At 43.6% G+C, this 144,179-nt stretch overlaps 1 long non-coding RNA gene across 1 annotated transcript; it reads left to right on the forward strand.

The window, feature by feature from the left end:
• Positions 1 to 10,831: 10,831 nt before the first annotated feature.
• LOC121154427 lies at positions 10,832 to 106,313 on the forward strand. Its single transcript, XR_005883515.1, has 4 exons — positions 10,832 to 10,905; positions 32,895 to 32,939; positions 75,408 to 75,497; positions 106,236 to 106,313. It is a non-coding gene; the product is annotated as an uncharacterized LOC121154427 (long non-coding RNA).
• Positions 106,314 to 144,179: the final 37,866 nt, after the last annotated feature.

The raw sequence follows: 144,179 nt of genomic DNA on the forward strand, positions 1-144,179 counted from the left end.
GTTCTTCAGAGTTCGGGTCACCGCGCTCCAGGCAGTGGGGGAGCTAACACCGCTCTGCTTCCTCGCAAACAGCCGGATTCTCCTCAACGAAGGGTGAAGCAGAGCGGGCTGCAGCAGCGTGGGCTTCTCATCACGCAGCTGTTCCCACAGACACGAGCTCCGCCCAGCCGGAGCCCTGCGCCCACCCCGGGAGCCCACGGGCAGCTGCGGTGCCCCATAAGGCTCGGCACTGCCCACGGGCAGCTTGGCACTGCCCTCTGATGAGGAACATTTCACAAAAAAAACAATATACAAACTGTGTGCGTTATATCCCTGCTGACTAAATGTTTCACGAAATAGATAAAAGCACTATAAACAAACATAAAATAGTGTGGCTATTACATCATGGGGTTATTCTGTAGCTATTTTTTCAACCAGTCAGGAAAAAATAAAAGCAAGACAAAAACGTGGAAAGGGCAGAAAGCCAGCACAAGTGTGGGGCAAGCAGAAGGGAACAGACTTCCCTGCCCTGTGCTATCCTGGCGATGCACTTCGCGCTCCGTGTCACCAGGACGTGTCTGTGCCGCATCGCAGCATCGCAGCATCGCAAAGCTGCTTCCCCAAGCTGCAGCTGACTCCCCACTAAGCGATGCATGCTAATTTGAAGAAAGCTCATCAACTCTAACAGGTTCCAAGTAGGAACTATCATAGAAAGTTATGTACCACTCTTTTATATCTAGATCTTTCAAATACTTACTAAGAGAGCAATTAATTGCCACTCCCCCCAAAGTTTACTTAAAAGCAAGTGAGAGCTGACAATGAAATCAGAATACAGACTCAAAAATACTGAGTAAAACACTTACAAGCCAATTGCGACAACATGCAGGAACATGGCCACATGAATTCAGGGATGCACTATAAAATGAAATAAAACCACTTGGAAGACATGCCCAGAATATTCTATGGGGACAATTGGCAGCCACTATCAATACCTGTCAAGTGTGTTTAACCAGACAATGAAATACACGGGGGTGGAAAGTTTAATTACAACACTTGGAGACCTATCTTTGTGTTAGAAGATAAGTGGATAAAGATGACTGCTAGAGATTCTTAGCTCTGTTTCCACGTTGTCCACTTTAACACCCATGGACCTACTAATCAGCCCTCGGGGCGGGGGGGCATTACAGGGTCCCCCAAGAAGCCAAACTGGGACTACAGGGTCTACGGCAACTTGGGCCATTTTCAATACATAGGATTTGTGCGGGCCCCATGAAAAAGCTCTTTGGAATATGATGTCATTTTCCAGAATTTTATTAGCCTTTTGGTATAAGCAAGACATCAATGGTTTTACTGCGCTTAAACTTCAGCTGCTGCCATTACACATAAAGGAGTTACTGCACCAAACAGAAGAACCAACACCAAGCAGGTGAAACGTGAAAGGGAAAGGTTAGGAGTCCGCCGACAGAAAACACGGGGAGACACAGGGAGAGGCAGAAGAGACCAAATGGAAGACAGTGGAGGCTGACTCCTGTTTCAGATAAGCTTGGATATAAACAAGCTTAAAAAACACAACACTGCATTACCCTGAGGGCTGGGAATGAGACACAGCAGCTATAAAGCCATCCAGAAAACATTTAAAAACAAAGTCAGGAATTAATTTCCCTGATTGAGTCAAGCATAATCATTGAAGGTGAATTAGCTGGCATGTCACCTGATTTACATTAATAGTAATGTTTTCTTTTTACGTTAACTTGGGGTGTTACAAGGGACTGAAAGAAAGCTAGACCCCACTTTAGATTTGGAAGTTAAAAAGGAAAGCAAGAAAGTTACAGCATGCAATTAAGACATGCTAAAATATGACTTCTTTGCTGTTTTCCATTGAACTTATTTAACTCAACATTCATTAGATTATAAAAGTAAAAATTAAATTTTATGAAATTTATGCGTGTCAAAGTGCATCTCTCCCCACCTTTTTATTCATGACCCTGAACCACCTAGAAAAACTTTTGAAGTAAATTTGCTTTATAAATCCCACTGAGCATTTTTATAAAACTCCTTTCTCCTGCAAGAACTTTCACAATTTAATGGTTGCTCCTGACACTGAGGCAGCGAAAAACTGCTGTGAATGTCGAAGCAGGTCACTGTGCAGACACCTTTCACTTCATTTCCAGGGTCTGGAGGATCTCCGAGGGCTCACGGCGTCACATTTTCCACTGAAGTCTGTCCCTGTGTCAAGGAGAGTGTGGGGAGGTGTCCCTCGGTTGGCAGCCTCATAGCTCATATGAATTAACCAAGAAGTAAGAACTAATAAGCGAAGCATCGCCTTCTAATCTGCGAGAGATCTGGGAGGTGCATAGTGCACCTGTCCATCACTCCAGCATCCCATGTGTTGAGGACGTGTAGTTAAGCCATGGTCAAAACAGGCATGTGGCTGCATGATGATTCCATGGGCACGCACAGACGAAGAAGCCCAGATTTATCCAGAATTTTTTTTTATAAAAATCCTCATGCAGAAAAGAAATACTTAATTCAGTATATATTTTTTTTTACAACTTTGTTTCTGAAACAGTGATGCGAAATAAAGCTTCTAAAATGACTCAGAGAAAAAACAAAATTCAAACTTCAGAAGAACATTTGGCCCCGAGAAAAAGAATGAGAGTGCAGGACAACCTGAGCCCTGGCTGGCGGTTCTCTGTCGCACCTGCTGTAAGCACTTCCTGCAACTGTTCACTGAGTACACCTTAACTGACTTTTAAAGCTAAGCTAGACACAGAAAGACAAACACTGCGTGTTCTTCCTTCTATGTGGGAACTGTAATTTTTTAAAAAACAGAAAAAAATTTGTAAATATTCCATTTTAAGAGACCACAACTAGCACTTAAAGAAAGCAAGTAAAATTTAAACTATAAAAATAATTTTTAAAATCTTAAATTCAATTATTTTAAAAATGTTCTTTTAAAAATTTCAGTGAAAAGTACAAAAACGCATTGGTCTACCCAACAGCCTGGTCCTTGTTCAATGCCATCACCAGCCCTGAGCAGGAGAAGCGGTGTGCCGCTCGGCCTCGCTTGCCAGGCCTTTGAGAAGGAAGCCGCTTCTGAGAGGCTCGGGGTTGAGCCGGGTCACATGCAGAGGAAGCAGAGGCTCCGGGAGACAACGTCTCTGTACTCGCTGCCCAGCGGCCGGCTCTGACACTGCATGTATTGGAAAAAACACGGAAGTGAGTTGAAGCAAATGTATTGAAACACTCAGGCTTGAACATTTTACAAATAGGGTGATAATAAAATTTACACCCTGAAACACTCCTGAGAGGAAAACAGCATGTTGCAATTATGCCAGGAAAATTCAAATTAATCTTTCGAAATCAACATTGAAGCATTTCCCTGACTTATCAAAGACAAATTCTATGCAATGCATTAAAATTCTGTGTAACGAGGCATCATATTTATGTGGTATTTATACCAATTTCATGATAATGCAACAGGTTTTCTTGTGACTGATGTGCAGCACTTTGCCCTCCTGACATTTTGCAGGGAAAAGAGAGACAGCTGTGACCAAGAATGGATCCTTAATTCACCCTAGCATGAAATGTGCAGGCTTAGGCTCAAGAGTTTCACATGACTTCCACAAAGGGACCTTCTATCTAAAGACTGGAAGGGCTTCCACAGTCCCTTGATCTCCACTCGGAGCTTGATGAGTGTACGCGAGTGTATAATCTTTGCAGCACCAAAGGGGTTATTCCTTTGGTGTCTTTTATCCAATGCATAAATGCACACACAGAGATGACATTTGCCACTAGGAGTCCCTGCGTCTTAGTAATTCTAGATCATTCATTTTTCATGCATTCCTATTTGCAATCAAAGAAACTCTCTTTCATATTTTCTGATTTCCCATATTCCTCCTCAAAGGTAAAATCTACCATGATTCAGCTGTATAGTGTTAGCTCAGTCTACTTTTTTTAAACTTGGGAAAAGAAACCAAGGCATGTCACTTGCGGGTGATTTTCCTAAAATAATCACTCATGACTGTATTAAAAAATAGCACTGCTTACCAATATTATAAAGCATATTGTGTTTTGCAATGTAAATAATATTGTTCTAAGAATTTAGGATTGATCAATGAATAGGCTATAAATAACGAACCCTTCTCAGAACTTCTGTCTTGGAAGTAGGGGACAATAAAAATCATAAAAGTTAACAAATCAGATGGTACGTTAGGGAGAAGTGCTGGGGGGGGGGGAAAGGAGTGCATACTAGTGGCTAGGCACGCTTCATGTCAAACAGACCTCATGCAGGAACCGCATCTGAGCAGAGATCTGAAGGAGCAGAGGGGGTGTCCAACTAGCGAAGAAGCTCACAGGTGGAGGAATTAGCAACACAAATAGTTCACATTTCAGTGGAAGGTGTAGGGCACCAGAGTGCCAGAAGGCGAGTGGGAGAACGGAAACTAACAGGGGAAATGGGACAAAACCAAAATGGCAATTCCAAGTTTTATCTGTCACTTTGAAATAATGGTTTCTGTGGGGCAGAGGTTTCACAAGGAGATTTAATATCGTGCAAGCAAGCACCACAATTTAGGATTCTGATACAAGTGTGGGAGAGAGCTAAGAATCTGGGGCAAACTGAAAATTTAATGAGGCATCAGAGGAGGAGCAGAAGTGAAAGGAGCCAAAGTCCTAATTGACACCATTTGTGAGAGGAATGAGTCTCACGCATTCTGGAAGCCAGGTACATGCCCTTAGAGGAAAGCAAGATACACGTGAGGAAACGGCAAGAGCTGAAGCTGAAACTGCAGGCTCGTTCTGCAGGGGAAAGGCCAGGAAGCGGAAAGAAGAAAAAACTGTGAAAGTGAAGGTGGACACCAGCTGCTCTTGGCATGTCCATGGGGACAGCAGCTGCTCTTGGCATGTCCATGGGGACAGCAGCTGCTCTTGGCATGTCCATGGGGACAGCACAGCGCTCCTGAGGACACAGACTGCGCACCTGAGCACGAGAGGCACAGAATGTTAGCGCAGCAGCGCTCTTGATCGGGAGGGACAGGGCGATGCCATGTCATCAGCATCGCAACTTTAATCAAATGTTACATCCAAATGAGCCTACTTCCAGGTCAGCACCATGACAGATGCCCCTGCTGGAATTTCAGGATGGCAGGAATCAAAGAAGCATAGCAAGCCCTTGCTAACCAACTGCTGCACTTCCAAGCCAGCTCTCTGCTTATGGCCTGAGAAAGCAGAAGAGGCTGGTTCAAGTTCATGGGGCCCTCAACGCTGCTGGGAGACCAAGAAGCTCCTAGCTCCCAGCCTCAGATCAGCTTACGCCATTGTGGCCATCTGGGGAGTAAACAGCACATGGAAGACTTCTCTTTCCATAAAAATGTGCCTTTTTAAAAATAAAAATAAATTTTAAAAAATGTACTTCTTTCAATGGATAGGTAATAATTATAAATATTTATAAGGTACAACATGTCACTTTACATATATGTATATATGCATATATTATTACAAACGTATACATATATGCACACACATATATTATATATTTTACATATCATATATATAATGTTATAAAGATCACATCATGTTAACCGACATGTCTATCGCATCAGTTACAATTTGCTTGAGAATAGCTCTGGCATCTATTTTTAAATATTCAACTAACATCAACCACGGTTTTGCCACTTTGCTTTAGAACACCAGAAATGGTTGCTCCCGTCCAACAGCACACCCCGTCCCACCTCCGCCCTTCCCCGTGACTGCCTTTCTGGTACACTTGATGGCAGAGGAGGAGTTCCGGCTTTCCCACATCCTAACACTTACCGTCTAACTATGATTATAGCCATTCTGTTACGTATATCTTCATGCATTCTTTTCAGTACACTTTCATGTACTTTCATACATTTTTAGAGACCCTGTAACCATTAGTTTTTAATTAAAAAGAATAATAAAGCTAAGACAACAGGACAATAAACGTTGCTCCTACAATCCATCAGATGAGCCATGACGTGTGATTCCCCACTCCGAGGCTCTGAGTCCTGTTACAATCTAGACACTTGCTCTACCACGTCTTCTTGAGGAAACATTTTACCAGAAATGACATATGTACATTCCAAACTATACACAGGGGCAGAGAGAAAAACTGTGGGATAACGGAAGAACCCAAGGAAAGCTTCCAGAATAAGAACATCGCGAGATGGAAATGATATGTTCAGGAAACAGGGGTGCTTACAGATTTGGTGAAAGAGAGGAACCCCAGAGAAAGGCAGTGCCAACATGTCCAACTCTGTGACTGTTGAGCTGGCGTTTCCCAAGTGAGAACCGTCTAGGTAAAAGGAGCCATAAGTTATGCCAACCACCCCCTCAAGACACAATAAACCCTTTTTTCTGACTTTGTCGGAAATAACGTCACGCACAGGTAGACAATGTGTCTCTGTGTGTGTGTGTGTATCCATGTTCAAGTACACGTATGTGTCTTTTTGCTGTGACTCAACTCCATGATGCTCAACTGCAAAACATTCATACAATAAGACCTTCTTACCCTTCACTGAAAATGCTACATATGCAATTTGTGAAAGTTTATAATTTTTACTTTAATAATTAAATCAATTAACAGAAATAAGGAACATAAAGAATTGATAGTTATTTCTAATAAAATTTATCTCAAGTGTAGTTGGAAGCCCCAAAACAATGCGTTATATGAAAGAATGTGACTACACAGGACCCCAGGCTATATTTTTGGTTTTGAGGCAGACAGCTGATGTCATGCCACTCAGAAACTGGAAGAATGGGGGAGGGCAGGAGAATCCATTAATTGCATCAATAATTATTATGATGGGCAGCTGGAACAAATGTGTCGGAACCAAATGGCTTTAGTTCGTGTCTGGATCTCCCACCCACCACACTCGTGAGTATAAATTTAAGCAACTTATTTTTCTATGCCTCGGGGCTTCATTTATCACTTGGAAACAACAGCACCATCCTTAATCAGTTCACACACTTAATGCATTTAAATGCAGTGCTTGGAAAATAAAAAATGCTCTATTCATATTAGAGTTTCCTAGTAACACATCATTGATTTCTAACAACTGAATATTAATTTGAAAGTAATGAACAAGATAGTAGTTTATAAACAATAGCCATGAGATTAGTTGAATAATCAAGAATTTTGTGGTGATATTTCTTCATTATGTTTATTAAAGAAAAATCAACTATGTTACTGAGTTAACTTTGCTTCCATACACCAAGTTTGTTGAAAACAAAAATGTATTGCCCGCTGGTTCTGGACGCTGGGAGCCCAAGATTAATCTGTGAGCAGGGCTGGGTACACATGAGGCTGTGGACCAGAACCTGTTGCTATGGAGGAGAACCTGTTGCTATGGAGGAGAACTGCAAGCAATCTCTTGTGCTCCCTGTCTTTCTGGAACCATCTTCCTAAACTCTCCCTCCACGATTACAGGGCATTCTCCATGCGCCAGACTCTATCTCCAAATCTATTTTTTTTTTTTTAATGGAAGTAAATCCTAAGTAGGATTACATTCTGGGACTGGATTTAAGATTTCAATATTTGAATTTCTCAAAATTTCTTTTTATTGGAAAGGTGGATTTACAAAGAGAAAAATATGTGAATTTTTAAGGGATACACTGCAACCTGTAACCACGATGAGCTGGGCACTTACATCCTTTGCTGTGATAATCAGGCTACCCTATTTTCCCAATATATGTATCCAATACGTCAAATTTACTCATGTGCCACTCATAGGCTCTTTACTCACTGATTTTATCAAGTCGGAGATGGTATTTGCTTTCTTTGCACTGCTTTTCAAAATTATTATTTTAATACCTTTTGTTAGCGCTACAATAAAGACAGGAAAATCAATTCACCACTTTAGTCAATTGATCTTTTGCTATATACTTTGAAAACTGCTAGTAAAAATTGAATTCAGCGATCATGTTTAAACTCAATTATTCCTGCCAATATTGTTCCCAGCACTATAAATAATTCAGTCTTGATTATAAATTATCAAATATTAATTTAAGATGATGAATTTTTTAAAAAATTAAACAGCCATTCCTTTGTGCACAGACATGCTTTTAAGCATGATGTACTCAGCAATGTTTAATTTTTCCTTGTATTAATATTCACCAGAGAAACAATCCAAGAGGAGATTAAATAGTAAAGATAGAGGTTCTTTTGGGGTCTGACCAGCATGAAACCTGCAGAGAAGGACAGCAAGGTTGGGATCCGAGGGGACAGAGGCTAGGTCCCAATGTGAAGGCGTCTTCAGGCAGGGCTCTCCCCCTGCGGTACAACAGTCGCTTTCCTTTCTGCTGTCAAAGGTGGGGCGAGGCCACATCACGACAGATTCTCGCACATTCACACAGTTCTGATAATCCTGGGAAGCGCCTGATTAGGACACTATGCAAGTGACATTAATTTGGGCACAATATACAGACTATCAAATCAAGGATGCCAATTATTGCATTTTTAATAACTGCCTTTTGCTTCTTTTTTTTTTTTTTTTTTGCAGCCTAAGATAGTCCATTAAATGGACTAATGTCATTTTTGTTAAATTATTTTGTTCACCTTGTATTTCCAGGGCCTCATAATTCTTCAAGACAGGGGCTGTGAATATCTGTGAATCCATTTAAGCTATTGTGGGAACCCCACAACACGGAGAGCTTGGGAGGCAGTCAGCAGCAAGCCAGTATTTGGCATTCAAAAGAGGATTCAAACTGAGACTGGAAAGCACCGGGGATGCTGTCCCCCCAGAATTCCTTCTGGCAACTTCCCAGCCTGCTTCACTTCCACCTCAGAAATCTGGTACTGAGTTCCAACTGCAGACCAAGTAGTTCCTCTAATGAGATGAATTTTCAAATGTCTGATAATACTGATTCATCCACAATTTCATTGTTTTGCTCACTGTATCCAAATTAGTTACTAGGGAAAACAGCCCAGGCCCCAGACAAGCTCATCTTCCTTTTCTGCGCAGAAGTGCCACTCGGCAGGTGTGCTCACGATGGTCTTGAGGATGTAGGGGCAGGTGTGGGCGGTGTGACACAGGCGTGGCACAGAGCAGCCTGTGGAGGCGAAAGGCTCCTACACCAACAGTCAATCCAGTCCAGCTCACTTTCCCCGCACAACACTGACACTTTACAACAGGTGTAACAAGCAAATACTACAAAATAATTTCACGTGTCACTACAAAAAACGATCGCTGATGAAGGAAATGTGTGTGGCCAGCCAAGGAGTAAGGCCTCCTGGCCAAGTTCTACACAGGCACGTGGCTGCCCTGTCCCAGAGCTGGAGCAGTGCCCGGGGTGGCTGCCCTGTCCCAGAGCCTGGAGCAGTGCCCGGGGTGGCTGCCCTGTCCCAGAGCTGGAGCAGTGCCCGGGGTGGCTGCCCTGTCCCAGAGCTGGAGCAGTGCCGGGTGGCTGCCCTGTCCCAGAGCTGGAGCAGTGCCCGGGGTGGCTGCCCTGTCCCAGAGCCTGGAGCAGTGCCCGGGGTGGCTGCCCTGTCCCAGAGCTGGAGCAGTGCCCGGGGTGGCTGCCCTGTCCCAGAGCTGGAGCAGTGCCCGGGGTGGCTGCCCTGTCCCAGAGCTGGAGCAGTGCCCGGGGTGGCTGCCCTGTCCCAGAGCTGGAGCAGTGCCCGGGGTGGCTGCCCTGTCCCAGAGCCTGGAGCAGTGCCCGGGGTGGCTGCCCTGTCCCAGAGCTGGAGCAGTGCCCGGGGTGGCTGCCCTGTCCCAGAGCCTGGAGCAGTGCCCGGGGCGGCTGCCCTGTCCCAGAGCCTGGAGCAGTGCCCGGGGTGGCTGCCCTGTCCCAGAGCCTGGAGCAGTGCCCGGGGTGCCTTGTAACCACACTAGCTGACAGTGCCGGGGGTGCCTTGTGTCTTAGCTCACCTAATCTCTATTGTATTGGCTCTATCTTCTATGGGCACACAGGCACTCTAGCTCTGGCTGCGTATTTCTCTAGAATCTGCACACTCACGTATATGTTAAACAGATTGTGTGGGTTAAGACCAAACTTGCACTTAAAAGGGGGGAGGGGCGATAAGCCTGCCCTAGCGTAAGCGGGCCAGTTTTGGATACGCCGACGTAGCAGTGGCCTTCTGTGGGTCAAGAGTCGTGAGTGGGCAGAGGCAGCGGACGCAGGCCTAGGGGCACGACTGGGAGGTAGGGATGAGTCCTGAGGGGTCCCGGTGGCCGCGTCCTTCCTCAGAAGAAACTGCAGCCTCACGGGTGAGCGCAGGGCCGCAGAGCTGCACCCCGGGTCTTCCAGCAGCGTGGAACACTGTGAACACCCACCTGCCCCCCAGCTGACTCCCACAGGTGCCTTACCCGGAACGCAGGCAGGAGGTGGGGGGACCGAGCAGGACCATGCAGGCCGAGCACCAGGACCATGCAGGACCAAGCAGGCCGAGCACCAGCACCATGCAGGACCATGCAGGCCGAGCAGCAGGACCATGCAGGGCGAGCAGCAGGACGAGCAGCAGGACCATGCAGGGCGAGCACCAGCACCATGCAGGATTCCAAGCAGGGCGAGCGGCAGGGCTGAGCACCAGGACCATGCGCGAGGCCCGGGGCGCCACGGCCGCCGTGCGCTGCGATTGGCCCGGAGCTCCTGCCCTTGGCCTTCCGATTGGCCTTCGGGGCGAGCCTGTGCCGTCCGGGGCGTCTCCTCCCCGGGGGCGGTTCCGGGGTCCCGGGGTCACGGCCTGAGTGTCAGCCTTTGGCACTAGGAAGCGCCCAGCCGGGCTGGCAGTTCCGGGAGGATTCCTCGCTGCCCGGGGGTCCCGGGTGGTCTCCCGGCATCGGGGTGGCTGGCTGCTGCCCTGGCCTCGCTGGACCTGGCCCGGCAGGTGCCAGGAGCCTGCACACGGGGACTCCCTGAGGCGCAAAGTACCGAGGCCCCTGGACACGCTGGGCTCCGGAGAAGGTACATCAACTGTGGGCCCTATTTGAGGGCGTTACATAGTAACTGTTGCTCTCTAACTTTTGAGTGTTACGCAACATACTGAATTCGATCAATTTGCCAGCTGCAAGTTACGGAGAGATTTGAAGAAGTATCACCAGTGTTTTTATTATTATTAAATTTTTTTTTTTTACTGTAAAACCCACCATGATTATTTTTCCATTTTTCTTGAAGGCTTTGATTTGCCTTTAAAACGGTAGGAGAAACAGAAATGTTATTTTAGCTACCGGTTGGTTGCAATCCAAAAGTCTCGTTTATGGCTTGAGTTTACTCAACGTAGAAATTGCCTTGCTTCTTCTAAAAAGTTAGAGCAACCTGCATATTGTCTAACCAGGTAGTATGTGTACAAATGAGATTAGTGTGTAAAATGCTTGTGGAATCCCTTATTTCAAACAGCTGTATGTGTGAGAAATGTTCATTTTATGAACTCTTTATAAAACATTTCCCTTTGATTTTATTTGAAGTGGTGGTCCAAGCCATTTGCATTATCTGTAACATTAATTTTATGCAGGAAATAAGGGGATGCTCTTATATGGAAAAGCAGTGAGTGGGGAGTGTGCAGAAGCAGGTTCCTGTCCGTCTTTGAAGTAGGACTTTATCCAGAAGGTGATGAGTCCTGAAGCATGTGATACAGGCAAGGAGTGTACTAACACTTCTTGCTTGTGTGTGAGAGATGTAACAGGTTTAACTAAGGTGTTTTTTCAGGGACCAGGCAGAGGCTGGAGGAAGTTTCTGATGTTTGGTTACCACTATCACAATCAGTAAGCTGAAGTTCATTAGAAACATGGCAGGTGAATGCAATCTGTGTTGCAGTCATTAATGACAAAGCGAGTAATTCCTGCAAATGCCTGCAAAGCTGCCCCCTTCCCTTTGTCTGCTCAGATCCGCTCCTGCCGGAGAGGTCCCTCCCGAGTCCTTTGTGAGCGGCACACAGCACACCCCCCTCAGCTCTCTGGCCATAGATGGGGCTGGGAGAACAGTCATGGACAAGCAGTTCTGAACATTTAGGGGACATTCATGACCCTATGGTTGTCATGCAGCTGCAGCATCCACAAAGGAAATATTGGATCACCCTGTGTTCCAAACGGTGAGTCCCTGAATGGCTGCAAAGAGGCCACTGCTGACCTATGGTGGACATGGAGTTGGCAGGAAGCCCTTGCCATGTTGAGCGACTGAGATGGAGTGGTTATTGTATTGCTGCTGCGTAGGCCTGCCTGACCTAACACCTGGCTGCCTCCGCTGAGCACCCTCCCCCGTCCACGCGGGCTGTCCCTTGCCCTGCAGTACTGTGCAGCATTCCGCCTGACAGGTATGTTTCATTTCCCCCTCATCACACTCTCTGCCCAAACACATCTGTGCTTAGATTTAAGCTCCAAGCTAGGCCAAGATACATATTTTTTTTAATAAAGTCTGCCACTTCTAGGTGCAAAGTTTCATGCAGAAAAAAGGCAATACTGCCTCAAGTTTATCTGTGCTTTGGCGATTACAAATTGGGGGGATTTTCACACTTTCTGAAAAATTGCTTTGGATTTTTAAGGTGATGAATAGAAAGTATGTAGCAGAGACGTTTCATTAAAGCCATTGGGCTTGTGGAATGGATCTAGCAGCTTGCATGAGCACGAGCTTGGAATGACATCAGTCCAGCAAGATGTAATCTTCATTATGTATCGAATTCTTTAGCACTCCGCAGCGGAGTGAGGTGGAGATGTGAAAAATGGGATGTCTCTTTCAGCTGAAGAATTATTCCGAGCTTTTTAACTTAAGCCATGTGCAGCTTTCTCCTCCTTAACCCTGGAAGTGATTCTACTCCCTTCGCTAGGATGCTCAATGTCACAAGTATAGGTGTGTGTGTGTCCAAGTGTCTGAAGGGAAAGGCAGTGGTTTTAAGTTGAAGATATCCAAGAAACCAAGACAAAAACTGGGCATTTTACTTCTGGCTGGCCCACAGCTGTTCCAGCAGCGTGGCTTTTGTTTCGTGAGCACATCGTTTTAAGATGATGAGTACACTGGCAGCTTAGTCCTGTGGAGAGAGAAAAACTGGAATTGCTTGGATTCTTTGAAGATAAAAATGGTTTCATTTAAGATAAGATGGTTTTATTTAATTGCAAATTTTTATTCTGAAAATTCAGTTCAAAAATGAAATGTTCTGAATTTTCATAAGCCTGGAACCTTAGTCTCCTTTCTGTATTATTGTTGCAAACACCAATGAATTAGTAAGCACATAATGACAATCACCAGCTAGCTACCGCGTGGTGATTACAAGTTGTTGCATTTTGTGCTTTTGTGTGCTGAGTGGTGTCCAAATGCATGCTGCAGGGGTGTGTTGAGAGTCTGGGAGTGGGGAGAGGGGGCGTCAAATGAGACCGAGACAAACACCGGTGGGGAAGCTTGAGCATGCCGATTTGGCAGAGAACAGGGAGATGTCCCTGGAGGACGTAGGAGGCGCTGGGCCCTTCGTGCTGATGGACATGTCAAGAGGATACAGTGGGACTCAGACGCTGCTCTGATGAGTAACAGGAATCGTTGGAGCAGAGAATCTGAGAGGGTGGCAGGGGCCTGGGAGGCCGCAGGTGTCATCAGGCAACAGAGTCAGATGGTGAACTTGAGCTCTAGACATTTCAAACGTAGATTGTTTACAGTAAAGTTTCTCTTTGAAAGTAGGGAACTTGAAAAAGAGTAATGAAATAAAGAAAATACAAAGGGACTTCAAATACATGGAAAATGACAAAAAAGATAAGTTTATATTGGAACAAATATTTCTTGAAATCCATGCAACCTTGTTTTTACTCTATACATTTTCAATGAATGTTTAGAAGGCACAGATTTCAAAAATTGAGGGCCAAAATGAATATAAATTTTAACTATTTTCTTAAAGTCTCCTCTTAAGAGGAATGAAATAATAAGGAAAAAATTGAAAGTGACAATAGAAAAAACTTTAAGAGTTAATCAACAAGTTCAAATCAAAACAATGAAGAGAAGTAACAGAGGCAGGATGATGAAGTACAGGGATGAAACAGGGGGACTCTGCAGACAGAAGTTCTTTTTAAAATCTAACAGAAGTCATAATACCAGATGGGTAGACCTCCCTTCGCATCCACACTGGCTCTTCAGGATGGAAAGGCAAGTTCAGGATCCAGAGCAGGGCTCAGGCCCTGCCAGGGCAACCACAGCAATGTTGTAGTAGGCCTGTGAATGATGCCATGGGTATGCAAGTGGCCACCCCTGGCAGGGAGCAGGGACCCCGTCCTTGATTCTGGAGTCAGAAGAGAGGGATGGCAGCTCCACGGACAGACAGCGGAGCATCACTCAGCTGAGGGATGGCTGCTGGTGTTTGCTGCCTGAGCCTCACCTGTGTTAACTGCCACTTGGCAAGCATCCCCTTTCTCATCTAGGAAGTCTTCACACTATCCTAGCATCTAATGACAACATATTATTGCGTCATTTTTTAAGTTTTTAATTCTATTTATTTTCCCCCTTTAAAATAAAACCAAGGTAAAATTAGAATTGCTTTGTTTCTGGTACCTTTCTAAAACATTCATCATGCCTTTTTTTTTTTTAAGCTTTATTTTTATTTTTATTGGAAAGGCGGATATACAGAGAGGGAGATCTTCCGTCTGATGATTCACTCCCCAGGCGGCCACAATGGCTGGAGCTGAGCCAATCCGAAGCCAGGAGCCTCTTCCGGGTCTCCCACGCGGGTGCAGGGTCCCAAAGCTTTGGGCCGTCCTCGACTGCTTTCCCGGGCCACAGGCAGGGAGCTGGAAGGGAAGCGGGGCTGCTGGGATTAGAACCGGCGCCCATATGCGATCCTGGGCGTGCAAGGTGAGAACCTTAACCACTTGCGCCACCACACCGGGCCCATTCCTTTCTTTTTTAAAAGAAACAAGTTTGTTTTTATTTGTAAGGCAGAATTATGAGAACTTCAGTTCACTGCCTCACTCCACAGATGCCTTCAACAGCCGGAGCTGCACTGGTCCAAAGCCAGGAGTCAGGAGTTTCTTCCAGGTCTCCCACAGATGTGCAGGGGCCTGCGCACACGGGCCATCCTCTGTTGCTTTCCCAGGCTGTAAGCAAGCAGCTGGGTCAGGACTGGAGCAGCTGAGACTCCAACAGATCCCAACGAGACGCTGGCTCCACAGGTCGCTTAGCGGAGATAGTAACAGAGAGAGGGAAGGATGGGGGAGAGAAGTACAAAGACCTCCCCTCCACCGTGTCTGGAACTTTGTTCATACCTCTCACATGAGTGGCAAGGTCTCAACACTTGTTCTAATTGTGCAGATTTGTTTAGAAGTCTATAAGTTGCTGCAATTTTGCTCAGTGCACAGTTTTATCAAACTGGCTTATTAAAATCCTAACAGCATATTTTAATTGTGTTTAGAATATTTCAACTAATATGATAAACTTTCCCCACCTGGATAGAAACATTAACTGAAATGCTTGTAAAAGTTCCGTTTACATGTGCTACTGTTAAGTTATTTCTCCCATATGTTCATATAAACTTATTTAATACCAACATTTTTCATTGTAAACATAATTAACTGACACCTAAAGGAAATAAAATCCACTTAGCCCTGTTGCCGCAGAGCGGCGTGGAGGCAAGGAGTGTGTTCACGCTTTGGCTTTCCTGGTAAGCCACCGTCACGGCCGAGGCTGGCACCTCTAGAGGCCTCGTGGACGGAAACACTGCTGCACAAGAGGTGCTGAAGGGCACCCTCGCCCACCACGCCTCATCTCGGGCAAGCACCAGAGCCTCTGTGTGCCCACGTCCGGCTGCGATGGGCCAGCATGTCAGGCTGGTGTGTCAGGCTAGTCGAGGCGCTGCGTGCCGAACACCAGGTCGACCTGATTATGGTCATGACAACAAGAAACTTGGGGAAGGGGTAGAGCTGTGTGATCCCAGAACCCGTGACGTGCGTGGCTGCAGCGGTGCCATCGTTATGGCCTGTGGCAGAGTGTCTCAAGCCACAGTGTCATCGAGGAGTACTTCAGAATGAACAAGTAAAGAACTGGCTCACAAAGAAAAACTGCTTAGATTTTCACGGCTTGTGTTGATGAAGGGCTTTCTAAGTTAGCCAATATTTTACCATGAAAAGAGCTTTTACATTTTCCAGAGAAAGTTCTTGAAGATGAGCATGGTTACCTTTGACCAGTCTGTCTCCAGCATGTGTTGTTTTGTGTGTGTGTGTGTGTGTGTGTGTGTGTGTGTGTGTGTGTGTGTGTGTGTTTAATCTATTCATGTCAGCAGCACAGCCTATGGGGAAAGAACAGAGCTGTGATGGGTGTTGTTCCTGTTGTTCAGGTCTTCCTAATTTAGCAATGTTCTTTATCAGGGTAGTTAAAAGTACTGGCTCAAAGCCAAATATTTTGGTTAGACAAAACGACCTTAAGCGGATCTGACTCTCCAGAGTAGGTGCCAGTGTTATCCTGAGCCACTCGGATATGGTCCTGGCCCTACTGTGTGGCTTTCAGACGGAGCGGTCTTGCAGCCAGCTCAGGCCACCCTGCTGATACAGTAAGATGGAAGCAAGGTGATTCTTTAATGCAAAGCACAGGCATTCCTGTCACTCAGCTAGTGCCGCTCCTTTACCAATTATAACGTAGGCACGTGCTGCTCTGTCTCCTTACAGACAAAGTACCGAGAGAGCCGAGTCTGGACCCGCTGCAGTCTAAAGCAGGGCACTGCTTCCTAGGCTGCTTTGCCAAGTGACCCAACCAGTGCCCAAAGGCTCTAATAGTTTATGACTTTGTGTGCCCTCCCCCGGCTGCTTGCTGCGCCTTCTCTACAGGAAAGCACCTTCTCATGGCGGCCTGCACTGCAGCCATCGGAATCATAAAGTTCACACTTTGAGGCAAACATCTGCCCGATCCTTGATCCCTGGCTGACCTTCACCAGCTGTGACAACGATGTCCGTGATGAAAGTGATCGGTTAGGAATCACACTGCCATTGTTTGACGTGTGTCTTCACTTCCCAGGTGGCACTTGGATGGAGTGTAAGGTGCTGCAGAATCTTCCTCATCTGAGCACAGTGCTTCCTGACACCTTACTCCTTGTGTTATGACCAATACTGGCATGTTCTCTCCGAGATATTCCAGACTTTGCCTTGTGCTAGTGCCCCCGCCTGCCCAGGTAGTAGGTGTTCCTCCAAGGAGTCTGGCTCCCTGTTGGCAGAGAATGGCATTATGACTGCTCGAGTCTGCTGGCAGCTCCGGGGTGTCACTGCTCCCAGGCCACCTTGGGAGGCGAGGAAAGCGCCTTTGGACGCACCCGGGTCTCTGGGACACCAGGGCCATCTGTGCCCAAATTCCCTGTAGGTGCTGGCATCCCAGCAGGCTTCTCACTTGCACACTCCTGTGGTTTCATGTGATGTTGGACACTCTGCATTAGGCTGACGTCTACACTGGTGGCTATTTTTCCCACTCACCAGGACTTTGACACGCCCAGCCTGGCTCATGGCCCTACCTGGCTCATGGCCCTGCCCACGGCCATCTTCCATCTTGTGCCACTGAGTAGCAGTGACCTCACTTTTACCGCTTCAAGTATTCCAAGGAATAAGGACACCCAGATTTACATATTTGTTCTTAGAGCTGCCATTGTGTGTGCAGGTTAAGCTGCAGCTTGCAAAACTGACATCCCACACCAGAGTGCTGGTTTAAGTCCCGGTTGCAGGTCCTTGGGCCCTTGCCACGCTTATGAGAGACCTGGATGGAGGGGTTCCAGGCTGGGTTCATCCTGGCCCAGACCTGGGTGACAGGCATTTGGGAAGTGAACAAGCCCATGGCAGAGTCTCCTTTTTCTTGCTTCCCTCTCTCTTTCTCTTTGACAGTCTTCCTTTGAAATAAATGAAATAATAAATCAATGAATAGAGGATTCCTATACAGGGTATTTCCAGTACCCCCTTCCTCTTATGCTGCTTCCTGTGTGCATCTCTCTATGTGCGTACATATACATATGGAGATAATAATATAATTTTTAGGAATAATGTGTTTCTAAAAGTATTCTACAGATATGCTGCTTGCTTTTTTCAAAAAAAAGGACTTCATCAACACTCAAACCAACCAGTTCTTTAAAAGAGTTCTTATAGTTAGGGGTGTCTTGGTGTAACGGGCTAATCTTTGTGATGCCAGCATCCCATAAGGGCACTGGCTCACGTCCCAGCTGCTTCACTTCCCATCCAGTACACTTTTTACAGCTTTCTCAAGTTGTTGGGTCCCTATAATCCACATGGGAGATCTGGAAGAGGCTCCTGGCTCCTTGCTTCGGATTGACTCAGCTCTGGGGAGTAAAACAGCAAGTGTAAGATCTCTGTATCCTTCTCTCTGCAAATCTGCCTTTCAAACAAACAAATAAATAAATCTTTAAAATTTTTTTCCAATGCTTCACCTAATCGTCAGTGTCTTAACATCGTCAGACTTTCAGCTTTCCCAAACCAATGATACAATTAGTATGCACTGTGGGCTTTGTTAGCGTGACCTTGGTTACAACCATTTTTAAGCATTCTCTCTGTATGTATTATGATATGGAAACGTTATGTTTCAGAAAAAATTCACTATTTTTGTTTCTTTGTTTTTAATATAAAATTTAAAACTAGCTCATGTTTCTCAAACAGTGTTGGGGTTTTGACTATTGTATTGAATCAGAGTCAGTTTCTAGAGAGGTGAAATCTTTATTTTTTTAAAGATTTATTTATTCATTTTTATTACAAAGTCAGATATACAGAGAGGAGGCGAGACAGAGAGGAAGATCTTCCGTCTGATGATTCACTCCCCAAGTGACCACAACGGCCGGTACTGTGCCGATCCAAAGCCAGGATCCAGGAACCTCTTCTGGGTATCCCACATGGGTACAGGGTCCCAAAGTTTTGGGCTGTCCTCAACTGCTTTCCCAGGCCACAAGCAGGGAGCTGGGTGGGAAGTGGAGCTGGCGGGATAGAACTGGTGCCCATATGGGATCCTGGCGTGTTCAAGGAGAGGACGTTAGCCACTAGGCCACGGCGCCGGGCCCTACGTCTTTATTATTTTACAACTTTCAATAGTTGAGAGGTGATAGCTCTGCATTTAAATAGATGCTGTTGAATATCTTTCAGTAAAATTTTATATTTTAAAATACAGGCTTTGCACATCTTTTGTTAATGTTATTCCTCAACATAAAATGTCTCCCTATTGTGTTTAAATTGTGTGTGTGTGTTTTTTTAGAAACTACATGTTCTGAATCAAAACTGCTGGAAATATAAATATAGCTGGCTTTTATATTTTAGTGTTTTATATCTGGCTCTCTCTCTCTCTCCCTCTCTCTCTCTCTCGCCAATCCTCCTTCTCCTCCTCATCCTCACTCCTATCCCTATAACTTGATTTTTCAAATAAAATAAAATAAATCTAAAAAAAGAAGCTTATGTTGAATGTTAGACCTCCCTGCTACATTTTAATTTTCACTTTGCCCTTACCTTCATTATCTTCCATTTTCATTGGTTTTAGTTCTTGAGATTTATACTAAATTCCTTAATTATCAGCCTTCTAGTTTCTAATATAAATATTTTAAATTACCTTCTTAGAGCTTTTTTTAATATCTTGCACCAATTTTGATGTTTTCATTGCTGTGATGTTTCCATTTACTGCTGAGTTCTAACTCTATTAATGGTTTTATTATAATTTCTTAATGGACCCATTAAATATTAAGATGTGTGTTTTAGTTTCTACACATATGGGATATTTTAGTTTTATGTCATTTAACTGTAATTTATTGCTTTAATTTTGATAGAATTATTAAAAATTAATTGTAAATTTATATAGGCCTATTTCTTACTCAGGTGAGTGATTTAAAATACACTTTTAAATCAAACATTAGTTATGTTTTTGAAACATCTTGTATAGATTTTGAACCTGTCGATTATCAAACTATGTATTCTACATATATTATTATTAGGGTGAGAGGCTTTTTTGTCTCTGCATTTAGTCCTTTGATTACAACTGATGATCAGCTCACTTCGGCATATGTACCTGTGACTGGCTGAGACTTAGCAACATTTCACAAGTGTGGATGTGCTGGGTAACGCCCAGGTTAGGTTGCAGATCACTATACGCAGAGAAAGGTTTGGGCCAAGCATAAAACGTACAGAGGTGGCTTAGACCTAACTGACGCAGGGTCAAGAGATCGGTCTTTGGGGAGAGGAACAGCAAGGTTGGAGATAGGACTTGTAAGCAGGCTTAAACCTGGACTCAGAATTGTATCTGGCTTATCAAAAACTAACTGCTGACTTCACTGCTTTACATTAAACACAGTGTTTAACATAACAGATAAATAGCATGTGCCTGTAGAATCTGTCCTTGAGACAAGCAGCTGAAATGACCAACAGGATGGCCCTGGTTCCCACGAAGGGAGGACAGCAGACAGGATGAAAGCAACCATTGGAACCAGGACGCACCCCTTCCGGCCTAGGCTGAGCCAGCACCTGCGAGCCGGCCCTGTCCTTTCCCACATACCCTCCCCTTCTGCTCCCTTTGAAAGCTCTCCCCTGGCTTAGAACTTGAGGCCATTCTGGTCACACCCACCACCTCAGGCACTGGCTAGCATCTAGAATTAACCTGATTCCTTTGCATCAACTCTTATCTTACAAGTGTTGAATTTTAAATGGCAAGAAAATTGACCTTCATTTTGATAACATGCATACTTTCCAACAAATAAGCAAAACAAGTATTTAGAAGTCACTTGTAGGGAAAGTGACCTGAGGAGGGGAAGAAAAATAGTTTGGTCTGTTCTGAGGCTAGGATGACTTGACTTTATAGGAGTGGGGGAAAACCCCCAGCTTCTGGTTTATTTTGCCAGTCTATTAGTAGGAAGAAATTCTAGTTAAGCAGTAAAATATCCAAAAGTAAAGCACAAACAAAACAAATCAAAACACCAATAATATTTATTGAGTGAAAAAAAAAACAATAATATTTACTGAGCTGCCTGCCAGCACTGGCCACTGGTGTTTGCTTAGCGTGGCCTGGTGGATGTGGTCTGCGTCCGTGGGCAGTGAACTTAGAGCCAGCGACTTGAAATCCTGACGCTCTTTGTGCTCCCCTGGGAAGCTGTTCCTCAAGCCTTGGTCTCCGCTAACCCCTCACGGACAGAGAAGTCACCGTGCTGCTCTTTGCAGTATTCATACATTCATTTTCTTTACTTTCTACAAGGATTTAATGCCAAAAAAAAAAAAAATTCTAAAAAGTGAGAAGTTATATCCAATTTTTGAGAAGAATCCAATTAAACATTTCTTTTTCATTGCTTTGAAGAGCCATTTTGTACACTTTGTGTATTTAACAAACATGAATCTTTTTGCCCATGTGTGTTACAGAAAAATTGTGTTTGAACACCGGCTCAGTGGAGTTAGCAGACTATAGTTTTGCTACAGATTGTAGAAATAACATCTCTACAGGTCATTGCTTGCTCTGGCACATGGGCATGGGAACGTTTTGTTGCCTGAAGGCTAATTAATATGCACTGATTCTTCACAAACTAGAATATTAAAAAAATCATTTAAAAATGTAGCTTAATTCTCTGAAGCAACACCCTTCCCCACATAATCTTCAACATATGTTTATGTAAATGTAAAAGGTAAAAAAGGTACAGTATACAAATTATATTCCATGGTAATTTTAAATTACTGATCTTAGATTTGTACACAACGATAGCAGTTTGAAAGAAAGGTCCTTATGTTAGGCACGTTCCACCCTGTGCTTTGTGCCCCGTGCCTAGCCGGCTAACCTCCAGAACTCCGCTGATTCTGCATGCCCCAGCCTCTCCAGCAGAAGAGGATTGATGCTTTGCTCAGATGAGACAAAACCAAGTAGATCGTTAGGTTGATTTTGAAGAAGACATAATTATTTTAGGTAAAAATTTTTTTTTTTTAAAGATTTATTTTTATTATTTTTTCATTGGAAAGGCGGATATACAGAGAGAGGAGAGACAGAGAGGAAGATCTTCCGTCCGATGATTCACTCCCCAAGTGAGCGCAACGGGCCGATACTATGCGGATCCGAAGCCAGGAGCCTCTTCTGGGTCTCCCATGCTGGTGCAGGTTCCCAAAGCCTTTGGGCCGTCCTCGACTGCCTTCCCAGGCCACAGGCAGGGAGCTGGAAGGGAAGCGGGGCTGCCGGGATTAGAACCGGCACCCATACGGGATCCCGGGCGTGCTAGGCGAGGACCTTTAACCATTTGCGCCACCGCACCGGGCCCAGTAAAAATTTTTATAGTGATTCAAAGTGGATTTTTTAGGAGAAAAATGTCTTAGGGACTGCTCATTCCTTTTCTCTCTTTATTCCTTAGCTAATGCCACTTTTCATCTGGAGACTCCCTTGCTAATGAGACAAAACTATATTTTGAGAAATAGATTCTGCTGTGAAATGTTTCCATTTTAATTTCCTTTTGTCTTAAAAAAAATATTTATTTTTACTGGAAAGCTGGGTCATATTTATGGAGAGAAAGAGAGACGGAAAGATGTTCCATCCCCAGTCTCACTCCCAGATGGCCACAGCAGTGGGGGCCGAGCTGATCTGAAGCCTGGAGCCAGGAGCTTCTTCTGAGTCTCCTACTTGGAGCCAGAGTCCCAGGGCTTTGGGCCGTCCTCGACTGTTTTCCCAGGCCACAAGCAGGGAGCTGGATGGGAAGGGGAACAACAGGACACAGACCAGCACCCATATGGGCGCAAGGTTAGGATTTAGCCAGTTGAACCATTGCACCCAGAGCTCCATTTTCTTTTAAAAACTTGAAGCTGATTTTATGCAAGTACAATTAAGAAATGATTGCTTCAAATTAAGCCAAAAAAGTTCCCATAAGGGGCTCATTGTTGAGAAAGTCTCATTTTAATAGGAAAAAATCCCTCATCCTGGATTACCTAGATGTTATATGATTTCTAATAACAATACAGGAGTTTTCCTTGCTTTATTTTCAGTCATCCTTTTATTTTTCTGAATCTGTGTAATTTGCATTTCATAATGATAACTGGAGAAGGACATTTTGGCTTTCTGAATAATTGATCACAACTTGATGCATTTCAAAGGCCAGAAGGGAATCAGTATTCAGAGTAAAACCTGAAGAGAACGGATTTGACTTTCTCAACTTTCAGAGTTACTCAGAAACATTCATCAATTGCCTTAACTTGAAAGTTTACCATGGAATTTGAGCTTGAATTATAGATGTCTTCTGTATGCGCTCAACAGAGGAATGGCTGCAGAGTGTTTTCAAGTGCTTTTTACAGTGTAGTCATTTATTGCCCAAATATTAATGTTGGCTGAATTCCAAGATAGCCCCAACAACACTGGCATGACCCTGTCAGTTTCCACTCTACGCTGTGCTTTCCATCTCAAGCAGTGTCAGACTCTAATTACCATATAAACGGCTGTTGCTTGTTTTCAAAATCCCTCCCAGAGAAAGCATCTGATCTTAAAAAATGATGGGTAAATAAACAGTTTAATTCCCATTTAACTTTTCCTGACTTTTAAAATTCTTTGGTAGACTTTAGTTCAATTCAGTACTTTAAATTGCATTTTTGTTGCCCCTATCACTCTCACTGTAAGATCGAACACAAATGTTAGAGGCTGATTCTCTTAAAAATTATGAAAGATATATACCCTTCTTCTGCTTCTTGGAATATTTACTTCAGAGTGTTTGTAATTTCCTTGTTCCTTGCAACATGTGTACGTTTTTTCCTAAGCTTAACTCCCCAGCTTTGCCACTTTGCAGTCTCCTTCTGAGGACCCAGCAGCCATCCCTGTGAAATAATCACCCATGATTGCTGTGCCATTGTGCGTCACGTGGACAGTGGCCCATGGTTCTCCAGAGGTTCGTCCGACAGAAAAAGCGGCGCTTGGTGAGCTCAAATACACCTCCAGGAGAAAGGGCTGACTTTCTCACAAAAAGGTCAACTGGGGATTAGTCTTGAGATTCCTGGCAGCTGCTGGTGAGATTCACTCCTTTCCATTTGCAGGACGTTAACAGGGAACCCCAAGAACAAGTTCAATATGTGTGATGTGACAGGTCTCGGGCTTAAACTCACTGTACCCTCTCCAAAATATGCAACTGCATTTTCTTCATAATAGCAATTTTGGAAAGTGTGTCTCCTTTGACATACATTTCTTGTGAAATCACTACAAAGTATGGCAGATGCACCATCAGGGGAAGAGTGACACTGAAACGGGCAGGCTTTCCTGGCCAGTGCCCTGAGTGTTGGGAACGGAGCGGAAAGAGCTGGAAGCTGTCAGTGCAGGAAGTGCTGGAAGGCGAGGGCAGTCAGTTAGCGTAGTTAGCAGTTATAATGCACACAACAGGCTTGTTTTCTTCCTGTTTATTTTCACAAAAGTCAATACCCTTGAAAGTTGTCTCAGCTTCAGAGCTGCGATGCCTGCCCCCAACTGCACGGAGGCAGGCTTGATTATTGAAGCAGATACCGACTAGCCTAGCAGGTTGTGAGATGGAGGCTACTAAAGAAAACCTACACATCCCATGGTGAACTCAGTGCTACTGGAGATGGAACTTTCTGGAACAATGTCAAATTGGCTGTGAGTTGGCACTGTTAAAATAATAAAAAGCTGTACAGTTTTTCTCAGGCATCTCTGGTTATCATCACTCACATGTAAGGAGCATGCTTTTTTTCAAGATTTACTTTTTATTCTTTGTTTATTTTTTATGGTTAAGTCAGATATACAGAGAGGAGGGAAAAGAGAGGAAGATCTTTCGACCATTGTTTCACTCCCCACGTGGCAGCAACAGTTGGAGCTGCACCCATCTGAAGCCAGGAGCCTAGAGCTTCATCCAGGTCTCCCACACAGGTGCAGGGTCCCCAGATTTTGGGCTGTCCTCGACTACTTTCCCAGGCCACAAGCAGGGAGCTGGTGGGAAGTGGGGCCACCGGGATTAGAACCAGTGCCCATATGGGATTCCGGTGCAGGCAAGGTGAGGACTTTAGCTACTAGGCTATCGCACAGGGCCCTATAAGGGGCATTCTAAGACATGTACTTAGCTAGGAGCATTACTATGAAATACTTTATCCAACAAGCTGGGTGACCCCATTCACTCGCTCACCCAAAGACTCCAGCAGAAAACTCGCCTTGCCAAAGATGCTGAGATAGCTGACTTTACAATCTAAAAAAATAAAATAAATCTCTTAAAAAAATAAAGCTGTGCCAAAAACTATCCCAGTCAGCTGTCCCTCGTCCACAGTGGTCACTGGCAAGGCTGGAGACTGTAGCAGGCGGTACAATTCCAGAGTATTATATGGCCACATTATTGAGAAATAGATTTCAAATGATCCACCTCGTTGATCAGCGCGTGTTTGTTTATGGCAGCCCATTACAAGATGCCCAATTCTAATTTAACCAATTAAGGATGATATTTCTGGCCTTCATGAGTGGTGCAATTGTGGCTTCCACAGCTGGTAGCACTGGCAGTCTCCCAGCTGAAGCACCTCCTAGCAAAAACATCCAGTTTGACTTAATGAAGACTGAGGATTCTTTTCCCCAGGATGACGAAAGCATCCCTCACTTACCGTCACTGTCGTTTGCTGTCAGACAAGGACACTTTGGAGGCTGGTGAGGGTTACGGTCAGTTCCGTCTCACAGATGAGGATGTGGCAGACCTGGCTGATCCACCGTTGCAGGGGGGACTCTCGTCACAAGCTACTCACAATGATAAACTGCCAAAGCCTGTTATTCATTTCCATGCTACCTTTTCATTTTGTGAATACTTTTTATTCATGATACCAAAAAGGTTTAAATAACCTGAAGTTCTTAAATTGTGAAATTAATTTAAAAAATATAGTCCAGAGTTGCTTAACAGAGTTTTTGGAAATGTTAATCAAAGGTAAGCTCAGTTTTGGTGCAAAAAGTTTGACTCATGCATATGAGGGCTCTTCAAAAGCTTCATAGAAAATGTTTATTATGAAAAATGTATGCATGGATATAATTTTTTGTACCAAAGTAAATTTACCTTTTATTTGCATTCTTCTGTTAGCTTTCCAAAGTGCTTTGAATAATCTACATGGTGAAAAACTACTGAAGACTAAAAAGAAACAAAATTCTGAAACTTGAGACAATATGGATGCAAATTAAAAACACAATTAATGCCCATGGAAATGAATCAGAGGCAAAAAAAAAAAAAATCAAACCACAAATCAACCCAGATTGTTTAGAATTATTCAATATAAGTGTAATATTTAGAAAAGGCAAATCAACAGAGTCAGAAGGTAGATTAGTGCTTGTCTGGGACTAAGGGTGAAGTGTGGATTAACTGGTCAGGGCTCCAGGTGTCTGCCGGGTGGTGGGCATAACAGCCACTGGTGAGGATGACTGCCCCACCCTGTGCACTTGGGAAGAACCACTGATACTGTTGATGATGGAGTCTTAAAAACATGTAAATTAGAACTCAGCTGGGTTTTTAAGAAATGAATGATTTGAGGTGATCTGTCTTTGCCAACTTGAAATGATATTTTCATTGCAGCATGAATGACTTCCAGAGCGCTGAGACAGAAGCTCCTTTGTTATCATTTTAAAAGCAGATATACCAGTGAGCTGGTATTGTGGTATACCAGTAAACCTGCTGCCTGCGACAACGTCATCCTCTATGGATGTCCGTGTCTGAGCCACTCCACTTCCGATCCAGCTCATTGCTAATGGCCCAGGGAGAGCAGCAGTGTCCACTGCGCCCAGTGGGAGGCTTGGGAAAGCTCTTGGCTCTTGTGTTCAGCCTGGCTCAGCTCTGGGGAGGAAAGCAGCCAATACGAAGTCTCTGTCTCTCTGCCTCCTCCCCTTTTATAAAACTTTCTTAAAACAAAGAATTCTTTTCTTAAACAAACAAACAAACAAACAAACAAAAAGAATATTTGGCAAAGCTGATACTGAAATTTTGCCTCTGTGTTTCTGCAAGGACAATGCTAAAATTTATAACTATTGCTTTGGAAATAGAAATTTTAGAGAGTCTCATGAATGGAGTATAGCCAAATAAATTCAAAACTTTTCTAGCAAATTAATTATATTTTTTATAAAAGAAAGTAATTATATTTAAGGCTACAATTAAAAGGTTGGAAATAGAAGCAACATTCCAGTACACAAAAGTTGTAAAGTTGTTTCATTGAAATCTTTCATGTGTCTAGTCATTTAGATATGCTACTGTCAATATATTATTAACCCCCCCCTTGCCTACATGTAGTAAGAAGCTTTGGGATACACTTAGTAATACTCTCCCACAAAAAAAGAATGATGTAAGCAAATAGCAAGAGATCGTAAAGACAATATGAGGTAAAGATAAGGGAGTTAACTCTAAAAATATTTGATAGTCAAATTGTGGGCATCAAATGAATGTTCCACTGAATACACTGCAGATAATAGCAATAACTAGGCAACAAATGCCAAGTGTAGAAAGGTTCCAGTACATTTACTTCATGTTTGCAATAACCTCTATTTTTTTTTTTAACTCGCAAACTCAGCGTTATTGGAACTTGTCCTGTAACACATGTCTTGGAGGTTTGCTTCTGCTTTAGAGTTTTCATCAAATTCCACGCTAAGCTTAAAGAAAGGAAAGACACTTGGCAAATGTTTCACATGACACCTGCTCACTGTTGTTTATGCTCACTGAGTACATGAGCTAATATATTAATTGGTGCTGTGGTCCCTGGGTAATAATAACCTCACATGTATGCGTTTCTACTGGAGTCTGTATAAAATTTCAAAATATTAGCTTTCAAAGCAATATTAAGTATTGTAGGGATTGACTTGCCTTCTTATATTTTTGATTTTTTAAAATAGCTTTTATTTTCTCAAAGCTAATAAGTGAATTACAGAAAACTGAAAAATGTAGGAAGTACAAAGCAAGGTCATCACAAGCACAAACAGTTGAGTTTCACATATCTTTCTGGATCCCATGCCTAAATGTAACATCCACTTCCACACAATTGCTAAAATCGAATGGAATCTATGGACCATGCTTTTTCAACACTTTATGAATATTTACCATCTAAAAATTCCGAAGCTGCATGAATATTTTGATAACCAAGAATATACTACGCCAGTTTAATCTATTAGGAAAAAAAAGGTAATTCTAACTTTCCTGGGGACAAAGCTTTTGTAAGAGATAAAAATAACAATAGGCCTCTAGATGCAAGTTTTGGTTGAGCCACATTTAAGACGGTGAATTCCCTTACTGCTTGACTTAAAGGGACACACAGCAAGCGTGCATACTGAGTGTATCATTCCTAGGGGAAGTCATGACGATAGTATTACTGAAATAATAGCAAACAGGCATGTCTGCATTCACGTAATCTGCTCCTTTAGCACAGCCCCCAGTGCACATCAGCAGCCAGCGATGCATCTGCAGCCAGCTTTCCTTCCGTACCTGCCCTCCCGGGGGCAGCCCGTGAGAAAGCTCAGACATGGCTCACCATTCCAGGTCCACAGTGCAAGCTTCTCTCCACGACAAGGAAAGATGCATGCAGACCAGCTAACTCACCTTTTCATCACATCTTGTCACTCCAGGACTTCTATAAAGCATACATGTTGTAAAGAAATTAAGTCTGTCCACAACAAACAGCTATTTACCAAAGGACACATACAGAGATGATTTTTCTAGCTATATAGTGAGCATGCTTTGGGCTTTAGGACTTAGTACATAGCAACCTTAACTAAAGTCTAAAGGAATTATCAGGAAGGTAGCCCTTCTATGCACACTTCTTTACCCCACTCCCACTCAGTAACATTTGTATTTTTTCGAAATTTAATGTCATTCCCAGAATGCAACCATTCCTAAGAAACAACACATTTACTTAGCTGGGAATTATTCTTAAACTTCTAGAGGCCAGGTTGTTCCAATGAGGACTGCAGTTTTCCACTCTCCACACGATAGTATTTAAAACACACAGTAAGAAAAGCTTGCATGAGAAAGTCTTCCAAACAAGAACAAGCCTTTCCCGCCCATTTCTAACAACTGCCTAGACAGCAATGACCTCCTGCAGCACTTAGAAGGAATTTCAAGAACAGTCTTTCCAACGAATTTTAGCACAAAGCATATTCAACGCATGCATGCACTAACTCTACCTTTGTCATCCATCAGCAATCTCTTTAACATTAGATGGTGTGGAGCAGGACTTGTCAGGCCTTTACGTACGTTGTATATGAAGCAAGGGCAAACAAAATGCACTTCTAAGAGACAGTTCTTCGCATGAATTTAACAAAAGGATATCTACAAGAGCTATTACTTAGCTCTACTTATAACATCTAGAAAGACTAGATGTTTCAAACAGGGACTGTAATTTGTCCACTGTGCACACAGTAGTGTTGAACGGACTGTACACATGTAACTTGTGCTAGCTGAAAGTGTCTTCTGAATAGGAACATCATGAGGCGGAGGGAATACTTCACAGCTCCCCAGCTCTCTCAGCGCTAGCTGCTGGATGCCGGCAGGTGTGTTCCCGAGGTCCTTTTCAGCAGACAGTCGTTCTGTGAATCATAACAAAAGATACAAAATGTGCTAGTTTACCAGCCCTGTTTGTTATACATCGGCAACTTCTTGAATATCCAGGGATTCGATTTTGTAAACTTAGGACTGCGTTATAGCAAAGTTGAAGCGAATGCATGTCACGTTTAGAAGCCTTTTCTGTTTGTTTTTCTTTCTTGTAAGTCGTGTCTCTTTCTAGCATGTGTCGGTGACCTCCTGACTTCTAGAACACTGAGATGTGGTAGATGCCGTTTTTGTAAAGGTCGAGGGGAAAGCTGGGAGCTACTTATTCCTATTATATACAATCTCAAGAGCGGTGGCCTCTGCCGTCAGGAGCTTCTCTCTTCCCGCAACGTGGTCAGGAAGGACCCAGACCATGGGCAGAGGCTGCCAGCCCTTCCACCTGTGCAGGTCACTGAGGGGCGTCCGCGCAGGCCTCTGTGGGACACGGCAGGTTGCCCAGGCCCCGGACCCGCGTGGGCCCCGGACCTGAGGAGACAGCGAGCTTGCGCAGACCCGCCCTCGCAGGGCAGGCCTCTGTGGGCCCGGGACCTGCGTGGGCCCCCGGGCCTGCGTGGGCCCCGGGCTTGAGGAGACAGTGAGCTCGCGCAGACACGCCCTCTCAGGGCAGGCCTCTGTGGGCCCCGGGCCTGCGTGGGCCCCGGACCTGCGTAGGCCCCAGGCCTGAGGAGACAGCGAGCTTGCGCACACGCGCCCTCGCAGGGCAGGCCTCTGTGGGCCCCGGACCTGCGTGGGCCCCCGGGACCTGCGTGGGCCCCCGGGCCTGCGTGGGCCCCCGGGCTTGAGGAGACAGCGAGCTCGCGCAGACACGCCCTCTCAGGGCAGGCCTCTGTGGGCCCCGGACCTGCGCGGGCCCCGGACCTGAGGAGACAGCGAGCTCGTGCAGACGCGCCCTCTCAGGGCAGGCCTCTGTGCGCCCCCCGGGCCTGCGTGGGCCCCGGACCTGCGTGGGCCCCCGGGCCTGCGTGGGCCCCCGGGCTTGAGGAGACAGCGAGCTCGCGCAGACACGCCCTCTCAGGGCAGGCCTCTGTGGGCCCCCGGACCTGCGTGGGCCCCAGGCCTGAGGAGACAGCGAGCTTGCGCACACGCGCCCTCGCAGGGCAGGCCTCTGTGGGCCCCGGACCTGCGTGGGCCCCGGACCTGCGCGGGCCCCGGACCTGCGTGGGCCCCGGGCCTGAGGAGACAGCGAGCTTGCGCACACGCGCCCTCGCAGGGCAGGCCTCTGTGGGCCCCGGGCCTGCGTGGGCCCCGGGCCTGAGGAGACAGCGAGCTTGCGCAGACGCGCCCTCGCAGGCCGCACCAGCTCGCGGAGTCCGCCGTGCTGCTCGCCGGTCCCACCCGTGCCAAGCGCAGCGGTCGGAGCTCTGGGGGAGCAGGTGGCCGCTCTTCAAGGCCGGGGCCGGGGCCGGGGCCAGCGAGCAGCAGCGGCGGCGGAGGCCACTCCCCGCGGGGACCGCTTCCCTGGAGCAGCCCTGTGGTGCTTCGCGCTGAGCCCTGGAACTCCATTGATCTTTCAGAAGGAAGGTGAGCACATTCCGTTATACTTTCAGTTCTAAAATTCAGCATGGATTACCTAGCCTAGACTTTATTATAGTTCCAAAAGTTTCCACCCAATGGGACTTAGGTGTATTATAGAGTTTATACTGTGATTGTGGTTACAAAAGAGCCTGGGGAGAAAAAAATGGCATAAAATTTAATTTAAAAAAGAATAAACTCGGTTGTGCTCAAAATATGGAGCTAGAGAAGTCTAGAAGGGACAATAGAGGTAGAAAGCCATATATATTTTTAATTCATTTGTTTATTTGAAAGAGAAGAGACAGAGACACAGCTCACTCTTCTGTCTGCTGGTTTACTGCCTGAAATATTGGGCCAGGCTGCCCGGGCATCTCCACCTGGGCCAGGCTGCCTGAGCATCTCCACCTGGGCCAGGCTGCCCGAGCATCTCCACCTGGGCCAGGCTGCTCTGATGTCTCCACCTGGGCCAGGCTGCTCGAGCATCTCCACCTGGGCCGACCAGATCCCGGGGTCCGAGCCAGCCCTGCTGCTTCTCGGGTGTCCATCAGCAGGAAGCTGGAACCTGGCACTGTGGCACTCTGATATGGATATGGGAATTCTAAGTACTGTTGAGAGAGGAGTTAGACTGGGTAGTAGGCAGTTAGGGCATTCTGGGTCCCCCAGCCATTTATTTCTCAAATATAAAAGGGTATTTTTCCCCACCACGTCTTTTCCAAGGGACAAGGGTGACATTAGCATATCAGTTCCCCACCTGAAGTATCAGCCATTGTCTCCATTGTGTGGGAGGGCCTCGGGCTGCTCTCCTTGTCACAGAAAAGGGGACTGGAAGTAGTACTTGTATTCCCAAGGCCAGGAATGTCCAATGCCTGGCACCTGTCTGAAGTAAAGCTTTAGAAGATCCCAACACGTCCCATGCACGGGTTCTTTCCATCTGAAAGCCCCCTCCCGTCACTAGAATGGGAGCCTCCTTTCCCAGCTTTTCTAATAAATCTTGCTTTAAAACTAAACTGTCCGCACGAAAATTGTTCTTTCCTGCGAGACAAGAATTGAGGTTGCTGCCGCACTCAGGGTCAAAAGCCCTACAACACTCAGGCCTGGGACCCACGCCGCCGGTCCGGGGCCTGGGGGACCTGCCGTGGGCAGTCAGGAGTGGACTTTTGGCCTGGAAGTTAATGCTGGTCACGACGTGCCTCCCTCTGGGGAGCCTGGGTTGGGCACTCGCCTCTGGCTTCTGACGCAAGCTTCCCGCTGAGGCAGACCCGCAGGGCAGGGCTGATGGGAGATGTAGCTGAATTTCCGCCTCTGGGGATCTGCCTTAAGTTCCTGGTGTCCAGCCTCCGGCCCCAACACAGCTCCAGCTGCTCCCCCTCCCTTCCTGCTCTTTCTCTCTCTCTCGTAAATAAATGAATAAAAGTCAAAAAGACACGAAAGACACCCCACTTTGTGTTAGGCCAGTGAAGGATGAGGATAGGGCATGCAAACAGACACAGCATGAACAAGAAACGGGCAGAGGGCGAAACAAAACAGGACAAAGAAACCTGCAGTGTGAAAGTTAAAAAATCCCCAAACTAAAAAGTTCACAGAGCTTCAAGATTCTGGTTATTCATCTATGTCCTTCAGAATAAACTGCTAAAAGTTAAAAAAAAAAAAAAAAAAGGAAGAGGATTCCAGGGTGAATGGGTGGATTCTCCTTAAAGCCAATTAGGAAAGCAGATGGAATTTCTAAGTTTAATACCCTTTTACTTATTGATATGCCAAAAGCACCAAGGCCTCCTTGGTAGAATATCAGCTTGATAACATTTATTTCATGCTTTTGCCATTAGGTTTTTTTTTTTTTTTTCATGAAATTTAAGTGTAAAAACGAATTCAGGGATTCAGGGAGGTATTTAATGTGTGCTTTTAAATATTTAAATGAATAAATGAAATTTGTATTTGAAAATGCATTTTCTCTTTCCCTCAGGAAGGAATGAAACATCAGTGAAAACCAGAGCTTTGTTCAGAAATTGTGAGTACTTACCCTGCACAGAGGGAGAGGCTGCTGCCACCGAACTTCTTGTCCTTTGCTTCTCAGTGGCTGCACACTTGCCACATAACCTTGGGCCTCGAATCACTTAGTTTCCGCAACATGAATCTTGAATCAATTACCTTGAGTATATCAGAATCAAATGAGGTAATATGAACTGTGTTTTGAAAGGTAGCAAAAAATGCATAATAGCTGACCATGTTTGTACATCAGCAGAAGATGGAAAGCTCCTTGTCTTACCCTTTATTTGTGCATCTGTGTGGTGTGTCACTGCTCAGCTGGCTGGAGGCCGTGGGGTGGGTGGGACACTCCCTCCCGAGTCCACAGGAAGGGCAGTCTCCAATGCAGGCTGCTTGCAGCATGAGACAGACTGTAGCATATCCTGTATCCCAAGAGCCTTGGGTAAAGCTTAGCTTTACTTCAATATAAATGAATTTATCTTATTCCCGCACGTTTATTGCAGTGCCTACCTAAACTCGCCTCTCCCCGCGCCCCAGGCCGCTCCCATGATGAGCTGCTGGAGGAGTCGCTCAGGGGTCAGGCTTATGAAAGGTCTCCATTTGCTTAATGTGGAGCTCATTGCTCCCAAGGTTGTTTCCCACTCAATAGTTCTAAACCTGTAAGTTTTTCATTCTTTATGGTTCTCCAACTTTTCTCCTTCTCAGCAGTAAATTGACTTGCAAAAAAGCCACAGATTGGGGCATTTTGCAATATGGCTTTTTGTTGTTGTTAGATTTGTTTTTCAGGAATGTAGCGATTTTCCTTTCTTTCACAAGACTGAAGCAATTGAGCTGTAATGGAATGGTGGTAACTCTAAGTAGATAAAATTCATACAACTGAAAGGCCTTGGCACAATTTTCCTTTGCCTGAGAATTACTCGAGGAAAGGAACAGTTGGAAAAATGAAAAGGTTTAATACCCAATGAAAGATGCAACATTTGGCTTTCATTTGAACACTCTGTTGATGGTGCCAAATTAAATATATTGACATCTTTGGGGAAGAACTTCTGACCTCTTTCTCCCTCTTTCCCATCATTTTTAAAGAGGACTTGTGCATGTAGTATCAAAATACTCAAAAAATTCCTTTTTATTTGTATTCTTTTCCATGATATGGTTTTATATGTATAGGGAGTCCACCTTTCACCTCACCTTCCTCCCTTCCCATTCTCCACTCCCTTTACTCCCCCCCCCCCATTATTACAGTCATATGAATAGTACAGTCCTTCAGCAACAATCACAAGTACAGCATTCTGCTATATAGGTACATCATGCTGTTGTAAGTATAGCCAATTGTAGAAGGCCTAGTATCCTATTGTCAAGATATATTTACAGTTTCTTGGGAGTCTTCCTTCTGTTCAGAGTGGAGATAGCTGCTACGTTATCTCACTTCCCTCCATGCTTCTCAGGATCACCGTGGTCTTGAGCCTTCTCACACAGGGTCACTGTCTGGCCCACTCAGGCCCACATTTCAGAGGTTTCCTCATTGGGCCTTGACCCGGATGCTCTTGTAAAGTCACCTCTCTCCAGGCACTTGACATACATGTAGCATCCAGGACCGTTGGGGTGTAGATGCCAATGTGCTTTTGGTTTGAATGAGTCTGAGTCAGTGAATTTGCTAGTGCATTCTACTCGCATTACAACTTGGCTAAGTCCAGATTTTTTGCTTCGAGAGCACAACCGCAGGCTGATATTATGCAGATGATTTTAGCATGGTTGTGGGTAAACAAAATTCATTATGTGTATCAAAGCTATTTCTCTAAGTACCATCTGCTGGCTCACCACGTGGAATGCATCACTTGGAAGATGTGACAGGAAGAGTTGCCAGGGTAAGCATGATCAGCTAAGCCACTGTTTGCAGTGTGGCATCGTGTGTGAGAGGGCCAGCCCTGCGAGCGATCAAGCTCTCTGCTAACGCGTGTGCATTGTTAGATGGTAACCCAAGACTTGTGTCTCCACCCCCGATGGGCTCCCGCTCCCCAACCTGGCCCACGTCTGCTGGTTACGACCACTGAGAAGTGAACCAGTAGATGGAAGGTTTGCTGTCTTTCTGAGTGTGTGTTCCCATTTGTCTCTCTCTAACTCTGTCTTTCAGATAAATAAATCTTTAAAAATAGTAGTCTTGCAGTAACTGAGAGGGAAAGGCCATAGCAACCGTTGCATGTAATGAGGGCTGAATTTAATAAAAGGCGTGTGTGTGCAGCAGCTTTCCCAGTTATGCACTTAGAACTGCAAAAAGTATTGTCAAGCAGTTTCCCATGGAATAGCATTAATTTATGCATTTGTAGTATTTCCTGAACTCCCTCTTCCTCCTTTAAAATGACTGACAGTCTAATTTGCAGAAAAATGTCATGACTAGTGCATATGGGGAATTATCATACGTGCTTTCCCCAGTTCAGAAGTTGTTTCACAGCATTTTCATGCTCTCTCTTGTACATTTATATGTGTACGTATATGCATTTTATACATTATATGACATGTACATTTTATTATTTTGAAGCAATTTGAGAGCAATTTGAGAATATAATGTCTATTTATCCCTAAATATTTCAATGTGTATTTCCTAATGTGACTTCAGGACAGCGATTAAAGCCAGAAACTTTAGCTTTAATAAAATAATATTATCCAATAATGGAATTTACACCTTTTTTTTTGTTGCCAAATCTGAGATGTTGCCAGTCTAGTTAATGTAAAATAGCTCCTGGGCTTACTTTGACTTTCTACTCGTAAGGTATTAGTGTTATTCTTACACATTTGTGTATTCTTTGGAGACTTACAATCCACCAAGCGTAACCGTATCCAGTTACATCCGTTTCGTTGTGAAGGACAGGATTCCATTCCTTTGCAGGTGTCTGCCGGTGGACGTCTGGATTGAGTTCATATCTGAGCTGTTGCAGACACGGGGGTAGAGAGTACTCATTCGTGTGCGGATTTCCTTTCCTTTGGAGAAAGGCTGGCTCATATGATAGATCTATTTTCAGACTTCTGAGGAATCTTCAGACTGTCTTTTAGAATGTTTGCACCCATTGATGCCCCCACCAGGAGTTGATTAGAGGACCTGTCCCTCACACCTGGCATTTAGCAGTGTTTGATTTGGGGGTGACAGTCACTCTGAATGAAGTGAACTGAAACCATTGTGGTTTTTATTTGCATTTCCCAGAGGACTGATGGTCTTGAGCATCTTTTCATGTGTCTGCTGTCCGTTTGCATTCATCCTTTGAAAAATGTTGATATCTGTCGCCCATTTGGTAACTGCATTGTTTGTTTTGCTGTTGATGAGTTTCTCAAGCTCTTTATTTGCTGGGTATTAATCCTTTATCAGATACATAGTTTGCATAGTCATTTGTGGATTTTCAGAGAAACACATCAGTTTTGACGAAGGGAGGAGTTGCTTTTCCCAGAAGCAGCATGCTGCTTGGTCTCCCAGTGCATGCTCCCAGTGCGGAAGCCTGTGCTGGTTAGCAAAGGATTCGTATTGCGACTCTACTGTATTATTTTCTTAATTTTTGTGTGTCATAAATAGTCTTTGGTTTACTAAGTGGACACAGAAATCTTAGGAATAAAGAATAGGAAATTTTAATTGTTGTTTCTAATTTTAAGTGCTTCCATTCATTTTATTTTCTTGCAGAAACCTATAATTATGTATTCAACAGATAATGTGTCCACAAATAATTGTAACAATAATAATATTTCTTCTTGAATTAAAGTCAGTAAAGCTTTATTATCTTATACAATAATTTATTGAAAAATATAGTAGTGTGCATTGGTAGCCCTGAGAAAGATATGAATGCTTATGTGGTTTAGCAAATGCTCCTTTAGGTGCTAAGAATCGTTATTTTTCAGTTCCCATGTTTAATTGGGGTTAATTGCTGGTTTGCATGCAGTTGCAATAAACAGCACAGGGATATTCCGTGAATTCTTCACTCAGTATTCCAACAATCAATTATTACAACTTAATATAAAATTATAACCAGGGTACTAATATTAATACAGTTCACTAACCTTATCCAGCTCTCCCATGCACATTTCTTTAGATTTTTATGCTTATAAACTCAAACCATGATGAAGAATCCAAACAGTTACATCATTAGACCTCCCCTGTTGCTTTTCGTAACTTCTCCCCCAGCACCCTTAAACCCATGACAGTCATTGATTTATTCCTCATATCTAAGCCTTCACCATTTCAGAAACATTTTAGATACTCAGAAGTGGAATCGTGAAGTGAGTGAAATGTAGGAATTGGCCCTTTTTTGCTTCACTGTGTTTCCTGAGTATTCACACACGTTGTTGATCTTTCCTGGCCACTCACTCCAGCGATCCTGTCATCTCCATCACCTGAAGACTTCGTATCCTGTTTAACGCTTGGTCCATTCCATGTCCAGACACATCCCGCCAACTCCTGCTGACTCTGCCTGCACCCTGAATGCAGGCTGTTCCTTACAGTGTTGACATCAAGTTCTTTCTTATGACCTAGGGAAACCTCCTCTTCTGAAACCGCACACTGAACCCTGAGAAACATCTGTGGGTTCTGGGGACCCAACCATGGCCATACCAGTGAGGCAGTCCAGGACGCCTTCATCTTTAACCTAACCTCTGCTTGACCAAAGTATGACTCCAACTTCTTAACACTGAGCTCTTGATTTAATATGGAAATAACTTGTGATGAATCTTTTAATAACTTTGAACTGACCAATTGATTATTCCAGAATGAGTATGTGCATAAACCTGACTAATTTTGGACACTTGGGTCTTCTAATTCCCATATTACTTGTTCTGTGCCAAGGCTTGGCTTGCAAAAATCTCCAAATCGTTATTAATGAATTTTACTGAAAATGTTTTATAGCTTTAATTTAGCATTAATTCCTTTATTTTAGAAAGCAACTCATATTTGTTGTTGAAAGTTTGTGAAAAATTGGACATTCCTAAAAAGCAGATGTTTGCATATTTTTATCCTCCTGGGGCACTTTTTATGATCTCTGTGAAAGATGATGCTTTTCTTTGTATATTTTTGTACCCTCTGAGTTACAGGAGAGAGCTGCAAAAAGTCCAGGAAAATGCGAATTATGAAACAACGATGTGGAATTTTTTTGCATCAAAATGAACTTATCTTTTAATTGTGTTGTTCATGAGCTTCTTGACATTCCCTTGTGATTATTTCTAAGTATTCCAGTTTTATTGTATTGACATTTTCATTTTTATTTGTAAATGGCAATAGGAAAGCTATTTATCTAAATCATTTTTGTTTTATACAAATGCTTGTAAGGGTATTTGCTTGACTTTAATTTTTCAAATAGTTTTCCTATTTTAAACATTTGCATTTATCACAATTTTTCAGCATTTATGGCAAATACTTTATAGTTGGGTTGTGTTGAATGTGATGGAATTCTTAAAAAACAAAACCATGATAGCTCTGCCTCTCCAGGCCAAGTATCCTGGGCACCAGAAAATCCTAGGAACCCAGCTAGAGTCGGCCCCTGCCAGTCCCAAGGCTGACGGAGATCTGGCTCGGTGAGATCTGGCTGGGCAAGAACTTGAGCTCTCGCTAACCTTGCCTAACCCTGGTTTAGATGAAATCAGTCTCCCTCTCTGTGAATTTGGATCATATGTAAAGTCAAACAAAAGGAGCTATTCTATTTCTAAACACTTGGTGAAAATATGAAGATATATGTACATATGAAATTATGTTTATGTGTAACGAATTCTCATGGATTGTGGTAATACTGAAACTAAGGGTCCGCTGTCCCATTCCTTTTAAGAAATCAGCGTGACCAGAAGGGACCCTTGGCCTGGAGAGGCAGAGAAATTCTGGTTTTGTTTCAGTGAAGGTGTGAAGCAGGAGTGTGACCCATGACACTTCAGGGAGTTGTAAGCGACACTGTTAAACTGTAGCACTGAAAAGCAAAGCAGGAATCTGAGGGGATGAAGACACCATGAGCTGATGGCTGCGCGGAGGAGCAAGAAAGCAGTAAGAGTACAGTCATAAACAGAGCGGGAGAGATGGACACGAGAGAGCCATCTTTATGAAGAGAGTGGATCCCTCTCTAGCCATCTGTGCAAGTGGAATCATCATCCTCCTGGGGTCTTTTCTTCCGGGTCTCCCACGCAGGTGCATGGTTGCAAAGCTTTGGGCCATCTCCGACTGCATTCCCAGGCCACAGGCGGGGAGCTGGATGGGGAGCGGGGCTGCTGGGATTAGAACCAGCACCCACATGGGATCCTGGTGCATTCAAGGCAAGGACTTAAACCAATACGCTATCGCGCCAGGCCCCATTTTTCATTTTTAAGCCCCTTCGAGAATTATGTAAGATGGGAAGTGCCATACCTCTGGGTGTGATGCATTTTAATTCACACTTCCAGGGGCTTTCTGCTTCTTTAATTTTCCTGGAGCTGGAAAGAAGGTCAGACACTGGTTCCTAATCAGGGGAATGTTGGCATCCTGAGATGTTTCACAGGGCACAAAGCACGTGAATGTGACAGGTTGGAGGGGGTTGCCATGGATGTCGTCCTAGCATTCACAGTAAGAGCTTTCCAGGACTTCTCAGGCGATCATGACCTTCGCTGAGAAACAGGATGTAGGGAAGATCATTTTAATCTGACACAGAGTAAAGTAACCGGAATTCAAAGAGGGTGATAGCCCTCCAGTTAACAGGCTTGACATTGGAATGCAGCTTGTGCATTCAAATGTGTGTGTGTGAAATTACACAGGGTGACTTTACACACACACACACACACACACACACACACACACACACACACACACACACACACATATGTCCCATTCAGACAGCTGGGTCTGGGCCAGGCTGCACCAACACCCTGCAGCTCGAATCTTGTGTGCCAAGCAGAGGTGGCAGGTGCCCCAAGCAGTCAGCTCTTCACCTGCTGCCTCCGAGGGTGTGTGTTGGCAGGGAGCTGGAGCCGGAAGGGGCGTGGGGTTAAACCCACACACTGACAGGAGCTCTGGGTGTCTCTGCTGCTTTCTGTAGACACTGTACCACATGCCTTTATTATTTACGACTTCACATTTCCCCTTAGGTTCCTGTCTATTAGGAATTTGATGTTTTGGGAAGTTTCTCTCTCTCTCTTTGCCAATAATGTTCAAATATAATTTTATTTTACTAAAAAATTGAAAATTGTGTGTTTTCACTCAGTGAGGGCAATTAAATTTAATGGATTACTAACAGTGTATTTCATAAACCATTAAATTGTCCTTCTAACAGATACAATTCAGTGGACTTTACTGCATTCTCAAAGTTGTGCATCTACCCCCTAAGTCCAGACCTTGGCAGTGCAGTGGCTGCCCTGACTTTCTGTGTCAAGGGCTGCTTTTGCTTAGCGTTCTCACCAACAGGGAGAATTCCGGTTCATCCTGACAGAGCCATGGTACTCCCGAGAAGGAGGGATTGAAAGGCACAACAGCGTTGATTCAGTAACGCTTCAATTACACGTTGTTTTTGAACCTTCATGGCAGTGAGCACAAACGTCTAGTCCAGTTCCAAAAACCGTTGCATGATTTTTCTCTCCCTTTGCAGCGTAGATTCTCAGAGATTTAGAGAGTTGGAGAAATGCCAATCTCCCACACTTTGACAGCAGAATACAAATTGAAAAGACCCCCACTTCCTTTACCTAGTGCTGGCACTCAGAGTTCCTAAGGAAGAATGAAGAGGTTGTGAGCTGGGAAGGCTGAATAGATACAATGAAAAACATCCCATGTGCAGACCCACGGCCTGCTTTGCCCGGTGGAGGGAGTGCAGTGGGGTTAGAAGAGCCTTGAAATAGCAGACAGGGTAATTACCGCTGCTGTGAGACAGGATCACCAGGAAAGGAACGTGTCTTGGGAAGGGAGGTGGCATGGCACCAAGTCAGGTCTCTAGGATGACGAAGGGGAACCTGGGGTCTTTTCTCTCTTTCCCGCGTGTGCTTCATGCTTTGGGAAGCAGCGCTGTGGTTCTGCAGTTCCCATGAGATCCATCTGCCCTGCATGGGGCAGCTTTCAGTCCAACCCAACTGATGTGGGCTTCCTGTCTGAATGCAGATGGAGGGAGCCACTTGGAAGCAGGCCTGTAGCCATGGACATTCTGAGTGGTCCTCCCACAGACCACTCTGTAGGGTGCTGTGGAGTGCATCCACTGGGAGAGCACAGCACCCATCGGTCCCAGAGCAAGAGGGTTTTGATGTCAACATGAAGACTGTGGGGTGACCGACACCTGACATGCTGCACTGACTGGCCACTGAGGATGAGTGAGAGCAGTTACCTGAGATGACTGCTGGGTGCTCTGCACCCCAAGGGTTGTATGGGCTTCAGGGGAGAGTGGGGCGTTCAGCACCTAGACGCTTCCTCTGAGATCAGGTAGAGACCTGGCGGCTGTTCTGTGTGGGCCACCTGAACCCTCTGCATCTCATCGGTGCTTCTCTTGTACCGTTGACAAGACACCAGGCTGCCGCGAGCCCTGGGGCCTGGGTCTGCCCCTCTGGAAAGCCAGCGAATTTCCAAGGTGTCTGGAAAATGACAGCGTAGCTGCCATTGCCTGGCTGCCATCGGGCAGTGTTCTTCGCTGGTTTTCACTTCATTGAAGAGTGAAAATAATGTGCACCAGAGCCTGAGCATTGCCGTTCTGTTATGCAGAGACGTCCAGGTTGCCACAGATTGCCCACGCAAGAACGTTTCATCTGGCAAATTTAAGAATTTAAGCCCAGACTTAAATTGATAAAACAATGTCAAAATTATAAAGGTGTCTTTATAATGCATTTCTTTGTAAGTGAGCACTATGAACTTTGTAGAATAAAAGATAGCTGCTGAAAGTCAAGGACATTAAAAAGTTTTTTTTTTTTTTTCATCTGAAAGGCAGAGTGGCAGAGAGAGGAGAGACATTGGCGTTAGTGGGAACTGGATTGGAGGTGGAGGCAAGGCTTGATTCTGGGCCGTGCAGGTGTCGCACATGGAAGGGAATCTCCCTGCACAAGAACTGCTGCGTCTGGTGCAGGAAAGCATCGCCTGTGATCTGACTCGCATTGTCTGCCATGTTGGTGGAACCTGTGCGGCTGTTAGGGGAGTGAAGCAGCACGTGGGAGATTCTGCCTTTCCCTCCTCAGCCTTGGTCATTATGCGTTTCAAATAAACAAGTCATTAAAAGATAAAGGTATGGATTCAATAAATATGATTTTGCATGTATTTTTGTGCACGTGCAGGATTTGTACTGAGTGGAAAATGGCCAGGCCAGGGAGTAGGTCCACCTTCTGTTTAGTTGACATTGCTTGTCCATTGTAGTGATACTGTTCCAGACATTTCTGTGTGTGTCTCTTCACACCTCCATCGGTGCTTGGAGTCATCCGACCTTTACCATTTTGCCTAAGTGATGTCTGTGTGAGAAGCTGGCCCTTGGTTGGATTTGCATGTCTCTAAAAAGTACTGCTGTTCCGATGTTTTAATTAGACGTGAAAGTTCACTCTTCTACGCATTGCCTTTTTACCTCCATTTGCCAGTGGGTGTTAAACTCAATTGGATTACTGAGCTTGATAAAACATGCACCTCAGAATTTTAAAATGCGATACAAGCACATGACTCAGGCATGACGGAACTTCACAACTAAAAGGAAGTATCTGAGTTTGAGGCTCACATTTATATAAAATTTATTTATAATTTCTATGTCACTCCATTATTTCAAATAAAAAGACTTTCCCTTATTTTAAATTAAAATAGCCAATGAGCCACAAATGCTGATTTACTTCTTACAGATTAATCTTGGTAACCATCTCTTCATCATTTATGGACCATTGCTAATGTGTCTCATTAGTACTCTGATTCATGTGCAACATTACTAACAAATATAGAGCAAAAATTCATTGAAGTTTTTCTATATTTAGGCTAAAAGGAAAAACTGTAATTCCCGAAGTGTGAATAATCCTATGTTACGGAGAGCCTCGCCTTCTTTTTGAGGATGTAGAAAGATGCGTCTTAAATAGGAGTTTTATAGGCAGTTCCACATTGCCACTGAATATTATATGATGTCTGTTTCTCTCATTCTGTGGTGTAAAACACTTTACAACAGCATTTTACTGTGTTTTTAAAATTGCATATGTATATACATTCATATTTTAAAATTTATATTATTTTCCGTGATACAGTTTTATAGGTATCTGCCCTCCCCATTCTCCACTCCCAAATGTTTTATCCCATATTATTAAAATAGTATAGTCTTTCAGCCACAGTCACAAGTCCAGCGTTCTGCTGTTTAAATGTATCATGGCATTGTAGGCACAGGCAGTGGTGGAAAGTCTGGTATCCTATTATCAAGATGTATTTCACAGTTTCGTTGGGAGTCCATTTGGTTTGGAAGTGGAGATGCCTACCACACTGTATCTTCACATCTCTCGGACTATTCCTCTGGATGACTGTGAGTGCGTGTTTGCCTCTGCATCTGCTGATCTTGTGTTTGGCATGAAGGTTGCCTTGTGTCAGAGAGAATTTAGTATTTGTCCTTTTGTGATCAGCTTCTTTCACCGAGCAAAATGGTCTCTAGTTGCAACCACTTTGTTGCAAATGGCCGGATTTCCATTTTGTTTCTAACAGCTGAGTAGTGTTCCATGGAACAGATATACCATGGTTTCTTTCTTCCTTTTTCAATGGGCAGCTGGGTTCTTCCCATGTTTTCCCTCTTGTAGATTGTGCTTCTATAAATATAGGGATTCTTTCTCATATGCGTCCTTTGAATATATTCCCAGGAATGGATTGCTGGGTCATAATGGCAAATTCATTTTCAGTATCTTAGCACTCTGCATACTGATTTGCATGGTGACTCGTGAGCCTACGTTCCCACGGTGGAGCACCTCTCCTGCACATCCTTGCCAGCAGGTGCACAGCAATATTTCATTTTCCCAGAAAAAAAATCTCTCCTCTTTGGATGACCGCTTTGAGAAGTGTAAAATAAAGAAGTCCATGCCCTAATTCATTACTGAGCAGTTTAGCAAGGTAATATTTAAAACCCCTGGTTAATGTTTTCTATAGAATATGCTTTTCCTATCTAATCCCAGCCATTGTGGGCATTGGGGAGCAGAGCAGTCCATGAAGGAGCCTTCAGTCTTTCTCCCTCTTTGTCTTTGAAATAGACAAGTAAACATTGACCAGAACAAAAGAGGAACTGATGTTCCAGTAGATGGAATCAGGTTTGGTGTCACTGAAAATTAGATGACAGTAGCTGTTCCTGTGATCAGGCAGGGAAGTGTTGACCTGCCTTAGGTTCTTTGCATAGTTATTCTGTTAAACATGAAGATTTACTTATTGATATTGACAGTGATGTTCACTTGTGCAGAGTAGTTCTTGGCTAAGTAAAGGTGTTCAAACTTGTTACCACATTATAGGAATTTCAGGTTAACATCTTTAATTTAACATGATTTAAATGGCACAATTCATAGAGGAAGGAAGTTGTTTCTGTCCTAAAGAATTGTCAAAATGATCTGAGAAGAACCTAAGGACCCTGTTTCATTGAATGTAAAAATATATTCTTTCTTCACAATTTAGCATTTCCAAAGAAGATGATCTTACAGTCAGTCAGTTTTGCTATATAGTGATGCACATAGCTCTAGCTCCTTTCGTTCAAACTGTGTTTCTTCCCGTGAGCACCTGTTCCCCTGTTACAAGCCGGGTAGAGAAGAGGGAACCAGATGAAACTAGGTGGCAGCTCGCGTTGGCGGCCAGTCCACATGTCCGTTTCAGTGTTTGCTCTTGTAGCAAGTTCCAACAATACACTACAGCATTAGCAACTACATTCTCCATGCCGATTGCTAGAACACCAGAACCTCTCCGCCCCATAGAAGTCAAAATTTACCTGTTAGACTGGCTATGATCAAAATGACAAATATTGGGGAGGAAGCAGAGAAAAGCAAAGCCATGCCGACCGTAGGTGGGAATGTAAACTGGTACAGCTTATGTTGAGAGCAGTGTCATGATTCCAGAAGGAGTACTGTATGACCCAGTTGTCTGCTGGATATACACCTTAGAGAAATAAAAATAGTAACCCGCTTGTTGGTTGTGGCGTTATTCACAGCATCTGACCTAAGTGTTTATCAGTAGGTGAATGGATAAAGAAATGTTAGCATGTTAGCAGTGGAATGTGTCTCAGCCTTAACACAGACCGAAGTCCTGGCATTAGGGAGAACACAGGTGAACGTGGACCACAAGGAAGACAGGCTGTAAGTGCAGCAATCCAGACACAATGAGAAAACTAGCACGATCCTGTTGATGGAGCGGAGAGCAGCTGAGTGGGTACCAGGGATAGGAGAGGAGAGGGATGGGAGGGAGGGGAGTACTGATCAAAGGGAACATGTGCGGCCCCGTATCGTGTGTGATTGGTTCTGCCTTCGGGGGTACGAAGGCCACAGACTCTATTTATTTGTTTTCTCATGTGTTTCCCTTTCTTTCTGGAGGTGTTTCTGCAGCTCAGCCACACTGACATCACCAGATGCGTGCTCACTAATGTTCTCTTTCAGATTAATTGCTCTGAATTAATTGCATAGGCTACTCGGATAAACAGGTTTAATCATTTGTAAACTTCCCCCACACTTGTGATTTGCAAGTTCTAATTGAATCTGTCACCAATTTATGCATTTCTTTGGGTTTCTAATATCTCTCCTAGTCAGTAGAGGAATGTTGAAGCCATCGACCTGAGATAAGTGCCACCCAAGCTAAATAAAAGCCTGCAGTAGGGTGGGTCTGGCATTTGCACCTCCAGGATTGGTTTGCCTCTGATGTTCATATATCCAGATACTTACCAGAGTTTCCTTAAGTAGCAAAAGGGTCCCAGCTACCTCCTGCTCTGCAGGACATGACAATCATGTGCCTATAAGGGTCACACTCACACTGAGTCTCCAAGTTGCTTAGAATCCAGCCCTGTTGGGCCTGGCGTGATAGCCTAGTGGCTAAATTCTCACCTTCCGTGTACCAGGATGCCATGTAGGCACTGATTCATGTCCCAGCAGCTCCACTTCCCATCCAGCTCCCTGCTTGTGGCCTGGGAAAGCAGTAGAGGATGGCTCAAGGCCTTGAGATGCTGCACCCACATAGGAGGCCCTGGGGAAGCTCTTGGCTCCTGTCTTTGGATCAGCTCAGCTTTGGCCATTTCGACCACTTGGGGAGTGAACCAGCAGATGGAAGATCTTTCTCTCTGTCTCTCCTTCTCTCTGTAAATATGATTTTCCAATAAAAATGAATAAGTCTTAAAACGAGAATCCAGCCCTATTGTCCCTTAATATTTTATAAAGATTATCTGCAGGCCAGGTCATAGTATGGCTGATGCAGATCAGGCATGGGGAAAGTATATGGTGAAGAATACAGTTCAAAAATACTTATTCGTTAGTATTTACGCACCAGATTTACTGTCATGAACATCAGGAAGATAATGTATGCAGAGCAGCTAGAACCACCACTGCACCCAGGGCTGTGTGGGGGAAGCAGAGGCTATGTGGAGCTTAGCTTTTTCTAATTGCCTTAATCAGTTCTGCCTTGGATAGCTTCTGAAGTCATTTTTCTGAAGAAAACTACTTTCAAAATAATGTTAGCGATTTTCAAATTTATTGTTCTCCTGTTGTGCCATCAACCTCTCCCCTTGCTCAAAGTTATGGAAGCGTTCTAATGATTTCCAGAGCTGTCAACTGTTGCCAGCGCCAAAATGGTTTGCTTTGGGTGATGATGTTCGGATTCAAGGAATTTACTGTTATTCATCCTCAGGAGTTGTTGAGAAAAAATATATATCCCCCACACCCAGTTAAGATCTGAAACAGAACAGTGGCATTTCGTAAGTTTTAAGGAACTAAATAAAACAGAATCCTTCCTTTCTTTCCAGATTGGAGATAGCAGCAAATGCCCTCAGGTAAAAGTGGGTGAAAGCTTTGCAGCTCAGCCTCTTTCAGCTTGCACCTTGAGGATGACATCTGGTTAGCAGTCCTAGCACGGAAAGCAGCGGCTCTAAGGCAAATGGAAGCAGTCAGGGCTCTCCCTGAAGGGAATGGGCGGTCCTGTTGAATACAGTTAAACTCAGGATTTAGAGCTTGCAATTTCTGAACTTGTAGCCACAAAATGCAGCTTGACACCAGGAGGGTCAAAGTTGACAGGAGTCCAGTCTTTTTTTTTTTTTTTTTCTTTGCAAAATCTGCAGAGATCTTTAATGGATGCATCAGAATGCTGTGTTTCTTTAGAAAATAGTTTGCCACCTGAATATTCTGGTACTGTTCCAATGAAAATCACAGTTCCTCTCCTCCGATGCTATCCGTGCGGTGACCCTACTGAATTATTTATTCAACACATGCTTATTAAACACCCACGGCATGAAAGGCTGAAGCAACATAAAACTGAATAAAACAACTCCTGTCTTTGAAATCCTGTAGTGTAGTGACCTGCGGCCTCTGGTGCAAATTAGCATTTAAAACCTTAGTTGTTTTCTCAAATATTGCTCGTGGAATGGATTACTATTTCAAGCTCATTGTGATGTAGGTGGAATGAATCACTGTGACAGCCGACGTTTACATGTGCACTAAACCAAGCTGTGAGAGTGGAGACAGCAGGTAACATATCCGGATGAGCTGCTCTATGGCAAGAGCTTTTCGCGTCCTTTCATTGGTGGAGGACAAAATTAAGCCTGTGATTATAAAATACACTTAAATATGTTATTGCTAAAGTTAAAATTACAAAAAAAAAAAATAATAGAAGGAGGAGGGAAGAAAGGAATGAAAAAGATTGAGGGTATTATCATGTGCTTAAATTTTGCATATGCTATAAATGAAATCTGTTCTATTTATGTCAATAAAGAGGTAACAACAAATGATCAAAGGGGATGCTAGCTAAGAAACTTCACCAGGGAGCAGGGATTTAACATTTTTACATCAACTGCTCACATTGCTTAGGTCGCCCTCTTGCAGTTCATCCATGCAGTTGCATGCACTTGCCAGTAGCTAGATTCTGTGGCAGTGTGCATTTCGTCCTGGGATTCCCTGGGCTCCCATGTGATTTTTTTAAATTAATAAATATTACACTTTGTTTTAGCAGATTAGTCCCAAGAGTTTGGACACCCACACAGTGTTGAATACCTACTCTAAACTAAGGTAAGACTACATTGAACATGCCCTGTACTTCAGCTAATCTCAGAATCAACCATCGCAGACTCCTGGCAAGCACAGGTGTTTGCCATCTCCACAGTTTGCCCTTTCCAGAATATCATGGAAACGTGATAATGGAGCAACTAGCTTTTTCAGATCGACAGTTTTTAAATTTCTTTTGCAAATGTACTTGACATAGATTCACACTAGTGTAGGGGTTGACAGCTCATTCTCTTTATCACTGAATAATAATCTATCTTATCATTTTTTGTTTTATGAGAAATAAGACATAAAATACGCAGGATTGAAATGATGGGGGTCTGGTCTGCCTTTATTCCTCCCTGAAGCAAATATTTGCTTTAGAAAGACTGTTTCTGTGGATCTGCGCCCACATCCTACAAGCTGAGGATTCGGAATGGCCTTTTCCTGCTGCCTGTGCTGAGCACATGCATTTTATTTCCTGCGTGTTTCCCACTTTGTTCACTCTTTTCCAACACCGTCAGCACCCCCTTTGTCCAAACCACATTCAGCTTTTTTCCTGAATTAAGTTTTGTCTCAGTTGTTTTTTCTGTCACAACGATGGTGCCTCACCAAGTTAAATGCTGTACACACCCACAACAGGATTGAAAGGGAAATAAATGCCTACAAAATAATCAACCCCTTTCAATTATTTCCGATAAATGACTTCCTGTAGTTGCTCTGTGAGTGGCTTCTGTGTCCTGCCTTATTTTGACCTCCCAGCTGTTTACTCAGTACCGCCGCGGTGTACCCAGCTGTTCTTCCTGAGAAGTACCTCTCTTCCCGCAGGACCTGCCAGTCTGCCCCACACCTGCATGCTTTGCTTCCACACTTCCCCGACGTAGCTCCCATTCGCCCTTCCTGCCTCACCTGCTTTCTCCTTCACTTTCCTGCACTTGAATTCCCTCAGGCCATTTCAAATTCTGTTTGCTATTTCACCTTTGAAAAATTCCCTATAATTTGATGTATCATTGTCATTATATTTAGTTGCATTGTATCATTTTATCACATGCTTCTTTTTAAAAATAATTTTTCATGATACATTTTTATAGGTACAGGGATTCTCCCTTCCCTCCCAATTTCTTCCATATTATTACAGTGGCATAATCTTTTTTTTTAAGATTTATTTTATTTTCATTACAAAGTCAGATATAGAGAGAGGAAGAGAGACAGAGAGGAAGATCTTCCATCTGATGGTTCACTCCCTATGTGACCGCAACAGCTGGTGCTGTGCCGATCTGAAGCCAGGATCCAGGAACCTCTTCTAGGTCTCCCACACGGGTGAAGGGTCCCAAGGCTTTGGGCCGTCCTCAACTGCTTTCCCAGGGCACAAGCAGGATGCTGGATGGGAAGTGGAGCCGGCACGTTCAAGGCGAGGACTTTAGCCTCTAGGCTACGGCGCCGGGCCCAAGCATAATCTTCTGTAACAGTTACAAGTATTACATTCTGCTATTTAAGGACATCATGACATTGTAGGCATAGACATAGAATGTCTAGTATCCTATTGTCAAGGTGTATTTAACTGTTTAACTGAAGGTTTCCTTTTTATTCAAGAGTAGAGACACCTACTGCAGGGTTTCTTCACGTCCCAGTATTCTGCTCTTCATTATATAGCTCATCTATGAAAACACACCTTTATGTGTGTGTGTTCACTTGTTCATCTACACAGCTGCTTGCTCTGTGTTTTCTTTTATAGCTTCCCTGCAGACTATAATAAACTCTGTGGCTACATGAGAAAGGGCGGCTGAGGGGATAGCGTGCCAGCCTGGCCTGAGCTTGACTGCATTGTCAAGACTGTTCTTTCAGGAAGAAAACTCAGTGTTTGGAGTGATGAAGGACACCTATGGCTTGTGCCCATGGGAGCGCCTTCCTTGCCTGGTGGTTTTATCACTTCCTGTAAGGTGACAGTCAGTGATGGCCCGTGCCCATGGGAGCGCCTTCCTTGCCCGGGTAGTTTTGTCACTTCCTGTAAGGTGGCAGTGATGGTCCGTGTCCATGGGAGTGCCTTCCTTGCCTGGTGATTTCGTCACTTCCTGTAAGGTGGCAGTCAGTGATGGTCCGTGCCCATGGGAGCGCCTTCCTGCCCTGGTAGTTTTGTCACTTCCTGTAAGGTGGCAGTGATGGCCCGTGCCCATGGGAGCACCTTCCTGCCCTGGTGGTTACATCACTTCCTGTGAGGTGGCAGTGATGGCCCATGCCCATGGGAGCGCCTTCCTGCCCTGGTGGTTTTATCACTTCCTGTAAGGTGGCGGTGATGGCCCGTGCCCATGGGAGTGCCTTCCTTGCCTGGTGATTTCGTCACTTCCTGTAAGGTGGCAGTGATGGTCCGTGCCCATGGGAGCGCCTTCCTGCCCTGGTAGTTTTGTCACTTCCTGTAAGGTGGCAGTGATGGTCCGTGCCCATGGGAGCGCCTTCCTGCCTTGGTGGTTTCATCGCTTCTTGTAAGATGGATGCCCTTGCCAACCTCTGCAGTCTGGCAGGGCTGATAGTCATGAAGTCGGGTGAGCTGGAGAGCTGTCGCCATGCAGACAGAACACGCATGCTGCTGAACAAGCCGAGGCTTGTGTTCCCTGGTTTGTAGTTAATTTTCTCTCTTGTCTGAACAAAGTTCAGAGCTTTTCCAAGTACAACTTATCCTTTCAGTGAAATGCTTGGCTCCTTAGGGGAATGAAAATGTAATCCATTCCAGACTTTAAAAAAAAATGGTATTTCCATGCTAAACAATTACTTTCTTATGATGTAATATTGATCAAAATCCAGGATCTCATTGACCCAGCAACATATTAATTATTGATAGACATGGTCTGGGTGAGATTCAGATTCAATGAGACATTACTATAGTGTCCTTGTGGTAACTTCTCTCTGCTGGGTCGTTCCAGCATCCTCCGCAGGGTGCTCTGTGAGTTGAACATCTTAGTTCAAACCAAGAAGGGATAAAGGACTGCCTTGTGTCAGGAGCGAAACCAACGTGCTCAGATGCTTCTCTCCTTCCCCCTAGAGTTTCTGTAGATAGTACCACATTTAAACTGCTACAGTGGATTCTACCAAAAGTACCAAGAGAGAAAGTTTACTCAGCCTAATCCTGTTTCGCCAAGTTGCCACAAGCACAGGTCTCTTGGAGATGTAGCGAGTGCTGTTGCTGCATGCTGAGAAGGTTTGGAGGGATCGATTGCACCGTCTGATCAATTCACCTTGCCTCCTGCACGGGCACTCAGATGGCATGTTGGACTCATCACCGCCCCGCCTTGCCTCCTGTGTCCACTCTGCTAACAGAAGCTACGGTGTCCAACATCATTTCTTTGACATAATGCAGTAGGAAAATCTGATTACTGGGAGGGGAATATAAACAAATTTATAGGAGAAAAAGCATGTTGGAATTGAACTTTCTCATACGTCATGGCAATCAATATAAACATACAGAAAATCAGATTTATTTGTTGAGATTTGACATCCTTGAGACTAAGTACAAACGCTATGGAGTCGTTCCTGGCCCAGCTCTTTTAGAAGGCTTTCTGGTAACTGGAATGGTCCAGGAATGAGGTAGGCTAACCTGTGTCAGATTGACCTTCAGTCACTGGGAGTGTGAGTCCAACAGCACTGTCAGAGGAGTACGCGCCTGGGGTAGGCAGACCGGAGCATGCGCACACAGACTAGAGGATATCTAACAGCAACTCTGCCTTCAAGGTTCCGGAGGAGGGCCACAGTCACAGCTCTACCCTTTGTTCACACAGCCTGATTTCAAGCCCGATTGTTACAATGTTATGTATTTTCTGGGAAGTGCATATTTGGGGTCTCTTATGAGACAAGAATCCAATGCTACCTGTAGCTGTGGATATTTAAAGACTTAAATAAGATGGATGTTCTGATTGCAAGATGACTCTCTGGTGTGCACAGCAAAGTGTGCTGGGCTTTGGGCAGGATACTTAGTTCCTCACAAATATGGCTTCTTTGGGAAACTAGTGAGTGTCCTCGTGGCAGGGTGGTAGCCACAAAGCTACGATGTATTTTAGAACAGTCTCAAAAGTCATATAGAGCCGATTGAAAACATGTGAAAGGAAAAGCTACACGAGGATGCAGATGTCAGGGGCTAGGCCTCATTGGAGGACTTCTGGAAGTTTGGTACCTCAGACCCCTCCTGCCGCACTGTCTGGTGTCTGCTCTGCTGGGAGATGGTCTCTGTGCACTGCAGCAACACCTGACGAGCATGCGCGTGTGTGTCCTTTGCTTCACACGTGTTTGTAGGATGAACAGCTTTGGAAGATTCAGTTTCTCCCTCTAGAAAAAAAGGCTTTCTTACATAAAGTGCAATGCTTTCTTCTGAAGCAAAGCAGAGATTACTGTACAGTAGATCAAAGCTACCACTTTTGACCAAGGACTGCCATGTGTCCCATCCATTGTAAAACGCCGGGGGCTCTGAGCTCGGCCACCTTCTCCTGCAGTGCAGCGCCCTTAGGCCAGCACCCTTCCAGGCCTTGCACAGTTTCCTTCTAATAGTTTAGGGCCAAGAGAACAGACACAATTAAGCATATGCTCACGCCTTTTCCCATACAGTGGACAGGTTCCTTTTCTCTGACCAAGAGATCTCATGCTTTTTTTTTTTTTACCAACATGCAAGAAAGTCTAGCAAGCTAGCTATAATCAGGTAAGTATGGTAAAATACAAGATTCTTCCCAGTTTTTGGCATTTCCAGAAACCCCTCCCATCACCCACCTGAATCTCTTCTCAGTATAGCATGAGCTCGGAGCCCATTCCCTTTCTGGTATAATTCTGTGCCAACAGCTCCTTGAGTTGGTCGGTTGTTTCAAGTCTGAAGTGCTGTGAATTAGAAAGGCAAGCTCTTTACTTTCCATATCCCAAATGTGCAGTGACAGGAATAATAATGTGCAGCAATCCCTTCAGGCTCAATGTTCTAACAGGAGAGCTAGAGAAACACGTCACTTCTCCCTAGTAATTCTGAACTCCGTTTTGAAATAGAATACTGGTCCTTCTGTTGGGGCTGGGAGAACTGCCTGCCATCATAAATCCAGGCTGTGATTCTGGCCTGCCCCTGGGTCTTTCTTTTAGAAAATAAATGAATGGGGTTTGTAGCCGAGTCTTTCCCTACCGCCCACCCTTAATCCTTCATGGACTCAACCCTCTTCTCATTTAGGACTTACCTCTGTCTTTTTGCTCCTGTGCAAGGTGTTACATGTAATCTAATTAAATCCGTTGAACCTTCTGTGAAGTTCTCAGTCATCCGCTCCATGGGAAAGTGGGCAGACGTCTTTCACTACCACTCTTCGAGGGACTTTAGAGCGCATACCTCCCCAGACTCTTCCAGCCTCTGCCCACTGCTAGGTTCCATCGCCAACCCAGATGTTTTAGGATTTTGTTTGTTGTAGTTCTTCATTTTTATAAATCAGACTCTGTTTGGGTGATCTGTTTTTGTTTAATATTTTCCCAAATCCATCTTAGGCAACAAGTGATTCAATAGCTCCCAAGGTTTCTGATGGTCAAGAGTTCAGGAACAACTTGGCAGAGAAGTGCCAGCTCAGAATCTTTCCTGAAGCAGTAGCCTGATGCTGCCGGGGCAGACGTCCTCTGCTGTCCTCTCTGGGGATGTGGCATTGTCCTTCAAGGCACCCTCTTGCCGCTGCTGTGGAATAGGCACTGTGTATAGCTCAGGGATGTCCGGTTCTCTATGAATGCCTCCCAGCGGGCTGCTGGAGTCTGTGACTTACAGAACAATGCCTGACTCCCCAGGACAGGTAATACAGGAGAATGCAGAAGCTGCAGCAGCTGTTCTGATATGACCTCCATGGGCTGTAACTGACCCAGGACTAATCATTGTGAGAATGAACTACTCAAAGATGTACAGGTGACAGAATGGAAGTGAGGGCCACTGGCAGGCTCCCGTCCCACTGCCGTCTCTTCCAGTTCAGATTCTGGAAGTTTGTAAAAGTCCTATACATTCCACGAGGAAGCAGGTGGGGAAGAAAAGAGCCGTTGCTGTGCTGGCTGTTGCTCGCGGGCTCTGCATGATCTCCAAGGTCTGTGAGAGGCTGAAATGTGGGGATGTTTGTGTTCATGTCGCAGTGTCTACGTGTCTGTTTTTACTCATGATTGAATGTGTATTTTCCTGAAAAGTTTGAAAAAAATACTTGTTATTTCTGAATAATTTAAAATGCATTGAAAGATTGCAAAATCAGAGTCCTTGTATGCATTCAGTTTTTCTAATTTAAGCAGCTTACATAACCCTGATACATTTGCCAAAACTAGAAAATGAATCTTGGTGCATTTTTGTTAACGCTGATATTTTTGAATGTTTTTGATTTTTCCATTGATGTATTTTTCTGTTGTATGATCCAATCCAAGAAACCACATCACATTTGCCTAGTTTTTTTTTTTTTAAACTTCATTTATTTATTTGAGAGGAAGAGAGGCAAAGAGACACAGAAAAATAGAGTGCATACGTGTTGGCATTTTCACTATTAAATGTCCACAAAGCCAGGACTGGGGGAGGTGAAAGCTGTGGGACGGGAGGTCAGTTCATGTCTCCCAGAGAGGTGACAACAATTCAATTCCTTCGGCCTCTCCTCCTGCCTCCTAGGGCCTGCTCTGGCAGGGAGCTGCAGTCCGGAACTGGAGGCAGGCATCGGAGCTAGGGAGGCTGGCATGAGATGTGGACGTTCCAGCTGACACCTTAGCCACAGGACAAGTGCCTAGCCCTTGCCGGGTATTTTAAGTATAAAATCTCGTTCTATTTCAAGCTCCCTTTGCCCCATCAGAGCCATTTCAGCTCACCGACAAGTCCACCCCTTTGTGTGTTTCATTGCTCTTACCAGTTTCCTGCTAGCTTGTCCTCATATTCCACAATATCGATGGTCAATCATTCACCACAGCACCATGGCTCCGTGGGCGTTCCCAGGGCTGTGACAAAGCTCCCTCTCTGGGTAAGCCAGCCCGTCAGATTCTCTTCACCTGCTCACTGTCAAACACCTCCACAGCTGTGTACAACATCTGCAATGTCATGGTCTCCATTGGCAGGGTTTCCTCAGTGTGGCCTCAAACTGTCTTCCTCTAACACTACCTGTTTAAGATTTTATCAGAAGTATTCTACTTTTTAGAAAGATTTATTTATGTTAATTGGAAAGGCAGATTTACAGAGAGAAGGAAACAGTCAGATCTTACACCCGCTGGTTAACTCCTCAGGTGGCTGCAATAGCCAGAGCCGAGCTAATCTGAAACCAGGAAGTAGGAGGAGCCAGGAGTATCTTCTGGGTCTCCCACATGGATTCAGGGTCCCAAGGCTTTGGGCCATCCTCTACTGCTTCCCCAGATCACAAGGAGAGAGCTGGATGAGAAGGAGGGTAACCAGGGCTCAAACTGGTACAGATATGGGATCCTGGCAAATGGAAGGCAAGGCTTTAGCCACTGTCCACGCTGGGCCCAAAACTATTCCATTTTTAAAATATTTAATTTATTTTTATTTTAAAGAGAGTTAAGAGGAGAAACAGATCTGTCTGCTGACTCACTCCCTAAAAGGCCACAAGCACTGGTGCTAGGGCAGTCTGAAGCCAGGAGCCAGGAACTTTTTTCAGTCTCCTATTAGCTGTCGTGGCCCAAGAAGTTGGGCCATTCTTGCTGCTGGGTCAGAAGTGGAGCAGCTGAGACATGAATTGGCACCCATGGTGGATGTTAGTCCTGCAGGTGCAGGGTTAGCCTCTTGGTCTTACTCTTTTTCACCTTTAAAGCAAATTAAAATTGATAGCCAGGGACTAAGTAAGGTTAGGAGCAAGAGTTCAAAATAGAGATGCTCCTTCTGCCTATTCCCTACCCAACTGCCTGCAGCAACTGGGCTGGCCCAGGCTGAAGCAGGAACGGGTCTCCAGGCAGGTCTCATTAGCAGGAAGCTGGGCTGGGAGGAGCAGAGGCAGGGCAGCTGGAACTCTGATGATGTGGGATCTGGGGAAGCAGACCATGGCCGAACTTGTTGCGCCACAATGCCTGACCTAAAGCCCATGCATCTTGACTTTTCGGTGCTGGTCAAATCTCTTATTAGCTGTATAAAATCTGGGTTTATGTAAATATTATATAGCATCCCTTATGTGCAAATGCTGAACACATTTTTTGCATAAATTACATAAATATGTTTATTTATTATGAGTTTGAACAGAGATAAGCTAAAGGGATCTCAGTGTCCACAGCGCAGCATCCCTGGGTTCTGCTTTCATTGTTTGGCTTTATGGCAGTGTTTTGTGGTACAAGATCAGGAAGGATATGACAACTGCCTCTGTAAGGTCTGGCATTCCAGAGAGCCCGGTAGGGGTCTGAAGGCCTGGCAGGGCCGTGCAGGGGCTGTGGTTCAGAAAGGGCTCCTGAGAGGGCTTCTGTCCGCAAGCCAGCGATGTTTGCCTCCCAGGAGATTAGCGGCCCCGCCTACTCAGAGGAAAGCTGGCAGGCGGAGCTTCATGACTCAACTGAGCAGAGGGTTAGGTGCCCGGAACAGTCAGCCAGCGCTGCTCAGGGCAGCAGGAGGCCTTCAGCCTGATCCCTCTACTCCTGCTGTGTTTTGTTACGTTTTTTGACACACTTTCTAGCTGCAGAGCCTGATCAGTTAGTCTTATGTCTTCCAGCGTCAATAATTCCATTTTATAAATGTAGTGATTTTGAAGGCGGAATGAAAGTCATGTTCCGCTCTTCAGCTGCAATCTTTCTGCATTATGCTTGAATCCAGTGGAAGAGCAGCACGATGCAAATGTCTTATCCAACAACAAATACACATAAGAACAAAAATGAGCTTTATTTTATTTGAATGAGATATTATTATAGATGTGACCAGCAGGCAATCTCTGTTTGCTTGAGGGAAAGGGGGAGCTATAGAGGGAGAGGGGTGGAGGAGAGCTCCTATCTGCTGATTGCCTCCCTAGCTGTTCTCAGTGGGTCCAAGTCAGAAGTCAGGAACTCAGGCTTCTCTTACAGGTGCAGGATCCCAGTGACTCGTGCCACTATTACTGCTTCCCAGGGCCCGTGTTAGCAGGAAGGTGGCGCAGGACACAGCGCTAGACAGAAACCAAGTCCTTTGCTGTGGGAAACGGCAGTTTAATCAGCAGTGTAACTGCTAGGCTGAATACCCGCCCCGGTAGGAAATACTGAACTGGAAGACAGTGAGGAATGGTGAGCATTGTGCACAAGGACACGAGTTTTGCAGCTAAGTGAAAGCCCAAGAAGTCAAGGTCATTGCATGGGGTTCCCGGCTCAGTCACTGCTGTTTCACTGTTTCTGCTCCCGAGCCAACTGAACACAAGCAATGGGGATTTTCCAGGAAAGGCCCTGGGCTTAGAGTCTGTTGAATTTTACTAGAAAATAAATAATTCTATTTTTTGTGTAAAACTTCCAGCACAATTTTAGGTGCTTTGCACAAAAGTACATTTTATTTTGATCTGTAGTCATATTATTAAAAGACAAGTGTGGCAATCTTGATCATTGCTGAAGTAGCTGGTGCCTGTGGATGTGGGCAGGGGAGCACTCAGGGAGAAAAGGATTCAACTTGGACATTGGTGTTCAAAACCTAGACATTATTTTGAGTTCACTTGAAAGTTGCAGGCAACTACATTGAAAGAGAAAACTTACTCAATTAGGTGTGACTTTTACATGGCTCGGGGACATTTAAAAATGACAGTTGCAAAATTATGCCAAAAAGAAATCACAACCTTGTAAAAAAGTCTGCCAACATGAAATATTTAGCTTATTAAAATTCAAACTGTGTATTTCAAGGAAAACGTTTGTGTACACATGTTTGCCCATCTGGTGTCCTCCCCGTTCTGACTGCCCTGGCCACATTCCCTGGAGGTAATCTCTTCCAGTAGCTTCTATTTTGTTGATTCTTCTCATGCCTATCATTGCAACTTTAAATGTCAAAATAGATCAGTATTTTATGCTGACATATTTATATATTCTTCCATATTTACATCAGGCAATTGTTTCCCTATATACAATCTTTTCTCATGTGGATAAATGAAAGAGACAGAGGGAGGAAATAATATGGATGCAATGGAGTACATTTCAAATATTTCCCCAGTGTGTTTGATCGCATCTACCAAATGCATTATGAATAGCAGTAGGATTGACTCTAGTCATCTTCAAAATTGGGAATTTAACACAAAGCTAAACAAACATCATTGTTCTGCTGAGAGAGTAAGGCCTTCGTTTCGCATTACCTGCAGCTATCCTGCTCCTTGAGACTGAAACAAAAATTGAGACAGTTTAAACCTGTGAATTCACCAGTTTCAAGACCCCACAGTCTCGAGGTGTTTTTGCATTTTTGCTTTTCTGTAGGTGAAGAGATGGTTTCTGGAGTATGTCACAACGGATGCCCTCTGGGAAGGTAGTTGCAGAGAGCAACACTCTTGCCAGCTAGCTGTGTGACCTGAGGCCGAAGAGAATGGCTGATTAGATAATCCATCCCCTCGAGATCAAATGAATCCCTCTCCGACTCTCTCCCAACAATTGCTTCCGACATGGAGGAGGAGGATGGGACTGGCACTTGGGCATCTCAGGAGTGTCCTGCGCGAGCACCCTCTGTGATTCCAGGGTTTCTGTAGAGGGTGTATTGTCCTCCCCACAATCCCCTCTGTTTCTTGATGCCCTGAAGTCCTCACTATTTTGCCAAGATAATTTATGAAGAATCATTGTTGGATAACTTGCTTCCAAAAAGTCTTGTGAGAATCAGTGCTTTGGGGACTTTGCCTGTGCTTGAGTAGTTGGCATCCCTTTCAGCTCTCACTTTCTCTTGAGTGGCACAATGGCATCTAGCATAAGACCTCACTCTGGCTCTGTGGGAAGGCAGACTAAGGAAAATCACGCGTGATTTCTAGAGCTCATGCCTTCTATGTGATGTGAATGCTGATGATCGCATGTTGGTTTCCCACTTCCAGACGAGGAGTTTGTCATGGAAGGAGGGAGGCAGTGGGAGAAGGTATGAACACAAAGAGGATCAGGACACCCATTTTTCTCTTTGAAATTTTGTTCCAAAGCCATGTCTAGACATGTCTTAAATGTTGTCGGGGAGAACACTTGTGTAGAGGACAGCAAGCCAAGACAATTGGGTCGGGAGTTTGGATGAAGACAATAGTCAGGTATGTACTGGCCGTAATAGATTCTCTTGATATATCAAGAGTGTATATTTTTCTTGATGAAGATCTCAAAACTTTGGAACAAAGAATGTTGAGCTCATGGATTACACTATTATTGGGTGTGATTTAAACATGTTTTAGAATAGAATAAATAAATTTTCCCTATGGAAAGAACATTTAACTTTTAATGCACTTTGATGTGTTTAAGTATACAATGAAGTATATAATGAAGGTACTCTCAAAATAACACAATGAAGCTAATATGTATTCCAAATAACTGTGTAGTTGAGTTTACTTAGATCCATGGAGGGAAAAAAAAGTATGTAAGTTTACCTCTGTTTCATGAAGTCTGTTCTACAGTTTGGAAAAAGGTATAAATTTTGGTGCAGATAAAGAAGCAGACTGTCTGGAAGACATGAGAACAAAAGTTTTGTGAAAGTGTCAAATGACTCCTGTCCTACCCTGAAGAAGCCAATTTATTCTCCTGCAGGAACTGCCAGGCTGGCTTCAGGGAAAGCACCCACTTGTGAGTGGGCCAGATGGGCATTTCGGCTGAGCACAAGCCAGAGTGGCAGTGACAAGGCAGAGCTCACAGATGAGGTGCAGGGTCCTTGGAACACAATGTGACTGGGGCTTCAGTCCAGACAGCATGCCCATTGGGTAGAGCTCCTGAGACTTCACCTCCTTCCCATCAACCCCCCACTCCAGGATGCAACTCCCCTGAACCTGGTGCAAAGAAGGCATGAGTCGTCAGATTTTTGAATTTTTAAATTCTAGGACTTTACTCAGTACTTTCAAGGATATTTGAATAGTTAAAAATCAAGTAAACGTTCTCCAATTTCAGAGATTCAAATTTACTAGTTTGAGTTAGAGCATTTCATTTGAGTTAGAGCGTTTCATTTGAGTTAGAGCTTTTCATTTCAGTATCTGCATTTCATTTTGTATTTTTTGTTTTGTTTTTAAATATTTTTTTTTACTGGAAAAGTGGATCATATTTATGAAGAAGAGAGACAGAGAGAAAAATTTTCCATCTGTTGGTTCACCCTCCACATGGCTACAATAGCTAGAGCTGAGCTGATCCAAAATCAGGAGCTTCTTCCAGGTCTTCCATGTGGCTGCAGGGTCCCAAGGCTTTGGGTCGTGCTTCACTGCTTTCCCAGGCCACAAGCAGGGAGCTGGAAGGGAAGTGGAGCAGCCGGGACATGAACTGGCACCCACAAGAGATAGTAGAGCTTGTAAGATGAGGAATTAGCCATTGAGCTATTGCACCTGGCTGAACAGGATCTGAATATCTGAAAGATTTGTTCCATTTCTACCTCTTGGACCAGTTTCAGGCAATTGGGGGGAAGTCACAACCTCATTCTGCTTCAATAGCTTCACACACTGGCACATTATACCTGGGAGATGGTACACAGGTCTGATGTGAAACTGGAGGAGGGAGTGGCCACTGGTAAATTTTGGAAAGGTCAGTTAGGTTCATTCAGCTAAGCACCTGCCACTGCAGGGGAAATTGTGACTCTTATTGTAATACTGAGTTAATTGAATATTACTCTTCCTGTACTTCTTGGTTTAACTAAGATCCCAAGCCACCATTACAATCTGTCATGTTCAGCTGTCACTTATCTCAGTCTTTCTCTTTGGTGTTTTCCTGGCCACCCTCTGCCTGTGTCAACTCATGCATGAGTCTTGTGGCTCCTTTTACAGGAGGATTAGCTTTGCTAGACAAGGCTGCACTTGCTTTTCTACCAGCCCCAAACGCCCAGCACTAACACCTGTCCAGTCTACTCGCACAGTGTCATCCACAACTTTTTTACTCTCTCACTCTCAGAGATTATCTTACCGTTTTAGGATAAATTGACGTTGGTTCCTGGTTGCTTTTCCAATCCACCAAGTTCCACATGCGCAGTTGTTTTCCTCTTCAGTTGCAGTTCAGCTGAATCAGTGTCCTTTCTTCCATCAGACGTCAGCCCCTGCTCACATGCAGTGGATGCCATCTGTCACTGACTTCATGTTAGCTCCTTGTATTATCATCTTTTTACGTCTTCATTGTTGACCCCAGTTGACTCTGCTGTTCTGCATAGCCATGACCTTGTACTATCCTGATTAAAGAAACAAGCAGAGAGAAGTCCTCTGCAACCATGTATCCCCTCCTGGCTCTCCACAGTGCACTCTCTCTGCCAGTATCCCGCCACCCATGACCTCATCACTTCCTCTGCTTCTGTTTGGTCCTCACACCACCCACTACTTGCTAAACTGCAAAAAACTCTTGTCTCAAATCTTCAACACTTTCCAGATTACTAAATCTGTTGTCACTTTCAAATTTTTCTTATTTAATCTATTGTGTATTTGAAATGCAGCTGAGATCTCAATATACTTTTCTCCACTGGCCTCAGTGGAGCCACAAACCTTGCCTTTTTACTTCATTCTACATCATGTCATCATTTTCCTCTACTCTCTATCTAAATGGTAAATTCAAGAAGGAAAGTCCTGGGCGCTTTGCTATTTTTATCTTGGCCTTCTAGTCCTAGGTAATATCCTCCGTTAATATGGGTTTAAGCTATGTGCATAAGCTATTGGTTTTAAAGTATAAATATTTAAAACATCGCTAATCAGCTCCCTCTTTGGCACATCCATTTGGCTATTTCACAAAAATAGCCCATGGCACATATTTAAATTAGAATTCCCAATTCCTCTTTGCAGCACAACTCAAAATGTGTTCTCCATCCAGAATCTCTGATTGTGATTGGCACAAAAAGCCATCAGGCTAAGTCAGCCCCAGTGGGAGTAGGGCAGGACGTCTTCCTGATTCCCTCCTCGCAGGCTGCATCTCATGATTCTGTCATCTCTTCCTTTCCTATTGTTTCTCCAGTTCTACCCTGATACAAACTCCCCAAGTCCCATGTGGATAGGTTGTGACTTTCCTGGAGTTTTTCCCTCAATCACACTCGCTCTCTTTAGTTTTTCCCTCTCCCTTTCTCTCCACCCCTCCACTGCCCCAAAATGTTCCATGTTCCAAGTTTGTATTTGGTGGTCTGTCCTGCTCTTCCTCAGGCAAAGGTTTGACATCCAGAATTCAGGCCACTGTCGCAGATGGGAACTTTAGAACCAGAAACCCATGCCACATATTCTCTGGGACTGCTCTGTGTTCTCCTCCTGGGTTGGTCCTCTGGACTTGGTTTTCATTATGTGCACATGAACAAGCTAGACCTTATTATGACCAAGTTTCCAGTATTCACAGCAGTGTGATTTTTGTGATATTAAACCTTAGAGCATATAAATGAATTTATTGGGTGTCACCTTGCAATCATCTGTACATATTAATGTTTAGTGAGTATTTCATTTTAATACAGAAGGCAGAATGGGCCAAGCATTAGCTATAAAAAAGGATTTCTAACTTGGTCAGGAGAAATTCAATTTGTAGGAGAAGTGTTAGGATATAATGCTAGTGAGAGGGAATACTAATGGCATTCTGGGAAACATTTTTCATTTTAGATCACTATTTCACACAGTGTAGAATTTTAAGTACATCTTTTATTTCTCCTTTTGAGAAGTAGTTTTATTGTTATTTTTAGATTTAACAATGTATTTATTTCTTTGAAAGAGTTAAAGAGAAAGGGAGAGAGATTTTCCACCACTCCCCAGACGATGACAGCAGTCAGGGTTAGGCCATTCTGAGCCAGAAACAGGAGCATTCTCTGGGTTCCCCAGGGAGCTGGAGCAGAAGCGGAGCTGCCAGGAATTGAAGCAGGATGCTGACACCGCAGGCTGTGCCGAGTCACGGACCGCAGTATAGCTATCCGTGTCCCTTAGTCATATGTTGTGTCCAAGTAAGGCAACATGTCTCTGTGCATTTCCATTTGTTTATCAAATGAGCAGTATTAACAGTGGTTATGAAAGAGTTCTTGCAGGAATCAGGACAGCGAGATATTGGTCCATGGTGGTTTGGTGACCTCAAGAAAAATGTCTGAAGCTATCTACCCCATCATGTTTTGTTTGAAAATGTCTTTGTCTAATTCAGAATCAAGATGTAGAAGCCACAACAAAATAGGGTTAGCAAGCCACCGGGGATAGGCAGAGGTCACTCACTGCCACAGGGACACCAGAGAGCACACCAGTGTCAGCAAATAGGTGGACTTAACAGTGTCCATAGGCAGTGGTGGCATTAAGGCACAAGCTGTCACTGCACTTGAGCTGCAAGTCAAAGGAACTGACTCACAGAGGACCTAAATAGACCTTGTTGCACACAGAGGTCTTAGTCAACAGGCACTTTCAAGTCAGAAAATCCTAATAAAAATACAGGTGGGTGGCAGCACTTCCTCTTTGACTCACACTGGGAAGTGGTTTGGTTCTGCTCATGACTGTCTAGGAAATTCAGCCTAATTCAGGAGTTTTAGTTAGGAAGCTCATTTTGCTGTTGCGTCTGATATAGACCCTCCAGTTTCTCCTCACCCTGCCCTAACCAGTGGTAAGCAGCCTACAGAGACAGTTTCCAGTTATTCTAAGTGCCTGGAGGGGCAGGGCACAGAGCCCCCTCTGTGGTGGGGAGGACTGCGGAGCTGGGTGTGATTTCCAGGCACCACTGACTGGCTTGATTACAGCGGAGAGCCCTGCTTCCTAAGTCACACAACCTATTGCACATGTTGTAGCATTCGACTAATCTCTGATCGATCCCTCGTGCTCTTGGGTTTTCAGGTCTGCTGGAATTGCTGGAAATATTGAGCAAATAGTCTAAATATCACTGTGGCTTCATAGAGGGAAAATTTAAAACTAATCACATAGAAAAGCTCAAGTTTACTTAGAAGATCCCAGTGGGTTCATTTTGTATATTTTCTATAGAAAAAGTAGTTTCAGTGAGTTCAGAAAAATCTGATGTGAAAAATAAAAAATAAAAGAGGAGTTCAATGAACAAGAAAATAAGACTTCTGCACAGCAAAAGGAGAGTCGACAGAGTCAGAAGATAACCTATAGGACACGAGAAAACTTTTGCAAGCTATGCATTTGTCAGAATGTTAATATCCCAAACAACTCAATAGCAAAAAAGAAAAAAACTAGCAAAAAATGTGATTTTTTTAAGTTAGCAAAATGCCTGAATAGACATTTCTGTAAAGAATAAACACAAATGAGCAAAAAATATATGAAAGAAAAACTGCTCAGTATGCCCAGCATCGGTACCACGGCATCTTCTCACTGCAGGTAGGGTTGTTGTCATCAAAACAAAAGCAGCAAAAGCTGATGAAGGTGTGCAGAAAGGGAGCTCTCATACATTGCTGATGGGAATGGAAATTATTGCAGTCGTTGTGGAAAACAATATGGAATGACCGGGCCCGGCGCGGTGGCGCAGTGGTTAAGGTCCTCGCCCTGCACTCCCGGGATCCCATATGGGCGCCGGTTCTAATCCTGGAAGCCCCGCTTCCCTTCCAGCTCCCCACCGCCTGTGGCCCAGGAAAGCAGTCGGCCCAAAGCTTTGAGACCCTGCACCTGCATTGGAGACCGGAAGAGGCTCCTGGATTCGGATCGGCATAGCATCGGTCGTTGCGCTCACTTGGGGAGTGAATCATCGGACGGAAGCTCTTCCTCTCTGTCTCTCCTCTCTGTATATCTGCCTTTCTAATAAAAATAAATCTTAAAAAAAAACAATATGGAATGACCTAAAAATTAAAAATTGCATTAACCTATGAGCCAGCAAGCCGACTCCTGGGCACACAGCCCAAGGAAATGCTTTCAGGCCATTAGAAAGCTATCTCTACAGAATGCCTCTGACAAAGGGCACACTATCCAGACTACAAAATGCCAAGTAATCTGGTTTTCAAAGCGAGCAGATGTTCAGCATGAGTCACAATAGCCAAGGTGCAGAAAGAACCACCACAAGTGTCTGTCAATAGATGATGGTTTTTTTTTAAAGCATGGGGAAACTTTTCCTGTAGTGTTATAGGAAGTGCCCTGTGAGTCATTGAAGAAAAGACCTTAGATCCTCACTTAGTATGACAAGTGACAGTATTTCCTGGAGGGAGGTCACAGTGTTACACACTGTGGCCTGGGACCTAGACGCACATGTGACTGTGTTTGCCCTGAGTGTAGAGATAATATTTCAGCAAACTGTCACTAGTCATCCTCATGCCCATGCCTCTTGGTTACAATATTAACAGTGATATCATTAGTCTCATGTATTAGCTTTAATAAGCAACCCGTAGTTCAATAGTCAGTCAACAGTAGCTTCTCCACTTTTTGTTTATTATGGTAATTGTGATTCCAAAGTAGCAGCTGGAATATGCAATTAATAATGACTTGTGTTCTGAATTTAAGCAATATGAAAATTTAAATAATTTCAAATTAAGGCAAAGTGGCATTTCCTAAATTTGCCTCCTAATTTCCTCTCTGAAATTCTCTGGATTTGGATGTTTTCTTTTGTCCACTCCTGTTTATCATTTTTTACTTGTTTGTCCAAATGTTTAAAAACATGGCTAACAAATACTTTTAAGAACATTAAAAAATAATACATTAATATTCTCCTACTCAGAATTTGCAGTTGGGGATTGTGCGTCATGCCGCACTGTGTTGTTTTATCTGCAGAGCAGTGGGAAGGAGAGCAGGCTCAGTGTGGTGTGACAAGCGCTCTAGTGAGATGCACTGTGCATAGTGAGTGGCTGTAGAGCAGATGTTGGGGGTCTCCTGGCTTCGTTACTCACAGCACGAGTATACGATGGTTATGTGGGAAAGGGAGTGAATCGGAGCCTTATGATGGCAACTCTTCCTCTTTTTTCTCTGTCTCCCTCAGGTTTCTTGGGTTTACCTTTCTGGTGCCTGTGGTCCTTGGTCGTGCTCTCGTGTTTTAACAAGCAAAGTATGGGCTATTCAGCGTGCACACACAGAGTTAACACTCACCTGATTGATGCTGACTTTACAATGTTGCAATGATTATCTCCATTCAGTGGCTGAGAAAATGGAGGCAAAGACTTGCCACAACTCCCACAGTTAGTAAGCGATGGGCTTGGAGGTGTTACCTCAAGCCTCCGGCTCACTGCACTCATCCCCGGATCCTCTTAGACTGCCTCCAGCAGGGCATCTGAACTCCGGGTCCCCAGACGCATCCCCCACCCCCGGGATGTGGACAGTAAGGGAATTGTTATCTTACCTCATCACTGACGCAAAGCCTCGTGCCTGCATGATGCGGAGGTTGCCTTCTGAATCAGTCATAGTGCCCGCATGCTTTGTGTATAGAATGAATGATAACTCTAAAGGAAATACTCCTTTTTTTTTTTTTTTTTTTACTATTGAAAGTACACAGCGAGGAGGAGAGACAGGAAGATCTTTCAACTGTTGATTGACTCCCCAAGTAGCCGCACCTGCTAGAGCTGCACTGATACGAATTAGGAGCCCAGAGCCTCTTCTGGGTGTCTCAGCATCACTTGGAGCCCAGAGCCACTCCTGGGTGTCTCAGCATCACTTGGAGCCCAGAGCCACTCCTGGGTGTCTCAGCATCACTTGGAGCCCAGAGCCTCTCCTGGGTGTCTCAGCATCACTTGGCTGTGTGTGCACACTTGCATACACATGTGTGAGTGCTGTATTCTTAGTTCGTGAAGGAATACTCCATGAAAGGTGCCATAACAAAGAGATTACAATAAAATCACAAACAACAACAGCAGGGACACAGCCCACGATGCGGTTGGGTGTGACGTATGTGCCCTGACTGCTGGTGGACATGGACATGGCTGGAGCAGGTCTGTTGTTGCTACGTGTGCCCTTCCCGCTGTGCGCGTGTCAGCCCCTTTGAAGAGCAGCCACCGACGTCATCCCCCTCTTTCCTTGTTCTTTTGATCTCCACTCTACATTTCACATTAGATAATAATCCAAATGAATGACTTCCTATGGGAAATATCTCCTGAGATTTATGCATTTATTGATAGAGTAAGTCAGATAAAAATTTAATCTAATGTACATTTAAGTGGGGAGAGTAAAAGCAAGCGGCATCATTATTTCAACATATCCACAAACTAGATAAACTGGTATGATTTTGAGATCTCTGCAACTGATTTTTTAAGGCTATTAAGTAAAATGGAGCCTGCATCACAATTTAATGTTTCTGCTAATGTGCTTCTTGATTCTAATCCACTGTAAATTCATTGCAATTATGTGGTGGGAATTATTTAATGTGATTTTGCCTGTCTGAATATATTACTATTTGTCAACAGGAAGCTGTCTGGGAAATGCTGAGAATGTCTGTCGCCGACAGGCAAATGGATTTCCTTTCTCAGCCCAGTGCAATATGAAAGTTACAGTCATTATCTGGGATGCAAGACCACATTAAATCCATGGAAAGCCACCGATCAGCAGTGGCTGAATGGTAACTGCTGAGATATACCACAAGTGTACCATAGTAAAACAGTTTGGGGGAAAAAGTAGAAACATGCTATTTTTAAGAAATCAGATTCCCCTGCTTGTATTCATGGGGTCATAGTATGTACCCCATTTCTATCCCTATCTTTTTAGTATGAAGTGTGATAACTCAAGCACGTGGTTTCCTCTGCCTAAGTCCTGATGTTACATTGCAAACCTGGCACAATTCACTGGTTAACACAGCATGTCAGCTGTGGTCTGAACCTTTGGGTCACCCCAAATTCATATTGGAAATCCATACCATGATGATGGTGTTAAGAAGTGGAACCTCTAGAAAGTGATTAAGTCGTGAGGCCCCGCCCTCTTGACTGGGATCGGTTGCTGCGAGGAGGGAGTTGAGCAACCTCCCTGGCGTGTTTTCATCATGAGCTCTCAGCAGAGGCCTCACAGAGCCAGACACCAACTCTCACTACACCTGGGTCTTAGACAGCCTCTGGACTGTGAGCAAGATGTCTGTGTGGTTAACACATTATCCTAACGTGTGTTGTGGCAGCAGCCTTCAGTGTACAGTTGCATTTAAAGCTGTTCGTATTGGAATGTGCAGATGAAAGGGATCTGCAAAGCCTACCCATTCTCCTATTTACTGGGTTAGAACACTGCGACCAGGAGCTGGTAACGACTTGCTCATTAGACAGAAGCGCATACAATGCTTTTATATATGTTATATGTAGAGAAACAGCTTTTGAAGTTAATTTTATTCACATAGTTAGTGCATTTCTTTTGTTGCTTGCTGGTAACTCTCATTTCCTCATTAAATATCCTTGGAATCTTCCTTAAAAGCCACTTGTCCAAGAAAGCTTGGGTTTATTTTGGACCCTTTTTTTGTGTTTGATTTTTCTATCTTTTTTGCTCAGAGATAGCCAAGACAACGTCCTCTTCAACAGTCACTTCCTCAGTGATGCTGTGTTCTGTGATGTCCCTGGGGTTCATGATCTCTGCAAAGGGACGTGTTCAATGAAAGAGATAAACTCTTCCAGTGTGGCACCCAAGTGTACTATGCACTTGGCAAAATTTAGTCTTTATCTGTCGTGTAAAAACTGTGTGATTGCATAGTCTTTCTTTTATCTAGGACTAAGAAACACTTTGAATCAACATTTTCATGCCATTAATTGGCCAAGTTCATGCACCTCAAGGAAAAGTAGTGCTTGTGCTTGGTGGCCCCTGTCACTCCGTAGATGGAGGGAGGTGAGTCCCTGCAGACAGGATGGAGCCTCTCTGTGATGGGCCTGAGCTCTTTAAAAAAAAAAAAAAGACTCCAGATTCCAGACGCTTGACCTGAAAACCCTGAATTCAGTTTCACTGTAGTCTTCCAAATATGTGAAATAATTCACCTCAGGAGATCCTAAAAGTCAAGTGACTCTGAAGTCTCTGCTAAGATAATTGCCTCCAGAGTTCAAATGGATTTCTGCATTTTCCAAGGAAGAAGTAAGATCTGTACTGAAGCAGGTGCCCTCAATGTGTAGGATGAGCATCCTTCTTGTCTTCTGCTGAGCCTTCCCAACCAAGATGTTTGACTGGAGTTTGTATCTGCAGTTAAAGACCCTTGTTTATGTTGCCACCTGTCTTAAAATGTCATGCAAGTGTGAGCTGATGGAAGCCCCACGTCTCCCAGGCTCAGCACAGTGTATGCGTTGGGAATGGTGTTCTGATGAGATGGAAGGGCTGCAGGGTGGAACCACTCAGTGCATGCCTAAGTGCGGGCCTCTATGGCCTTCTCAGGAGAGTGTGTCCCCACAGTTTCTATTTGAAGAAGTCTGGACTTTTATCTGTCCTAAAGTTGTTGTCAGAATATGTAGACACTTCTGTAGATCAGAGCGTAACAGGAAAGTGAGGTGTGGTTGCAAAGTAAAGGATGTTTAGGAGAATTTGACAAACAGCACATACTGAAATCGTCTTCTAGGATGGTTAATTTTTGTGTTGTCTTGGAAGATGTTTTGGCACATGTTAGCACTTAAATCAGTAAACACTGAGTGAAGAGAGTTGCTCTTTATACTGTGGGTGTACTTAATTTGGTTGCTTGGATTCTTGATACAGACTTTTGCAGCTCCTTCAGTTCTGACCTTGAGTCCCCAGTTTGCAATCCATATTGAAGATCCTGAACTTCACAGTATCCATAATCATGTGAGGCATATTTCTAAGACTCTCAGTCTCTATACATCTCTATTTCTAACTCTACATTTGTCTATGATCTATGTATCTATGTATCCATGTATCTATCATTGATTGATCTTTCTATCAAATATATATCCATACATCATTGTCATCACCCATCTATATCTTTAATTTATCTTCCTGTGCAATCGAGTTGTTTGTCACAGAACTGTTAGACAACTTTGTAGATCTTCTATCGAGAACAGAAGCTCTGTTCAGCTCCCAGGACCATGCATGACAGAGCATTGGAATCCAGACCTCCAGGCTATGCCTACATGTGGATGGCAGCATTACTCCATGTGCATTTTAGAAGATGCCCTAGGCCGGGTATGATAGCTTAGTGGTGACATCCTCACCTTGCATGCACTGGGATCCCATATGGGTACTGCTTCATGTCCCAGCTGCTCCACTTTCCGTCCAGCTTCCTTCCTGCTTGTGGCCTAGAAAAGCAGTCAAGGATGGCCCAAAGCGTTGGGACCCTGCACTAGCATGGGAGACCCCAAAAAATCTCCTGGCTCCTGGCTTCAGATTGGCTCAGCTCTGGCCGTTGCAGCCACCTGAGGAGTGAACCAGAGGGTGGATCTTTCTCTCTTTCTCTCCTTCTCTCTGTGTATCTGTCTTTCCAATAGCAATAAAGTGAAAGAGGGAGGGAAGGAAGGAGGAAGGAAAAGGAAAAAGAGGGAATAGAAGGAAAGAGGAGAGAAGGGAAAGGAGGAGAAGGGGAAGGCAGGGGAGGCAAGGGGATGCCCTGGACAGAGGAGGCATTCACAGAACAAACTGGTCCTCTTGACTTGATTAGACATCATTGCCCAAAATTCATTTCTTGGTTGGTGGATACTTTGCAGTCCTGCTGTGCATTCAAGTTCTAGTGCTCCATGTCTCTGCCTCCAATTCTAACACAACTCAGCATCCTATTCTGCATAAATTAATCTAAACAGGACCACATATATCAGGTTTTAAAAATGGAACATCTGAGTATGGGAAGTCCTTAGTCCATTTGTGCTGCAAAGGCCTCATCATCAACTCTTGCCTTGGTCAAAGATCCACTCTTGGTTAGTTGCATTCTCTCATTGAAATGCGAAAATCAACTGTATGTGCAGATGTCAGAACAGAAGACTAGGCAATGATGTATTAACCAGTTTGACTTGTTGGTCTGCATTGGGTCACTGCATTCTGTTCTCTAGTTTGTCTTTCTTATTTTTCCATATCTCTGCTTCCAAATCAAAGATGGACTCCCGATTAGACCATTGGATGTATCTTGACAATAGGATGCTGGACTGTCTACCATTGTGTACTAGCAATGTTAGGACACACTTAATGACGAACTTATGACTGCTTTGTCTTAAGGTGTATGTTAAGATCAGAGCGTTTTTGAAGATAAACCAACACAGCACCAGTCTCTGTGAAGGACCCACTTCACAATGACCAAGAGTCTTTTGAGCAATGGCTGCTGGACAGCTCCCTTACCTGCGATACCCACTTTGTCTCATGATAGGCACATGCTATGGAAGGCGGTGAGCAGTGTCACCTCTATTGTTCTTGGGAAGGTGTACCGAGTCCTACTTATCCAAGGCAGGTGCACTCGTGTGCTGCGAGCTCTTTCACTGACTGCCCACCTGCCCCACTGAACTCGCAGCCCTTGTGTCCAACAGATGCATGACAAGCCTGTGTGTGGAAAGTGTACACACCCTCCCTCTCTGCACTGCAGTGAAAAGGTGAACTGTGTCAGAGAAAAGAATCAGAAGCTCCACTAAAGCACTGTGTGATTCAAAAGCATGCAGACATGCTGCAGAGAACTGGAAAAAAGGAAATGTCGTACAAGCTACATTTAGGTCTAAACCTGAGGGAATCTTCCCTGCATTTGCCTTTATTTTGTAGTGTTTTAGTGTAATCCACAAACCATTGACCAGGGAGTTGTTTTGGATTTCAATATTTGAAATTTTCATTAGGCTATAAATTCAAACTTCTTTCTTTGGAAAATTCAATAATTAATTTCAGTGGTTACTGGAAAGGGCAGGTGTCAGCGGCAATCCTGTAGAAATGAAACACAGACAGGAGAAGTAAGGGCATATTCTCCTGACCCCAATTCACTGCCCAAGCAATTCATCTTTGGCAAAACAGCAGAAATTAAATTTTAAAACATCATGGGAAGTGGGTAGCAAGAAGATGAAAAATAAATCATATTTTGAAGGTTTAGAAAGTTTGAGGTAAAAAGGCACTTCTGGATGTTTAGTATTTCCTGCATTGTCCTATTGCCTTAAATTAATGCTTAGGACTTGAAGTCATGGTTGCAGGCCGACCTGCATTCGTGTTAGTAACACAGGACCTTAGTGTCGACAATGGTCACATGTAATTCATTACTAAAGATTTAACATCTTGTAAAAGCGGATTTAATTTTGCTAAATGTAACATTGGCTGCTGCCCTTCCTGTTATAAATATTAATTTCCTCTCATTTTTCTTGAGGCTGGCTGCCACAGTCCAGAAGCTGTAAAGCCAGTGCTTGCTAGGTGTGGGGTAGCCAGTGCTGCTATTAGATGGCTGTGGGGAATTCAGCCAGGGACCAGGAGATGACATTTTGATTCACAGTAAGATTTCGTTAAGAGACATGGCTAGCGTGTGAGCAGTTAGCCTGGAGTTCAGACACCTGCATCTCATGCTAGAGTACCGGACTGGACACCTAGCTCTGGCATTTGATTCCAGCCTCGAGTCTGTGAAAGCCTGGGGACCAGCGGTGTTCTCTAAGTGGTCCCTTCCTGTCACCTGCAGAGGAGGCTTGAATTCAGTGTCCAGCTAGCCTGGGGACCAGCAGTGGGCTGTCCTTGACTGCTTTCCCAGGCTGCAAGCAGGGAGCAGGATGGGAAGTGGAGCTGCCAGAATTAGAATCAATGCCCATATGGGATCCTGTGCATGCAAGGTGAGGACTTTAGCCACTAGGCTTTCACACTGGATCCAAGTGTATCAATTTTTAATGGAAAAGATGAATGAAGTAGGCAAAACAATCCCTTCCGCCGCCACACACCCAGACTACTGCAAATGGCCAGATGTAACAGGCACTACGGCTGCGGACGGCGCTGAGTTGGTACATTTTTTTCAAACGAAGCCATCATGCTGGAGTATCCCAGGGGACCTGATAATCATGTAAACCCTTCAATGTGATGAGCACAAGGAGTGAACTGGAGATGTGACACTGAAGAGACCAGTGAGAAGTGAAGTGTGGGTAGGAGCTGCCCTGCCATTGCTGAACTGGGATGTGGAGGAAGGGCCACAAGGCTAGGACCACGGGAGCCCCTTCAGGCCGGAAGAGCAAGAGCAAGGACACGAGTCTGCTCCTGGAGACTGGAGCGGGAAGTAGTCCTGCCAGGACAAGGATTTTAGCTCAGGCAGACACTCGTAAGACTTCTAACACAGACAACTGTAAGGGCATAACTTTTTGCCATTTCAAGCTCCCAGACAGGTAGTAATTTGTTAGAGCAATCACAAGAAAGAAGCCCACAGGAGTAGGAGATAAATTTCTTGCCACCCAGGCTGTGATGTTTTGTGATGGCAGCCAGTTAGCAGACGCAACAGACCTGGAGTCTGAGCTCAGCTCCCAAACACTAAATAAAGACAGCACTGTGTATTCTCAACAAATATCATTTATTCCAACTACACCGGAAAATTGATAACATCGACAAACATCTTTTTAAAAAAACACATACTAAATTGTATCAACACAATTTAGAATTTTTAAATTATTTGCTCCTTTTTGATTATCCTTCAAATACATTCAGGACTAAAACTTAGACCTTTGAGAATGTCTAAGATCACAGGTTTGATTTTTGGTTACCTTTGAATTTCAGAAATGTTGGCTTGTGGTTGTGTTTTCAAAGAAAATTTGTGTCCAATCTAATGTTAAGATCGCAGAAGTGAAGTTTGCATTTAACCTAATGTAAGTGAAGATTTATTTTTTTTAACTCCTCTAATGAAACAATATTAATCACAGGAAGCAAGAAGTCACTGGAAAATCGAATAAGGAAAGGAATAAATTGGAATATAGCAAAAATAGAATGAGGAAAATGCACTTAATTGGGGTGGATGTCAAAACAGAGCCAATGTTGGACTTTATTTGTTTTGGTGGTTGGAGATAGGGTGGGTGTGAGAGAGACAGATTAATTCCACTCAATGTTTCACGTACCCCAAAACCCCCAAACTGGAGTAGAAACCGGAGCTGAGAGCTCAAGCCAGGGTCCCAGGCGCCGTCACCACCAGCTCCTGGGGTCAACATCAGCAGGACCCAGGGCCTGACCACACGCTTGCATAGGCCATGGGTGGCTGATCTGGAAGACCAGATGCAGGTGGGAGTGCTGGCAGCGTGAGAAGGTTTAGTTCTTCCTTCATTTTAAAGTCCTTATAGCATTTTTGTTATGTAGATATTTTTATGCTTTTGGACAGATTTGGTAAACAGTTGTTTTTGTTCTCAATAGCAACTGGTTTTTAATCAGGTAGATGCTTCTGGGTAAAAAAAAAAAAATAGATGCAAGATTGATTTTCAAACAACATGTGCTGCACCCATGGGAACCTGAATCCCATTAGGAGCTCACAGTTTGCTGATCATGTCTTTGTTTTTGCTCATGAGATGGAAGAGCAGTAAGTTAAACATATGCTGTTGATTGTTCTAAAATATATTTTTATTTTGAATTTTGAGTTATGTGGTACAATTTCATATAGGCTGTGATTTCCCCCCAAAACTCTCCCCTGCAACAGATTTTCCCCATTTATTACAATGATGTAGTCCTTCATAAAGAATCATAATTCTAATTCTGTCAGTTTCTTATGTAAGTGTACTCTGACATTGTTGGTACAGACAATGTCAGTCCAGCATAATAGTTTATTATTTTAATCAATAATTATAATTAATAATCTATAATAATTGATAATCAACAATAATTGATTATTTTCTTCAAGATTTTTGATTGGCCTAAACTTATCAAGCTCACTGAATTTTCTGGGGTGTTCCTAATGGCTTAGCGGCTTGGCCTCATTTGCTCCTGACACGGGCATGTAATATCCATGACATGGATTGGAGAAAAGCATGGCAGATTACAAGAATGGAGCCTCACCCAGCGAGGAAGTGGCAGAATGCCTCCATCCATGCTGGCAGAGACAGTGCTTGCCACAAGAAACCATCAGTACTTGTGAAAGGAAGCAGACTTTTTAGCTACAAATCTGCGTAGAATTCTTCCACGCCAGAAAATAAAACCAAAAAAAAAAAAAGCCATTCAAGAAAAATATGTCAACTACAAAGACAAGAGTGTGTAATCAGAGTAGTGAAGAGACTGGCGAGAGGGTTTGGGAACAGAAACAAGGGTCTGCTCAGTTTGTAGAATGAAAAATTTGTCACTAATTCTTGAGGCTGCCTTGTTTTTCCTATTGCTGTTTAAAGAAGCCCTGCCTGCCGTGCTGCTGGATGTGCGGGCCAAGCAGGAAGACGGGATGCTGCCGCGCCTGAGCGAGGAAGACAGCTCCACACTCCCCCGTTAGCGCCTCATTAAGCACCTGGTCCACATTGCTGTGTTCTTATCAATACTGTTTAAAGGAAATAGACGAACGAAAACATTGCTAAGCTGTTTCACATTCGGAGCTGACTTCTCATCACTGATTCTTTTTTCTTTTTTTAAAACATAAATATTATGTGCTCATTTTATTTTAGGCAGAAGATATAACATGTATACCATGACATTCCCATTGGCCAAACTGCTGTCAGATTCCAGACTGTTCAAAGAAAATTGATCCAGAGTGGGTATGTGTCTTTCCAGAATTTTACTAATAGCATTTCCACAGTTTCATTTATTAATTATTTAAGTGGATGCACAAGATCTTACATGCATACCTATGAATACAGATAAAGCCAAGCTTGCTTCCAAAGCTCATGGGGAATGAGTATAATGGGAAGAACTATACATGGCTTTGAAAAAATTTTCACTAAAATATATCTCTAAAATTCTGTTGTCTATGTACTTTGTGAAGTCAGAGCATATATATTCCTTTATTTTGGTTCTGCATACGTTTCTAAATGCAACAGGTCTTTCTAAGCATATTTTTTGTATTTTACATTTCTAGTAGATTTTGGAGTTATTCCATGATAACGTGTGGCATTTTCCTGTATTAAGCTGGGTTTTAGAAAGGTTCTGACTAACGCACCAACAAGCGACACGTGAGCATCTGTGCACCTGTGTGTGCAAGTGTGCAGCTGCCTGGGACTGCACACCTGTGTACAAATTAAACATGAATTTAGATGATTGTGTGTGTGAAATGCAGTCATGTGTCTCTTTATGTACGATACCTTTAACTGATAAGTCTACATTTGATTCCTGATATAAACTCATTTGTTGTACACATGTTGTTATCTTTGCTTGTTTGTTTTACCTTGATGAGTCTGTTGCATTTAGGATGTTTGTTTTCACACTTAAAACTTTTGCTGCTGTGGCTTTCTTTTCTTACACCGTTCTTCTTAATTGAGCAGCCCTATTAAAAACCAGTCATGTATCTTCCGCCTGTTACAATGATAGAGACTCTGCTGTGCTTTCTTCCTGTTGGACATGGCTGTTAGAGCGTATCACTTTATATTTTAACAGGACTAATACTGATATTAGCAATGGAACCCTTATTTTATAGACCTTTTGCTATTTATTTATGCTTAACCCTGAGCCCTGAACACAAATTCCTTGTTCCTATGAGCCCATTCATTCTGAGTGGCTTTAATGAGCTGTGTTAATGGGGGTCCCCATCAGAGCATTATGTGCTGCTTTGAACAGTAAGGGGTGAAGGTGTGGAGTAATTGGTGTCTACTTTAGGCCTCAAGGTCTTTTAGTGGCAATGGAGGGAGGAGAGAAGAAATAGACTTTTGAAGATTGGACTTGGCCTACCAGCAATGCTGACTTAATTAACTTACCCCAAGTTAATTGGGGTAAATGAACTAAAGATGCTAATATTTTAACTGCTAAATGTTTTACTGGATGTTCTGTTTTATCTCTGTGAAGAGATAATCTCACTGTTTTAATGAATATGTTCAATGAACTTGAAATGAAAAAGGAAAACACAATTGTATATTCAGATGCATCCCTTCGTTACTTTGTTTTGATGCTACGTGCTGACAGTCAAGGCGTGAGATGGGCAGACAACAAAGGGACAAGATTCAGAAATCCTGATTCCAGCCCTGGGAACATTGCTTTCATCTTCATGCTTTGCCTCATTTGTAGTTTATATTAAACTGATTTTTAAATGAATAATTCTATGGATCTTTGAAGTAACATCTTTAGTATCACAGTAGAGTATAATCCTGAGAACGTTGACATTGATCTTTAAGATTTAGGATACTCTCACCCAGTCAAGATCTCCCCTGTTCTCAGGCACACCCACCTGAATCCTGGGCCGCCACTAATGTGTGCTGTGTGTCTGTAAATCGGGACTTTAGTGACTGCTGTAGACACGGAATCACACAACACACAACGTTTGGGGGTTGATTTTGTCTTTGTACTCAATGTACTTTTATAGATTCTTCCAGGTAACAGCGCATTGCTTTTTTGTTGCTGAGTAGTGTTTTATGATGCCGCTGTATTTTGTTTAGTATTCACCATTGAAGGGTAGTGGAATTGAGGATTAATTATGTGACTTTCTGTGTAGGAGTCTAGTTAGTTTCAACAAAAGGCAAGGCGAGTCCACAGCTGCCTCTTCCTTGTTCTTTTTTACCTATCATTGAAAATTAGATCTTTGCTTTTTTGCCTCTCTGAAACAATATTTAAATATGCTCCTGATTAAGTATCTAGTAATGATCCTAGCTTCACACAGAAAGTGTAACTCTCAAAGGAGTTTGGGTGAGGTTTATGACAATCTAGTTCTTCCATTTGACAACATAGAAATTATACATGTGATATTTCAATATATGCATATGTGTATGTTGATTATTGTTCAGGTCAAGGTGGACACAACCCTTTCCTCAAGCACTTGCTTTAGTTCATGGTATCAACCCTTACAGTCTGTCTCCTTTTTTGAGGAGAAATTGGTAGAACATTGTCATTATTGATGGCCACCCTCCTGAGAGATGAGAACTCCTCATGCTCATCCAGCTGTAACTTAACACTTCATAGGCAACATTCCTCTGCCTCTCACCCCTCCTCCTAATCACACGCATGATGATGCAATAAGAGGTTCTTACTAACTTCCCTTCTCTTTGGTCCTAGTGTCATGAATCCTATCTTGGTAGAATTTACATTCACTGACAAAACTTAAGTGGTGACATGTTTGGACAAGGGTCCTCTGCTATTTTGGGTATGAGTCAGAGTGTCTCTTGGCAGTCCTAAATCTATGTTTTTCTTATAAAAGTAGTATTTTTCTTGCCAAATCATCAGTGTGTCCCAGGTTACTCTACTCATTTTGTCAATTGCATGCCAAGCAGTCCTATTTTTCCTCCCATCTTCCTTAGTGACTCAGATGCTCTGATTTGGGTTACTTGCTGTTCGTTTGCTCCATTGTTCTCAGAATAAATTTTATCCCTGTTTACCTCTAGATTCTTGGCATCCTTCTACAATAGAAGGAACACTTTTACAAAGTATTCCATGTCAAAATACAGGTTCAGAACATGCGATGGAAGATTGCATTCTCCGTGTGTGCCATGCTCGGTTGGTCCAAGTGCTTGTCGGAGATGAGCTGCCTCAGTCTCGATGCTGAGCCTTTGAAGGATGTGCTGTTACTATGAGGGATCTGAGGGGCTCAACCAGCTCGCCCGAAGCCCCATGGCTGTTAAATATGATGGGTGCACTTAAATTAGGTAGTCTAATTGCAGACATCATTTGCATAGTGACCATGCTGAATTTCTGAGTTTCATTCCAACCATGGAAGCTTGTAATGATTGTAGTTATTAATAACTAAAGTCCAGGTGGCAGAGACTATTGGGAGGGATTTAAAGAAGGGAAGAAGGGAAGGGGGTAATTATGATAATCTTTGAGCGGTATCTATGAAATATATGAAACATGTTTTGCTTATGGTAACAAAAATAAGACAAGAATGCAAAAAATAAACTGCTGAGATTTGTGTCCAATGATTGCAAACCCTTAGAGACCTGTTTTGAAATAGCCAGTTGTAAGAGCTTCTAAGAGTTGATGATTATGTTTTATGTGTGTCACCGGCATCCTGTCTAATACTTTGCACACAGTAGGTGCTCAGCAAATAATAGTTGAGTGCATGACTAATGGTATACATTTCCAGGCAGCAGAGTCCATGGCATACACTGCTGTGGCTCCTCTTGCTTGCTGTTGCACTCCTGTGGCACTCCAAGCACAGTATGAATGAAGTAATAGTGATCTATTGGAGCACATACCTGACCTTTGTAGCTGGGAATTGGCAGCCGCTTTAAGCCCTTAGGACAGAAGACAGTTTGGTCATTAGAATGTATAATCTAGGGCAGAAATAGGGAAAGGCAACATTCCTGATGAGGCACGCGGATATGTTGGAAAGAATATCTACGTTTTTGTCATGTTGAGTTGATACAGTTAGCACATTGTCTTCCCTGTAACGGATGCTGCTGTACCTTCTGAATGTAAGAGAGCCGATGGAAAATAAGACACACACACCTTTCCCTTTATCCTTGTCTGCTGTTTGCTTGCCTTTGAGATCTGTTTAAATGTGTTGTAATCCTGTGCAAGTAATACTACCATTCCACGTTTCACTGTATGTATAAAATCAAGAGAGATATGCTTATTTTAAAATCCTTTCGTGAACACTACAGAAGTTACAGAAGGCCATTTGAAAAAAGGAAATAGAAAACATTCGATTCATATTAGTTAGACTTGGTTTCTTTTTTCTCAGCAGTGAAACAGCAAAACAGTGGTAATAACTGCTTATCTCTTTTACCAATTCAGTCGAGGTTTCTTTTTTTTTTTAAAACCTGGCGTATGTGTGTGTGTGTGTGTGTGTGTGTGTGTGTGTGTGTGTGTGTTTGAAATGCAGACAGAGAGAGAAAGAGAGAGAGAGAGAGAGAGAGAGAGAGAGAGAGAGAGAGAGAGAGAGAGAGAGCTTCCCATTCACTGGCTCACTCTGCACAGGGATGCAATGGCTGGGCTGGGCTGGGCTGAAGTTAGGAGACAGGAACTTCTTCCCGGACTCTCACATAGATGCAAGGGCCCAAACACTTGGGCCACACTCTGCTGTTTTCCAGGGCACGTTAGCAGGGAGCTGGGTGGGAAGTGAAACAGGCAAGTGAAGCGGTGGGATTCAAACCAGTGACCATGCCTGATCCACAGGCATCAACTTAACCTGTTACACCACATACTGCTCCCCAGGCTTCTTTAAGAACATTCTTAATCGTCAGCCTCAAGTTTGGACCAGGATGTGACCACTTCTCTTCCTAAAACCCCAAAACGACCTTTGAGATTTGGGCCACTTTGATTGCTCTGCATCACTTCAGAGAAACAAGTGAAAACACACTTAATGTCCACTGCCCACTGGGATATCCAAGAGGGGTGTTTGTGTCCACTCCTTCAGACCTCTTGGACCACCCTGGATCCCAGGTCCTTTGGATGGCCACCATTTTTCGTTGCAGCTGTGGCCCCATAATTGACAGAAGCCTGGAGAGGGAATGACCTGGGTCCAGATGGCCATCTTGGCTTCAGACCTGGACACTGGTTGCTCTGATGTGGACCTTCTTGTGTTGCTGCCAGGAACTTAATGATGATTTTAGTACCTCCTGCTCACAGGTGTCAGTGCTCATGGCTCTAAGCTGCATGGCCTTACTTTAGTTAGCTGAGTTCATTTGCTTGTTTATAAAAGCATAACAAATAAAGTGAGTTGCAGACATTTTATTTTATGGAGATCAACTTTGACATGACTGCTTTGGCTGATGCACTCTGAAAAACACAAAAGCAGTTCATGCTGAACTAGTTTTATGTTAAGGTGATAAAAATATGTTTCCATTTTTGAGCTGGAAGAAAAGCAGATGCATACTATTTTAGCAAGTCTTAGCTCTTGGCAACTAATCAGAATGTTTGGGTGAATAAATACGCACGGAGCCCAGGAAGTTAGGAAACAGCTTGGTATGAAATGACACCTTGCCAAGAGATTGGTGGCTGCTGAGAGCTCATTGCTTCTTCATTTAGGTCAGGTCTTGAACTTGCCTTGAAGTTTTCGCATTAGTGAACTGGTAAGTGAGCACGATGGGACAGAATTGGCTGCCTCATTTTTTCGCACTCACAAGCAGAGTGTTCTGTCTTCTCAGAGCCACCCCACTTGGACATGACCAGGTGATTTGATGGTCTTCCCTCTCTGTGTGATGTGGCATAGACAGGCAGGAAGCTAACTCAGGTCAGCTGGGACTCTTGCATGCTTGAAAAGTGAGGCATGGCCACCTGCCCAGGATACACCAGACACCTCCCGGACCAGGAGGCATGCTAAGACCACACCTCGTGTGCATATCCAATTGGTGTCCCACCCCTTTCCTTTTAAAAGGAAGTGGAAAGAGGGGGAGCCGGTCTTCTTACTATGGCCCTGCCTAGGGATGCCGCTCCCATTTTCACTCTTGGCTGCTGAATGCCTTCACAGGTTCTGCTCTCCTGAGTACTCATCTCCATGGAGCTTGGGCGAACCTTCCCAAGTACAGGTACTTTTGGTTTTGCATTTCGCTAGATTATTTTAAATTTTTTGGACTTCTCAGGTTGGTTATTTTGCAGTGTGGGGTAGATAACACTTGTGTATGAACGTATGTTTGTCCTTCATTGTAAAAATGAATCTTCCTACTTAATTCCCACTTAGTATTTAATATTTTAATGATGCAGGAGGCCAGAACCTGGATTATTAAAGTAAGACATGCATTGCTTATCACGTGGGTAGTGGTGGGAGAGGTGCCAAGAGACCTGTGCCCTGTTGGTGGGGGCTTGGCCATCAGCTGCTTGTCTTTGGTAGTCCAAGTTCTCCTACTTTGATTGGACTACGGGTAGTGCATTTCATTTCTTGGCCCATCCACTAAATTGGCTTATCCTGAAGCCTGGGTGCACAACCCATGTTGTTTTCTAAGGATACAGCTTGACTTCGTGATGCGCTTTATGAAAACACCTGTCAAGGTTTTCCTGATGACTGAGTGGGATTTGGCTGTTAGGTCCTCAGGTGATTTCTATGAACATCGGTGCTGGAGAATTGCTGGGGATTGGGGGATGTTTGCACAGCAATGGCCTCAGGTTGCCAGGATTGTTTCTGCAAAGGACATACAGGATGAGTCTTGGCTCATGTGCCAGGTTTCCCTTGAGCCTCAGCTCACTTGGTGATCACCTTGTTGGTGTTGCTGCACCTTGGACGGATGCTCCGGTCCTGCCTTCATCCTGCGGCTTTGTGAGGGCAGCGATGTTCCGGTCTCTGCACAGGCTCCCTCTCTGTTCCTCCTGTTCCACTTGGATGACCCCTACTAGAAGTGAGTGCACACCTGAGTCAGGGCGGATAGTGGACGCCACCTCTTACCTGCACTGAGGTGGTCATGAGAGGATACAACTATCCTGTTAGCCTCAAGTATGATTTTACCAGTGTGCCTTCAATTAGCAGAGTGGAGGTGGCGGCCACACCTGAAATCCACTGTGCTCACGTGTTGGGTAGACTCACCTGAGAGAGGTCTGCACATTTTGGATTCTAAAGAAGTGATCCTTGATTCAGAATGGGTAGAAGGTGGGAGGCAAAACTGGAATAGAGATTTGGTGGTGTTGTCAAGGACTGGGTCTGGATCCCCACTCCTCCGCCCAGTATTGCATCCTATATAGATTGGCTGCTTTATGATAAAAAAAAAATCCTAAAAATAAAAACAAACAAACAAAAAGATTGGCTGCTTTGAAGAATGAGACAAAACCCATTCACACTGTCTGTTATACGGCATGTTTCTTTGACTAATCAGGTGAACGAGGTAATAGGCGTGTGACAACAGCAGGTGTCTCATTGGCCATTAAATTTGCAGACTTCAAATCAATGGCAGTGACTGTAAGACTGTAGATGGGCTTTAGTCCTGACACTGGCTGGGGCCACCTGCTGGCTCAGAGCTCAGATTCAAGTGTATAGGTGTGGAAGTTCCTTCGCCCTGGGAGAGGCTGTGTGTGTGCTCGCTGATTTTGAACACAGGATGTTTTCATTTGGGGGACACAGGTGAAGCCACACGAGCCATCCCCTGCCTCAGAACACTGAGCTTTCTCTAGCTCTCCGTACAACCCCCAGCTGTTCCTGAAGTAGTTAGAAAAGATTGTCCTTTACACCTTCAAGTAAAAAAAAAAAAATCAGTGTGCTCTGTCATACACTATTTAAACTAATACTGTGATAGACCTATCCAAATTAAGCAGGTGTGGAATTTGACAACTATACCATTCCAAACACATTTTCATTATTATGTTTGCACGAAATTCAGCATAACAGATGCCTCCCTGTGTCTGTGACTGGTAACTTTTATTTCACACTTACTGTCCTCCACACTCTCCAGTGGGCATTTGCTTTGAAGGACTCCCTCCCCCACGCTGCTGTGTTCATCACGTCTCACCTTTTGTTTTCAGAAATCACTTTCTTGGAATAAATAAGGTATTTACCACAATTTGCCGAGAGAGGGCCTCATGAACCCAGTTTGCTGGAATGACAGTCCATCCACCTGACCCTACAACTTTCCTCAGGGAAATGGATTGGCCAAGCCTACCTGGGGTTCTGATGTCATTCTCCCAATTACAGTTCCTGAAAATGAGGGAGAAAGAAAACTTAGATGGGAAGCTGACAATAAAAGATGCCTGTGATGGGAGCTGGTGTGGCCTGTCCCTCTGTAGTTGGAGGATCCTGAGAGCCCAGTGCGTCTCTAAATGAGTCGCTGCCAAAAGAAGCTCTGCATTGGAGAACAGGAGCCGCGGGCTCCCAGCAGCCTTGTGGCTCTTCTAATCACAGTGCGGTGAAGCCAATCATTGTGTAATTTAGCCAGAAAGGTAGCTTTGAAGCTTAAAAAAGAAGAAAAAGAAAAAAGCCATTTCACACGGTACAGCGTGAGCAAAGCTTGCAGAAGATTTATGTGTGTAAAACTGGGGTTTCTGCATATAAAAGTAGACTTCCCTCAAACATTTTGAATTTCTAATAATTTATTACCTTTCTATATGGTATCTGAAGTCTATAAGCGACAGTTAATGTCTAGTTCTATATTTCTTAACAAAATAATAGATGTTTCTTAAAAATAATTTTTATAGAAGATTATGGTGCAGCCTTTATGCATAAATCTAGGCTAACCAAATAAACCCATTGGGGAACCAAACTGTTTTTCTTTAGGGATATGTCTTGATTTCAGCTATTTTTTTAAGGAGTTTTAAGGCTGACTATGTAATAATATTTTACTTGATTGTAGGGTTATTCTTTCATAGTTGCATCCTTAAATTACCTTCATTTCAGCATGATTGCCTTGCCACTTATTAGAGTGACAATATTAATAGTCTTCAAAGAATGATTGTCTTACAGAAATTGGTAATTGAGAAGTAGAAATGAACTTGAATGCAATCCATCTGAAGTTGAAGTGTATATGAGTGATTACGGTATCAGGTTCTGTGAAGGAAATAAAAGCATCAGGGAAGGATAATTTCATTCCACGGCTGTAATAAATCAGTGAAATTAGTAATTTATGTAATAAAGTATAATTGAGTTCAAACTCTGTCCGAGCCCCTGCGCTTACTGCTGTGAATAAGAATGTGGAGGCCACAGTCTGCACGTGGGAGCTTTCAGTCCAGCACAGCACCTCTGCTATCTTAAGCCAAGTAGTTGCATTGTCTGCACCCAGGGATGCTGCGGGCAGCCCTGGCTTCCTCCCCCGGTGCCATCAGGACAGCCTCTCCTACCTGATACAACACTGTATTTAGAGCTTGCCTTGTGTCCCCTGGAAGCAAAGGTCTGGCTGAAAGCCCTGAGCTGTCAGGGCACGGGATGCGTGACATCCTTGAACTCTGGCAGGTGTTGGGCTGCTCCAGGAGACCGAGGACACTGTGAAGAGAGGCACGGCCTATGGTGAGGGGTGGGGGCCAGGTGGCATGCTTTGCCGTGAGGTTATTGGCTAGAAATGAATAGCATTTTCTTCTTAATTTGGGAAATCTTGAAAGGCAGTCTTCTCAGAAGTCATAAAAACAACGTGTTCATTATCAATCATTGTGTTCTGAGTTTTGTCAATGATTATTTAGCTTTCTTTAAAATACTCTTCATTATTTCTGGGTGTCTCAGCCTTGCCGTTGATGTTGGTGGAGATTTGTTAACAATCGTAGACTGAAGCACAGGTCTGATTCTGTTTAGTGCGCTCAGCCATGCCCCTCTTCCCAACCTGGTGGTCAGCTTTCCTTCAGCCATGACCCTCTTCCCAGCCTGGTGGTCCAGCTTTGCTTCAGCCATGCCCTTCTTCCCACCTGGTGGTCCAGCTTTCCTTCAGCCATTCCGCTCCTCCCTGCCTGGTGGTCCAGCTTTCCTTCAGCCGTGCTCTGTACAGCTGTGACTTGTGGTGAAGAGTCTGCCTGTTCTCTCCCACAGGTCTAGTTGTTTTCAGGAGTGCAAGCCACTACTTCCATTAGGTCGTCCTGGGGGATGTTAGTATATCTCTTGTTCCTTCTCAGAATATGTCTATAATTTGAAAGAGTTTCATATTGTCGTGTATGCTTTGCAGATTGTCCAATTGTCCCAAATCTTGTGTGTTTCTCCTACTGTGACATTAATTATTAGTACGAGGATAGACATATTAATGCTTAGTTTATTTACTCTTTATTTCACTTAATTGGCTTTCAAAACTTACATTATAAAAAGTGAATATACCTAGGGTAATTCCTCACTGTGGGGTCTGACATTTGTATAAATCTTTCTGTGATTTATAATATTTTCTGAGTTTCATGGGATTTGTGTTGATCTCTGTAATCATTTTGAATTCATCTTTTGTTATTCTTTGCATTAATTATTTTGAGCTTTATATGTATATTTAGATACTGTGAAGAAAATGGCAATGCTTGCTATTTTATTTTAATGTTTCTGATGCTTGATTATTTTTCCTTTGGCAATAAGGTTGAAGAAAATGTTAAAAAGGCGATGTTTATACATTCAGCTTTTTCATCATAGATGAAAAGTACCAGAAACAAGTAATGAAGCTAGAATTTGGTTTTGTATAATGGATCAATGACTGTTACCAAAAATATCCTCCTGACCCCAAATCAGCGTGGTTAGAGAAGCATGACCCAGTTTATAAACTCTCAGTGAATTTATCATTGTTTGTAATGAAAAATGCAAATGTCTACATCTATCAATAATACAATTTACATTTTGGAATATTGTCCACATAGCACATGACACATGCATACCAATGCAGATTTCTCTCAAAAGAAAATTTTGAACTGGAGGGTAGTAATATACTGCAGTTCCCAAATTTATACGTGCACATGTAGTGTATAAATAAAAATGACGCTGCTTATTGACAGATGCACGTCTCTGTGGGTGTGTGTCTGCTTACACGTGAATGGTACCTGCCCAGGTGCTGTGACGAGAAGCTGTGGACTGGGTACTTGAGCATCAGAGCTCTGCTCTTCCCAGTTCTGGAGGCTCACAGTGCAGGATCACGCTTGTGTCACTCTGGAGGTGGCTCTGTCTGCCTTGAAGCCGTCTTCTCACTGTTTGCTCCCGTGCTGGCCTCTCCTTGATGTGTTTGCAAGGAAAGGAGAGAGTGCTCGCTCTCTCTCTTCGAAGGCCATGAATCTTCACCTTAACGACCTCCTCATGTCCATTTCTCTATGCATATTCACACTGGGAACAGAGGCTTCAACCTCGGAATTTTAAGGAGACAAAGGTCAGTCCATAGCACATGGTATACTGATTGATTTCTATTCATTCATAAAGTGCTTTGATGTAAGTGTTATATAAACACTAGTTATTTACACACACCTAGCGATCGCCTCTCAGTCATGGGACAGAACTCTCTACTCCTCGGGCACCTGTCAAGTGTTACTGGCTTTTTCTGTGCAAAATTTTTACTTAATTAATTACACCCAGCATTCAGAGATAAGCACAGATGTCACTTTCTTAGAAGAGGCTACCTGAATCTTCATCGTTCTCGTCTCTCTTGGCTCTTGGATCCACGAGGAGGGAGGAAGTTCTCCTTTTAATGATGTCACAGTCAGAGCATATGGCATATGTTCAGTAGACATTTGATATAGAAATTACAAACTTAACCTTTTAAAGCATACATAAACACAGAACTCACTTGGATCTGAATGAGGACTAACTTTCCAGGTCCGTATAATCACCTGTGTACAACTTCATCCTATCATATTAGCATGTAGTTTCTACCTCTTGCAGTTTTATGGGGGCTTGACAAAAGATGTAATATTTAAGGAGAACAGGAAGATAGAATTGCATAAATACTGCAGACACACAGCTTGAATGTATTTCAAGGTGACTGTACTGAAAGAGGGAGGCCAGTATGGTTTACATGCTGTGAGGCTGCTCATGTATCAGCCTTTAAGTGACAAATTACAGAGATGAACAGCAGAACAGTGACCACCGCGGGTAAAGCCGGATAAAGGTGTGGCTGTTACAGGAGCTTAGTTGAAGTGAACCAGGGTTTGTATCTTGATTACAGTGGGAAGCACTCAAACATTCAAGAGCCAAGATACTAAAGTGTGCACTCTGCCCCACAGGAAATGAGGGCACAGAAGGAGGTGGTTATCATGAAATCCAAACTGATGCTGATCATATACCAAGGCTGATTTTACAGTGTTTGTGTTGTTTGTGGTTATATAGAGGGAGCTAGATGTGGGGAGCTAGAAGAGTACACAGGGCCTATTCATATTTGTTTTTCGAAAACTACAGCTTTAAATTATTCCAAAATAAAGATACTTTAGGACTGGCTGTGTGGCTTGGTAGGTTAAGCCTCAGCCTGGCTGCTGGCCTCCCATGTGGGCACCAGTTTGTGTCTGCCTGCACTTTTCTTTTCTTTTCTTTTCTTTTCCTTTCTCTCACTCTTTCTTTCTTTCATTCATTCATTCATTGCAAAGGTAAGTTTAAAGACAGAAGAGGGGGCAGTGAACTTCCATCCACTGGTTCTCTCTCCAGATGACTGCTGTGGCCTGTGGGAGGTGAACCAATGGATGTACGGTATCTCTCTCTCTCCTGTCTATAATTCTCCCTTTCAAATAAAAATAAATATTTTTTAAAAAATGCTTTGAAAATGTTTCAGAACTTGGTAATGTCATTTAAATTGAATGACATGTTGCCCCTGTGTTGAGTGTTGAAATAGAAATCTTTTCATGATATTTGAAGTAAAAGGCTGTAACTGGTAACTAAGTTTTAAGTACTGACAAGTGTTTGAAAGAAACAAGATCATGATGTTACATTCATCTTTTCCATAAATGACTTGGGGAAAGGTAGATTCCAACGAAAAGAAGTTAAGGGAACTTCACGCACAGTTTTATGAAAAAGTAGGTGCAGTACCTTGGAACATGATCTTCAGTAAGCTGTGATTGCTTGTGTTGAAATGTGTGTAAGGGATTCTGCAGCTTGGCATTGGAGAGGTTTCTTGAATTTTTTTTCCATCACAGATATTCAAGCAGTAGTTTCATATAGATTAATACTATCAATAGGTTTTAAGCTCTTTTATTCCTCTTGAAGATTTTATAATTGTCCTTTCTCTCACATTAGATGCCTTCATTACTTAGAGCCAAATTGCTATGAAACCTTGGCCCCCTGGAATGCGGAGTCTTCCATGTCGCTCATTTTTAGCATCTGTTGTTGGTGTAGCCACCTAATGGTCAACTAGCAGGGAAATGTACGTCCTGCCTGTGTTCGGAACTTCAGTGCGTGGAGTGCCACCTGTCACCCTGATGGGCTGGCAGACTCCTGTCCGGCAGTCAGCCTTGCAGGTCTGATCACTGAGTCCGGTGATCTCTCCCGAGCTGCAAAGAGCCTTTGGTGGTGTGAAGAGACCCTGATTGTGCAGGATGGACCCAACGAAGCTGGCCATGCGCTCAGGAACATCATATTTACCCAGTAAATTATTTTATTTTGTGGAAACTGGTCCATTCTGATTTCTCAGAAATTTTTAATAAACCTTACTGTTTGATGCATGGATCAGGTTGGGGAAAAATAATAGACTTTAATAGAAATATGGTAAGGCTAAGTATAAATGTTATAAATAGACAATGTCATCTTATGAATATTGTTCATTTTCACTCCTTCTATATTATTTTCTGTGACCTTTTTTATAATTCTCCACAAGTTGGTAAAATGTCAGTGGTGTCATTAGGAAAACCTATTTTAAGGAGTTTTTTTCTCTCAACCCTCATCGCATTTTGGAGTCTGTATGACCCCGCTCCTCATGCTTCTCGTTGACAAGGAATTGCAGCGTGATGTGTCCCCGTACCTTCTGTAAAACAACTTTGATAACCTAATACATCAGAAGTTCTTTTAAAATTCTATGCCAAAATGTATTCATTTTTGAGTCATATCTATGAAATAAAGATGTTTCTAAAGATCTTGGGTTATTATTAGGGAAAATGAAATGATCCTTGAAAACTTTCTAAATTGTAGTGTCTGTGATTTGTCGAAAACATGACTGTCTTCCAGTTGAGCAACACATTTATTCTCATGACTGTTCTCACCAACTGGATTTCTTCATCAGTGCACGAATCTGTGATCCCTGGAAGTACAGCAGTGCGTGCAGTGACGTGGCCAGGGAGCACAGAAGGGCGAGAGATACCAGCTTCTGTTCTCTTTCAGCTGCTTCTTCACCTTCGGTACCAGGTGTGACTGTGGAAAACCTGGAAAGAACTCCCAGTACACATTGAGTTAAAGCGAATGCTCCTGTTTCTGAGACATGGCAGAGAAGTCAGGAAACAGGGATGGAGACCTTCAAAGATCTGCTGAGGTTTGCACAGGTGCAGAGGTTAAGGCAAAGCGCAGGGGTTTCTGGCATTGTGACAGGAAAGGTGAGGTGCCAAGGACACTCAGGTCAGGCTGGGCTTTAAGGACAAGCCCTGCCTTCTAGGTTGGGATCTGTGAAGCAAATGCTTCAGGGCATTTGTAACTTGGCGATTTAGGTGTTAACCATTTTGTGGTGATGCCCCACCTCAGTGTGTAGCTCTTGGTTATCATGGGGCGGGGGGAGGAGAATTAAAGAGATTTGTTCATGAAACAGGGAAGGAGAGACAACGCCTGCAGATTAAGACAGATGTTGAGAGCTGGTTCTGGCCGGTAGCAGGTGTTTTCTGCGATGTCGCGGGAGATGTGCAGCTCACTCATCCCCCTCTGGCACTCCTGCCACGGGCTTGGAAGTACTGTTCTCTCCTTACACCACAGCTCTCATTTCATACGTTAATACCTTTGCTCTCCAGTTCTGGGACAAGTTCTTACCTGCACTTCCAAGCTATTTTTTTCTGTTTTATGATTAGATTGCTACACATGTTTGTTAGAATTTTGTTTGTCTTAAATAGGATGGATCCTTCCGATGCTCTTATCCTCTCTTAGACACTGGTGCACATCTTGGGGATGCTAGAATGAGGGTGGTGGTGAGATAGTGTGCTAGGGCAGTGGGGGTGATAGGGACTCCATGTCCTAGGGATGGGGTTCTGGGGCCCAGGAACCACAGGGCACTGGAGGTGAGGAGGTGTCCATCATCTGTAGGAATCAGGGTGATGACGAGTCAGTGCTGAGGCCAGGCTGTAACTTGCAGGCATAATCACACTGAGCTTCAGTTACATGAGTCCACGGTTAGCACTGGCTTAGCTAACTGCTTTGTTGTACAGCTGAATGGTGCTGTTAATTTTCTTGTGTCTGAGCCACTTTTGGCTTCCATGATTAACTCAATCAGTATGAATTGGAGGGAGAACATCTACTAAAAATAAGTCAATTGGAAGTTTCCTACCTATTATTTTAAATAGAAGATGGTTTTTAAGATTGTATGTTAAAATAAAATAGGCATTAGTAAAACTAGGACCTATTTTGATTCAAGATGCACACTATGAATATTAACAACTATGTGAGAATCATAAAATATTAGGAAAAAAGCATAGAAGTTGTCATCGTATTTGTGCGGAGAAGTCTGTATCATTTGTGGGGCCAAGTGCAGGATGAACACTCAGCAGGACAGAAGGCTTACTGAGCCTGATATTAGAATAACTGCGACTAAGCGTTGTGCACCCGAGCATCATTGCAGTGAGTTTCTTGCCCATCCTCATCCTGCCGCTGCCATTTCCTGCTGCTTGCATTACACTGCGGATCTCCACAGCCTCTCTACCTCATGTTTCTATGTTTTGGAACACAAATTTCAGCATATTTCCCTATGTCTGGTCATTTTACACTCAAATTAATGCCAAGATTATTTTGATTGTTAAATACAGTCACTTCTCTCATCTTCCCTCTTCTCCCTTCTCTTCCTTCTCCTCTCTTCCTCTCTCCCTTTCCTCCTCTCTCCTCTCTTCACCCCTGCTCTACATGCCCCTCTGTTCCCCTGCCCTCCCCTTGCGTCTCTTGCATTCCTGTTGGCTTGGTTACCATATCTCACTTGTGTTATTATCAGAATCTCTACCTGAAGCCATCTGGCTCCAGCCTTGAAGATACTCAGTCCCCCCTGTTTGTTTTTGCTAAGATAATCCCTGTAAACTGTAAGTATGAAATTAGCTGTCATGGTTAGAGCCCTGCAAAAACTCCATGAGAGTCCCTTGCAGTGCCACTAAAGGCTCTCTCCCTCTCTAACCTGATTGCCTGTTCCACCTGACCTGGTGCCAGTGATGACCCGTGGTCCCACCTGACCTGGTGCCAGTGATGACCCGTGGTCCCACCTGACCTGGTGCCAGTGGTGATCCGTGGTTCCACCTGACCTGGTGCCAGTGGTGACCTGTGGTTCCACCTGACCTGGTGCCAGTGGTGACCCGTGGTTCCACCTGACCTGGTGCCAGTGATGACCCGTGGTTCCACCTGACCTGGTGCCAGTGGTGCCCCATGGGTACTAGTCATGCCCAGAGCTCCTTTTCTCCTAGACACATGATTATGTGGGTTCATTTTTTTTTTAGGAAATTCCTTTTTTTTATCAGAGTGCACCCTGAGACAACTACTACATTTTTAAGACACAAGCTTTCTTCCTGAAAGAACCCTTTGCACTCACATTTCTTAGGAAGAATTGCCCATTTTCTCTGTGTTGTGCATTTATTGCCTGGCACTCACCCTTCAGTTCTGTGTTGTGTGCTTTTGTGAACATATAGCCCTCCGCACAGGTATACCAGATGCTCCACATCACACTCACTCATTTGGAGCCATTCATTTGGCCCAGTTATTGTGACTCAATCATTATGCACATTCCTTTTATCATACAGATTTATTTATACCCAGGAGAAATGAACACAAGCCATCAATTCCCAGCATAAATCCAAACTAAAAATAAAGTTGTGAAATAAAATATATTCAATGTAGTGTAGACAAGACTTTGCCTTTATTGCTTTTTGATATAGATACATCTAGCTAAATCTTATAGTCATTTTCGATAGTCAAACAAGGAAGGTAAATGATTTATGTGTTGTTCAGAGGAAACTATTTGTGATAATGTTTAATATTGTGTTTCATTGTTCAGAACAAGGTGCCAAAATGTACATAATAATTTATTTCTCTGCTTGAGTTGGAGTAAATCTGCAATATATTGCTATCGAGAGTAATAAAAACATGAGGGTGTGAGTGATCCCGATGTTTTTGCTTGTGTGATCTCATACACATTTCATAGGGTAAAATAGTACTTTTTAATTTGAAAAAACAAGATGTGAAGTTTTGGGCTCATATATAAAAATATACCAGAAGTGACAGAGACACTTTTTACTATACAAATGTGAAAAATGGGAGTAATAAAAAATTCAACTTTGAATTTTTAAAAAGTATAGTAAAATCGACACTTTTGTCTAGTCACGCACCCCCCGGCAAAGCTAACTGAGTACTGGCTGGTGAACATTTGGCTTTTTTTGTTGTTATGCATCATTTGGATTTTCTTCTCTGTTAAGTGTGGGCAGGTGCAACTAAACAACGAAGAGACAACCTCTGCATAATGCAAGCATCAGAACCACTTTCATGTTTTAAAAACAAAGTAACATTATTCCCTCTGTCTAATTCTAACTCTCAAGTAAATAAACAAATCTGAAGTTTAAAACACTTCATAAGATTATTTGGGTAGGTAACAGATTGCTAATGGGAAAATTTTGAAAACATAATATCTTTTTTACTCATTGTCATGGTAACTAATATTAAATTATCTAACCAACTGCCCATTACTGAAAGAGTTCCTACTCTCACAGGACTGCTATGAAGTCAAACATGGCACATGTCAACTACATATTAATGACTTCAAAAAGGATCCAAATTAGTCAGCTTTTCAAAACCAGAAATGTAGATCTCAATTTTACTTTTCTTTTCTCTCTGGATATTTTTTTTTCTTTTGTCCTGTGTATCATACAAAAAGTGTTTCAGTGTCTGGCGAGGTGGCTTAGTGGCTAAATCCTTGCCTTGCACACACCAGGATCCCATTTGGATGCCGGTTCCTGTCCTGGCTGCTCCACTTGCCATCCAACTCCCTGCTTGTGGCCTGGAAAAGCAGTCAAGGATGATCCAAAGCCTTGGGACCCTGCACCTATGCAGGAGACCTGGAAGAAGCTCCTGGCTCTAGATATTAGATCAGCTCAGTTCCAGCCAGTGCGGCCATTTGCAGAGTGAATTGGCAGACAAAAAAATTTTTTTCTCTGTATCTCCTTCTCTGTAAATCATTCTAGTAAATGCAAAAACATTTTTAAAAAAAATATATTTTTAGGATATGCACATAATTATGTCTGAATATATATGCCTTTTGCAGAAGTCCCCTGGAGATATTAAGATGTCACCATGTAGCTCTTTCTTATAGCTTACTACGGTGGAGGAACACAAGAGTCACTTTAACTATTGAATTGTGGTTCTGACAACTTGTGGCAAGGTTAAAAGCAAGTCTGCTTCATTTTGTCCTCACCCATGAAGGCTTCGAGTTTTCAGTGCTGTCTTCTAAATTTAATCTTTCCTTATCAGATAGTCTTTGACATTTTAAAGCAACCCTGAAAAGATAAGAAATATATGGAAATCATACACTAGATAACAAAGGAACTGAGAAAGCAAAGTTCTGATAAGCTATCAGTTTTTAAATTTCACCATTTTTCTATGAAAACAAAACAAAAAATGCTGAGGCTTCCTAGCTGTCAGGGAAATACAAATGAAATCCACATGGAGGTTCCAGCCAACTCTGGTGAGACTGGCCTACATTCAGAACCCCACTAACAATTGCTGTTGGCATGGATATGGGGAGAAATATACACTCCTTCACAGGTGGTGAGAGTGTAGGCTAGTGCAACCACTATGGAAGTCAATATGGAGAGAGCTGAGAGAACTGAAAATTGACCTGCCGAATGACCCACTTCTGGGAATATATCCAGAGGAAATGGAATCTGCAGATGAGAAAGGGATCTATAATTCTATATTTACAGCAACACAATCTACAATAGCAAAGACATGGAAACAATCCAGATGTGCATCCAAAGAGGAGTGGATAAAAAAAAGGTGGTACATCTATTCCATGTAATATTACTCAGCCATGAGAAAGAATGAAATTCTACTATTTGCAACACAATGGTCTCATGTGGAGACCATTATGCTCAGTGAAACAAGTCAATCCCAAAAGGATAAGTAGCATATGTTCTCTCTGATATAAGGTAAACTTCTGGCAAAATGTTACATGACTAGCCTTTTAGTACTGTTTTTCTCCACTTTAAGGGGTTTGATATTTTTGTTTTTATTTTTATTCATTCAAAAAAGTTTTTGTTTTATTAATTTCCTCACTGACTCATAGATCACACAGTAGCATCATTTGCTTCAGGAAGGTCTTTGAGTTTCAGTTCTGCCATGACACATTGGTCATTCAGTAGCGTGTTAGTTAAATTCACCTTCTTATAAATTTTCTATTTTTCTTTCTATTCTTTTGTTTTATGGTTTTCATTTAAGGGAATGTATAGCAACTGTGTAGTAGAGACTGTGACATACAGAAGTGAAGATACAATGCAGCGTGCATCTTTACTTACAAATCAAAGATGGACTCCTAATGAAGTCATTGAGTGTATTTTGACAATAGGATATTGGACTTCGCCACTGTCCATGCCTACAATGTCAGGATACACTTAAATAGCAGAATGATGGACTTATGACTGCTTATGAAGGACTACATTATTGTAATGGCATTGGGAAATCGGTAGGAAGGCAGGGGGCGGATATAGGGAGAGGGGTAGGAAAATCCACGAATCTATGGAATTGTATGATGGAATAATGAAATGAATTATTTTTTCAAAAAGAATAAAGGTAGAGTGGGTGCCATGATGTAGTATTTTGAGCCTCTGCCTGCAGTGCTGACATCCCACATAGTTACCAGTTCAAGTCCCAGCTGCTCCACTTCCAATGGAGCTCCCTGTTAACGTGCCTGGAAAAGCAGCCAGAAGGCAACCCAAGGGCTTGCAGAGACCCAGAAGAAGCTCCTGGTTTCTGGCTTCAGACCAGCCCAGCTCTGCATGTTGTGTCCATGTGCAGGGTGAGTCCGTGGTTGGCAGCTCCTTCTTTCTCTCTGCAAATTTGTCTTTCAAATAAAAGGGTTTTGAATCTTTGAGGGGAAAATGAAACAGGACACACAGGTAGCTAGCTCAAAAAAGAGAGTAAATAGTTAATTCAAAGTTTGCTGAATGTGGAGTTTCAGTTTTGCTCTAGATGGTATGTTGAACTTTATTGACATTTTATTTCCTTTTTTTTATAAAGATTTATTTATTTTTGTTGGAAAGTCTGATTTTACAGAGAAAAAGAGAGAGGAAGATCGTCTATATGCTGGTTCACTCCCTAAGTTACCACAATGGCCAGAGCTAAGCTGATCCAAAGCCAGGAGCCAGGAGCTTCCTCTGGGTGCACTACGTGGGTGCAGAGTCCCAAAGCCATTCTCTGCTTTCTCAAACCTTAGGCAGGTCACTGGACAGAAAATGGAGCAGGAGGAAAACGAACCGGCGTCCATATGTGATCCTTGAGTTGTTGGGCTACCGTGCCAGGTCCTTGATGTTTGATTTCTTAGGTTTTTTCTCTTCAATTCTAATAAAACAAATCAAAGACTTACGTGTGCTTAGCAAGAACCCAAATAAAATCATGTGGTATCTTGGGCCTCCTAGCATAAAAGGACTGATATGATTAGCCAGTGAAGTTAAAAGCATTTTTTTCCCTTTCTGAGTGTTCTCTAGCATCCTGATCCTGGAGGGCTTCCCAGGTAGGAACACTCGGATTCACCATTGTGCGATGCATCTCCCAGGGATTTCCTGACCCTGAAACCACGGACGGGGTGTGGTGGTGGTGTTCAGCAGCAGCAGCAGTAGCCGCCAGAGACAGTCTGGTTGAACGAGTCCATTTATTGTAAAGCAAGCACAAACTTATATAGACCAACAAAGAAGAAGGCAGAACGGCTTCTGACAGTCCTCCACCCAACAATGACACTCTAATTGTCTAGCAGACAAGTCTGTTTCTCTGGACCCTATAATCACGTAACAGGTCATGTACAACATGCATGGCTGGTAGGTCAGCTGAGGGTCATGCACACCAATCTGGGACCACACTGACTTTTCAGAGTTGCTTATCAAGGGAGTCCCAGCACAGCTCGTCTGAGGACAGGGAAGAGAAACTGGGCTGCAGCCCACCGTTCTCATTGCTATGGCTGGTGATCAGGTCAGGCTGAGGTCTCAGTGAGCAAAGACAGTAGTGTGGTCCCCAGGGGACATGATATGCTGCCTCCTTATGACCTCCCTCATAGGCCAAGCAGGCAAAAGATCCAGAGCCATCTACCACACACCTGCTATGGTGGCTGGATGCCCTATGGACTGCAGTAACTTGTGCAAGATGCTGATGGCCAAAGCGGTCGAAGAGGTCTTTGACTCCTGATTTCCGTCACCTTGGAAAATATACAGAGAACAGAGCTGAGGACCCAAGGAGGGCTGAGTGGCTAAAGACACGTGATACACATTAGCCCAACTCCCCACGCCCCAGGGCCACTCCAGGGGAAACTGGGTGGAGTTTAGAGGCTCAAGAAGGAGGCAGTCTGCAGAAGGTGAGCTGCTTTGCTTACACCTTTTCCATATAGAATGGTCCTGACTCCAGGATCTTTCTGGTCTTTGTGTTAATGGCTGAAAACAAGCCCCAGGAGAAGCAGCATCGTGAGGCGAGCCTAGGGTTAGGAGTAGTGTCAGCCCCTTGCCTTTGTTGACCCCATCCTTGTAAAGCCCTTGCAGGTGGTGTCTCCTCGTTCCCTCCCATACACTCAGGAAGGTCACTTCCAAGTTTGGTTTGATCTTGCAAAACAAAAATGTATAGTAACATGCCAAGTTATAGGACCAGTGCAACTTTTAATGCTTTTTAAAAAATTACGTTATGAGACATGCGAATCCTCTGAATGCAATCAGATTGCTTGATCTAGGGAGCCGTTGAGCATGAAACACGGAGAGCAGAGATTCTCAGTCCGGCTTGAGTGAGGGGAAAATATGTGAATCCTTCCACATTCTTCTAGAATGATTTTGCTTATAATGCCCTATTAATTTGAGCTCCTCCTCAGGATGGAGTCATGTGGAGTAAAAGAATAAACCACATATGGAGAATAACGGTGAGAAATCCTGCTCACTGGTAGTTCTATTTCACTGCTGGGAGAGAAATTGTAGAATAAAAAATAGAGCTAATGGGATACTTAGCTCATCTTCATGACATAATTCTTTTGAATGGGCTGGAAAGAAGGCAGTTAACCAAGCATATTATCTCAATTTTTCCTTAGCACAGATTCTCAGTTGCCTGTCCCTGGTCCTCATTCATTCTCACCCATGCGCAGCTTCATTTCCTTGGCGTTTCCAGGGGCTGCTGTCAGTGGCATGAGCTGCAGATGCTTGCCTTGTGTGTGAATGCAATATGGAGGAGAGGAGGGGGATATTGCAAATGAGCAGTTTTATTATAATGGGGTCTCCACATTTACCGTCCACTTTTTGTGTCATTTGTCTCCCAACTTTCTGTCCTCCAGCTTTACCAGGGTTGCTGTGAACCGCCTGTGCCATCCTCCCATGCTCCTCCAGCTGTGTCCTATCAGAACTTTGCCCACCATTGAAAACTGTGGAGGTATTGCTGCAAACGCAGGCTGTTTTCCCTGCAGGTCTAGGGTCCAGCAAGGATGAGCTGGGGCTTTGTCGTTTGCCTACATCATGCTATTATTCCTCAGAAGTGATAATCTGCAGCTAGAGGTGCTTTTTGAATTTGAGGGCTTCATGCCCTAACTTCTGAATTCTCTACACCTGAGAATTTCACACATAACCTGGAGCCTCCTCCAGCTGATGCATGACATGTTCCCTTTGGCATCCAGGGTGTTTGGATTAAAGAAAATCGCTTCCCTTTTCTCACTGGTGTGTGATGTTGGAGAGTTGGCTTTTCTTATGCCATGATTTCCCACAGAATTGTAACTTATTTGTAATTGTGAACATCTGTGCTTTTACGTATTTTATAAAACAGTTTTGTTACTTTTCCTAATATTAAGGACTAAAAAGTGTTTTTCAAAGTAATAATTGAGTATAGGAAACTCATATCTCATTTTCATTTGTTTAGACACACGGCTCATAGAGCAATAGAAAAAAAGAAGAAATACTAAGATACAAACAAAACGAGCAGTCTAGAAACTGTCACTTATCTCCCTGAATACTCAGTGGCCAAGACAGCTTAGTCAATGAAAGATGTTGACAAAGACCTGGAGATGGAGCGATAACAGTCCCACCAGGCTGTGGCCCTGCCAGCAAGCATTCATGCCCAGGGCAATGCTCAGTGGACAGATCACTTGCTGTTGGACTGACGTGGCCATTGGCGTTCTATGGTTTACTGAGTTTGTGTCGAAGCCAGTGGCCTCCAGTTCTTTGTGGCAGGGGACGACACCAGCACAGAATCTCCAGCAGTGTTCATTGCCAGGAGCAACCTCACGGTGCCTGCTCCCTTCCTTTGTTCTTGCTGCTGCCAACCAAGTCTGAAACTTGCAGTCCTGTTGAATTCTAATGCTGGAAACTGATGCTTGAAACTACGTTGTACTTCTGAATTTTTATGTCCTTTCTGGATACTGTGATTAATTTGAAATAGCACCCACACTTTGGCATGTACACTATAAATATTCATTAAGTTGCTTGATTTCAGCTGTGTCTGTGTGTGTTGTTACTGTTTTTTAAATGTGATTGAGTCCATCCATGTTTTTCTTCAAAGCATTTAGGACTAGAAGTACTCTCCTTCATATGAATTCGTATAAATATGCAGAAACTTTGTTGTGGGTCTCAGTTAAACCACTTGAATAATTATCTGATCCCTTTGAGCCTTACTTTTAAGGTATAAAGTCAGGACATGAGCTATATTTAATTCAAGGCTAACTCTTGCAAACAGCGAGGCAAGAGCCTTCTGGATGCTCCATGACCAGAATGAATTATGAAGTTTTCTTACTTTGCAAGCAGGTATATATACCAGTCTCTTATCATGTGAGTGCCATGTACCACTCCCACTAATTCTACACCTTTTTTTCCCAGACTTGGGTGTTTTCTTCATTTGTATATGCTAATTAGTGTCTGCTGGGTAGTCAGAGGCCCTCCCCATACCTGCGCTTTCTCTCTGAAGACCTGTGGTTGCGTCAGAGCTCGTCTTCATCTCTTTGGTCCACAGGTCGAGCTGCTCGGCTCCCAGTGCACGTGCTCTGGGCTACAAATGGCCTGTGTTCACGCATTTGTTTCACAATCATGTCCTTGTTTTCTCAATATCTGTTCCATTTTTTGTCTAATTTTTTTGGAGGGCCGTAACCAGTGATGTAAATGTACTCCTTTTACTCCGTCATGGCCCAAAGAGTTGGACTCCATAGCTCTACTGTCCCAATCACTGCTTTTGTCTGATTATTTGCTATTTCGCTTTAGTACGCATAGTCCAAAGTTATCCTAACTGAGTTTTGAAAATGTCTTACCTCTTCACCGATCTTTGTTGCTTGTAAATTCCTCAGGCAATATGGGGGTCGGGGGAGTCTGTTTCTGTCTCCAGTGTTATCACTAATTCCTGGGCTAATTTGTACGAAATGTCTTCTAGAAAGTGAAGCTTTGTAAAGCCTGTGACAGGATCTTCCTGCCATTCATATCTTCTACACTTCCCTTGTGGCAACTTGAAGCTTCATTCCTAAGTGCTTTGTACACGTCCTGTAAATTTTAATGCTAGAAATTGTATCTGTTTTCATTGGCTTTATGGAATAAGTAACTTCATCACATTAACTGTTATTTCTTTTGTAAAATATATTGACCTTGAATATTAGTTTTGTATCTGAATAGTCAGTATCTTTTATTTATTTGAAGTATATGATTTTTTCTTACTGTTTGTTTTTATTAACTACATTGCATTATGTGTGACACAGTTTTATAGGTACTGGGATTCCCCCCACCCCTCTCCGAACCCTTCCCCCATGGTGGATTCCTCCACCTTGCTGCATTGCCACAATTCAAGTTCAGTTGAGATCTTTCATTGCAAGCATCTTCCAAGCATAGAGTCCAGTATCTTATTGCCCAGATAAGTTCAACGGTTTCTTGGGGAGACCGTCTCTGGTCTGAAGGTAAAGCCGGCAGAGTATCATCCCGATCGATTAAAAGCCCCAACATAATAATTTATAACAACAATTTATAACATTATGGAATTATTGGACATAGTATTGAGTAACCAGTATGTTAAAAAAAAAATGCAAGTTCTTAACCACATCCTGTGACTTCTTCATTGACATTTCGATTTTAGTTTATATACAACCAGGTTCTATACACCTTAAAATGGCTGTGGATTGCTATTCAGCTATCTCGTGTCTATTTTCATTGTAATATTTAGCTTTTTGTAGCGTTGAAGCGTAATTCTGCTGAACCTGGCTCTTTTTTCGGGAAGTCTAGACTGACTTATAACTCTAACAAGACATATGTCAACAGTTTAGGTGCAGAGCAGTTAGTGTATGATTTTTAAAACCTGTCTACATAGTTCTTCCATAGATACACATTTCCATAAAAATTTATAGTTTTCTTATCTTGTTCTAAGGGTGTGTAAAATAAGTTTTATTGTCCACAAAAATCATTGTCTCTGAAAGTTAATTGGTTTGGATTCTACTTTTTATTTTTTCCATGTTAATTAGAAAACGGATGTGAGAAAATATCATTGAGTTCTTTTCTACTTCAAAGAGAAATCACGTCAATTGTAAACTAATTTCTTTTAAGATAACCCAGCCTATTCAAGAGATTTTACACATCTATTAAGATTTATGATAGTGCTTTGTCTTACGAGTATTCAAAAAACAGAAGGAGAAGCAATAGAAGTTGGTAAGTCGGCTGTGTGTGTTGAGAATTTAAACCAGATATGCAGGAATTAAGGATCTGGACTGAATGTAAATTATTTTACATGATTTCAGCAAGCTTACTTGAAAAAATACTGAAAAAACATTTATTTCCGAATACTTAAAATTGGAAGGATGGCCCACCTAAAGAAAACTGTGATGAATATTATGAAATCATGTCCATTTGCTTTCAAATCTGATTTCAATTTAAAAAAAGAATACTGTGGTGTTAATCAATTAGACCAAAGCTAGTACTGGCAGAAGATGCCTCTAAAATCTGAGGGGGTGGCGGACTGGACTTTGCTTGGCAGTCAGTACTCCCCGTGCTGGATCAGCGCGTGTGGGTGGGAGACCCAGCTCCTCGTCCTATTCCTGCTTCTTGGGAGCCAGCAGGTGTATTGGAAGCCTCTGGGTCCCTGGCACACTTGAGTTGGCATGCTGGCTCCCCGCTGTGACCTGGCCCAGCCCTAGCTGTTGCGGGCATTTGAGGATTAAAACAGCAAATAACCGAGAGATTCATACTCTCTCTCCTGTCTCTCCAAATAAATTTACAATTAAAATAACACGACAAGAGCTTAGTGTGCGCATATTTCTTCATGATTTGTAAAAATAAGGCAGAGCAGAGATTGCTGTAAATCTTTGGGAAATAAAGGTTTAATCTGTCCAGAACATATTCCATAATGTATAGGCCTGAAGAAACTGCTCTCCAAAGTCGAGCCGATGCCGCGTGCCAGGTATGTGCCTGACACTAACAGGGAGAGGCAGGTCTCGGGAGTCAGTGGCTGTGAGCTGGAGGGTTTTCACTGGGGTGTCACAGTGACCTCTCACCTTCCACCCAGCTATGAGGACACTTTCAGATAACTGGCGTATCCTCCCTTTGGCAAACTCTAACCTGGGACAAGATAGGGAAGATCTTGGTTAGTGCAGTTCTGTCCTGCACAGAGCCATGGAAGTCCAGGATCGACTCAGTGTGGACTTGACCATCCCCGGGCCCCCATTTGGCCAACAGGGGCTGGCAGGTAACACAGTGTTCTTCATCACATGTACTTTATTCCCAAGAACAAAGAGGTCAAGCACCCTTCCAGACTTTAGACGGGACTACCGACCAGCAACATGGGTGGGAAGACGGCTCCGGAAATCATTTAATGAAACTAATCAGAGTGGCCTTTACTTCAGAACACCACAGATACGGAGTCTGACATGCAACGTGAAAGAATAGTTCATCCACACAAAGCAGATGAGAGTAGGAAATCCCGGTATTCTGTCACACAGTAGAGGCACTGCAGGTCATGGCAAACGTACAGTGTGCTTCTGGAAAAAGAAAAAGGGAAGATTTTGAATGTTTTCATCATCAAGAAATGCTAGATGTTTGAGGAGATAGGTATGTCTGTCATGACTGGACATTGCACAGTGTGTGCCTACAAGTGTCTCATGGAGCCCCGTTAATATGTATAATCTCATGGGTCAGTGAATGTCTGTGTTGGAACATCTGATAGCTTGACTTTCCTTATTCGTTAAATGCTTACTTCCATTGCCTTTGGAGAACATTAGCCTTTTCCTAGGATACAGATGCTCAAGCTAACCTAATCCCTGATTTTGTTGAATATAAACATCAAACCCTGCTCTGCTGACAACACACATCCTCATCCTGAAGAGGATGGGCACAGTCCTGGGAACATACAGAGAATCTAATATCACTAAATATTGGTGAAGATGGATCTTAAGTTTGTTGGCCAAAAATAGTAAGCATTTGTGTGGACACGGAGGGGACATTTCTGAGTTTACTGCACTCACACCATGTCGTACTTATCGGAAATCTTGTAAATATCTTCACTCTAGAAGAGTCTTGTTTTCTACCCATTATTATGAAAAAATATTGAAGTTATCCAAACTTCTGTTTATCTTCAGAAAGCAGGAGGAAATAAACATTTTTTTTCTGACTCAACCTATAGAAATGTCAGTCTAGAAGTAGACCTAACAAAAATGCCATACATTTTTCTACCTAAGCAAGTATTACTGATTGGTCTCTAAATGTAAACAAAAAATGAATGAAATCAATGATGGAGTTGTGTAATGTGTTTAATGTCTCAGCTCCAACCTCCCAAAGTGGATAATTTTATTGCTTGCTTCTAGCAGTATTTGTCACATTAATTTCTATGATTGACAGAAGAGTAAATGATCATGGAATGTGTCTGATCAGTCTTTTTTTCACATCTGAATATGCTCACATTTCCTCGTGCAGAGTCCTTCACTACCACTCACAACTTGCCAGTTAAAAATCCCTTCTTCCTCTTTGTGCTATTGATCTTCCAGTGTTCCCCCATTAATACGATCTAGTCACTTACCCTATGCTTAATTTGCACCATTACATGCATTTTACTGCCCACAAATGGAATGTTACCAAGAGAGATACATGGTATTTCCCTAAGAGGTCCCACTATTTACAATGAACAGTGTAACTGTATTTGTTAAAGCCATCTGAGCTATGACCTAAGTAGGTGTAACCAGTAGTCATTGCCTACATTACAGCTTCTTTTTAAATGAATATCTTCAGTTCATTTAAAATTTGAGGATATAATTGTTACTAAGTTATGGCCAGCTTAGGAGTAAGGCGTTCTGGAATTCCGTCTCACAGTTGGGTGACTGTAGATAGTGATAACATACTGTGTATTTCTGTACTTAAAAACCTAAAAGAGAACATTTTGCATTTTGTATATTTTTACCATAAGGAAATGCTAACTGTTGGAAGGGATGTGTGTGTGTGTGTGTGCTTTGATTAGACACTACACAATTTATGCATGTGTCATGGCACCCCACAAATTTCTAAAGATTTATTTGTTTTCTTGAAAGGTGGGATGACAGAGAGAGTGAGTGAGCAAGCACACTTCCATCCTCAGATGCCTTCAACAGCCAGAGCTAGTTCAGGCCCACATCAGGAACGAGAAACTCCATCTGTGTCTTTGATGTAGGTAGGAAGGGTCCAAGTTCGTGGGCCACCATATGTTGCTTTTCTACATTAGCAGGGAGATAGAGCTGGAGCAGAAAAGCAGGGACTAGAGCCAGAACAATCGTAGGAGATGCAGGCATCATTCAGCCTACTGTGCCACTGTGCCATCCTTGTGAACGCTGTCTGAATGCAACTTGAGAATGACTGACAGGAATCTTCACAATGCTGGGCTGACATTACAGCTCTGACAGAGGTTGTGCATTTCACGTGTTTCCAATTTTTAAATGCTAACATAAGCTTAATATGAATGATCTCACCTTGTAGAGGGGTTACCTAAGCATTTTAAGAGGATTTAAAAGTGAACCAGGCCACAGGATAATATATATATTTCTAGGATTCTAAGTAGTACTATGATTTAACTTACAGCATACTTTCATAAATGGATTTCTCAAGCAGCTGTTGTAAAGTTTACTGCACAGTGCCTGGTGAATGTGGCATGGGGAGGATTTGTGACTAGTCAGGCCAGACCTGTCACAGCTTATCGGAAGTTGCAAGCAGTGCGCTCCTACCTCTGCATATTAGGAAGGAAACCTCTAATGAAAGGCAGTCATATAAATTCAGTGAGGCTCCACATTAAATGTTAAATTTTACCGTCTAAATACATATTAGTAAAGAAAATACCAATATGACTGTAATGCATAATACATTGCTACATCTGCTAATTAAGCACAGGAAATTGATGTTTTCCCTCTGTAGTGTACATTTATGCAATTATATACTAAGTGAAAATTGATGTATTTGTACCTTATTATTGGCCTCTATTTTACCTACATTTGATAGCATTTGCAACATCAGTGAAAATCCTACATTATCCTATTATACTAAAAGGTAGTAAGGCAGCTTTCTATTCCTTGGAGAATTTAAAACTAACGAATTAGACTAATGTCAACTGGAGTTCTGACTTTTCTTTATTAAGAAGATAAGTTAGCAAAATTACTTCAAACCAGTATTTTCAAATAATTGACAGTCTACAAAAAGAACTGGACACATGTCAATTTAGATTTTAAATAGCCTATCAGAATACCTGTAATCTTTATTGTTTGGGGTCATTAGGTATAAGCTGCTTCAAAAATTTTGAATTTTAGTAAGAATGGCATAAGTATGCACTGAAATTCGGGCTGGTGTTGTTGTGCTGCTGGTGAGGCTGCTACATGACACAGTGTAACCCATGTGGCTGCTGGTTCAAGTCCTGGCCGCTCTGCTTCCGATCCATCTCTCCCTAATAATGGCCTAGGAAAAGCAGTCAATGATAGCATGAGTGTTTGGAGCTCTGCCTGCCTTGTGGGAGGCCCTGATGAAGTTCCTAGCTTTGGCCTTGCCCAGCGTTAGCATCGTGGTCATGTAGGATGTGAGGTTAGAGATGAAACATCTTTTTCTTTCCTCCCCCTTCTTAATCTCTTCCAAAACAAATCCTTTAAAAAATGACTGTAACCCAAGTGTATTGCTTGTATCCTAAGTTTTCAGTGTAGAGTCTCCTGAGAGTATTTCATGTTCTGCCTCCATGTACTCAGACAAGGCATGCTGCAGGCTATAGAATGCTGCTCATTCCTCATTCTGTGAACTGGCACGGGAATCTGACTTGGGGGCAACATGAGAGAGACGAAGGGCCAGCGCTGAGTTGTAGTCACTTGCTTGTGGACTGGCAGCCCATTTGGTGCTACTTGATGCCCGGCTGCTTCACTTTCCATCCAGCTCCCCACCAATGTGCCTGGAAATCCGACAGAGGGTGGTTGGACCCCTACACCCTGGTAGGAGACCCAGAGGAGTCTTCTGGCTCCTGGCTTCAACCTGGAGCATCCCTACCTGTTGTGGCCATTTGGGAAGTGAGCTAGTTGGTAGGACTGATTTCTCTCTCTCTCTTTTTCTCTGCGTGTGCATGTGTTCGCATGTGTGTAGCTCTGTGTTTCAAATAAACAAATCTTTGAAAAAATGAGAGATAATGAAACTGGCAGAAATACTTCATGTAAGATTTCCAAAAACACGCATTCCTTATTCCGTCTAGTTTCCTATCGGGGTCCTTGTGAAGCACCATTTGCCCTCCTCTTTTGTTTGTTTTCCAGGAGCAAGCTTACACAACTGCCCTTCAAACTCTCGTTGGGAAGTCTTCCTAAAGGTAGAGATGCGGGCTCGAACACAGGTAAGAAAATAAACGTCCACAGCACGACCTCTGACACAGTGAGCGTTCTCAAGGAATTATCAATGCCAAAGTTTATTTTCTCTCAAAGTAACGTTTTGTGTTTTATCACTTACTGGATGTGTGATGCGTCTTTGGTCAGATATGGCTTTCCTAAAAGCTTAGAGAAACTGCACATGTTGAATGCACGACATAGTCACCACACTGTATACATTCTGAGGATAGAGGATTTTTAAGAATACGCATTCAAGGATTTTTTTCATGACATTCCGTGTTTAACAAAGTAACATCTTAGGAGTTCAGTGACTGACAACCATATTCTGCAAGTAATTCACCATGTCTTGTATGAGTAGCTTCTAATTTTTGTCTCCCTTGTGTTTCTAAATTGAAAAGAAAAAAAATCTTTACTTCATGGGGGCTGTATTTATTTGATATGAATTCCTGTGTTTAGCATCTGACCTAGCTCTATCAGGTAGGACCTCCTTTCAGCCCCTAGACATAGAAATCTGACTGAGGAGGTCACGGCCATGAGGATCATCCCCCCGTAAAGCAGGTCTGGAAGTCGGGGCAGAACGCATCAGCAGCTCGGGAAGCGGAGAGGGGCCAAAGAGTGTGTCTCTCCTTTGCATGCCACCATTAGCGTGACGCTTCCGACCATGAGCACGCTGGCCGGATCAGGGGGACAGTCTTTTGTCCCATTGCACCCGTGTGTGTGGACACCAGAATCAGTGGGCTAAAGACAATTTTGTAATGAAAATAGAGAAGATGTAAGATTCTTAAAAGGTAATTAGATGAATGATGTTTGAAGATTGCAAAAGTTAATGAAAATTCATTTTATTTTGGGCTGTTTTTTAGATCTAGATTTTCACTTCTACTGTAGGAAAGCATGACTTAACAAATTAATAAATCATCCCTTTGATGAATTTTTGTTAGTAATTTGTTGATCATTCAGTAATGTGAAAACAAGTCAGCAGTGTCTGTAGCATATTAATGCCGTTAGTAATGTAACGTGAGAATCAACCTAGCAAATCTGACTTATTAAAAAACATGGTCATTTAAAAATTTGTTAGCACATCCATAACCATCTATATGCAGAGTTTAAAGTTTATAGTGAATGGACTATTAAACAGTTATACATTAAAATAGTTGTGTATTAAAAATAGTTATAAACAAGCCATAGACATTTTCTTTACTGCCTCGTGATTTCCCAATAAATGGTTTATGCTGGACTGCCACATCTTAGTGAAATATACAACACATTATGTCACATCGATAGGAATGTGTGCTGGTAGTGCCTCAGACACGGTGCATGGTTTCTCAGCACACACACACTGTTGACCCATTCAATCCGCCCCTGAAGGAAGCGAAAAGGTCCCAGTGGCAACTTTGCTTGTTCTTGGAGATCCTTCAGTTGGGAGTTGTCATTAGGGCACACAACTAAACCTAAACAACTTCCCATGTGTCCTTGCTGGCAGTTACTCTTTCTTGTGTGTCTCAATTTTGTGTTTTTGTTCTTGTTCTTTTAATATACATATTTGCAGGGGCATTTTACTTGGTATATAAGTAGAAATTGAAAATTATTTTCTCTCAGCTTTTTAAAGGTATTAATTCCTTGTCATCTTTCATTATATCTGGTGTTTTTCTGCCAGTTTTGTACTTTCATTTCAGGCCACCTCGGAGAGTATCTGTTTATATTTTATTTTCAGCATGTTTACTGTGATTTGCATAGGTGTCATCACTTGGTATGTAAAATTGTATTTGGTAATCTTGAATCTGTAGGTTGATTCTCTATCTGATTTGGAAAAATGGTGGATGTTACTCTCAGTGTTTCTCTTCTTCTCTGGAATTCTGAGCATATGTAATTCTGACATCTGGACTCCGCCTTCCATTTCAGAGCCAACAACTGTTATGCAGCTCATTACTATACTGCACTTGGGTTCTGAGTTGATTAAATGTGGGCTGAAATTCTGAGACCTTGGCCAGCTTCTGCTTCTTCCCAAAAGTCTTTGCACATCTCCCAAAGTGTCAAACTTAGACCTGTGGTTCTGCCAGGATCCCAGTGTGAGCGGCTCGGTGATCTCCCTCCATGCCCGTGGAGCCCACAGGATCCCAACAGGAGTTGCTGTGTGATCTCCCTCTGTGTCTGTGGAGCCCATAGGATCCCAACAGGAGTTGCTGTGTGATCTCCCTCTGTGTCTGTGGAGCCCACAGGATCCCAACAGGAGTTGCTGTGTGATCTCCCTCTGTGTCTATGGAGCCCACAGGATCCCAACAGGAGTTGCTATGCGATCTCCCTCTATGTCTGTGGAGCCCACAGCCTCTTGTTGACTTCTGTCTGCTTGGCTGCTAATGCACTTGACCTGCACAGTTCTGGAGGTTGTAGGGATGTTCAATGAAGTATATGCTCTCTGCTGAGCATTTTTCTTTGGTCTAGGATCTATTTCCTCTTAAGCATGAATGATCTGTCATCTCCCTTGCTCATGTAAATCCTAGAAGATCAATCTTTGGTTAAAAGTCTTCCTGGTGCTCCCGGCAGCATGGCCTAGCAGATAAAGTCCTCGCCTTGAATGTGCCAGGATTCCTTATGGTGCCGCTTCTAATCCCGGCAGCTCCAATTCCCATCTAGTGCCCTGCTTGTGCCCAGGGAAAGCAGTCGAGTACAGCCAAAACCTTGGGTCCCTGCTCTCATGTGGGAGACCTGGAGGAAGGTCCTGGCTCCTGGCTTCAGATCAGCACCACTCTGGCTTTTGTGGTCTTTTGGAGAGTGAATCAACTGGCGAAAGATCATCTTCTCTGTCTCTCCTCTTCTTTGTATATCTGACTTTGCAATAAAAATAAATAAATCTTAAAAAAAAAACGAGATTTCTGATCTTACTCTTCTCACTGGGCTGTGACATAGAGCTGTACTCTGTCTCTCACTGCCCTGTTTCTGTAAGATATAAATAATAGCGCAGGCATTTCGGCAGAATCCAAGGAACGGGAGGGTTAGATTCCACGTATTCCTTTTTGCATAACAGAGATGACTTTAATAAAATGGTGTCACAAGAAGTTTCTGGAAACATGTGCACTGTAACATAAATAAAAACTTTGATCTAAAATATGCCATCCATTGGAATTTAGAAAACAATTTATTATTATTATTATTATTATTATTAGAAAGGTAGGGTCAGAGAGGGGGTGAGACAAAGAGTAAAGAATATTGCATGCACTGGTTCACTCCTCAAAGTACTGCGAAGGCCACGGCTGAGGGAGGCTGAGGCCCGGAGCCCAGGATTGCACCGAGTCTCCCAAAGGAATGCAGGAGTCCTGGATTTTGGCCATCTTCTTCTGCCTTTCCACGAGCTTTAGGAGGAAGCTGGACTAGGAGTGGCATGGGCAGGGCTCAGGCTGGATTGCATATGGGATGTTGCTATCATAGGCAGCTCCTTAAGCTGCTGGGCCACAGCGCCAGCCCAAGGATGGATTTTTCGTATGAGCGCTGTGATGAATGGCACATAGGCTCTTCCTTTGTGGCCGGAGATTTTGATTGGAGATTGTAAGCCTGCACTACAGCTCAATACTTCTTAAAGAGACTCATGTAATTCATTGCTTCATTTTTCTTTTAAACACACTTGAGTATGCTTCTTAATGTTGAGTGATTTCTTCCTATTCCAGCCGCTCTTCAAGTGAGAAATCATTAATGTTTCACATGATTGCAGGTTCTGGCCGTCCGCCGTGGTCCTGCCCTGGGGCTCCCAGGCTCTGAAGAGGATGAGCTGGGAGCTCACTGTGTTTCTGAACACTGCAGGAAAAGGCCTAGGTGCCATTAGTCTGCAGCCTGGAGAAGGATCTCAGTGGCAGCTTTGCTCGTCTCAGAGTGAACGCTTGCTGGTGAGGCTGGCCCTTGGGTTCGCAATAAGTCAGCTTAGCTTCCAGACATGCTTCCGGATGTTCTCATCGAACACACAGTCTGCAGGTATTGGAGCTCAACATTTTGATGAAACTATTAATCAAAATGTAATTCCTTCAAGCTTCTGAATTACTGCATTTAATATTCTTGTGACAGTCATGAAAAAGAACCCTGACTGCTACTCTCATTACGTTAAAAGATTCCCCCAATTCTTATGACTCAATGTCCCAAGAATTGAAAGTTCTTTGAAAATACGAGCATTCTGGAAAATTCAAGAATTTATTTTGTAGATAATTCATTCGTGAAGTACTTTAGAGACGCACAGAGAGCCTCCAGTGTGTGCAGTGACTGGCACTGTGCCATTCCGGAGCTGGGAACCCCACCTCTAGCTTGCTGTGTGGGAAGTAGGAAACCAGTCCCCGAGTCACAATCCTTTTCCCCTCAGGGTCTGTATTGATGGGAAGCTGAAGTCAAGAATCACAGCCGATATCAACCCGAGTACCCCAATGTGAGTGTCTTAGCTAGTTATCATCTTAATGACTAAGCAAAATATCTCATGGCTACAATTAAACATTGACAAAAAATACAAGGACGAATAACTATCAGCAGCACTGGGAGATGACCGTTCATTCGTTTGCTGGCCCAGATTGAAGTTAGTGACATAAGAAAGGGTTCTTCAGCAACAGGTTTAGAAACAACACAGTGCACATCAAGTGCAAACATTATTTGGACCTACTCAATACAAAATTAGGGGCTGCGGGAGATGCATGTGATAGAAAAAAGTAAAATGGGCATGTGTATGTATGTATGAGCAATATCAGCATTGTGGTGTGGGGCACTGTGGGGCACCTGCATCCCATGTCCCACCAGTTTTTTCACACAGCCTTCTAGTGATGGGCACCTGGGAAGGCTCACGCATTTTGGTCCTGTCACCCATGTGGGACAGCAAGGTGAAGTCCCTGGACGCCGACTCTGACCGGACTCAGCCTGTTGCTGTAGATCAGTGGGTGAAGACACTTCCCTCCCTCCCCTTCCTTTGGTCTCTCACTGGGCCTTGAAATGAATACAATGGAAAACACAGAATGCCTTGACCACGTTGGAAGCTCTAGAGCAGCAGTAGTAAAGGATTACTGGAGTAGATCTGTAAGGATCAGCCCACACGGGTTCTCATCGTGTATCACTCATTCATGCCTTATCATCTTCTATCCCTCATGTAGGATGTATTTCTTTTCCGCATTATTTGAGAATTTTAAGTGTTTTCTTCTTCCTTCCTGCCTCAGCAAGAGCCCTCTAAGAAAACATTCTCAAACCTAACTACAGTATCGTTTTAAACTCCAAAACATGCACTGGTGATAGGATGTTTTACCTAACCTCCATGTTTTCATTCATTCATTTTCTTTAATGGGATCATTTGCAGACTTGACTTTTCTCTGGTAGAGAGCTAGTCTAGGATTATGCACTGTTTTTGTCATTTCTGTTAGTCTCCTTTAGTCTGCCTGACTATTGTCTCTTAACTAACATTTTCGATACTGGTAAGCTGGTTTATAAAGTCGTTATTAATTTGAAGTGAACATGTCCTCATGAGCTGCTTCATTTCATGCTTCCCAGACAGATTAGATGTGATATGGCTGCGAAATGGTCTCCATCACTCTTGCTGGTGATCCAGACCTGGACCAGCTGCTTGAAGTTTTAGCCTTGTTCTGCTCTAGCCTGTTATTTCCCTCGCCCCCTTAAAACATCCACAGTGATCACTCTGACTTTAATGTCATTATCATAGTTACGTATGTGTTTAATTATATTTTATGTGCAAAATAATCCCAGAATCACTGTACTTGTATCTCTATAAAAAGAAAATCATGTAAGAACAGGATTTGCATACACGATTCAGAGGGTGAAAAATCATGATTCACATTCTTAAAGCAATTCTGATCATCTTCATTGGTTAAAAACTATTGACATAGGTTTTGTGCTAGAGAGTCTCTGTAGCCATTTTCTTCACAGCTTATTTTATTGCTTATTTTTAGAGCATTCATCTCTTTGTACTTTACGCCTCTCTGTAAATCAGTCAGCTAGCTCTATCTGTGTAACACGTCACTTAAATTTAACTTCTGATTCTCATAATGGGAATGCTGGATACGTCTCTGGTGATTCCGCTCACCTCGACCGTCTCATATCTTTGTGTGAGCAAGACAGATGGCCATGGCAATTGCTGGTCCAGATGCTTACATTCATATGCTGGACAGTTTTCCGGCTGTTGGCTGGGGCAATAAGAGATGACTGGGTTACATATCTGCAGCAGCCAATTGTGCAAGCAATAGTTATTTGCATGAGTGTAGGAGCTTCCAAAAGACTGGGTAGAATGGACAACTCATGACGTCTTTGCAGTTGGTTCACCTTCCTTTGGTGTTCTTTTAGCCAAATCTTGGCATTAGACTAGGGGAGTGAAAGAGTGGGGCAGCGAGCTGTACGCTCCAGGAAAGGCTGTGCGAGGTGGCAATGTAGTGCCTGGTGCGTGAGTATCGTGGGGAAATACAGAAATGTGTCTGATTTTGCAATCTACTTTGGCTCTATTAAGCTTTGTGTGTTATTTTTTAAAGAATGTGGTTGAAAATCAGACAGAAAAGAATTTTTTTTAATGTTAACATAAATTCCTGATGTTTATTCACATGTGAATTATGAGTTACTACACTTTGTGATACCTTTGTGGTCACTGTTTTATTTCTCCGAGTGTGTAACACAAATACTGAGGATGGTCTCTATCCCGTGGAGGGCACAGCTGAGGGATGAAAGTCCCAGGAAAAGATAAAGTTTCCCTGTGATATTATCCTCGTGTAATTGATCACAGGGACTTGTCATGATTTTACCAGCGTGAACACTACACTGGAATGACCTTTCCATGATGACATGAGATCTTGGAAGACAGGGGAAATCTCTAGTATTCAAAAACAAATGTTAGCCTCATTAATTCCTCCTTATTGTTTGACGTTGACATAGGTTTCTTTTAGTAATAGAGTTTTAACCTTTACTTTATGGGATTATCTTCATATCACCAGCACATTTCAAAACAGTTAAAGAAATGTCTTTAATATTTGAGGCAACTCTATTTTAACTAGCTTATAATTTGTCAGTGATATTTGTCATTTGTGTTAGACTTTTAGTGCTAAAAGCAATTAGGATATCCCTGGTCCAAACCAAATTAAAGTGCCCTTATAAGAGTTATTTGCTTTTAATAAATTAACTTCTTTCTGAAATATTTCAAATTAAAGTCACTAAAGGAAGGTTAGAAAATAATAGCCTACACACATAGGTCACTCTCCAGGGCTCCTGGTCACTGACTGGAGGCAGAGCATCTGCTGGAGCTAACCCAGCCTCCCTCCTGGTCACAGCCTCCTCCCTACACCTGCTCTGGGGGCCACTGCTCCTTCTCCCTAGGACCTGGCCACCTGTGCTTGCACACCTCTCCATCCATACCTCACCACCAGTGTGCTCTTAGCAGATATCTTTATGGTCCATCCACATTGACCGAACCCTTTCATAGCTCATGGTATTTTCTGCTATTGATTTTTGCTGCTAAATGAGGAGAGGGCCTTCTGAGGACTCCCCCAAGAAGTGTTTATGAACAGACTCTGAGAGTGAAAGATCTGGAGTACTCAGAGAATTGTGAAAGAAATCAGAACTGAGGGAAGACTTCAGTGTTTTTATGCTTGGAGGGACAAGGCAGAGTCAAGGCCACCAGAAGCCAGGAGAGAGGCTATTCAAGGCAAGAGCTGGAGTTAAAGGTGGAAGAACACGGCCTCACTCTGAGGCAGGTGGGGCGGTGCCTCGGGGTGGCCAGGGACACTATCTCCTTGCTCTTCAGTTTCTACATCCAATTATGACCTGAGGTGAAAGAACCCACAGTAATCCAGTTACTAGAGGCCATCCTTCTGGCACACAGGAGAACAGAGCATTTCAGAAAAGTGTGCATGGCTTGCAATTAGAAAAAACTGGCAGGATAACCTCAATCAAAATGTTTCTGCCTGAGCAAACTGAGGGAAATGTGGGCGTTGCTGAGCACATTTTCTTTTCTTGGGGAAAAGAACCAGCGAGCTTTGGACATAACCTTGTCCTCACAAACTGAACAAATATGACTTATTTTAAAAATATATAATTGTGTGTCTGAAAGTTGGTGTATTAGGAGGCAAGGGGAAATCCATCATTCATTCATTTCCCAAATGGCCACAATAGCCAGGGCCAGGATAGGTCAAGGTCAAGAGCCTGGAGCTCATTGCATATCTCCCAGTTTGGTTGAAGGGGTCTCAGAATTCAGGCCATCTTTGACTGATTTGCTAGATGTTCAGAGAACTGGTTCAGAAGTGAAGCAGCTGTGATTTGAACTGGAGCTCCAATGGGATGCTGGCATCGCAGGTTGAAGCTTCTGTGGGCCACAGGCTGGGCCCTAGTATAGCCTGTCTGAAGAACATTTGTGAAAGGCAGGCTTGTGTTCCACTTGGATGAGCCTATTTAAGTACAGAAAAGAATCTTGTGGGGAAAACGTTTTCACTAAATGACGATATTTAAGTGCTGTGAATCTGAGTGCCGTAACTCCTCTCTCTTTTCTGAATCTGTGAATATTCTTGAAGGAAAGCTTGGTCTGTGAGGAAAGACTTTAGAATTCCTCTCCCACACTCGTGAATGATAATGCCATCAAAAGTGGTTTTGAATTGGAGCCAGGGACACAATGTGGGCCTTCCTTGTGATTGGAGGGAATGCATTTCTTGACCCATCACCACTGCTTCCTGAGGTCTGTACTGGGGGAAAACTGGACTGGCTGGAGGCAGGAGCCAAGCCCAGACTTTCCACTGTGGCATGTGAGCACCTTGGTTATGAGGCTTAATGTCCACATAGCAATTTTTTTTTTTATCTTTGAAAGGCAGATATGCATGGAGAAGGAGAGACAGAGAAAGAGAGATCTTCCATCTCCTAATTCACCCTTCAAATGGCCAGAGCTGAACCAGTCCCAAGCCAGGAGTCATGAGCTTCTTCCAGGTCTCACACATATGTGCAGGGATGTATGGACTAGAGCCATGCTTAACTGTGTTCCCAGGCCATAAACAGGGAACTGGATTGGAAGTGGAGCAGCCAGGACTAGAACCGGCAGTCATATGGGATGCCAGCATTGCAAAGTGGAAGATTAGCCTGTTGAGCCACTGTGCTGGCCCCACATAGCAATTCTTAACTCTCTGTGTTTAAAAAGGCAGAAATTTAAAACTAAACAAAAATTCAGAGTTACAAAGAGAGAGGGAAGAGAAAGAGAGGGGTCCTCTATCCACCATTTAACTTCTCAAACGCTGCCATGCCTGGAGATGGACCAGGACGTAGACAGGAACCAGGAGGCAGGAGCTTCTTCTGGGTTTTCCACATGGTTGTAGGGACACAAGTGCTTGGGTAATCTTCCAGTGCTTTCCCTGATTTATAAGCAGGGAGTGGGATCAGAAGTGGAACAGCTAGCTCTTAAACCAGAGTCCATATGGGATGCCGACACTGCAAGTGGCAGTTTAACTCATGATGCCTCAGTGATAACCCTAAGAACATATTGTGATAGGATTTAATATCCTCTGAACTGCTAATGAAAAAGTAATAATTGGCTCGCTTGTCTTTTTCCGATTCCTATCCCCGTATGTTACCTTCTAGTCGTAACAGAGAAGAGGCAGTAAGAAGGAACGCAAAAGGGAAAAATGGCCAACATCAGACGATTTCTGGTGTTACTGATAAGAATGGTGTTGTCCAGTGTAATATTATCTCTGCCGAGCTTAGATATGATAGCTAATATTGTTAACCGGATGAGTCAGCTCAGTGTAACTCCATCCAGTGTGAGGTTACTTGGCACTTAATCCAATCACTGGAGGTGAGGTGTTTCGTTGTTTTCCCAGTTTAAAAAAATGGACTGATGTTCAGTATTTTTGAAGGCTAAGTGATTTTATTTTCTTGGATTAGACTGGGTTAATGCTGTATAATACTGGCACTGTCAAATGCTGTCACAGACGGGATAAAGAAATTATTTCTGATGAATAGCTGGGTCACAACACCCAGAAAGAAGCACATAAACGATGGTCTTGGCTTCTTGCTGCAAAACGGCATCAACAAGAAATTTCAAAGATGGACTCCCAGTGAAGCTGTTCGCTGTATCTTGACACTAGGATGCTGGACTCTCTGCCATTGTCTATGCCCACCATGATGGACACAGGACTATGTATGAAGAACTGTACTATAGTAATGATACAGGGGAACTCAGTGACGGGGGAGGGAATTGGGAAGGAGATAGGGGAAATCCCAGGGTCTATGGAACTGTATCATAAAACGATAATAATAAAAGAATTTTTAAAAAAAGAAATTTCAGGGCCCGGCGCGGTGGCGCAAGTGGTTAAAGGTCCTCACCTTGCACGCCCGGGATCCCATATGGGCGCCGGTTCTAATCCTGGCAGCCCTGCTTCCCTTCCAGCTCCCTGCCTGTGGCCTGGGAAAGCAGTCGAGGACAGCTCAAAGCTTTGGGAACCTGCACCCGCGTGGGAGACCCAGAAGAGGCTCCTGGCTTCGGATCGGCATAGTATCGACCCGTTGCGCTCACTTGGGGAGTGAATCATCGGACGGAAGATCTTCCTCTCTGTCTCTCCTCTCTGTATATCCGCCTTTCCAATGAAAAAATAATAAAAACAATTCTTTAAAAAAAAAAAAAGAAATTTCAGAAAACCATTGTTTAGATAATAGCAAATTGTATTGATTATGTGTTTACATGTTTCAAAGACAGAGGTTTTTTTATTATTATTTTTAAATTTTGCTTTTGGAACTAGTGTTGTGGCATAGTAAACTAAGCTGCCGCCTTGTGGACCTGGTATCCCATATGGACAGCAGCTCATATTCCAGTGGCTCCACTTCTGATCCAACTCCCTGCTCGTGACCTGAGAAAGTCAGCAGATGATGGCTCCAGTGCCATCCATGTGGGAGACCCAAGCACAGCTCTGCTCCTGGCTGAGTCCTTCCCTGGCCATTGCAGTCATTTGGGGGATGAACCAGTGGACTCAAGATCCCTGTCTGTCTGTCTGTCTGCCCCACCCCCTGCAGTTCCATTCCTCTGTAACTCCATCTTTCAACTGAATAAGTAGCTCCAAAACCCAGGAAGGAATGATAATAAACTAAGGCTTAGGTAGAGCTTATTTTGCCAGGATCTGGTGCGGTGGCCTAGCAGCTAAAGTCCTCACCTTGAACAAGGGTTTTGGTTCTAATCCTGGCAGCTCTGCTTCCCATCCAGCTCCCTGCTTGTGGTCTGGGAAAGCTCAAAGCCTTGGGATCCTGTGCCCATGTGGGAGACCCTGAAGAACTCCTGTCTCCTGGATTCAGATAGGCTCAAACTCCAGCCATTGTGGCCACTTGGAGAGTGAATCATCGGGTGAAAGATCTTCCTCTCTGTCTCTCCTCCTCTCTGTTTATCTGCCTTTCCAATAAAAATTAATAAATCTTAAAAAAAAAAGAAAAGTTGCTTTTGCCAGAGTTATGCTGTGATCCAAATGAAACGGGCATTTTGCAGGGCTAATTGTAAAATGCACATGGGGCTGCCATACTCTCCTCGTTCTTTTGAATTCTGTATCTGTGTCTTTTTCCCCAGGCCGTATTTGTTTTGGTTTATCCTCTGTGGTAGTCTTTTTCACTCTTGGTTTCTCTCTTTTAAAGCTGTCCATTTGTAAGATGGCTATTATCAAAAATTGAGGGTAGATTTGGCTTTTAAAATGCAGCTTCAAATATTTAGCTCAGTGGCTGGCAAAGTTTTAAATACTCTAAAAATTCTGAAAAGTCATCTTTTATAAATATGCCAGATTTTTTCTAGACTTCCTAAAGCCCAGGAAGCCAATGCTTAATGTGTTACCCGCTCACCTCTCATTCTCCGCGGTCCCCCAGATGCCCCCACACAAGCCCAGACGAGGGGCTCAGAGAGGCAGGGCAGTTCTGTGTGAACTGGCCAACAAGGTGAGTGCCCGCTCAGTGAGTGACACCTCCATTCCTCTGCCAGAGTCAGTGCTGACCCTTCCAACTCCCTTTTCCTTTCCCTGTCCTCTGGAAAGGTCAATCTGCCCTTTTTCAGTAATTTTCTTTGGTATAATTTGTCATTAAAGATAGTCTTCAATAGTCTTGTCCCCGGGTCCAGCAGTGTAGCATCACAGGTTAAGCTGCCTCCTACCACGCTGGCATGCATCTACCCTCCTCCTTCCTCTCCTCCTCCTCCCCCTCCTCCTTCCCTCCTTCTCCATCTCCCTTCCATCCTCCTCCCCCACCTCTCCCCTTCCCATTCCCTCCCTTCCCTTCTCCTCCTCTTCTCCTCCCATCCTCTCCCCCACTGCTCCTCTCTCCTTTTTCTCCCCTCTCCTCCCCTCCCCCTTCCTGTTCCCTCCCCTCCCTCTTCCTGTTCCCTCCCCTCCCCCTTCCTGTTCCCTCCCTTTCAATCTCCGTCCCTACTTCCTTCCCTTTCTTGTCCTCTGTGACTTTGCCTTTCAAATAAAACAAAAAACCAAGTGGCCACACATCCTGAAGACAGATGTTTACTGCTGCAGGTGTTGAAATTTCTGATGACCGGTGACTGTGGCATTGCTGCTGTGGGAGCCTGTGTTTGTGGAGCCCGTGTTCAGACACCCCTTCTGTTCTGTAGCGACTCGCCAATTCTCCCCGAGAAACACGGTTCCTTTATAGTCCATAAAATTGTCCAGAATATTTAAGACACTGAAACAATGTTATTTGTTTTTAAATCAAATGTTAATAATATGATTATCTATTCATATCTGGAAAACAGCCACGTTTGTATCCGTAGCATGAAAATAAGATATTAAAATACTGCTGTATGTATCAGCCCTGTTAACCTGCACTTATATTTGCCCAGATGTTTGTAAGTTTTTAAGCTAAACACAGTAAGCAAGTGTGTATGTGTAATTAGCACTTCACAATCCGACATCGCGTCCTTGTTGGTTCCTCGGGTCGATGAGCTGCCCCTGCTCCCCCGTGATGTGAAGTGGCGTGGCTTCTGTCGTGAGGGCGGGCCGTGCTGCCTGCTCTGCTAACACACGCCGTGTGGGATGTGGCAGTGCGGCAGACTCCTGAGGGCAGATAGAAACAGCAGGCCTGTCTCTCCCTGACAGTAACAGGAGTGATGCCAGGTGCTTTTCTCATTTCGGCCGCCACCCTTAGGCCATCAGTAAAGCCCAGCTCTCTGGATGGGGCACAGCAGTGTGTGAACTAGACTGCCAGGACATTTATAACCAAGTGGTCATTTCCCAGCATGTTCCTTTGCGTAATGTCATTGATTTTCATCCCTGTGGGTCCATATCCCACTAAGCAAGTTCAGTTCTCTTTTGTGACCCAGCTGGTTCCTGCTGTTCTGAGGCTTCCAATATCTCAAGTCACCTATTGTGTTTCTGATGAATGTGGAATGAGTGCTGGGTGTTTATGCATGTACATGTCATGTGATTTTTAAAGAGATTTCACGCTGGGTAAAAAGTCTTCAGGAATGGACTGGTGTTATTTCATGTCCTTCCAGGCCAGTGCTCTATCAGAATGATGGAAGAAAATTCTAGGGCTCAAGTCAAGATGTGGATGGCCCTAGTGCATAAAATCGAACCCAAAGATGATATAAATTATCATAGCAAACCTTAGGCTCCAGTATCTTGCTATTAATATTCCTGCTTTAATTACCTAAATACTTTGCTTTGGTTTATTTGGGTTAAGAAAAATTGCAACAATCTTCTCTAATTTTATGTCACTATATATAAACTAGAAAAGAAATAAAGACATGGGAAGGAGAGGCAGCACCGACCAGCCCCAGATCCCAGCGGGATAGTTAGTAAGCAGTGACAATACCAGCATCTGTTCTAGCCAGTGGAGAAAATGCTGTGGTAGCTTCTAACTGCCAATATCCCTGTTAACTGTTGCCAAATAAAGGTAGCCCCTCCCCCCATACTTACTTTTTATATAAAAAAAGCATTCTAAATGATTTTAAGTATAGCAAAATTTGCACAGTTTTCAGTATTAAAACTAAAATGCTGGAAGCATTACAAGGTTAACTAAATGAAGTATACAACAAATATATTCTATTCTCTATAGCTTGCTATTCTCAGTATTTCAGTTCTGTGGTGTAAAGAAAGCTATTACAGCTTGAAATCATGGTTCCATTCCCATATCCTGGGATTTAATGCAATTCTTTCAAAAATCTCACAGCCTGGGTTCTGAACCCCTTGCCGCATTAAGTTTTCTAGTCATGACTTGCTTCTCAGCCGATCCCATTGGACACATTTATGTGAAGCTCAAGTGCATACAATGGACCTTTATCTGTGTTTGTTGCACTGTGGTGTCATGTGACTGCTGACCATAACCTCCAGAACTCTGAGTGGCCTGCAAGGCATTACAGTGTAGGAGCCTGGGGAGAGCTGGATGTTCTAGTCTGAGATTCCACAGAGAGGTCCAGATGGAGAACTCACAGTTAGAGCTCACTAACATGGAGACAGCATTTACTGCCCGTACAGATTTAACATGTGATCCTGAAAAGACATGGATCCAGGTGGGAACCCTGGAGGACTTGACCATATTGGAGTTTTACTAAGAGCTCCTTGCAGACAAAGGAATCCCTTGGGTCAGTGGTGACAAATGAAAATCAGAACAGAGCTCAGTTTAGCCCAGAAATTAAGCATTTCAGATAGTAGACGTCAAAAGTAGAAATGTTAGACCAGAAGGTTTGATGCAATGGTGCTCAGTGATGGCTTTGTGCTGGGTTCAAGTTCTTCCACTTGCAGCCCAGCTCCCTGCTATCCAGCCTAAGAAAACAGCAGAGGATGGCTGCAGTGTCTGTGCCCTGCACCCATAGGAGAGGCTCTGATGGAGCTGCAGGCTCCTGGCTTCACCCCACCTTGCAACCTTTGGGGGAGTGAACCAAACAATTGAAGATCTCTCTGTCTCTCTCTCTCTGTCTCTCTCTCTCTGTGTCTCTCTCTCTGTCTCTCTAAAACTCAGCCTTTTAAATAAAGGTTTGAAAGATATAAGTGGGGGGAATATGAAACTCTGTAGTATCTTCATACTTTTTGTTCAGTTCTAAAGCTGCCTGAAGCAAGAATTTGATCATAAAGAACTAAGTACATCTTCATACTATCTGAGTGTGTAAGACTTCAGCAACATTTATTGGGGGTATTGTATAGTCTGTGGTTGCAATCAGTGGTTCTGATTTCATCCTCAGTTTGCTTGAGAATCAGTGAAGTCCTTTGAAAATCTTAGAAAAAATTGAAAACCTTGCTGCATATTGAATTTCCTGGAAAAAAATAGTCATTGATAGCCGGAACCCATGCAGGTTGCTGTGTGTGGGCTTGGGCAACAAGACTCTTAAAGGCTCCTCAGGTTGGGAAGGGTTGGCAGTTTTCCTACCACACTCAAAATAAGAGGAACCGAGCAATTATATCAGTCTCTGTAGAGATGCTCATTAAATATGTAGTTTCCAGAAGTCAAAATCATCATCTTGAGGATTGGGGTCAAGAAATTTCAGTTTTGTCAGAAATAGCAGCAAACTGCAAATTTTTAAGAAGTCAAATAACCAAATATTGACTTAAGGTGGATGGATATATTTTCCCCACCAAAATTCTTGCATCAATAATCTCAGTTGAAGAGATGCACAGTGGTAAAATTGCTGGGTGGGGAGGACTCCCTGGGGAAGATTTTAAGGGTGTTTTTCTGCTAAAGCATTTGCTGAGTTTCAGAAAATGCTCTCCTAGGAAGCAAATATTATTGTTCCATTGGCCCTTTAGAAATTCAACAAGCAAATGCCCAGAACATCCACCAGAGAAACTGTTGCCATGGTGTTTACTCTCTGGCCATTGACTTCCACCTACTGATAGTCATTACTTTGCTTGTTCTTCATCTTCAAAATTACACGGATGAAACAATCTTCCATATTTTACAATTCTGAAGAGAAGTGTTTCAAGAACTTGTTTCTACTCATTTAAAATTTCCATATCAACTTTTCCATGCTTTTACCTGCAGCTTTTCAAACAGTACAATTTTTATGCCCATTTTGCAGAAAGTAGCTCTATCTTTTTGCCGTCAAATTTGCCAAATGAACCAGTTGAGGTATCTCAGTGCTGGCTGTTGTCTCTGCTGTTAAGTGTCAGTCATTTTCAGTGAATGCATGAGTAAGATTTGTCTTTTCTCAAATTGATATGGATGGTCTGATGAGACTGTCTGCATCTTCAACTTTGTCTCATCCCTCTTAAAATGAGTTATTCGTTTGTACTCTGATGGTTTCTTGAACTTTCCATAAAGCATGGATAATTTTACCGTATTCTACCCAAGTGTCATCATAAAATTGACAGTCTCCTTGTTCATGTTACTCTGATAAGGCCTCTTTTCAAATGGATGATCTTTTTCTTAGTAACCCAATTTAGATCCTGTTCCAATATGGTACAACACATTAGTTGGAGTTTATTTGGTGGAAAAATTGAAATCCATATAAAATGATAAGGTGCATATTCTGTGAACATTTTGAAAAAACCCATCAAATGATTCAAAATGCTGATTTGGACAAAGGGCCTCCAGGCCAATAGAATTTGATGAAATTGGTAGCTGTAGGATTCTTCACTGTAACTATTCATAGGCAAGATGCCATGAAACTAAGTTGGTGATAGTAAAGTGCAAATCCTTCCAAGTCAAACTTTTCAGAAAGACGTGTGCACCAATTGGACTCCTGATTTCATGGGCGGGGATGACCCTCAGGTCCCAGCAGGGGGGACATCATAACTTGGAAGAAATTCCTAACTGCAAAAGAAGGTGATGATGCTTTAAGTCCTCAGAGGTTGTGCAAAGTTTCATGTTTTACCTTTTTCCTATCACAGATTTTTAGGAAACTGTACAATTAAGTTTTCTTTTGCAGGAGCAAAGACTTGAGACTCTAGGATACTTAGAGTGGGGTTCATGACAGAGAGCTCCACTTCTCAGTTGCTTGGAGTGGAAGTTCTGTGCGTTGCCAAGTGTGAGAAGCAGGCACTGAATCATATTTTCCCCACATGTGACTCACATCAGGTTAAAAAACTGACTGTATTTTGTCCTTCAAACTGTAACAAATAAATGACTATAGGATGTTTGTTTGTTTCTTTTTTAATTTTTTTAAAGATTTATTTTTATTATTTTTTTGATTGGAAAGGCAGATATACAGAGAGAGGAGAGACAGTCCGATGATTCACTCCCCAAGTGAGCCGCAACAGCCGATACTATGCCGATCCGAAGCCAGGAGCCTCTTCTGGGTCTCCCACGCGGGTGCAGGGTCCCAAAGCTTTGGGCTGTCCTCGACTGCTTTCCCAGGCCACAGGCAGGGAGCTGGAAGGGAAACAGGGCTGCCGGGATTAGAACCAGCGCCCATATGGGATCCCGGGCGTGCAAGGTGAGGACCTTTAACCACTTGCGCCACCGCGCCGGGCCCAGGATGTTTGTTTTTAATGAAAGGTTTATGTCCTCCCATAATTCATGCAAGTCCTACGCCTTAAAATAATGGTCTTTGCAGTGCGGACCTTAAAGCGTGAAGTTTAGATGAGGCCATCGGGATGAGATCCTTATGGTAGACTTAGTGCCTTAGAGGAAGAGGAAGATGCCAGAGTTTCTTCCCCTGCTGTGTGAGGCCATGTGGAGAACTTAGATGCCTGAGAGGTGGGAGGTGGTCCTTATGAGACACCAAAACTTCTGATACCTTCACCTGGACTTCCCAGCATCCAGAACCATGCAGTCAGTCTTTTGCTTTGGGCAATCAGTCTGTGGTAACAGCATGTCTTTTGCCCTTTGTTTTCTCGTGCAAAATGAAGGAAGTATTGTACTGTTGTTGGGTTTGAGGTTCCCAAAGCATACCTGCCATGCAGCCAGGACAGTTTGTCTTGTTGTCCATATCAGGATGAGACCTTGGGGAACTGTGTGCCTGGCTGGAGTTCACAGATCTTGATTCGAAGTTGGTTCACCACTCTCTAGGTACACACCCTAAGAGAAGGTTCTTAACATCTGTAGTTCCAACCTCAGCTAGACAAGGCCCTTAACCCCTATAATTCCAATGTCAGCATATATTTATAGGAAAAAACAGTTTATCTTTTATAGCTCAGCTGAGACAAATGAGGCAGTAATTGTAAGATACTATCATTACCAGTGTGTTAGAAGAATAAAAACTACAAGAAATGCCTGCTGTTCACTTTATGTATCATTTAAGTTAGCAAAAGTATATTCTTTGTCCTAATGAACTTCAATAAAGAAAACAGTTTTTTCAAGGGAAAATTCTGTGACAACAAGTTTGGTTTTTTTTCTTGCTCTTATTGAAAACTTATATTTATTACAAATTAATAGTTTTGTGTAACTACAAGGCCTAGAGACTTGATCAGCAGCTGTGATGTTTGAAGTAAGGTTGGTTAATCAAGCCTCAATGCTGACTCTATAACAGAAGCAGAAGAATGTGTTCAAAGGCTAAAATTATACTTCCTTTGGGTCAATGTGAATTAACAACTTTGCACGATGGTTCTGAAAGAGAATCAGAAATGAGGAGCTAAATATTTTATGCCAGTTAGGACCTAACGGACAGAAATCACTCAGTAAAGCCAGCTGTGAGATTGATGAGTGATAAATATAGAGAGATATTTGGTATTAAGAGAAGGTAACCCTACTAGCGAACAAGTCTGTTCTGAAGGTCATACCCCCCCGGCCCCGTGCCCCTCTGGGTTGGGTCCCTGTCGGAAAGGCTGTGATTTCAGCCCACTGGATGCCATGAAAGTGATTTGGTAGCTCCTGCTCATGGCCAGCCCACTATCAGGTGGCTGAGCCTGGCTGTTAGGATTTCTTACTGGCCAACATTGGCTACATGTCCCTGCAGTCTGTGTTTGGCAGCCATAAAGCCATCAGAAAGTTGGCTGTTATCATCATGCCTTATTCCTGTGGCACCCCTCCTGGCCAGTCCGACATTCTGCAGCTGGAAAGCAGGAACAAGTGCAACTCTACCGGGTAAGACAAGGTCACCTTGGAGAGGAGAGACAAAGCAGTTACAAGAGAGCCGATGTCCAGGCATCACCCATCTGCATGGATGCCTTACTGACTCAGACATTTCCAGTGGGTTGTTTTTGTCTTCCAGGATACCAAAACCCAACCTCAAGATGATGGCACACCTTGGTACTGAAACGTCAAGACTTTGTTGACAGAAAATGTGACTTGCAATATCATACAAGTGTGCCGATGTCACAGGCAGGAGAGCAGATTGGAGCGTGTACCTGCTAATGGGATCTGGGCCTTTAACTTGTGTAACAATGCTTACATGTTGATAATGGACTCTGTGCAAATTAGTGGCATGTTATTTTTTGTTAAAGGAATCACATATTTCAAAACAGGCTTTTCAAGAACAAGGAATAGAACCAACTCAGCATTGGATTATAACCACTGTAAATAGGTTAGAATTGCACTGGGAGCTCATTATTGCAGGCAAATTTCTCTGTCTTCCGCTTTGTCAAACATTTTGTCAAAATATACCTAATGTCTTAAAATTACTTTTATAAATTTCAAATTATAACACTTGACTTTCATAAAATCAGATGATAATTAAATAGATTATGCCAGATATTTTTATGATCACATTATGTCATTTTGTGATTTGCAGTGATCTCAGCTCATTCTTCTGTGATCATGCCGGACCATTACCTGTGTAAAGTTATCATTCCCTCTCACGAAGGGCAGGGGAAGAAATGACTTTAAGTGAGGCAGGGAAGACCAGTGCCACGTTGTTGAGATAAGCTCACCATAAAAGCCAGCAATTAGTTATCCAAAGGGCAGCCTGGTTGCAGTCCTCTGAAAGTGTCCAGGGGTAGTTTGAGTTGAAGTACTCAATGTCATGAGCACCTGGCAACAATGCTGCCTCCTCGTTGGCATCAGTGAATTGTTTCTGATTCTGTATTTTACAGTCAATGAGTGGCCAAACTGTGATGGTTGGGGTTGTTCAGGAGAGCATGTTGGCCTCACACATCTTGAGGCCAACACATTGACTTACTTAACTAGTTTCACTGGTATTTGCAGTTGGGAAGCATGACAAATATTTAATTAACTAATGTCCTTGTTTTCAATGTTATTAACTCGGTGATAAATATAAATCAAGTAGGTTAAATCATTTTTTAGGTGAATTGTTTCAATGTCTTTCTAAAAGTGCTCCAAAAGAGCGATGTATTGCTACTTGAGCTTGATGGAATGGCCGAGGCCCTCACAGAGGAGGGTATCCAGCGATGTTTGAAGAATTCAGAGTGATTGCTGACCTCTTTGTTACTTTTATCCTCATGGTCAAGGCTCAGTAACTGCAGAATAATTGGCCAAATCTGTGGACTCTGGACTGGAAATCAAATTCCAGGGGTGACGTTTGCTCTTGGCTGGAGGACTTGTCCACACTCCAATTCCTGAATGGTGAGGAAACGCCTGAGGGAGATGTGCGTGTCTTAGAGGTGATTATTTACAATTCCAATACAGTGTAGAATAAAATGCCCTTAAAGAAAAACGGCCAATAAAACCTGAGCCCTGGGAGCTTAGTGAGATAGTGGAAGGCTGCAAGGCAAATGCCACCCTGCTGTTACTGACAAGTGCTTTTAGAAGATGCCCTATGGGAGGAAATGTCGCGAATAGCTTTGCAGGTGTCAGTCAGGAAATAAGCTATTACTTTGTTCAAAGTGAAGCAGCCACGGACAGCAGAGCCCAATACTGTATGTCTGGATGCCTCTGTGAGCTCCAGCTACCATGACAACCAGGCCAGGAGTGGAAGTGACCATCATCCCAAGGACAAACACATCGCAGCAGGTCTCCCTCCTTCTGCACAAAACTATAGAGGCTAAGAAATGTAAATGGAAGAGTCCTCTCATTAGCTCCATTCCCGACACTCCTGAGAGCATCCAGACTCTTGGGGGTGGTTGAACAGGTGCAGCGTCCTCAGCGGAACCTTGACAAGCAGCGTCTGTCACTGTGCTTGTTGTGTGAAGTTCGGCAGAATTTTCTTCACTCCAGGTAGAGTGGTGCTGCTCACAGGCTTTGCTGAATGCCACTAGGAAGCAAAGCTAAAGGGAATGAAGATGCTTGCACACCACAGTGTCAGCAAACTCCTGCTTTCCATCCTTCAGAGGCTTTCTTCGTCCAGAGACAATACTTGGGAAATTTGAAAAGCCTTCTTCCTCCGTGAGCTCTATGGTCTTTGTGAAGAATCTGGAAGGCAAGAGACAAAGGGTTGTCCTTTCCGTTAGGTCTTTGGTTCTTCTCTCTGAAGGGCATTTCTAACAAAAACACACAGAATCTCACATTTCGACTTGCACAAAAGCAAGTAGACCCAAATGGAGTGTACCACAGAATGCAGCTTCACAGTGATTTGAAATTATGGTTTGTGGTATTGTTTTTTAAAGATTTGTTTTTTATTGCAAAGTCAGATTGATAGAGGGAAGGAAAGACAGAGAAAAAGATCTTCCATCTGTTGGTTCACTTCCAAAGTGGCTGCAATGGCTGGAGCTGAGATGATCTGAAACCTGGAGCTTTTTCCAGGTCTCCCTGGATGCAGGGTTTCAAAGCTTTGGGACATTCATCCTCCACTGCTTTCCCAGGCCACAAGCAGGGAGCTGGATGGGAAATGGAGCAGCCAGAATTAGAACCAGTGCCCACATGGGATCCTGGTGAATGCGAGTTGAGGACTTTAGCCACTTGGCTATAGCACCAGGCCTGATTAGTGGTATTCTAGGCCTGTGATCATAGAGTGGATTGAAATCATGTCTTTTTCCCCAAAAAATTAAAGGTTAAAAAAAAGAAACGAAAAGAGGATAAGGAATGGAGGAAAAAGCACCTATGAAATCTATACGTATTAATACAAAGTTAAAAAAACAACTTTTATAGGGTTATTGGCACTCATTATCCTATTACATGTGTCACATAGCCAGCGATCTGTAGGTTTTAGATGTGGTTGGGTTCTTTGTACTTTATATGTATATATTTTTAAAGAGGCCAAGTTTGAGTTCTATTCTACACTTCTCAAGCTGTGGTTAATAGGATTCTGTATTCACAAAGCATCTACCCAAATGCAAAAGTTCTATAAAACCTTTCTTCTCTAAACACTATTTTATGTGGATCAGGCATCCTGGCACAGCTATGGATTAAAGTGCCACTTGGGATGCCACATGCCACATTGCAGGAACTGGGGTGAGTCCTGGGCACACCGAGCTTCCGATGCCATATGCCATGTTGCTGTAACTGGGGTGGGCACATTGAGCTTCCAGTCCAGCTTCCTGCAGATGCTTCCAGGGACAGCAGATAAAGGCTCAAGTGTTTCCACCCATCCAACTGCATGAGACACCCAGACGGACATTCAGGATCCTGGCCTGGCCCAGGACTAGCTGTCGTCAGTATCCAGGGAATGAACAAGTAGGTGAAAGATATATTCTCTCTCAAATGAAAAGAAATAAACATTTTGTAATTTGAATTATTTTGAGAGAAAGCAGGGAAAAGTAATCAAGACAGACATAGAGAAAGAGAGCGCCCGTCTGCTTGTTCACTGCCCCGATAACCCTTCCCTCCAGCCCGAGTGAGCACATTTAATACTGTCACAAAGCATTCAGATTCTTATGCCCGAAGTTCCTTTTCTCTAACACAACCTATTGTTGCAGGTATCATCTTATCTAGCCTTCCTCATACTTCCCTGTGGCAAGTGGAAAATACACACTTGTGATGACTTAGAGAATGGTGCAGGAATCACAAATGAGAAACATAGGTGTGGAGGATTAATGCAGACACTGTGATTCTGACAACAGGCCTGGAGGCAGCTGCAAGAAGCTGCAGAAGGGCGGATCTCAGGTCCCAGGTTGGGCTGTTTTGAACTGAGATTCATGTACACAGTTCCTCAACCAGAAATGCCGGTGGCATAAAGAATTCCAGGGCAGGACGAACTCCAAGTGGCCTCCATATACTCCTTTAATCAGTGGCTGTAGGACCAAGTGTTCTCCAGTCAGACCAGTTCACTCTGCAAACTTCCCACCCACAAATGTGGAACTGTAAGGATGTGGCTGCTATGTTCTCCTGGCATTTCCGCACTCATGAAACCATCCCTACCCTCCTTTGCTTCACATTCTTCTGGAGAAAAGGCAGAAAACATTCATGGTGAGAAAAACACACAGTGAAATGGGTCACATCTCACTTGTCCAGGATTTGTCTTAGAGTTGAGACCAGTAGAAATGGTGGCGGTGACACATCTGCACACAGTTGTCAAAACTTAGAAATATACCTCCCCTGGGCCCGGCGAGGTGGCGCAGTGGTTAAGGTCCTCGCCTTGCACGCCCGGGATCCCATATGGGTGCCGGTTCTATCCCGGCAGCTCCTGCTTCCCTTCCAGCTCCCTGCCTGTGGCCCGGGAGAACAGTCGAGGACGGCCCAAAGCTTTGGGACCCTGCACCTGCATCGGAGACCCAGAAGAGGCTCCTGGCTTCGGATCGGCATAGTACCGGCTGTTGCGCTCACTTGGGGAGTGAATCATCGGACGGAAGATCTTCCTCTCTGTCTCTCCTCTCTGTAATCTGCCTTTCCAATAAAAAATAATAATAATAAAAATAAATCTTTTAAAAAAAGAAATATACCTCCCCAAGAGGTGAATTTTAAGGACCTGTTCGTTAAAACAAAGTATTTTAAACGGTGACTTTAGAATTGCTTCTGATTCTAACAGTCCTTGTAAGAAAGAGATAATTTACCTCCCAGAAATTCTTTCAAACGTTTTAACAGAGTGCTTTGAGAGCTTCTCCTGGCAGGATTCTGACTCAAACAAGAGATCCTGTTCCTATTCACCAATTCATGTTGCCTTGAAAAGAATTCTGATTTTCAAGTAGGCATGAAATTGGATTTTCAAGGAATGGGGGCCCTTATGGAGTACAAATATCTACTCTGGAAACTCGAATAGTGCAATGCATTTATCTGAGCCTCGAATCACACTTGTTGTGTACACCTCCAAGAATCACCACAAAATGGATTCTAGAGGTACTGGCATTAACAAGCCTTGTTGTATAGCAAGCACTGTGCAAAATGCCTTGTGCTTATTGCAATAGCTAGACTTTCCGTGGAGCTCAGAAACATAACTGTATATTGCCTTCATGGTTTTAATTGTTTTTAAGGCAAAGAATGAAGTTAACATACTCTGTGCATAGCCACTTCACTTGTGAATGGGAAAGACTGAGACTTGAACTCAGGTCAAGAAAAGAAAGGAAGGAGGGACTGAAAGGCGGGAGGAAAGAAGGGCGGGAAGAAAGAAGGAAAAATAAATAGGAAGGAGGGAAGGGAGAAATCAGAAGAGTTACCCAGAGCTTCATTAAAGTTTCATTTGATCTTTTAACTTCATTCCTGTTGTTCAATTGCTTCATGGCTTCTCGTTTGAGGGAAGTATTGTGATGGTGTAGTAGAGACTGTCACATCCAGATGAGAAGAGACAATGCAATGTGAATCTCAACTTCCAAATCAAAGATGGACTCCGGATGAAATTCCTGGATATATCTTGACAAAAGGATGCTGGAGTATCTGGCATTGTCTGTACAAGCGATGTCAGGACACACTTAAATAGCAGACTGGTGGGCACATGACTGCTTATGAAGGACAATACTATTGTAATAATGTGGGAAAATCAGTCAGGGACTAGGAGTTTGAGGAAGGAGTAGGGAAATCCTAGACCCTATGCAATTATACCATAAAATTTAAAAATAATACTTTAAAAAATTTTAAAGTTTCATTTGATCTGCACTCTGTAGGGGGCAGTGATTGCAGCTGATTCATGCAGCAAAAGCCAAGGCAGATGCTTCAAAGCAGGTGGCAATGAGCTTATATGACATCAGACGGGCCAGCACCCCAGGATGCCCCGGATAACAGAGAGACTGGGACACACGTTCAGAGCTCAATGCACCATGTTGTCTGTTGCCTTCCCGTGAGCGGGACCTCACTCAGACACACTCACCCAACCACACCAAATGCTCACCCCACTGGCAAAACATAAACACTGAACGGAAACTGGCAGGCTGGCAGTTGTTGTCCAGTAGGAGGATGGTATCAGACATTCAGAGGCAACAGACAGAATCCCACGTGGTCTCCTTTGTACTTTACTAACAGCCTGAAATGTGAAATTGCAGTGGCATGATGATTTTGATTTACAATTTAGGCAGATGCTTCTTAGATAAGCAACAGTTGAAAAGAAACAAACAAGGAGAGATTCTGGGAAGCTGTAATGAGATGCAGAGACCACACCCTCCTGGCTTGTTTCATTAGTAATCAGAACATGGGCAGTGGATGGACAGTGGCCGCACACCGAGGAAGACCGTGTAGATGGCCCCTGACGCTGGCAGCAGTGGGGCAGTAGAGCAGCAAGTCTAGCGCCACAAAGGTGTCGGGGTAGAGTAGCTGGGTGCTGCTTACAGCAGTGATGGAGATGGACAAGGCCCTAATGGACAGTTGTGTCTGGAGTTTGGTGTGGGATGGGAAAGGATGCCTTCAGTTAAACAAGGGTTAAGCAGTTTGCCTGACTTCACACCCTTTCCCTCCCCATCTCCTCCTCTCCCTGGTTCATCCCCAGTGAGGTCTAGGTGCACCATTTCCTTTCCTTTTTCTTTAAGATTTATTTATTTTTATTGGAAAGTCAGATATACCGAGAGGAGAGACAGAGAAAGATCTGTTTGTTGATTCATCCCCCCAAATGGCTGCAACAGCCAGGGTTGATCCAATCCGAAGGCAGGAGCCAGGAGTTTCTTCTGGGTCTTCCATGTGGGTGCAGGGTCCCGAGGCTTTGGACCATCCTCTATTGCTTTCTTGGGCCACAAGCAGGGAGCTGGATGGGAAGTGGGATGTGAACTGGAGCCCATATGGAATCCTGGTACATATGCAATGTGAGGACCTCAGCAACTAAGCTATTGTACCAGGCCCTAGATGAACTAGGTTTACCATACCCCCTTTCCTGCAGCTTTCCCACACAAGCACCCTTGTCTGGTGTCTGCCTTCTGCCCCACCATATCCCATGTTCCATGATAGTGGTGATCTTCCCAAATGCAAACGTGACCCTAGCTCCTTGTTGCTTAAAATCTGTTGAGGGGGGCCCGGCGTGGTGGTGCAAGTGGTTAAAGGTCCTCGCCTTGCACGCCCGGGATCCCATATGGGCGCCGGTTCTAATCCCGGCAGCCCTGCTTCCCTTCCAGCTCCCTGCCCATGGCCCGGGAAAGCAGTCGAGGACGGCCCAAAGCTTTGGGACCCTGCACCCGCGTGGGAGACCCGGAAGAGGCTCCTGGCTTCGGATCGGCATAGTATCGGCTGTTGCGCTCACTTGGGGAGTGAATCATCAGATGGAAGATCTTCCTCTCTCTCCGCCTTTCCAATAAAAAAATAATAAAAATAAATCTTAAAAAAAAAAAATCTGTTGAGAGTCTGCCTACCAGAGGGTAAAACTCCAAGCCTGGTTCCTTCAGAATCTCTCTGCGAGGGCCAGCCACCCCTGCCTCCCTCCGCTGCCACTCTCTGAGCAAAAGTTAGTGGGCCTCTCTGCTGAGCTCCAGTATTTCTCGTAGAGTAGGAAATAGCTGACACCTTGGCTTGCTCTCCACTAGCTGGATTGTTTTTAATTCTCAGATCTGAATTTCCTCCTCACGGAAATTTCTATTGGTTATAGCCACTCTCCATCTGAAAATCCCACAGCTATTCTTACTGTTGCAACTGTGGCTGGGACTGCTAATTGGGTTGTGATTTGCAGGCTGTCTCGTGCAAGTAAAGTGAGGTTCCATGAAAAGGGGAGCCAACCCTCACGGTCCAAGTTGAACCATGCCTGACTTCTAGAACAAAATGGTTAACTGAATGAAGTGTCCCTCACACCTGCCTGCTCTTGGGACAAAGCCGAAGCTCAGGAAGGCTTTGCAAGTGTTGCTGTTGTAATAAATGAATGCAAGAAGAGGGAGCCTGAAGAACACTTGAGAATTATGCGTATGTCTCATTTGTCTTCCCGTTTGCACTAACAAATAATTTTCCTAATCTTTGAATCAAAATACTGCTGTGCCATCTTTATGCTAAGTAATTTGATAGACCTAATATTTTATTCCCATTTTATCTCACTACATGAAAAGTATCATTTCAGAATTTCCAAACTCACCTTCTCTTGTGCTGTTAAGAACAGTCATTGGGCACACCGTCCCTCTTGAATTGGGTTCTTGTCCTGTTTGCTTTAGGTATAGGCTGGTGCACCTGCCAGTGTCAAAGAGGGGCCCATGTCTCCTCCGTTAGGGACATCATCTCTTCAAGGCAAGGACTAATCAGAAGGATAAATATATGTGTATATAGGCTGCAATATTTCTGCAATTCAGAAATCAAGTAGCTAACATCCTTTTACTTCAACAGTAAAAGAAAAAGAGCTAAATTCAATCTGAGTGATAAACAGAATCAGGTCTTGCTAGTGCAGCCAATTATCAAATTGACTTGTTGCACTCATGCCCTGATTGATCCATGTACAGTTGTCTTGACTTAAACACGTTGCTAGCATTTGGGGGATGATGAATTGGAGAAACGGTACAGAAAACCGTTGTCTGCCTGGGGGTGTGAGCCCCGAGTGCAATGAGGTGGCAGTGTCAAGATAACCTGCCTTGTTAGGCTGTAGCTTCAGTTTATCTCACAGGGCTGGGGAAATGCTAGACATTTAAATTTAAAAGTAGTAAGAATGAGCATCTCTCTGTCATGAACACAATGCTAGGAAATGTATGAAGCACAAGGAGGCTTCACATGAATGAATGTGGGGACAGGTGTAGCAGTAAATGGAGCTGAATCTCATGTCAGCTAATGCCTCTACTTCTGGCACCTGCATCCCATACAGGTGCCAGTTCAAATTCCAGATGCTCCACTTCTGATCCAGCTCCCTGCCTGTGATCTGGAAAAGCAGTGGAGGATGGCCCAAGCCCTTAGGCCCCTGCACCCACGTGGGAGACCTGAAAGAAGCTTCTGGCTTCAATCTGCTCACTCTTAGCTGTTGCGACCTTTTGGGTAATGAACCAACAGATGGAAGACCTCTCTCTCTCTTTCTCTCTGTTTCTCTGTCTGTCTTTCTCCCTCTCTGTGTGTGTGTCCCCTTCTCTCTGTACTCTGTCTTTAAAAAATTCTTCTCATAAGTAAAAGGGCTGCCCAGGTTATATAAGCAGTGTTTCTGAATTGTTCTTGTATTGATAGAATAAAGACAAAGTTGTGTCACACTGGCATGATTTTCACACATTGACAGGAAAATATTTGTGAGTTTTTACCTATTTTTTGGATAGACATGGGTAGAGAGCATGAGAGCAGTTCCATTCACACGTTCAATTCCCAAGGGATGGACTGGGCTGGGCCAAAGCTGGAACGTGGGAACTCAATCCAGGTCTCCAGAGTCAGGAACATTCTAGTCGTCCCCACTGTAATCCAAAATCTGCATTATTGGGCTAGAGTGGTGAGGTGGGGTTGACTGTGATGTAGGAGGCTGGCCTGTTAATCACCGAGCTGTATGGCCACTCCTGGGAAGGTGATCTTGGCAATAAAAACACAACCAATGAGTTTCTCTTATTGTCAGTTCCCTGAAAATAATGCCAGACTGTTAATTGGCTATCCATACTAATTGACTGCCCAGACCTAGGCAACAATACTCTACTTGTAATATACTGTGTTTTGCTAGGACATAGTGTCTTCGTCTCCTCAGGCTGCTATAGCCAAGCCCCCAAACCAGGTGCCCTGCGAACAACGATGTCATACTTACCGCTGCTCAGAGTCCATGGCTGAGATTCAGAAGACTTGCTGCTGGCTAAGGGAGCACTTCCTGCCTGCTAGATGAGTCTTGTCACTGTGTCTACACCAGGCGGGGATGAGAGCCAGCTCTCTGAGTCGCTCGTCCACATCATGTGAGCTGGGACCTCCCATGTCATTCCTACCACTGTGCACTGCAGAGACCCTGCCCACCTCACTTCGCCTGACCCTGCTTCCTGGTCAAACCACAACTCTGCTGTGTCTTACCTTCTTTGGTGGTCTGACTCTGTGTATCAACTCTTAAAGCAATTTAAATCAGATGTAATCCAACACATTCACCAAGAACAAGCCTCTGTTAGCTTTTCTGTTCTGAATGTATCACTTTTCTATCCTGCTAGTCTTCCTGTGATTTCCATATAGTGATTTTTGCTAAGATGTCTTCCCCAGAAGCAGATAAGGAAGAAGGGATTACTGGGTTTCAACCAGGATTGCCCTGGGCCGAGATTCCTTTTTTATGCAAATAATGTACACCCAGACCCACCCTCTATCTGTGGGATAGAAACAAACCAAAGTTTGCCATCATGCCAGATGTTGACTGAGCCGCGATGGCATGCACATGACTGCTACCAGGGAAGAACATGGCAGAGCAGTCAGATGGCTGCCCTGGGTGGCACAGGAGCTCCATTCTCTCATCTGATCTCCATTGAGGCCTACAGCAGAGTGACTTCTGTCCGAGGGAGAGCTGGTAGGAAGGAAACTATAGGGTAAATATCAATTCAGTGTAAATGTGTACATACCTGTTAATTCAAGATTTACACTTATAGTTACATCAGGGGAAAATGTTCAGAGATGGCTCAAGGTGGTTTCACTGCAGTACTGTAAACAGATCTTGAAACAACGTGGTGCCATTTACACAGGACTAATGCACAAAATCATTGTTTTAAATTTAAATATATCATTTTATAGGAAGAGCAGGGACAGCTGGGGACAGTGTATCCTGGAAAGTCTTACATATTGATTGTAATTTTATTACTCATTATCAGAAAGACTTAACTTTCACTTCTGGACTATAGAGCAAATATAAGTATAGATGTATCAGTTAATAAATCTCAAATTCTAGATTAGAGTTTAGAATCTTTTATCTAATAGTAAAAGCAGCTGGTTTTTTCTCTTTGGTTGTGTTCTAATTTTCTCTTTGCTTTATGCTGTTCAAATGCATGACAGATCTATAGACTATAGTTAGCTGTGCTTGAAGGGTTGTTTCCATGCTCAACCCTTGTTCTTTGCCACTTATAACTTATTTAAAAAGTAGCCCTTGAAGTAAAATGTCTCTAGCTGTTTTGAGGCCAACAATAAATTTCATTTGGAAAGCTGAAAGGTGGGGGAAAACTTAGGTCCTTCAATGATTGCTGGTTACTCCATTGTGGTCCTTAATACACTAAGGGAAAAGCAAAGTAGTAGTTAAGCATTTTCTTTTGTTTATGAGCAACCTGAAAAGGCTTCTGTCTAACTGCCCTCAAGTTGACCTAGCTTAAGATTGTACAAAAAAAAAAAAAAAAAAAAAAAAAAAACTAAGCGATGTGGAGCGTTTTTCTCTCTCCATGCCTGCATGCAGGTGAGTAACTGAGGCCCTGCCGCCTTTGTGGCTCCCCTGGGTACGTCGTTTCCACGTGGCCCCTGCTAGAATGAGACTAGCATGAGTCTTTGTTTATGCACATTGCTTTTTGCTCATATGTGTTTTTGATTAGGACAGCAAAGCATGATGGTCTCTGTAAGGTTTACCTGTTGTCTCTCCCCGACTCAGTGTGTCTGACTCAGTTTAGGCTATCTGCCCTTTATCCCGGGAGTATTCATTATTGAGCTTCAAATGATGATTTGGGCATGGCATTGTATTTTATAAAGTACTATTCATCAAGACTTCTGTGTCTCTTTTCCTACTTTGTCTCTGTTCATCCTATATGGCAAGATACCTGGTTGTGGCAGTGCTCAGTCATTTAGCAGTCCAAAGTGCTGATGTATGGGACTCCTCGCTCGTCTCACTGTATTCCTAGGATGTGTAACTTCTACTCCCAAACCCTGGAAATGCTAGGGCGTCACATTTCAGTCATGAACGTCTTTTTTCAGCATCCAAAACTCTACGGCTGCTGTTCTCTCTCTTGGTCTCATGTGTTTGAGTTTTGGACCTTCTCAGCCTGGTCCGAGAGGTGGCTTCTGGAGAAGCATATTTAGGTTTTAGAGTTTGAAATCTACTTGCTGACTTTCCTAGATACTGCATAATTTTTAATGCAAGCACAAAATAGTTTTGCTCTGTGAAGTGACTGTAGAAGGTTGAAAAAGCAAAGAAAATCTAGCCATGATGGCTGCCATTATTCTTGTTCTTTTAGGCAGAATGAAAGGCCTGAACTCTGCAGATATGTGTGTAGTTGACAGAATGGTGTTTTATGTAATAGCACACTAACTGTATTCCAAAACAGCAGGGCAAATGCATTTAAGTTCCTGTTATTGAACTTCATTTGTTACATATTCAAACACGGAGTTAAAAGCTAGCCTATAAAATATACCAGTCAAGTTAAAAGAGAATTATCTAACGGCAGTGTTTGAAGAGGGTGATCATGGGAAGCCTCACGGTTCCAGGGTATTTATGTTTTAAATCAAGAGCTAGAGCAACATTTGAAGTGAATTTTGTAATCCATTTTTTATTATCCAATTTAACTTCTCTTAAAAGTGTAGTTAGAAATTTATGAAGAAGGAATCAGAAGTCATTAAAGAATAAAGCTGATATCAAATTTCTAATTTATGGACTTTAAAACTTTTAGCCTTGGGCCCTTATATTGATTACAACTCATCTTGACTAATCCACTTGAACAAACAATTGAACTCCAATTTGTCACTGCCAAATGCATTCAAAATCTTGCGTCTTCTTTGTCAACATCACAATGTAAGACAAGCCACGCAACACTCACTTGAAGAAGACTGTGTTAAATGCAGCTCTCTGTGTAGAAAGATAAGCATATAACTATGCCCATATGTGCATTTATACCTACATTTGTAATTAATGACAGACTGAGCACAATGCAATTGGCTACTCTATGAACTGAAGCAAATCTTCTACCAGATGTAGGGCAATTATCTAAAGAAAAAAGGAAAATAAAGTAATTCCAGGAAAAATGGATGAGGGGTATTCAGATCAGCTATAGTTCAGAAAAATTATAGAAATGCATATTATGAAAAATATGTATGAATTTTTAAATAGCACAAAATAAACTCTCACTTAATTCAATTTTCCATGAATTTTTAAAATACTCTTACAAAATCTAGAGTTGTCCTGAGAAAATACAAACCTTGAGGGTGGTATTAGGAGTTGACCCTAATATCACTGAACACTGGAGACCTAATGATACAACACTTTCTTTAAGCCTTGGGTTTGTAGAACCTCAATGCTAGGATTAAGTTTACTCAGTGTCTGGAAGCTTTAGAAATCATTGAAGAAAGGAAAATATTGTGCTGATTGAAAACAATCCAAAGTAAATAAAAATCTTTCAAAGCTATCAGATACTAAAATTATAACTGTAGTAGAGAATGCTACATATAAAATATCTTTAAAAATAAAATCAAATGTTAGGCGTTGAAATATCTTCTCAAGTGGTCGGGAAAGATTTGAAAATAACTAAATAAAACACAAGAAGATGAAAATAGAATCACTTGAGTCAATTTTGAAAATGTAAGTGATTTTTGAACATGTAAACACATATTTCAACATGTGAGAAATTAAGTTCAGTAGTACAGGAAATTTGATGCATTTGCACTGCTGTTTTAGGATACAGTTAGTTTGTTGTTTCATAAAATACTATTCTGCCAACTACACACAGCTCTGTAGAGTTTCGGCCTTTTTTTCTGATAGAGCCTCATTTGGTAAGTTTAATGTCAGCCACGTGTGGAATGCTGAGGTGACATATCTTTGGAGATAGAAGGAGCAGAACAAGGCAAATCATCGCAACAGGTGAGCAGACTCGTGCTGGAGTCAGCACTGGCACCTACACAAACACAGCAGCTTTCAACAGGTGTTTCCTTATGCTCCAGAGTCTGAAGGTGAGCAGCGCCTTCAGGGTGTATCTGTAAACAAAGAAGATGCATCTGTGTTCAGTGTCAGAGCCTCACAGCCCAGGGCAGAAGTACAGTTCACCTGAGTGGCATCTGCATCCGCGCGTGCCATGATTGATGTCAGCTGACACTTTGCTTAGGTTGTCAACCAGAACAATGTGTGGACTGCACAGGTGGCACCTTCCCTATGCACCTCATGGATGGCCTCTTTTGGGGTCCCTCATTTGGTGGGACTGATCACCCAGAGCAGCTGTCCCAAAAAGAAGGTGATGGGTACTTAGTCTTGGAAGGCAGATTCACATCATTTATACCGTATCAGTCAAGACAGTCACGGGCAGCCAAAAAGTCAGAAACCAAGAACTCAGTCCAGGTGTCCCCTGTGGGTGATAGAAGCCCCATTCCCTTGCCCATCCCCGCTTGTCTCGCAGGATTTTCACTAGCAGGAAGCTGCAGTCAGAGCTGGGAGTTAACATCAGACCCTCCTAGGTGGGGTGTAAGTTCCCTAGATAGCACTTTAACCACTATGGAACATTCTTGAAAGGCAGGATGGGCTGGAGATGGGCACTTGATACAACAGTTGAGACGCTGGTGTGGGACACTAGCTTTCCATAAATGAGCACCTGGTTTGAGTCCCAGCTCTGTTCCCGATCCCAGCTTCTTGCTGATGCCCTGGGAAGCAGCAGGTGAAGCTCAGATGGTTGGCTCCCAGCCACTCACATCAGAAACATGAAACTGGCTTTGGCTTGATCCATCCGCTGCTGTCATGGGCATTTGAGGAGTGAACCAGTGGATCAGAGATCATAAATACCTCTGTCTCCATCTGCATCTTTAACTCTTGGCATGTGTCTATCTCTACCTATCTGTTAGTTTTCTGAATGAGTAAAGATGAGTATAAATACATAGATAAGAAGACTATCATGGGTCTAGTGATGGTGAGCAAGCTGGAAGCACATCTTTGGCCCACCCAAATTTGAGGGAAAGTGATCCATAACCAAAGATTTAATTACTAAGTCCTGACAGAGTTATGGTACTTTTGTTTTAGTATATCATTAAATAATAATTCTATTATTATTTGGACTACAATTAGAAACATGGCAGCTCTGAAGTAAGCAGAAAGTGAGTGAAAAAATGGTGGCCTGGGACTGGCAGCTCACACCCAGCTTCTCCCCCACACTTCCTGAATTCCCAGCCACACAGCTCTGTCCAGGAAACAGCAGGTGATGGCCATCATCCTGATTTAGTCGTGAGTTCCAGGTGCCAGAGTTCCTGTCCCATGATGAACTTTGATGTGGGCAGAGCATGCTATTGAATGACTGGAATGTGGGGTCTCGTCTGCGCTAGCACTGCTTAACCCTGAAACACAGCCTAAGACAGATCAGCTGATGAGAACATCCATGACTATTTACTGCCAGGAGAGTCTACATGGGCATTTTCCCATGGATTTTGCCCTTGGTACACCCAGTGTCCCTCTGCAGAAAACATGTTTCTGGTTTATGTTTGGAAGTCAGAGAATAACTTTGCACAGATCTGCAGAATGACCATTCTAACAGGGATGCATGGGCCATGCTAGATCTGGTCCCAGCTCTCCCCTCAGGCCCCAGGCACCTGCCCCAGGGACCTCAGATCATGTTATCTGTGGGCTCCCCTCCTGACTCCCAAAAAGTGCCTCTATCAGTAGCTCTGGGCCCTTCCTTGCATCTGCAGCCTTCCTGGTGGACCCCAGCCATGGTGAAGCCAGAGGTGCCTACTCGCTAGCTCCCGTGGCTTCCTTCTATTTCTGTGCGGTTGGATAGGAATGAGCCACAGGAGAAAAAGATAGAGGAAAGAAGCAAGAGAACTTCCATCAGTACTGGGAACAAAGCGGGGAGTAAACAAGAAAAGTCAGCCCTGTCAGGGAGCCATGTCACACCCTGACCAGGTCCTGTGGAGTTCAAGGGAAAGCCAGGCACAGAGCTCAGCTAGGGCAGAGCTCTACTAGGGCAGAGCTCCGGGGCCTGGAAGCCCACACCTATGTGTGCCTGCCCTGTCCAGCCCCAGTTTGGGGACAATGAAAAGGGAGGGAGCTGTGTTAGGGTCAGCACCCATGGGCAAAACACAGGTGGATCCTCCATGGTGTGCAGAGCTTTGGTGAACTGGGAAAGCGCCTGGGGCTGCGACCCCATGACTCAGAGATGCTAACCTGCACAAGCGCTCTGGCTCAAGGCTAGGATGGTATCTCTGTGCCCTGACCTGGCCCCATCTCTGGCACATAACGGGGCCAACTGGAGGTGCAGGGCAAAAAGATCAAGTGAGAAGAAGGGAGGATGGGGTGGTTCCTGTGGCAGGGCCTGTGTCTGGAGAAGGGACTATGAGTTCTGGTTAGTGCCATTCTGGGGGTGCCCTCCCGCACAGCGGAGGCTGCTTTCCTGCCTGCCTGCCTCCTGCTTGGGTGAATGTGCACTGGATAAAAGACTTGGGGTGACTCACCTGTTGAGGGGCCACTGAGATTAAATCTGCACTCAGCATATCATAACAAAGCAAAATCAAATCTCTTCCCTCTTCCCCTGGTGGAGGCTTTATGCTGTTACCATGGTAACTTGGCCCGCAAATTTAATAATAATTAAAAACCAAAGAGAAAAACAGTCTTACCTAGCTGAAATGGAAAATAAAGTCTCCCAAGTGCAAAGACCAGAAAGGTAAACACAGACCCAGCCTCCTAGGACACAAAGCACCATGGGCAGCTTATTGCAACAAGGTGGTGTGAGTTCATCATTAATGCTGCAGTAATAAAAGCTTGTCAGTCACAGCATGAACCCTTGAGATGCTGCTGAAAGGCCCAGCAGTATTGGAAGTGTGCGGGCTCTAGGACAACAGAATTGACAAGACAGGTCTTCAAAATGGATATTATGAAAATATAATTCATGGATTCCACCAAGTTCTGCACCAAGACAGCATTTTAATTCCATTTCCAGTAACTGTTTGTGAAAAGATAGAGAGAGAATATGAGATTAATTTACTAGAATGAATCATGAGGCTGTGGAGGCTGAGGAATACAGAAGACATGCAGGAGACAAGCTGGACACCCAGGGGTGTGTATGGCATAGTTCCATCCAAGCGTGAGCTTGCGGTCAGCAAACATGCGTGTCCCAGCTCTGAATGGGGGGAGTTCACTTTCCTTTGCACCACTGCTGTGTTCCGCCCAAGCCTGCAGCAGGTGGCAGGAGTCCTGCAGATCAGGGGGGCCAATCTGTGCCTCCCAGTCTATGACTTCACGAGGTCGTTTCTTCTTCACGAGCTTTCCTCCAGTGCTTACCCAGACACCTGGGACCCTGTGCTTGCTCCCGCAGACCTTACCTTCAAGGTATGTTGAACATTTTCTTTATATTCTGCTGCAGTACATAACCAGGGAATTCTGCTGGATCTTTTGCTATGCATGAGCATATACATTTTGAAATAATCAGTGTATACAAACTTGTATATCCATTATCTTGCATAGTTGTGTTTTTATGTGCATATGCAGGATCATTCAGAATCTATTCTTGCTAGATTGCATTTATGTAGCTTAGGCTTCCTTTGAGAACCCCCCATATCCTTCTGACTCTCCTGTCTGATAATCATTTCATTGTCTAACTCAGAGTGTCCACCTGTTTTTTAAATGAGATCATGCAATCTTTTCCTTTCATTACATTTGGCATATTTTATATAATATTCTCCAACTTTATCCATGTTGGGGAAAAATGGCAAGGACTCCTTTTTGAAAACTGAATAATATTCCATTGCATATGGATACCACACTCACTTAACCCATTCATCCATCAATGGACTCTTCAGGATTTCTGTATCTTGGGCAGAATCAATAATGCTTCAGTTAACTGAAGAATTCAGATCTCTTTACAAGGCAGATTTGCTGAGCCAGCTGATGTTTCTATGTAGAATTTCTTTAGGAGCTTTAACATGGTTTTTCACATTGCAATCTACCATCCTACCTATAGTGCACAAAAGACCACCTTTCCCCAAATCTAGCCAATAATTTCTATAAAATGAATATTTTTGAGAATACCATTGGAAGCAGGCAGTAATATATTGCATAGACTACATTGCATTGCACCGTAGACATCTTGTCTTAACATTTTAGGAAAAGTGCATGCTCATTCTCCTGATGTGGCCTGGAACTTGTAATCCTTCCGCTAAAAGGAGCCACATTTAACCTTTAAGTGTGTGTGTGTGTAAATACCCAGCGAGGATTCTATGTCATGAGCTGTTGATAATTTGGCCACATTGCTTTCTATTTGGCTGCCGCCCAACAGCAGATGGGATGTTTAGTGTCGTTCTTGGCCTCTACCCGACAGATGCCAGCAGCATTCCTTCCACAGGTGTGTCACTCAGGAGCCTTTCCAGACCCTGGCAACTGAGATAACCACCTCAGAAAACACGTCCTTGACTTCATTTTCTTTCTTCTCCATTTACATTTAAGAAACAATGACAACATGAGGCTCTCTCAAAAAGATTCTGGATTCATCTTGCACCTTTGGTTGCCAGAGGAAATTCCTCAATACAAGGCTGACTAGTGGGGACATGGTGGCTCATGGGGACACATTCAAGAATTTCCAGTCTGTCACCTTGGAGTTGGCACTGGGGACCAAACCCCCACCTCTCCACCTGTTATCACAGAGCTGGAGGTCTCCCTCTGCCTACATCACAGGGCTGAGTTTCCCCTCTCTGCCTACATCACAGAGCTGGGGGTCCCCCTCTCTACCTGTTGTCATGGCTAGGGGTCTCTCTCTCTGCCTATATCACAGAGCTGGGGGTCCCCCTCTCCACCTGCATCACAGAGCTACAGTCCTGCTTGGATCCCATACAGGCACTGATTTATATCCTGGCTGCTGCACTTCCCATCTAGCTCCCTGCCTGTGACCTGGGAAAGCAGGAGAGGACGGCCCAAGGCCTTGGGACCCTGTCCCCATACAGGAGACCTGGAAGAAGCTCCAAGCTTCAGGTCAGCTCAGCTCTGGTTGTTGTGGCACTTAGGAAGTGAACCAGTGGATGAAGATCTTTTTCTGTCTCTCCTTTCTGTAAATCTGCCTTTCCAATAGAAATAAATCTTTTTTAAAAAGT

This window comes from Ochotona curzoniae, unplaced genomic scaffold, assembly GCF_017591425.1.
Source record: "Ochotona curzoniae isolate NIBS_2020 unplaced genomic scaffold, NIBS_Ocur_1.0 contig_2754, whole genome shotgun sequence".
NCBI classification, from domain to species: Eukaryota; Metazoa; Chordata; class Mammalia; order Lagomorpha; family Ochotonidae; genus Ochotona; species Ochotona curzoniae.